Genomic DNA, 138,102 nt, shown 5'->3' on the forward strand with positions numbered 1-138,102 from the left:
GTGAGTTCGGTTCCCGGTACCGGAGAAAAAAAAAAAAAAAAAAAAAAAAAAAAAGACAAAAAAATAAAACAAATCTACTTTTAATGTGGATGTTAAAATTTTTTTTAAAGTAGTGGCAAAATTTATTTGAAAAAGTAGAAGTGAAGAGTAAGACAAAAACTGGCTCTGCAGCAGGAGCCTGGGGTGAGTAAAAGAGGAAAAAGCAAGATAAAAGAACGCCCTGTAGAAAGCAGGGTGGGATAGTGTGAGGAAAGCCAGGATAGCCTAAACATTTAAAAACTTATAATCTTCCCCAAACCACAACTACCGTTAACATTTTTACCTAATTCAATAGTTACAGATAAAATGCAATCCCTATCAAAATTCAAATTACTTTTTTTCACAGCAACAAAAAAGACAATCCTTGGCTGCAGGTATAGCTCAGTGGCATGGTGCTTACCTGGTAAGTACAAGGTCCTGAGTTTGATTCCCAGTACCAAAACAAAGCCAGTCCTAAAATTTGCATGGAACCACAAAAAATCCTGAGTAGCTTAAGTACTCTTGAGCGTAAAGAACACAGCTGGAGCTACCTGACCCTAAATACACTACCTGACCTCAAAATACACTATAAAACACACTACAAAGCTTTAGTAATAAAAATAGCATGACTCTGGCACAAAAACAGACCAGTGTAACAGAATAGAGAGCCCCAAAATAAATCTGCACGTTTAGATCAACTAATCTTCAACAAAGGCACAAAAAATACACCATGGGGAAAGGGACAGTCTCATCGTTCTTTTCATACTAATCAACTCATAATGGGTTATGATGTTACATGTGAAGCCTGAAGCTATGAAATTACTAGAAGGAAACAGAGAAAAAGCTTCTTGCTGTTGATCTAGCCAACTTTTTAAAAAATGGGACCACATAGCTACCAAAAAAAAAAAAAAAAAAAGGAAAATGGGATTTCATCAAACTGAAAGATCTCTGTACAGCAAAGGAAACAGTCAACCAAGTGAAGAGACAGCTTACAGAATGAAAGAATGTATTTGCAATCCATACATCTGATCAAGGGTTAATAATAAAAATATATCAGGAACTTAAAGAACAGCAAGAAAATAAGTAACTTGATTATAAATTGGGCAAAAGACTTGAAGAGACATTTCTCAGAAGTATACATATAAACAGCAAAAGGTACATTCATCTCAGACTTATTAAAATGGCTACCTCAAAAGGCAACAAATGTTAGCAGGGATGTGGAGAAAGTATTTCTTGTATACTTTTGGTGGGAATGTAAACTGATACATGTATTATGGAAAAGAGGATGGAGGTTCCTCAAAAAATAAAAGAACTACAAGATGATCCAGCTATCCCATTTCTGGGCATATTACATGTCTGAACGGAAGAAATCAATCTCAAAGAGATTATCTGTAAACTATGTCTACTACATTATTAATTACAATAGCCAAGATACAGGATTCAACCTAGTGTCCAACAGATAAATGGATAAAGAAAATGTGGTGTGTATAAAATAGAATATTAGCCAGTGTTTAAAAAGGATATACTGGGGCTGGGGGTATAGCTCAGTGACACAGCGCCTGCCTGGCAAATGCAAAGTTATGAATTCGATTTTCAGTACCAAAAAACCCCCAAAAAACAAAAAGCAAAAAGGCTATCCTATACTTTGTGATACTGATAAACTGGAAGACGTTATGTTAAATGAAGCCAGGCACAAAAAGACAAATGGGATCTAAAGAAATCAAACTCATAGAAGCAGACAGCAGAATAGTGATTGTCAGGAGCTAGATATTGGTCAAAGGAAACTTTGTTATGCAGGTGGATACATTTTGGACAGGTAACGCACAGCTTGGTGACTGCATTAGTACCACTATAATTGAGATTTGCTGGGAGGAGATCTGAAATGTTCCTACACACAAATTTGGGACATAATATATTTAAAAATACAATCTGGACTTTTTTCCTTCTACGTATTTTCCCTTGTTATAAACAGATTTTTGGAAACTATTTTAAACATTTCATAATGTGTCATATAGATGTAAAATAAATAAGCCTTTCTTCTACTACTGACATTTACCTCCTTTTTCACTAATATATCTAGCTCTCCAGGATACATTTTTGAAGGCAAAACTCCTCTCAGATTTTTCTTACTTTTTAATGTTAGATCCCAAGAGGGAAAAGGATTAGGTTAAGAATATGAAGTTATGAACATTCTTGATATAGCATTATCTAATTGTTTACTTGAAAGGTAACTTGCAGTTGCAAAACAGCATAAGAAGATCTCAAACTTGTTCTCTTGCTAATGCTGATGTAAAGGAAACCTTCAAAAATTCACATGAATTTGATAGGTCAAAGTTGGATCTGGTACCTTGATTTTCTCTCCTTTGATGAGTAGCAAGGTTACTCTTCTCTTCACCCTGGCCTCCTACTTCTATTTCAGAATACTCCTTTTCCAGTCTCCTTGATAGGCTTTTCTGACTATTCAGCAGCATTTTGTCCTCAGCCCTTGAATGTCCTGCAGGCATTTCAAACTCAGTATGTCCCAAATTCAACTCATTTTCACTCCTACGCTTGCTTCAATTTTTGGTTGATGACATCATCAAACAGCAAGGAAGCCTAGTCAGAAACCTAAATGTGTTAAGAGGACTCCTTTCTTTCGTTACATGTGAGCAGTCCTTAAGTTTTTTCAATTCCATCTCTCAGATCTGTTTCCACTCTTCTCTGTCTCCACTGCCACTGCCCTATTCCAGCTCTGATTACTGTAAGAGACTCATTACTCTCCCTGCCTTCACATCATCTACCCCACTCTCCTACATACTGCTGCTGGAGAGATCTTTGTAGGAAGGAAATCTAATCATGTTCCTTCCTGTCTAGCTTCAACTCCTGACCTTCCCATCCACTCCCTGCTTTCCAGCCATAAGGAACAACCAGAATTAAAATCTCTGATCTCTTTTTATGCAAAGACTGTGTGTCTTACTGTCTTACGAATTCCAATTAACCATCAGAGTACGGACACTTACTGGAACACCCCTCTGTCACTTCCTTTATACATCAATTATACTTTGTACAGCGCTTTACTGAGACATTTAACAACAGTTTTGCCGTTTTTTAAAAAGAAATCTCTCTTGTTTACTACAATGAGAACTCAAGGACAGGGTACTATGCTTTTTATTTCTAGCTCAGACAAAGTTCTCGCAACAGATTGGGCCCTCAATGTGTGCAAGGATGTTATTTCCTATAGAAACTTAAAAACTCCTTTACATTTTTTCCCACTATCTGATCATTTATCATGTCCAAAAATCTCAACATACCTAATGTCTCTGTTACTAAATCCTCCTCCATTCCCCATGTCTAAGGTTGACAAAATTATTGTAATTACATCCTAACAAGTTTGGGCACTTCTCCAAACCAGGTCATCTTCATGACTGTTCAAAATTGTTTTTCTAAAATATACTCAGGCATGTTACTTAAATACTGAAAAAAACAACTTTGATTACTCCTTGTGATCTTTAGGTAGTTATTTTCCAAGAACATGGAAATTGTTTACTTAGAGTTAAAACTAAGTAAGTCATGTATAGTTGGAGAAGACATACTGCCCACTAAATCCAAGGCTTAGAATATGTAAACCCTTTGAAGATAGAATTAAATGTGTTGATGCATATTTAAAATCATGTAAATAAATGTTAGCAATTACTTTTTAATATGTTTGTTGAATGATGGAGCACTAGTCCAAAGAGTCCCAAAGCAAAAAATGTAAAAGCATGATTCATAAAAAAAGAGCTAAAATGAACACACCAAGAAAGGGTACACTTGTACACATATATATGTATACAGAGAATTAAAATTCAGTAACCCCCTCAGTTGCCCCATGTACTCACTTTCATATTAATATTTACTGCTAGCTTATTGCAGGCACAATTCCAAAATATCCCTAGCATGAAATGTAAAATGCAAAATGATTAAGGAAATCAATGGGTGTAAGACAGAAAAGGTTTTCCCACTGCCTTTGAACAAGGACAGATGGCGCTCTCTGGATAGATAACCAAAACAGAGATGCAGGAAACCCTATCCCTTTTTTTTGTTTTGTTTTTGTTTTTTCATAATGTAGTTGAGATTTGAGGCACTCTTGATTCACAATCTCCTGGATCTGAACTGTTGAGAAAACTGAGCTTTCTTTTTTTCCCCAAATACTCAGCTACAATGTAAACCATCTCAACCTGAGTGTGAATATTATTCAAATATTAACTTTATATAAACACACACAAGCATACCAAGTTTTTTATTGTTAAATTACTAGGGTACCATATGCAGAGCAAAAGGGGGTAGAGGGAATGATTTACTTGTGCATTCCTACTTTAAATTCTTGAATAATAAGTGAACAAATGATCAGGGAGGAAAGGAAAACTGAGGTAAGGGTTTCCTCATGAATCTTCTAATTTTTCTAATAATTATAGAAAACATGCTCAAAAACTTTAGAAAAACACTTTTTCTACATGTGACATCATATTAATAAACTATGTCTACCTCAATAAACTGGAAAACTTCCTCAGTATTAAGGTCAGTTTATATCTGTCTACTGCAATTATAATTTAGATATAATATAGACATCAAAAAATATAGGGATGGCACAGTTTAAATTTTCCAAATTGTTAAGACTTTTAATGCTGAGTTTCTAGCTCCAGAATTGTCCATTCTCCTTGAGGTGAACAATCTTCAGAGGAAAAACTAGCCATGGTAATACTTGGTGAGGAATTATCAAGTGGAGATGATAGTTCACTCCATCTGTTCAAAGTGTCAACATGTGCTATACCCTGAGGTTTTGAGCTGTCTCGTGCTAAAAGGAGAGTTTGATTGATTAAATACTGTGCCAAATTTAGGTCTTCAGGAAGAGAATTTGTAAAATTTAAGTTTGAATCCTGTTCAGAGAGCAGCTGCTTTAGTAGTGTCCAATCTTGTTTTGCAAAGTGTTGACTATCTTCAAAATCCGTATCTGTTACATGTGTTTCAGATTCCATTTTCTGCTCAAATGCTTCTGTTAGATCCATCTCATATATTGGAGAGAGGGTTTTTGAAGGTCGATGGTCATACATGCGGGTTTGTGCCAGTGTGTCACAATCATCTATGTCTCCTGAAATAATTCATAATACTATACAATGTAAAAATTGCACATGTCGGTACCCCTCAGAGTTTTGTAGAACAATATTAATACAATATAACAACGATAGCCCCCTCAAAAAAAGCCACAAAATGGGAAAAATAACATTTATACAAAATTGACAAAATTTTTGAGGCATTTCTTTTCCTATATGAAAAAACTCAAGGGTAATTATTTAGCAGCAAAATCAACATAGGCAACTAACAATAATTCTCCATGCTTTAATTTGAAAGCTTATGATACAGAAAGTAACACAAATATTTAACCATAAACATAGGAAGTGCACATATATCTAATTCACTACAATAGAAATTTAAGGAGAAAAAAATTATTTGATGGTAACTTTTAAAATAAGTCAATTCTGAAAGGGGGAAATACATTTCATCTAAAGGTTTATTTCTAGATTGCACATGCAAAGGAGGATGCAAGCAAGGACAAACAAACAAAAAGTACAACTTTTAAAGATCTATCCTTATGAGTTTGCTGAATAGGGATATATTGATCATTATCTTATTATGAAACACAATAGTTGCTCAGTCAGCTACTACTGCATACTTCAAATGTGGGTCCTTAGTCTGTATTATTATAATAAGGATGACAAAAACACATAACAATTAGACAGAAAAGCATCTAAGCATATGAAATAAGCCTGGGCTTTTTTCATATAGTATCATTACCTCTAAATATAATCTCTTTTAGGAAATGTAAATTTTTACTTGAAAAATTTAGAATAGAATTGTATTGATCCTGAAAGCTTACTCTCTGTAAAATGTATATAAATTGTAATATCTAGTTGTTAAAATAGTTCAATGCTTTTAGTTACATATTACTGTAGTTATTGCACAGCCCTCTTAGATATACTAGCAAGTCCATAAATCATATCTAATGTATAATAAAATTTCTAATAGTCAAGAATTATGCTAAATTAAATATAAATAACTAAGTAATAACAAACTAAGTTTTTCTCTTTGTTCCTTCATGTAAACTCTCCTAGAAGGTCAGCTCTAATAAACAACCAAAATTTTTACTAGTTAGTAATTTTTACTAGGATTTTACAAAAACAATAAATACTGGATCATTAGTACTTTTCGTATTATTAAGAAATTTTAATATTCATCTAAATTTGATACCACTGCTCAAGTAACTGTTCTACCTAAAATATAACGTTCAGGGTTACATACAACTTTAAGATTCTATAAATGTATTTTCTTATGCATTTAGCATTTCTATTTCTGTACATTACCTGCAGATAAAGCAATATTAGCTTTCTCAGTAGCTGTAGAATGGCTTTCTCTCACTTGACCTTCCTGAGGAAGAATGTGACTCTGAAGGGAGTCTAGAGATTTTGCAGAGGTGTTCTTTGGTATCTCAGAATTGGGTTCTCTTTGATGAAGCGCCAAATGACACGGTCTTCCTTGAGATTTTATATCACTATCCATGAATTTGTTGCACTGCTGAAAGTCATTATCCATATCTCTTCCACTGTGTACTTTTTCATCTTCTAGAAAAAGTTGTCCGTCTCTTTTGGATAGGACATCTAATGTGTTCTTTTTGTCTGTGGCTGTAGTGTTCTGTTTATCTTTTCTTGAAGAGTCAATGCTACTAAGACCCACGGGAGTGCTTTCAGTTTTATATGTACTATTGCCTTTACCTTGTTGTTTACATTTTAAAATACTATCTTCACTTCCTTGGGGAAATCTTGGATAATAGGTCCTTTCATGATGTTCATGAGAAACACCATCAAAAACATCAGAAGGTGAAAAACAATCTACAGAAGGCTGAAAGGGAGCATGAACTTCCCCTTCATCAGATCCCAGTTCTTCACACTCATCAACTGAAAGTAAAACTGATCTTTTAAACTTTTTAGTTGCAGAAAATTCACGACTTTCATTTTCGGTTCCATCTTCAAAAGCTAGGTTAATTATTCCCTGAAACTGCTGAGGAGATGGATTAATCACAGAGAAATTTTCTACAGCATTTTCAGCTTCAGATCTTTCATCTTCTGTTTCATCTGCTGAAGAAGAAACCTGATCTATTTCCTGAGTAAACTGGATAGTGCCTCGCGGAATGTTTTCTTTCTCTCTAGGGCGGACTACTGTAGATCGTGACCAAATTTCTGGCCTTTTCCTAGGAATCTCATCATCACTTGTTGAATTAACTTGGAAAAGATCATGATTACTTTGCTTTTTCAGTTTTACTTCTATTCTTAAATTACTATCATATATTTTTAATTCTTCAGGAGTACTGGTATCGCTGCTACTTCTTCCAACAAAGTCACGGCACAGCACGGTGCCACATTTAGAAACACCTCTGTCGTTTGACCCGTCATCATCCTGGGACCCTCCGGCATCATAGTCTTCAGATCTAGGCTTTATGTCATCGGAGGATGTGGTAGCGCTGCCGGTGTCGGACTCAGGACTCTCTCCTGCAGGCAGCATGCTGGTATTCAAATTCCAGGCACCTGTGAATGGGACTTCTAGAGTGTCAAGGTTCTCTGGAGTTTCTGACTTTTCCATATTTTTAGCAAAAGTTTTTCCTGACAGTTGTTTTGAATCGGTGGCAGCATGTTTGTCTTCCTTCACAGCAGAGTCATCAAACAATTGATTAGGAATTGTCGTTTCTCCTATATGAATTTTAGATTTTCTGTCATCCTGAACAGAATTTAAGGTATCATTTGTCCTTTCAGGAACACAAGATAAAGCTTCTTTCATACATTCCAAGTTCGATTTTTTGTTTGTATCTTTTTTCTCTGCTTGTTTCTCTCTATCTGATATTAAATGAATTTGCTTTGCGTTTGTTGAATCTAAATCACAAACTGGATTAGAGTTTAAGGAGTTTTCATTTATATTCGAAACTGTGGATTTTAGAGCAGTGATGCTATAAAACTTTGAATCTGTATCACTCCCACCAGAATGGCTGTATGTTTTAGTTGCATTGCAATGATTTATGTCTTTGTGACTGGGAAATTTGGTTTCATTTTTATCTGAACAAATCTGCTTTACTTTCAGTTCATGTTTCATTGATTTATCCAGCTTCGAAATATTTTGGCATTCTGACACCAACTTAGCTTTTTCTTGACTGCTTAATAGTTTTTGTGGGTCAGGTCTACATGATGACTGGAAGGCTTCTGTATCACTGATTTCAGATGTGAGATTAACTAGAGACCCATGAGGTTTTTGTTCAGAAACACTGTCTTTGTTGTTATTATCAGGTATATCATGAAGGATACTTTTTTGGGGAACAGGTGATTCACTTTTTAAATGTTTTTGCGAAGACTGAGGTTTCAGTATGACTTGTCCAGTAAGCGTTTTTTGTTTTGAATATTTATTATTCAGAGTTTCACCCATCTTTGGCTGATTTAGGTTTTTAGGTATTGATACCAGTTTTGTATTAGCCTTAGGAGTATTTATATGTCCTTGCTTAACAATTTTTCTCTTGGATGTTTGTTTATCTGTAGTTATACTGTGCTCCAGCTTCGTCACATTTTCACCTGACTGTTTTGAAGAGACTGAAGATTTTACTGAATGTGGTGACTCTCCTTCAGATCCTAAGAAAAGAAAGTTCAGAAATAATACTCTCCAATTCTGAGTGGAATTCAGTATGTTTTAAATTATTTTAGGAAAATAAAATCAATTTAAAAATGAAAGGGTAACATCGATGATCAAATGGACAATGACAGATTAGGAATCAGTCATATGATAAAGATGATTAAAACTACAGAGGGAAGTTAGGGGTATAGCTCAATGGTAGAGCTCTTGCCTAAAATTTATGAGGCACTGAGTTTGATTTCCAACACCAGTCCCCTTTTCTCCCTTTCTCCCTCCCTCTTATTCCAGGGTTTTAGTAGAACTTATTTGAATAGGATCTCTCTTTCCCAAGTAAAAGGCCTAGATCCTCATGCAAAAATTGGATTTGCATAAATACATGAGAGTGAAAAATCTGATTTTTTATACCAAAGAAGGAAGAAAGGTCTTCCCTTGAAGTCTCTCTCTCATTTTTTTTCTCTTTGGGAGGGGGGCTGTGTTCTGCACAGCTAAGAAGGTGAATCAAATTAAACAAACAAAAAAAAAGTTAAAATTGTTAGAGTTGTTTTATTCAAACATGATAAAACCATTTTACTTCTTATAACCATGAATCATTGAGGTTAACAACTTAGATCTGCTGTGGAAACCAGAACTGCTAGCTACCGGGCACAGCGGATTAAGTTTGGGAATCCATTTATTTATGCTTCTTAAAGTCTTAGAGATGATATTTTGGGTATTCAAATCTACCACATAGAACGATGATTTTTTTTTACAGTGCTAGAAATTGAACCCAGGACTTCGTGCATGCTAGGTAAGCATTCTACTACTGAGATATAAGCCCATCAAATACTTCTAGATGATAAATTTTTATCTATTATTAGGATATGAGTAACTTTTCTCTGCCATATTTTTAAATTGGCTTTCAGTATTAATTCATAAATACATAAAGATGTTTTTATGAAATACAAACTGCTCTTACATATGTGAATGCTTAACGAATTAAGAAAAATAATTTTTTAAATCACTTATGCACTCTAGTACTCTTAGATCACTGAAAGACAGTGGGTACATCAGATTTTGAAGGGAAAATTCTTTCTCCCTACATATTATGGCTGTCTGAACTATCACTTAATTTTTTTTTTTTTTTTTTGTTTTTTTGTTTTTTTGGTTTTTCTCCGGTACCAGGAACCAAACTCACGACCTTGCGCTTGCCAGGCAGGTGCTTTGCCGCTGAGCTAAATCCCCAGCCCTCACTTAATTTTTTTAATCTTATAACTTGAGAATTTACTTATTTTGCAGTGCTTGGGATGAAACTTATGCATACTACACCAATGTTCTACCACTGAGCCACACACCACCCCTCATATCATTATTTTAAAAATTCTTTAATGCTGGATTTTTAGATGTAATTCCTAGAGTTATCAATGAAGAACATAGGCATATTCCCTATATTCTCTATGAAAGGACCTAAAATGCAAGTAAACCAGTGATTCCCTTAATTATTTCAACTAGTAACTCCCTTAATTATTTCTACCACAAAGGACAATAAACCCCGCAAATACCAAAATATTTCTCTAAAAGTAAAAGTCCAAACTCTCATCTCTGTCATGTGAAACAAATGTAAAATAAAAAAGGGTTATGTTTTATTCCTCTGCTACTGAAGTTTCAAGCTAGAGTTTTGGTCAATCAACTTACATAAGAAAATAATACTCATGATACCCAGGACTATTTTGACTTACCTTGAGTTTTAGCAAGATTAGATGGGGCACTCTTTGTCCTTTGCTGTCCACTGCCATTACTTCTTTTCTTCAAAACTGCCTGTGGTACCGGATCACTACACCTTTTGCCACTGACTTTCTTTAGTATACTAAGAAAAATGATTGCATTCAATATTACAGTAAGATTCCAAAACATCAACATTTAAGAGTACAGGCCAAGTATGATAAAGCAATGCATAATCATGTGCCATAAACATAAAGGGAGATAACCTTCTAATACACTACACTAATCATCATTTTGCATTGACTTTTTAATAAGAAAATCATTTTAAAGCCAGGCATGGTGGCACACACCTGTAATCCCAGCACTTGGGAGGCTGACACAGGGGGCTCGCCACGTGTTTGAGGCCAGGCTGAGGTACATTAGTGAATTCAAGGCCAGTTTGAACTACAAAGCGAGACCTTCTCTCAAAAAAAAAAAAGAAAATCGTTTTAAAATATCACTATATAAATATATTGAATTTCTTCACTAAGGTACTTCAGCAATATTTAGCTAGAAATTAGTACATACAGTAAGTCCCTGACTTACAAACGTTCTTGTTGCAAACTTTCACAGGTATACATATGACTCACAGGCATACTGTATACTCCTTACTTTGATGGATTGAGAATGAATTCGATTTATGAACAAGTTCTCCTAGAATGGACCTCATTCATAAGTTAGGGACTTACTGTAATTACTGTAACTTTCAGAGAAAGTTAGCATACAGATAAAAGAATGAATGAAGACCTACCTATTATTTATATTATTGTCTTGTTCACGAATGCTTTTTTTATTGGCAGTCCCATTGGTAACTCTTGAAATAGGCCGAGATTTTACTGCTATAAATTAAGAAAAAGTCAGTCATGACACAGAATACATTAAATATATAACAATTCGCTATAAATTTACTGATTAGATACTATTAACAAAATTAAGTATCAAAGTGGGTAGGACTGTTCTCCCTCACTTTGCACAAATAGACATGAATAAATATCTTTTGGCATTTAAAAAGAAATCAGTGTCCAAGGGTCATTTTTTCTAGGAACTTTAAATGTCAGGAGCTATTAAAATTAGAACGTAGAAGTAAGGGTATAGCTCAGTAGTAGAACAACTGCCTAGCTTGTGAGGCACTATGTTCAGTCCTCAACAGCAAAAATCAGAGTGCTAAAACCCACCTACAGAAGAAGTTTTGACACCATCTACACTGTTTTTCACTGTCTGTCCTGAAGAATCATAAAAGGATAGCTTCTGACCAGAAGACTTCTCTTCTCCTATTGATCCATTTTGTTTTGGTTCATTCAGACATTCAGTGGAAGTTAGTAATTCCATACTTGAACTCGCAGATCTGCTGGAGGGTCCTGTGATGCTGAGGCATGGAGAATCTTTACCTGTCACTTTTTTTAAAGGCTTTACTTTGGGTTGCACATTTAGGTTTCCAGTGAGCACCTTGGGTCTGGCACCTGCAACTTGCCCTTCCTGATTTCTTACTCCTTTTCCATTTAATGAATCTTTCTGTCCAACTGGTGCTGCTGTTCTTTCCACAACTTTCGGTGACAAGTTTTCCAACTTTGCATTATCATTATTTTCTGTTTTGGGCTTTGTTACAGTTTTGGAATTTCCAGAAATGTTTTTTTCCCCAGTTTTCAATCCTTTTGTAACCTTTGATGCTATTTTTGTACCATCCTTTTCCTTTAAATCATGATGGTTTAAAGTTTTATTTATACTATTTCTATTAGCATTTGATGAATGTCCAGATGCTCCTAATCCATCTGATTTCATCTTTTGATTAGTAGAGAGATAACTCCAACACTCTTTCTTGTTATTTTCTCTCCAAGATTTGTTTTTTAAAACACCAGAATCAGAAATGTGTCTCCTTTGCTACAAAGAAGAAAAAAAAATTTTTAACTTGCCTTAAGTTTTTGACATATAATACTTAAGTGAGCCATATTTTCAGAAGAAAAAATAGCAAAATTCATATTTAAGGTGATTAAAAACTTGAATTGTCTTTGACCATTTAGATCAAAACTTTGCATCTTGAATCATATATCTTAATTCTGACATACAGCATTAAATGTTTATTTAAAAGGCATACTATTTTAATTTACAAAGTTATGGCAAAGATTAAAACTTAAAGGTTCAGAATGTCTTGAATACATAACAACATCCAAGAATTTTTAAGGGCTCATTTCCAGATTCCATGCTAACCTATTTTCATATATCATTTCACTTAATCCTGACAATAGTTCTATGAAATCACTCCTGTAGCTATTACTTTTCTAAACAAGAAACAGGATTAAAGAACATGTGTAACTTACCCAAAATCACATACTATTAAGGGATAGAATTAGGACTTGAGTTCATGATTTATTGCCTCAATGCAATAGTCATCTAAATGGTATAATCTGAAGGACATTATAAAGATTTTCACCCAAAATTCTCTCTTCAGCCTATCTCAAGTATCAGAAATTTTATCTTTAAAGAATTAATCCTCTGTTGTAGCACAGTTTATTTCTTGAAGTCCTCATTGAAAAAAAAAAAAAAAACTTCAAGGAAACACAATACATTACATCTGATAAGACCGGCTTTTCAAAGAACAAGATGGTAGTCCAGCATTGGCTATCTGATAAATGGAGAAAAAAACAGAAGGATACTGAAGACAAATGCAACTACTTTATCATCTTTCCTAGACCCAATATTGACTGAAGAGGTATTTTAAAGGTTGGTAGGAATTTTAGAATAAAAAGTAAGACCACAATGTCTTTTTTGTAAATATATAAATGCTTTTTTTTTTTCTTTTGCAAAGCTACATGAAAATGTAGAGGTAAGAGGTACTGGTTCTATCCAAAACCCTTGGCACTATGCTCATTATATACCAGGGACTTGAGAAGATGCTGATGATTGCTGGTGAAACTGAGCATGTAACTGACACACAGATCAAAATCTAATTATTTTTCTATATGAAAAATTTCTATAATTACATTAAAACTGCCTAAGTTAAATGGGAATGCAGATAACAGATAAAATTATTTATTAATAAAAACAAAATGTTCGCTAAATTGGCGTTGAAGGAATCACTACATTATTGTCCTGGATTTGGCTCTAATGGACCTAGGATATTTAAGAAGTTATTAACAGCTCTGGGCTTTAAATTATTTATGTTTGTAGAGTGGAGGATGGTCTTCTTCCGAGCAGCATTCTAGGATTCTAATAGATAATAAATGTGAAGTCAAGATTTGAACTCTGCTAGTTTTATATCCAGTATCCATTTCAGTATACCACTGCCTCCCTAGGGACACTTATTATCCTGCATCCTTTCTGCTGTTGTTAATTGAAAAAGCACTTAGAAAATCTTTAAGTCAGGAATTTAGGAAGAACAATGAGAATTTGTCCTATTTTCTTGTGAGGCAAGGAAAGAGGAAAGACCTAGCTGATCACAGAGGAAATGAAGGTAGATATGCTAATTCTTAAAAAAAAAAACAAACCTAAAGAGATTATAGCGAATTAAGCACATTTAAAAAATGTCCTTAGATACCACTTCTAGAGGTAACAGTACTTTAAAGGGGTGCAGAGGAAGCATACTAGTGTTCCACAGTTTAATAATTAGAGATTTGGGGTGAGATAATTCAAAGTGTTTTTTACTGTAGTGTTTCTCAGTATTTTTAAGGTTTATTATGATATGTAGTAATTCTCAAACTTAGTTGATGCTACATGTTCTTTGGTGGAAAATATGATGTAGCTAGTATACTGTAAAACACATTCTAGCAAAGTCCTAGGAGATATACTTGCAAAAAAGCCCCATGTCTCATAATTTCTCAAGTAAGTCATTTAGAGTTTGACCCCTGCTTTAAGCCATGAAAGCTCAGTTATGGCGTGGGGTGTGTTAATTTCTATCTACTGAATGATAAGGAATGAAAACAGGACTCCCTATTCCACTCTACAAGGGCAGTACATTCTTTGCATTCCAAACTGAAACTCTAATGTATATTTCTATATCATCATTGTAATGCACACAGTACGTTAGTATAATTTTATACTTCCAATATATTACTGATTATATGAGCAGCTATAAGTTAGCTTTGAACTCTAACCATTATTAATAACATTTTAGGAGAAGAAAAATGTATTTTAGTTTATAACAAATGCATCAAATAACAAGTATATGTGGTTAAGAAGCACATGGCACAATTTATCATATTAAATTTTAAAGCATATAGTGCAGTAATGTTAACTACATGCACTTTTTTGTACAACAGATCTCTACAATCTTTGCATGTTGCAAAACTTAGACTGTGTACCCTCTTAAAAACAATTCTCCAGGCTGGTGTGGTGGTGCACACCTATAATCCCAGCACTTGGGAAGCTGAGTCAGGAGGATGGTTGTGAGTTTGAAGCTAGCCTGGGCTACAAAGTGAATTAAAGGCCAACCTGAATTACATAGCAAGACCCTGTCTCAAACAAAACAAGACAAAACAATACAAAACAAGACAAAACAAAACACCTGTCCTTTTCCATACCTGACCTCACCCCTAGTCCCTGGCAATCACTATTCTATTTTGTAACTACCTCAGATAACTTTTACAATGAAACAACCCTATTCTTGGTACTAACTGCTTTTTTTTCCACACCAAATAACATGTAAAGTAATTAGAAAAATAAGCACTGAATTAGGTCTAGAATTTTAAAGATTTCCTAACCTACTGGAATGGCTCCAATACATTACTTGCCAAAAATGTTTTCAAGGATATAAAAAAGGTAGATACTTTCATGCCAGCTGGATATAAAAAATTCGTATCAACCAGACATGGTGACACATGTCTGTAATTCCAGCTACTCAAGAGGATAGGGCAGGAGATCAAAAGTTCAAGGTCAGCCTAGGCAATTTAGTGAGAACCTGCCTCAAGATAAAAAAAATAAAAAGAACTCAGTAATCCCTGGATTTAATCCTTAGTAGTACAGAGAAAGTATTAACTATTCACTTTTAAAAGATTCAAAGTTACTTCTATCAATAATTAGCTTTAATTAATAAACAGATTTTAAAATATAGTGAAATAGAAAATAATAACATTTGATATATTTTCTCATTTGGACCTATAAAATTTAGAAAGTTTACCTGAGAGCTACTGAAGATAGGCTTTTTGCCAAGTCTTCGGTCATCACCTTTGTCAAATGCAGCTGTAGAAAGAACCGGCAATTTATTTTTATGGGAAGCATTACTATAGAACTATGAAAAAACACAAAGCTAGCAGCAAAAGGTTATATAGTATTTTGAAGGAAATTTTAAAAAATCCATCTAGTACACAAAAACAATTCCTTGTTTTATTTTAGAATTTTTAAGAAAGAATCTAGTCCCTATGATTTTGTTTTTAAAATTACTAAATAAACTCAAAGAATCTCAAATAAAAAATTATTATATATATAAAAACTCAGAATTTTCTCAAACTGTACATTTTTAACTGATTTTATTTAGTTTCCCAAATTTCAAAAAATTAGAAATTATGGCTGATGTAATATTTTACTACCAATTAAATATGAGAAAATACTTATACTAAGAACTATAAAAATATTCCATTGAAATTAAAGGTATTTTCTGGCTTTGCAGGTGTATCATGAGGAAAAAAGAAAAAAGAGAAAAACTTAGGACTTTTGAAAATAAAACAAGGAACAATCCTCAAACTCATCATTCTTTTTCCAAATAAATAAAAATTCATTTTATAAGTTATGTCTACAAGAAATACAATTTAATTAATGTATTTCTTTCTTTTGTAGATTATGGGACTTAAGATGCATTTTTCCAAAATTTGACTTTTTAAAAAAAACAGCTAATAAAATATATTAAATTATCTGTAACTCTATCACGCATCTTTCACAACCTATATTCTATAGAGGTATGTGCTGTAAGACAAAGTAAGATCCTCGAAATGGCATTGTAAAGACTGATTTACAGTAATCAAATATCTATACAATATATAGTAAGGCATTAATAAAAATTTCTCAAGGTCAGTAACTCAATAGAACATAAGAAATGTTACAACAAAGACAACCCAGGACTTGGGTTTTGTAATGTAGTAATTAGCATAAGTCAGGATTCATTATAATTCAACATATTTAAGATTTTAAAATATTACGCTGATTAATAAAATGAAAAGTTCTTTGTGATAATTATCTGTATTATCAATGACATTTTGTTTAGGTATGTATGTATGTATGTGTATTTACATGTAGTTTTTTAATCAGCACTTTGAAGAATTAAAGAAACTAAAATTCAACTTAAATATGAAATCTTCTAAAATAGAGAAAAACAAAGTTTGCTACCAATCAGAAGTGAACTGAAGGACACCTATTCCAGGAGTGCTGTTGTTATTTTATTTCCTGATAGTGTTCAGATTTTGTAGTAAACTACCATCCAAAAATCAGCACAGAAATAGTCACAAGCAAAAATATTCCAATTTTTAAAGATTTTTTTGTTGTTGTTTAAAAAATGAGAAGTGATCTCCACATCTAGCTGCACTATCATGTTATACTTATAATGCAAGATAAGGCAGCTTACATTTTGATTATTCCACTAAACAAAATACCAGTATATTATCAAGAATATATTTTTATCACATATGGGTTCCATGTTGTATAGTACAAAAATATTTACTTCATAAAACATGGTCTTTTAGCTGTAAATGTTTTTAAAGGTATACTTGCTGAATATGCCAGTATTTTTTCCAAAGCACCTGCTTTAACCCAAAAATAGTCATGAAGCCATTTTTAGTTCCACACCCTCAAATTTTATTTTGATATTATGGAAACAGACATATATTCTGAGCAATATACATCTGTTTAATGCTAATGTTTCAGATGGTACCTATTAAATGTCAGAGACCACTCTGCAGCTCCTAAGGGACACTCCACAATAGCACAGACCACATCACTGAACCAATCAATTGTGAAATAAAGCCGTCTAATCTAGGCTAACCCATAAGAAAGGGTATCTGATGAAAAGATGGAAAAGCTTTATGGCAAAATATATTTTAAAAGGGGAAAAAGTACATTTTGTAATCTATTCTGTGTGAATTTTTTTTATACTTTCACCTCTTCACAAGAATGCTTTTAAGCAAATTTTGCTGGAATATTGTTGCTATATACAGGAGGATTAAAAATTGATATGAACATATAAAGGAAGTGAGTTTCATTTTCTAAGAAAGGGAAAAAACATGATTTATTAAAACTGCCTACCATACTGTCACTAGTTTTGATTAGCATTCTATTACTGAACAGAAGCACACAAATGTTAATCTCTCTGCTTATCGGAACACCCTCAAATATCTGTTGTTACAAAGATCACACAATGAGAATTAAAAGAAATACCTGCTTGAATTTTCTGTTGATCATCTGTGCTTATCAGCTTCCAGCTTTCTGTGTGTCGGACAGCATAGAAAGACTGAACCAGGAAGATCCACAGCTTATCACGCAGAGCCTGGATCTTGCACGTAAAACCCTGTGTTCAAGCAACAAATCAGCAGCTGGTGAGAACACATTGTCATAGCAACCAGTCATTATTCCTTTCCGAATCTACTTACTCCTAAGCTAGATCAATGATGTCATCAGTTAGATTTTTAAAATTGCTGGGTACAAGTTATTTATGAAGATTTACTAATTAGAATTTTATAGTGAATGTGAAGTTAAATCTTACCCTTTCCACCGAACATTATTTTAAAGCAACAGTAGCCTTTATATGAATATCTTCCACAGTCTTTTAAAGTCATCTATGACATTACAAGGTCAAATACTCTATGCAATAGTATTAAGTATGCTAAAATTTTTCTTCTTACATAATAAACATGGTACTACTTTATAATTAGTATGCTATTATGGATTAATTGCATTTAAAAATAATATGGTATCTAAATTGCTTTTTCCTTGTCAATCTAAAAAGGAATTAAGAATTTATTATAAAAACGATTAAAATTCTCAATATACATTTTATATCTGAAAATTTAATCCAGTGATGAGAAATATTAGTTATATTGTGCCAAATAATATTGCTATCAAAAACTATGTGTATTGTGAGCTAAAATGCCAAATTCCCAACTTTTATAGAAAGTCCATTTGAAGAAAAATGGCATTGAAAATTTTTTATTACGAAAAATTCCAAACACACACAAGGTAAAGACCATAATCACCGCTAGGTGCCCACTGCCTAGTTTCAGAGAGCAATGCAACATTTAAAATGCACATGCAATTTACAACCCTAAAATGCTACAGATATAACAATATTTTAATGAGTGATTTTACATTCAGTACCATTTCCTTTGTGCTTTCACAGTTCAACAGTGCATCCAGAGCCATAAGAAGAGAGCAACTATTTTCAGTGGTAATATTTTCCTCAACTGCTTTTAAAATTTTGTCCAACAGATCAGCAGTGCTGCTCATTGCTTGTGACTATGAAACACAGAAACTGCTATTTAATAAAAATTCATTAAAATGTACAACAAATATAAAAGTTTGGCATAGTAGCAAAATAGTCATCATAACTATCTGAAGTCAAACAGAAATCATATATATGTACCTTGAAACTATTAATGTTAAGCAAAATAAGTCAGACACAAGAGGTTAAATATTGCATGGTTTCTCTTACATGAGAAATACAAAGTATGAGTAACTTAAAGGGCAAAGTAGAAGATAGATACGGAGGTAGTCCTCCTGGAGAGGGGCAGGGGAGCTAGGAGGTAGGAAGTGGGGAGGAATTGGAGGGAAAGGGGAAGTAAAAAGGATTAAGATGCGATATGTACATCTTCCAATTCCCCGTGATCAGTGGATTTATGTATTGTGAATACGTACTAAGAAAAAAGAAATCGTATTTCCGGTTTTCCTTTGTTAAAAAATCTGTGTATACACAAATACACATATAGACAAATATACTGTTTTTGAGAGCTAATATAGCCCTGATAACAAAACCTAGAAATAATCAGTTTTAGAGAAAGTAATTCCTGCTAAGATAGGGACTATAATTGTAATAATGACCAAAGCATTATATTTACAATTTTGGTTTGTAAAATGTGGTAATGCTGATTGAGAGCTAGTGTTGGCAAGAACTACAGTGTGCCTTGCCAGGACACTCACACCTGTCCCTCCTGTTTTCCTTATCTTGTGAGCCAAAACTCCTGTCCATCACTGCTCTAAATCTGATGCAAATATGCCATCTGCTATGGAATTTATTTAAATCATACTAACTAAATCAAAGGCAGTCTGCATTTATCTTATGTGATTAAAATCAGAACACAAAGATGGGACTAAGTATAAGAAATGATTTTAAATGTAGTACCTGTAGGAGAAGAGTAAAGTTTTCACTCTGAATGATCTTGGAGAAGTTCTCTACAATAAACACAATGCACGCTTCTTGGAGCTGAGATGCCATGGTCAGTGCCGCTTCTGTCCACTTCACTCTGGGTAAACTGATGACCAGCCTGTCGCTTTCCATCAGGAGGAAAGCAGCATTCTTATTATTCTTTCAATTTAAAAAAATATTGGAAAGAAAAGTTAGGTGCTATTACTGCTCATGAAATAACTTTCTAAGCAATTAAATATTTTTGCTTTCTTGTGCTATTTATATCTTACAAAAAACAGAAGTCCAGGTAGCTAATATTTTTGTCATCAATTTTAGCTATAAAATTTACTCATTTGTTCAGAGTTATCCAAAAGGGTAAATTTTGAGCTGGGAGTAAACCACCCTTAAAATGTTATAAAAATAAACCTGAGAACAACATTGTAAAAAAAATTATAAATTCACTTCACTACTGAATTAATTTGTGTGCCTACCAATGTCATCCATGACAGCATGACTACATTAATATGGGCTTACTAGTGTAATCTTTTTTGACTATAACATATACATTTATTATTGCAAATTCAGAAAGGCTAAAAATCACATATAATGCCCAGTGGCTTTCTTCCTCTTCTGTAATGACTAAGATTCTATTTTTTTGCACTTGTTAATTTAATAATGATTCATTTTTATACCACAGTAAGAAATGTTCACAAATATTGATTTCTATAGAATGACAATTCAGGAAAACCACGTGCTTGAACATACAGGAAAAGATGGCAAATTATAAATTAATTTATCCTATTCATGTTTGATTTCTAGCTATTAAAACCGTGCTGATTAAATAACAAAGTAACGAATATATAGTTACCAGAGAAACTGTAGTAGATTAAGGGGAAAACATGACCACAAAATCTTTGCAGCTCCATTAATCAAGAGGAAGAATCTATTTCCTCATGCCTTGAAAATGGACTCATCTGTTTACTTGCTTTAACAATAGTGGTGTACAAGTTTGAAAGCCTAAGTCTCAAGAAGCCTTCCAGATTCTGTATTTCCCCTCTTAGAATTCTGGGACCATTAGGCCATGAAGAAGCCTGGTTAGAAAGACCATGTAAAGTGGGAGGCTCAGCCATGGGAGTGAACTCCCCATAAGCCTAACAACAGCATCACCCCATCAACCCAAAGAATAGTGAGAAATAATAAATTATAGCCATTTAGTTGTGAAGTGGGTTTGTTACTTCAGCAAGAAATACCTACTAAATCCGGAAATAACAGACAGAAATACTTAATATAGACTGTATGGTGGAAATTCCATACCTTCTGTATTGTTCAGATTTCAACAAAAGCATTTTTTTTCCTTGTTCCCTACACCTACATCAGATTCCTTTTATAGAAGCTATCAAGGAACTGTCTCTTTTCTTTAGTCAATTCATTTGTAATTATTCAAACATGAGCATAACTGATTAATGTCTGTCTCCCTCACTATGCTACATGTCCAGTGAGAGTGAAACCATGTCTGTTTTTGCTCACTGTTTTTGTCTCCAGGGCCTAGTACAGAACTGGGTCATAACAGACATGCAGATATTCATTGATCTCTTAACATGATCAGACACAGTCTGTGAGTTTCTATGACAATCTAACTTTAATCCTTGAATAATGAAACTTAAAAATATACTCATTTAGCAAGAATTTCTTTAAAATGCATTATGTACTTCCACAGCTGTATTTAGTTTTTAAAATCCTACTTTGGTATAATTCAAGTATATTTCTTAGTACCATTATTTTTTCCTCCTCTGGTGACCTGAGTAATTGTGCAATTACTAAGAGTTTTAGGCAATACATGAATTCGTCCTACCTTAGGCACCGCTCTGGGCAGTGGAGTCAAACACAGGATATGCAAACAAATTTGTCAGGTATCTACAAAGTGCTTACTATATACATGATATTATGGGCCATCATATTTTTTAAAAATACCATCTTTTTAAAAAAAGTACAAATATAAACTGGGCATGGTGGCACATGCCTGTAATCCCAGAACTTGGGAAACTGACACAGAAGGATTGCTGCAAGTTCAAGGCCAGCCTGGGCTACAACGTGAGTTCACGGCCAGCCTGAACTCTATAGCAAGACCCTGCCACAAAAAGAACAACAACAACAAAAAAAAGAGTACAAATATATAGTTTTCTTCTTCTTCTCTCTCTCTCTCTCTCTCCCCCCTCTCCCCCCTGCCCACCTTTACTCCCCACCCCTGTATTGGGGAATTAACATGTATATGTATACGGACATAGGCAAGTGCTCTACTTCAGAACTATATCCCCAGCCCCAGAATATAATTCATAATTTAACTTGGAATTTATTAGAAAAATAAAATATGGTGTTATGGTTGATACACTGTGTCAACTTGAGGAGTCTAGAAGCTTAACTAAGTAACTCAGCAGTTCTACATCCTCAGGTGAAAAGGACACGCCCTTCCTGGTCTAGGATGTTGTTCATTGTGTCAGTGTGAGTTTAGAAGGTTAAATGAATCACTGAGCAGGGGGCCAGGGTCCTTACTTTGTATTCATCCTGAGCCTATGAAAGAGGAGAGCATGGAGATCATGTGAGTGCTACACGCCCCCTGGGTGAGGGTAGCCTGCTTACAATACAAGGGAGGGAAAGAGGCTTGCTCTTCTCTGCCACTCCTCCCTTTTGCTCTTGTTGCTTTGCTGTTTTCTGCCACCATGAACAGTAGCCCTCTGCCATGTGCCACTCTGCCTTGGAGCCAGCCAAGTATGGACTGAAACCTCCACCAACTGTAAGCTAAATAAACCTTTCCTTCCTTAATTTTGGGTGCTGGGTACTTTGTCTCAGCAACAAGAGAAAAGTAACCAAGACATATGGACACAGATGATAAATAATTTTTCCATATTGATCTGAATATATAATAAACATTAAGTGTTGGAGTACTTTGAGGTTTAAAGAAGAAAAATACTTCTTACCAAATGTAAAATTTTAACTCAATAGCTAAAATAATCTCAAGGTTATAAATCACGTTACTAAGGACAGTTTTCCTCCCTTTCATATCCCCCAAACTACTCATTTTCAAACCAATATTAATTTTCCCCTTTCCAGTTTGATTTTATGTATATATGAACAATAGATATAATTTCCCTTTATTTTTTAAATGAAGTCATTAATACACACAATACTCTGTACCCTGCCTTTTACACTTAGCATACATCATAAATATTTTATTAGTAGAGAGAGGGCTCTTTATTGTTTTAATAAAGCTACATATCAGTTCAAAATATAGATATATCACAAGTCATTTAACTAGTCCTCTTATAGACATTGTTTCCAATGTTTCATCATGTTATAATGAGTTACAATTGTATATGACATAATGTGACTATATCTATAGGATACATTCTTGAAGTAGAATTCTTGCATTAATAGTATTTGTCTTAAACCTGGGTTCTACCAAAAGAGTGAGCCTGAGCAAGAGATTTGTACACAGCTTATTTTGGGAAGTGACCCCAAAGGGATCTGAGGCACTGGGAGAGTGGAACAGGAAGAAGGAAAGCCAAAACAAAAGTGTGATTTTCTAGCTCCTTGCTACTCAAAGTATGATCCACAGTATCAAAATCAGCCAATACTTGTTTGAACTGTAGAATCTCTAGGTCTTCCCTTGACTTAAGAATTATAATCCATATTAAATAAGATCCTTAGGGGCTGGGGATTTAGCTCAGCGGCAAAGTGCCTGCCTGGCAAGTGCAAGGTCGTGAGTTTGGTTCCTGGTACCAGAGAAAAACAAAACAAAACAAAACAAAAAAAAATCCTTAAGCATTTTGTATAAAGTTTGAGAAGCAGTGATAAAGCATTCACTATTATAGGCAACTGAGGTTCAGTCTTGTTCAGTAGCCTCTGGAGAGCCACAGCAGATGCACTTTGAGTTAACCACTAAGAGGCAGAAAGGAGAAACATTTAACCACTGGCTTCCATCTCCTTGATCCAGGCTTGCTCCCTGGGATGTCAACTTCTTTTCATTGCCAGGATTACACAGGTTCATACTTGCTGGGCTGAAAGTGTATCTTAGTGGCAGAGTATTCACCTAGCATGGACTAGGCCCTGGATATAATCCCAGCACTGCAAACAGTAAATACAGAGTTGAGGTACAGGTACACCATGTAGAGCAGCAGAAAGCCTCAAGACAGAAAGTAAGGAAGAAGTGTGATGTGACTGAGAGATCTTGCTTATTTCAGGACAGCGACAAAACCCACAATATCTACCTAACTGGGGCCACTGGGAATAGAGATGGTAGTTTGGGTTGGGAGTCAGCATAGTCTCATTCCCTGGCTCAGTACAGAGTAAGAGGATAAAAAAACCCAATGCTCAACTCCCTGGGGAGAGAAAGAACTGGAATGTGTTTCGAAAACCTCAACTTGTCTGGAGGCTCCCCAAAGGACACACTTTTGTCTTACCCATTTTGGAATGCTGATCTCACCTAATTTACTCTAGCCACCTAAGGGCCAGTAAGAACAAAAATAGTGGCTATATTGGTGAAATTAGTCACCAAAGTCCCTCTCCCTGGCTCAGTACAGACCAAACACATGAAAAATCAAAACAAAACAAAATTTAAAAAAAAATTTAAAATTCCAAGGAAACTGTTCCCTTCTTTTTATAGAGAAAAGATGGAGGGACTGTCCAATGATCCAACTTTTCTGGCGTGTACTTAAGGAATTAGCTTTAGTCTCACTTGATTCAGAATACTAAATGAGAGCATACACTACATGCCTGCAAACTGCAATACCAAAGTGGGTTGGATCAGTGAGAAGATCTGAGAAGATTCCAGAATAAGACTTGAAAGTCAAAAGTACTCCTTGATTCTTGGGCGCAGAATGGATACTATTTAGCAGTAATAAAACATTAACTTCTTAGGTGACTGGGTATAAAGTTAATGAGTAGTATCATTTTGAAGAGATGTTTTTTTTTCCCCGAGCAGGAGGTTTCTACAGAGGACTTTGTTGTAAACAGATGTGCTATAATCCAGGCTTTGTTGTTCCATTTATAAAGCACAGACAGAATAGATTTTTAGTACAATTCTTAAGGGTCCTGGGATTTTTCAGAATGGTAAATGAGCACTGCCTTCAAATTAATCAGCTGCAATAGTCCTTAATAAGAGAATCTGCATATCACTTGAAGCTTTTGAAGTCAGGCATTGAATTCTCTTTAGCTATGAAAGTCCTTGCTGACATCCTCTTCCAGTACAGTTATTCACATTAAAAAAACTTGTTTGGTGCATGTCTGTAATTCTAGCTACACAGGAGGCCAAGGCAGAAAGGATGGCAAGTTCAAAGCCAACCTAGGCAACTTAGCAAGACTTTGTTTCAAAATAAAAAATAAAAATGCCTGGGAATGTAGCTCAGTGTGAATGAAGCACTGGGTTCAATCCCCAATACTGCAAAAAACAAAAACAAAACAGAGTAAAACCGAAAGTTTTGAATAAAATAAAAATTTCCCCTAAAACAAGAACTTGTTGTTTAAGCCACCTTCATCAATTATTTAGCTAGTCTTCTGCACAACATGCTGCAGTTTCTACATCAACATGTGTTGCTTCATCTTGGATTTTTATGTTATAGAGATGACTTTTTTCCTTAAACTTTGCAAACCAATCTCTGTTAGTTTCAAATTTTTCTGAAGCTTCTTTAGCTCTCTAAGCTTTCAAAAATTGAAGAAAGTTAGGGCCTTAATCCTGATTGGACTTTGGCGTTAAGAATATGTTGTAGCTAGTTTGAGCTTCCATTTATACCACTAAAATATTCTCTATATCAGCAATAGTTTCACTTCTCATTTGTGTGTTCACTGGAGTAGCAGTTTCAAAGTCCTTCAAGAAATTTTCCTTTTTATTCATAATGTCTGTTTGATACAAGAGACCTAGTTTTCTGCCTGTCTTGGCTTTCAACATGCCTTCTTTACTAAGCTTAATCATTTTAGTTTTTGATCTAAAGTGAGATACATGTGACTATTCCTTTGACTTGAACATTTAGAGGCTACTGTAGGGTTACTAACTAGCTTAATTGCAATATGGTTTTTTTCTCAGGAGCTAAGGAAGACAGAGAAGTTGTGAGACAGTGGGGCAGAGGAGCAGAAGACATACAACATTTACTAAGTTTGGTATAATCTGTGAGTACAGTTTGTGGTACCCCAAAACAATTACAAAAGTAACATCAAAGATCACTTATCACAGAACACCATAACAGATATAACAAGGAAAAACTTTGAAATATTGTTTAGAATTACCAAAATACGACACAAATGTGAGAACATAATATTGGAAAAATAGCTCTGATACACTTGCTTCCCATGGGGGTGCCATAACTCTTCAATTAAAAAAAAAAACCCAAATCTACAAATCATAATAAAGTGACATATAATAAAATAAGGTATGGTTGTATGATTTACCTAACAAATTCAAAATAATCATCCTAATGATGATGACCAGGGTCAGGATGATAATATAGAACAAAGTGACAATTTCAACAAAGAGAAAACATTTTTTTGAGACAAGGTCTCACAGTGTAGCTCAGGCTGGCTTTGAACTTGTGATCCTTCTGCTTGAGCTTATCAAGTAGCTGGGATTTCAGGTGTGCACCATAACATCCAGCTGAGATAGGAAACACCAAAGAGCACCAAAGGAAATCAATGAGCTGAAAACTACAATTTCTAAATTGAAGGATTTACTAGAGGGGTTCAATAGCAGACTAAGTAAAAAGAAGAAACTGCAAACAACCTCAAAGATAATTCTGTGGAAATTATTCAGTCACAGGAACAAAAAAGAAAAAAAGAATGGAAAGATTAAATGAAGTTTAAGGGACTTATGGGACACCACCAAATGGACCAATACACAAATTATAAAAGTTCCAAAGATGAGAGAGAAAAGGTACCAGAAAGCTTATTATACAACAGCAGGAATGGCAACAACAGTGGTTTAAAACTTTTTAAATCTAAGGAAGGAACAGACACTCGGATAAGGCAGAGCTAAGGATATGAACCTAAATAGTATGAATCTCAAGGAAGCCATGTTGAGACACATAACTGAGTTGCCAGAAGTTGAAAACAATTTCGAAAGCAACAAGAGAAAAATAACTTGCCACACACAAGAAAATGTCCATAAGACTGTCAGTGGATTTTTCAGCACAAATCTTGTGGGCCAAAAAGGGGTACAATGATATATTCAAAGTACTAAAAAACAAAACAAACTCTGTAACCCAAGACTACTATCCATAGCAAAAATGTCCTTTAAAAATGAAACAAATGTTTTCCAAATTAAAGCCAAGGGAACTTACCACTAGCAGACCTGACTTACAAGAAATTCTAAAAGCCTGGGTTTACTGGCATATGCCTATAATCCGCAGCTCCAGAGGCAGGCAGATCACAAGTTTGAGGCCAGCCTGAGCAATGTAACAAGGTCCTGTCTCGAAAATAAATGCTAAAGGAGTTCTTGAAGTGAAACACAAATACACTAAACAACAATGACAGTACACAAAAGTATAAAACTAAAAAGAGGTAAAGGTAAATGTTGAAATAAATAGACTATCATTGAAATGCTGGTGGGTAAACACCCCGTTTCTATAAAACTTTTTCTTTTAAAGAGTGGTTTTAGATTCACAGAAAGACTGAGAAGAATTTATAGACATTCCCTCTAGACTCCCTTGTCTCGCACATACATAATGTTCCCCAAAATCAACATCCCACACTAGGGTAGCACATTTGTTACTATTGGGTAAATCACTTTTATTTCTAGTATACAAACTGAAAGATGAAAGTATATTATAACAAGTATAGCTATACTATGTTAAGGGATATACAATATAGATATAAATGGTGACATCAATAACAAAGTAAGCCAGATAGGATGGCATGCACATAACTGTAGTCCCAGTACTCTGAAAGGCTAAGGCAAGAGGATGGCAAGTTCAAGTCCTGCCTTACCAACTTAGTGAGACCCTGTCTCAAATTAAAGAAAAAATTAAAAAGGATCAGTGTCTTAGTCATTCTTCATCACTGGGACACAACACCTGACACCCACAACTTAAAGGACGAGAGGTTTATCTCGGCTTACACTTTCAGTACAAGGTCAGCATGCTCCAAGGCAAAATCGGGATAGCAGAGGAGTGTAGTGAAGAGCTGCTAACATCGTGGCAGACAGAAAGCTGAGAAGGAAAGGAGATGGGAAGAGAGATATACCCTTCCAGGAGACACCTACAATGACATGTGTCTTCTGAGCAGACCTTGCTTTCTTATAGTACATTGAGCTATACACACTGCCCTGACAATGTGATACATTCACCTTTCAAAAGCCCCTCCTATGAGTGCATAAGGCTTTTGGGAGATATATTTTTTTGGTACTGGGACTCAAACTCAGGGCCTTATGCTTGCCAGGCAGGCACTATGCTGCTGAGCTATATCCATGACTCTGGGAGACATTCTTGATCTAAACCAATGATGGCAAACCTTTTAGAACTTTCAAAGATAACAAACAACCTGCTATGGCACATGTACCATAGGTTTGCTACCACTGATCTAAACCATAACAGCTAAGCTGTAGCTCAGTATGGAGTCCCTGGGTTCAATTCCCAGCACTGTAAAAAAAATAAAAAATGAAAAACATAGTTTATGTTATTTATGTAGAGGAGATGCATAGAGTTTTTGCATCTAATTAAACTTAGTAACAGACTGCTTACACCTATAAGATATTTTATAAGTCCCATGGTAAAAATAAAATATATGTAGAAGAAATATCAAACGTGAAGTCAAAGCAATAAAAATACAAAGGAAGATAGCATGAAAAGAGAAACAGAAGAATTATAAGACAATGGGGGAAATAAAATGTCTACAGTACACCCCTTCCCACTAATAATTAAAATACAAATGGATTAACCTCCCCAGTGAAATGGCTAAATGGCTAAAGAAAAAAAAAAAAAAGATGCATCTATATGCTGTGTAGAAGAGACTCACTTTAGATTAAGTACACAAATAGTTTAAAGTGAAGACATGGAAAAAAATATTCCATACAAATGGTAACCAACAGAGGAGAGGTGGGGCTACACTTGTATCCAACACGATGGATTTTAAGTAAAAAAATCACAAGGGCCATAGATATTACATAATGGTAAAATGGTCAATCTATCAGGAAGATATAATAATTATAAAAACATATGCACCTTGCATCAGAATACCTAAACATATAAAGCACATGTTAATAGATCTAAAGACAGAGACAACAATACAAAGATAGTAGGAAATTTCAATATTCTATTTTCAATAATGAACAAAACAACTAGATGAAATCAAAGAAATAGTGGACTTAAACAGCACTACAGACCAAATGGTCTTAACAGACCTATAAAGAACGTTCCAACCAAGAAAAGCAGAATACACATTATTTTCAAGAATATACAAAGCATTTTCCAAAAGAGATCACTTGTTAGGTCACAAAAGCAGTCTTTTGTTTCATTTTGTTTTTGTTTTTTGAGACAAGGTCTTGCTCTGTAATTCAGCTTGGCCTTGAACTCACTATGTAGCCCAGACTGACAAACTCATGGCAATCCTCCTGCCTCAGCCTCCCAAGTACTGGGATTATAGATGTGCAACACCATTCCTGGCTACAAAAGCAGTCTTAACAAAACTAATACTACTGAAATTATACTAAGAGTCTTTTCTGAATATAATAGAATGAGAGCAGAAATCTTTTCTTCTTTTTTTTTTTTTTGGCAGTACCGGGGATCTAACTCATGACCTTGCACTTGCCAGGAAGGGGCTTATACCAACAAGCTAGATCCCTGGGCCCAAGAGCAGAAATCAATAGCAGAAGGAAAACTGGAAAGTACACAAATTTGTGGAAACTATACAGAATACTTTCAAATAACCAAAGAGTCAAAAAAGAAGTCACAAGGGAAATTAGAAAATATCTTAACAAAACAAAAATGCAACATACCAACTTAGAGCAAAAGCAGAACTAAAAGGGAAACTGATAAAGATAAATGACTACGTTAAAAAGGAGAAAAACCTCAAATAAACAGCCTAATTTTACCGTGGCAGAGAACATGCCTATCATGTGCAAGGTTCTATGTTCAATCTCGAGCATCAGAAAAAACAAAATCAGAAATAAAAAGAGATGATATTATAACGGAGATCATGGAAAAGTGAATAACCTAGAAAAATGGATAAATCCCTAGAAGCACACAACCCATGAAGGCTAGTGCATAAAGAAACAAAATCTGCACAGGCTGATAACGAGTAAGAAGAGACTGAGTCAATATTTAAAAACCTGTTAATAAATGAATAAATAGAAAGAAACCCAGAAACTGATGGCTTGATTACTGAATTCTACTCAGCACTTTTTCTAAGGCAGGGTCTCACTGTAGTTCAGTTTAGGCTGGCCTTGAACTCACTATTTTAGCTCAGGCTGCCTCAAACTCAAGGTGATCCTCCTGCCTCAGCCTCCCAAGTGCTGGAATTATAGGCATGTGCCACCACACCTGTCAATCTACTAAACATTTTAAGAACTAATACCAACACTTAACAAAGTAAAAAAAAACCTAAAGAATAGGAAACACTCCCAAACTCATTTTACAAAATCAGTATTATCTTGAAACCGAAGCCAGACAAAGATGCTACAGAATAAGAAAAATTATAGGCCAATAGCCCCAACAAAAGATGTAAATATACGTCAATAAAATACTAGCAAGCTTAATTCAAGAAAGCATCAAAAGAAGCATCTAACATGACCATTCATCTTTGGAATGCAAGGACAGTTTGACAAATACAAATCAATATATATACAAATCAACAGAATAAAGGATAAAAATCACCTGTTTGTTTCCATAAATACAGAAAAAGTGTTTGGCAAAATTCAACACCTCTCATGATAAAAACTCTGGACAAGCTAGGAAAAAAGGTATAATACCTCAGTTAATAAAGGCCATGTAATAGAACCCCATAGCCAGTATGATATACAAGGATGAATGACAGAAAGCTCTTCTTTTAAAGTTGAGAATAAAGTAAGGATGCCCATTCTTTTCACTTTCACTCAATGTAGTTGTGGAAGTCCTATTCAGAATAATTAAACAAGAGGAAGAAAAAGGCATCCAAATTGGAAAGGAAAAAATAAAATTATCTCCCTTTGCAGTGCATAACTTTATATGTAGAAAACCCTAAAGACGTTGAAAACTATTAAAACCATTAAACTCAGTAAAGTGGCAGGATATGAAACCAACATGTAAAAGTCAGTGGAATTTCAACTAACAAATTATCAACAAATTCAGAAAACAATCTTTTTACAATAGCAACAAATAAAATACTTGGGAGTAAATTTATCTAAGGAGGTGAAAGACATGTGTGCTGAAAGCTATAAAACAATGATGAGACCAGGTGTGGACATCTCGTACCATACACAAAAGTCAACTCAAAGTGGATTTTAAAGACCTGAGACCTGAAACTCTAAAATTCCTAGGAAAAAATGGGGAGAGCTTCATGATATCGGTCTTGGCAATTATTTCATGGTTATGATAGCAAAGGGCAGGCAACAAACAATAACAGAAAAAAGAGACTATATCAAAGTAAACAACTTCTTATGAAAAAGGAAACCACAAAGACAACCTATAGAATGGGAGAAAGTATTTGTAAAACATGCATCTGATAAGGAGTTAACTCCAGAATATGTAAGGAACACTTTCAATTGAATAAGAAAAGAATAACACCAATAAAACTCCAAAACAAAACTACTAACACAATTGAACACTGAGCTAAAGACCTGAACATGAGCTGGTTGTGGTGGCACACGCCTGTAATCTCAGCACTTGGGAGGCTGAGGCAGGAGGATCGTTGAGAGTTTGAGGTCAGCCTGAGCTGCAAAGTGAACTCAAGGCCAGTCTGAACTGTGCAGCGAGACCCTGTCTCAAAAAGACAAAAAAAAAAAAAAGACTTGAACAAACATTTCTCAAAAGAAGATATGCAGAGAGACAACAGGACTGAATACAGGAGAAGCCTCACTCAGAGCTACTCAGAGAGATTAAACTAAAACACAGGTAACTAGAAGAAAGAGGAGGGACACAGACCAAGAAACTAAAATCAATAAAACATAAGAGACTAATAGACCAAGACAAACATAGATAAAGGACTTAATAAAACAGCCAGCCAGCCCACTCAGCGGCTGGTGGGTCATTGGATCCAGATGACTGCCGGCCATATTTGGAATCTTAAAGGAAGAAGAAGAAGAAAAAAGGATATACTAAAATAATGTGGCTAAATCAAGCCATACAGGATAGACTTGGGATATAAGGTCCCCTACCTCTTCTGCCTTCCTCCGAAGAGAAGATGCTACAGTCCAGCAGTATTCTGCCTCCACAAACTGCTCCCTCCCTGAAAACAGGCCAATTTTCCTTTTTTTCTTTTTTCACTTTTTCCTTTTTTTTTTTCTTCCCATTCCTGCTATGCACCAGAGCGCTAATCGGAACTACTAGGAACAAGATTAAAAACTACAGGGGTGCATAATAAATGGAATAGCTAACCCCTTGCCGGTGAGAGAGGCACAGGGAATTAAACAGGCAGGACTGTGCAGCCAAGGGCTGTACCCAGCTGCTGAGGGTGGACGGAGAAAGGCAAAATACAGCACCTCCACCATCTCGCCCGAGTAAGTTACAGACTATAGCAGACATGGATGATGGTGGCAGGGGAACTCGTAAAGCAGCGAACAGGAAGTTAGCACCCCACCTTGGGAAAGGAGTAAGAATTGGGACTGAGCAGCCTTAGAACACAACAGCAGTAGTGGACCAGATCATAGCAGAGCACCCCACCCCACTGCAGCAGATGACCTCAGAAGACAGAGATGTGCCAGTAGAAGAGGAACACAGAAAGCTGAGCAATGACCAGAAGGAGCCAAAGGTGCAAGGGAGCTGGGTGTGGTGGTGCACAGTTATAATCCCAGCACTTGGGAGGCTGAGGCAGGAGGATTGCTGCAAGTTCAAGGCCAGCCTGAACTGCATAGTGAAACCTTGTCTCAAAAAGACCAAAAAAAAAAGGTGCATGTGACTGGGAACAGCCCTATCTCTGCCAGAAAATAGCACAGCAACTGGGAGAGAGGTGTGCCAAGAGGAACAGGGTAAAGAGTGGGAGGCCACTAACGGACATACAGAAAGTACTAGCTGAAGACTCTGGCCTCAGCTCCCCAGATCTGGAGGCCAAGATCAGCCTCAAATCCAGCACAAACTCTACTGCAGGCCACCGATACTGTTGCAGGAATCACATGGAACTCCAGCGAGCTTCAGGAGCCTTGGTGAGCCCTGCCTCACCCCACACACCATCGTAGGAGCAACACTGAGCCTCAGGGAAACCTGGACCTTTGGTGAGCTGCCCGAGATGGGGCAGACTGCACACTACCCCCTGCTACCATCACAGGGGTGATGCTGAATCCCTGGGAAACTCATGACCTATAGTAAGCAGCCTGGGAGGGGAGAGACTCTGCACTCTGCCCTGTCCCCACTGTCCCAGGGGGGATTCTGAGTCCCTGGAAAACTCGAGGGCTTCAGTGAGCTGCCCGAGAGGAGAACGACCCTGTACCCCACTGCCCACCATCACAGGAGTGATGCTGAGCCCCAAGAAACCTCGGGATCTTTGAAAATGACAAAACAAAAGAGCAAAATGCAACCTCATACCTGCACCCCACCCTGAACAAGTACAGGAGACATCAACGTAGAAGAGCTTGGAAGTCAGACACCTGAAATTTCTGAAACGACAGCAACTGAAGTAAAGAAACAACTGCATCAGGCCATAGAAGAAATCAGATCAGAAACAGCCTCTTGGTAAAAAAAGAAATGACAACCATAATGAAAGAATTGCTCAGCATATCTAGAGAAAATAGACTTTAAAAAAAAAATAGAGGCACATAGAAAAATGATGGAAACTTTGAATGAACAATATAGGAAAGACAGAATGCATGAAACAGATTCAAAGAGATATTCAGGAAATTAAAAATGCCATCAAAAGCTGGCAAAACCACTTTAACGAAAGCAAAGATAGACTTTCAGACCTTGAAGACAGTATTGCAGCTAACAATTGTGAAAGGAAGGATATCTTAAAAATAACAAAGAACCAGGAAATAATTCAAAGCTGCAAGATGATGCAAAGAAAAACAATGTAAGACCAATAAGTATTAAGGAAACAGCAAGAATCAACACAAATGACTTAAAAAGACTCTTCGCAGAAGTAATAGCGATTTTTTTTCATGAACACTCCCTATGTCTCTACCTACCTACTTTCTCTTCCAGTAGATTAGTGTTTCTGTTTTAATATTTAGAAAATAAAAGCAAGAGACAAAAGCTGGGGTCAGATTGAGCAACCTCTTTACCTTGGAGGGCTAAAGGACTAACAATAGTAGGGGCATTAATTCATACCCTTGCAAAGTTAGTATCATGAGAGGCAGTGTTGCCTAGCAAATAATGACTGAAATTGTCCAGGCAGGATGTTTTTCTCAAGACTGAGGTAACTTGACTGTTTGAAGTGCTCTGGCTCTGTCCTGCCCTCACACATATGACCAATTTCCAGTTCCAATCTCTCCTACTACTGAATATCTTTCTCAGTGTGTTTGTGTACAGGAATGCTATTGATTTTTGAGTGTTGACTTTGTATCCAGCTATGCTACTGAATTAGGTTATTAAATCTGGAAGTCTTTTGATGGAGTTTTTGGGTCTTCTATGTAGAGTATCATGTCATCTGTGAATAATGATAATTTCACCTCTTCCTTTCCTATCCTTACTCCTTCTATTTCTCTGTCTCATCTCATTGCTGTGGCTGATGTTTCCAAAACTATATTGAATAGGAGTGGTGACAGAGGCCATCCTTGTCTGGTTCCTGATTTTAGAGTGAAAGCTTTCAGTTTTTGTCCACAGTTGACTTCTATCAGAGTGAGGTAAAGACCATCTGTTCTGATTTTCTATAGTGGTTTTTTTTTTTTTTTTTTTAATCATGAATAAGGGTTGGACTTTATCAAATGCTTTTCTGCATCTATTGAGATGATCATGTGCTTTTTATCTTTGGCTCTATTGATATGGTGTATTACATTAATTGATTTGCATATATTAAGCCATCCCTGCACTCCTGGGATGAATCCCACTTGGTTGTGATGTATAATATTCTTGATGATTTGCTGAATTCTGTTTGCTAGTATTTTATTGAGAATTTTTGCATCTATGTTCATTGGGGAGATTGACCTGTAGTTCTCTTGGTTCTTCAGCCTTTCTCTGGTTTTGGTATCAGGGTAATACTTGCTTTCAGGAATGAGTTAGGGAGAGTTCCTTCCCTTTCAATTTCATTGAAGATTTTGAGAAGAACTGGCATTAATTTTTTCTAAATTTCTTGTAGAATTCAGTAGTGAATCCATCAGGACCTAGACTTTTTAATATTTAGATCTGTGATCCATTTTGACTTTAGTTTAATGCAAGGTGATACACATGGGTCTAATTTTAGTCTTGGGAATGTGGAAAGCCAGTTTTTCTAGCACCATTTATGAAAGAGGCTATGTTTCTTCCAGTGAACATGTTTGGCCCTTTTGTCAAGATAAGGTGGCTGAATGTTTTTGTAGTTATGTCTGCATCTTCTACTCTGTTCCAATGATCCTCAGTTCTGTTATTTTGCTGGTACCATGTTGATTTTATCACAGTAGTTTTGTAGTATAATTTCAAGTGTGGTTTTGTGATGCCTCTTGCCTTTTCTTTGTTCCCCATGATTACTTTTTCTATTCTAGGTCTCTTCTGATTCCAGGTGAATTTTAGGAATGTTGTCTCTAGATCTGTGAAGTATACTAATGGTACTTTAATTGGGATTGCATTGAATCTGTACAATTTTGGGAGTATGGCCATTTTCACAATGTTGGTTGTTCCTATTTATGATGAAGAAATATCTTGCCATTTTCTGAAATCCTTTGATCTCTTTTTTTCAGAGTACTGTAATTTTCACTGTATAGATTTTTTACTTCTTTTGTTAGATGGATTTGTAAGTATTCCATTTTTTTGGATGCTATTGTGAAGGGTGTGGTTTCCTAATTGTAGGGAACTCCTTGGTCTCTTGGTGTACCCCACAGAGAAAAGGTGGTGGGTATGAGGAAAATAAAATTATACACAACCAAACTACAAAGTCCTTTGTTTTTCAGTGTAAAAATGTAGTATAATTTAGAATTCTTATTTTTAAAATAACATTAATGTATATATTAAAAGATATTCCAAAAGACCAATGTGTGACTATTTTTAAAAAGAGAAAAAAAAGAAGACTAGTTATTTCTTTCATTTTTCTAGCTATTTCAAATTTAAATTTTGGAAAATTAAAACCATTCTCTAGTAGCTTAAACACAGATTTAGATTTATTTTTTATAGTGGCACTTCATGAACTGATAGCCTATACTTACTTTCCTAGATCTAGATTTATCTTCTATGTAACTGAGTCCGATGTTATCATTCAGGGTTCAATCAGAGAAACAGGATTGCTAGGAGGTATTGGTGTGTGTGTGTGTGTGTGTGTGTGTGTGTGTGTGTGTAAGGACATTCTTTAGTTTATCTTTCAATGTATTACCTATGTGAGACTTTGGGCCTGACCAAGCCCATATGATTGTTTGATTCTGGAGGAAGTCTAGCAAAAGCATTGGTGTAAAAGGAAATGATAGCAGAACTTGTGTCCCTGTGGAAAGCCAAGGAACAACACTAGATGCTTTGCTGAGATTAATGATAACATGATGGCTAACTAAGTCAACTCTCATTCCTGTGATAATAATTAAGTTGTATTGCCCTTGCTAACCCTGTTAATTCCTCCCATTTGCCCTGCTGCTTCCTTTGCTCTTTCTCAATAAAAGCTTACTGAAAATGGTAATGGGTGACAGTCCTGGAGGCTGAAGCACCCTGCTGCCTTTCTTGTTTTTCTTGTTTTTCATTTCATCCACGGCACCTTGTTTTCCGGACCTGTCACCCCAGATAGAAACGGAATATATACCAACATGTGTGCATGAATTTGTTACAGGGATTTGATCTCACACAATTATGAGATAAGGCTAAACAGTCCTTGTTTCTGATGGTATAGCTGAAGTCCACAGGACAGGCAGTTGAGAAGAACAAATGTGAAGTGAGGGAGGCCAACTTAACACCCAAAGCAACACCCAAAGCACAAGCTGGAATCCACAACAATGAATTCATGTTAGTCTCACTGTCTCTAACCTGGGAGAGATGGGTATGAGCCTTTCATTATGGAGGTAAATATAGACCTGGCTCAGGGATAGGTAAGCTGATAAATAAGCACCAACATGTAAGAAGTAAAAAGTACCTGCTGTAACCACTTCTATTCTCCAAAACTCCCACTAAACTATCTTTTTGTGGTCACTCTAACTGGAAATATGCACAGATTTGAAAATTCTAGGAAGGGTAGTTCATCCTAGCCAGGCTAACATGTTACAGGGCCAATACAGTCAACCACTTGTCAAACTGGCACCCATACATACATCTATAAACTGTACACAAATCCCAAATGGAGATAATAACAGTCATGTGACTGCCTAAAATGATACAACTAACTCCGATACAACAAACATGCTAAGTTTTTTCCTAAAAGAGAAGCTACAGAGTTATTTTTTGTATCTGGATGATACCATTCTTCTTCAAAATGATTCAATTTTCCCTGATATCTTGTAACTTAAACATAGATTTAAAGCTAATGATTATTAATATGTCCTAGTAGAGGAATGAGACTGTGGGGAAAAACAAATACTTAATAGCCAGATGAATATGTTCATATAAAAAGGGATATGAATACGATGTATCGTAACTTCTACAGAGCTCATTTCTGTAACTGGTACATTTTCATAGCTGTTATTTATAACTACTTTCTTCCACTACCCATTCCATATTCCCTCTGCCCTCAGCAAGTATTTCTGTTGTTTATCTGCTAGTTCCTTATCTGCTAGTCTGTTATTTGGTAGAGTAGTTGGCTCAAACTTTCACTATCAGCACTACCTAAATTAGATTTGTTATAGTGTTTTGTTTTTTACAGATTTTACTCACAGAACCTGGGAGTAATGCATTCCAGATGTGTTTTTCCTTCTGCACACTGTGTAGTAGCAACCCATATCCCCTTAATATTCAGACTCAACCTATTAGAAATTCCCCTTTTTTGCCTATGGACTTTTCTGAATGTTGGGAAGTACATTTGTAAAGCTTCTCTCAGATAATGCAGATTGGCCAGAGGAAGGCAATCTCAAATATCCGATTCAATAGACTCATTACTGGGTCCCTAGATGGGAGCATTCTTTTTGGAATACCTTTAGATCAGCAGAGCCCAAAGTTGCAAGGAAAGGAAGCAAAAATTTTGTTCATAGTGTACTAGGAATAATTTTGCATGGAACCATTCCCATTTCCACACCTTGATTTCTGGACCCATAAATTGTGGCTATGGGAGAAATATCACATTAAATCAAAAGTGAATTTAGAGCCCATATTATATCTGGGGTATCATGCGCAAACACCACAGAATTTCCACCTAGCTGGCACTATTTCTGGGTCTTCAAAAGGCCACTTCTCCATTCTATTAGGCCAGCTGCTTCAGGACAGTAAGAAATCTCGAAAGTCCAGTGAATTCTATAAGCTTGGGTCCACTACTGTACTTCATAGTCATTCTGATGCTGGGTAGAATACCAAGATGATGAATAATATATTCTGTAAATCATCAACTGCAGTTTCAGCAAAAACATTATGACTAGAGAGGAAAATCCATATACAGACCAAATGTCTGTTCTAGGGAGAACATAGTATTGCCTTTCCATGATAGAAGTGGTCTAGTGTAATTTACCTGGTACCAGGTAGCTGGACGGACCTCTTGGAGAATGATGCCATTGAGAAGTTCCACTGTTATGTCCACATCCGTTTTGGTGAGTCCATACTGATTAGTCTGTGTTGCTAAGCCAATGGACAACTGCCATCTCTGGACAACCAACATATACCTCCTAGCAGTTCTATCTTCTGACGGAACCCTTACTGATGAACTGAGTATTATGAGTGGTTTCAGAGGAGAATAAATGTAAGACTAGGCTCTCAGATTGATTCTGGGTTATCTAGAATTTTCTCATCTTTCTTTTATGGTAACATCATATACATATATATTTAAATCACTGAAAGTACTATTTAAAACTGAATAAATATTTTGATGACACATATAAACCAGAGTATTCAGGTAATACTCACTAGAGACTGGATCACCATATTAAGACAACTTTTCTGAATGTCGGGTGGTACATTTGCAAAGCTTCTCTCAGACCAAAACCTTGCAAAATGCATTACGATCCACCTGTTAAAATTAAAGAATCTCAAGTCAGAGAAATGGTATTATTTTTTATTATAATAGTATTTTTGTTTTCAATGATATAAATATATATATTTAAGCAACACTATTTATTTGATGAGCTCTAAGACGGATTTAACTATATTTCCTTTTCTGTAAACATGTATTTTAAACCCATGCTGGACTATGTGCCTAGATCTTATGGTTCAGCTAAAACGATGAGTAATACCTAAATCAATACTTCTACTCAACTGGTATGACTAGTTAAGCATTAAACTACTTATATTGTATCTAAGTCTAAAATTGGCCACAAAATTAGGAGAATAAAAGAACAAAATCCTTAAATTAATAATAGCACTACTTCAGATAACTTACTTCATGCAGTCAGCAAAAAGATTTTCCACTCCAAATGAATGAGCAATAAGTAGGCATTCAACCACAGATGCCAACGTTCTGGGAACAGGCTAAAATTGATAGAAAGCACCATATTTATTCTTTTCCAATTACCAGAGGCATTAAAAGTACTTGGCTCATAAAAAAAATCTCATTTATACACCTAAACTATGAAATAAAGACATAAAATTTAAAAACTGATGAATTTTAAATGTCACACATAGTTCTTTACCTAAAGTTAATTTCTGTCAGTACTCTGCCTCTATACATGCACTAGTCAATGTCCTAAAATTTTATTTCTTAAACACACTGAAAGATGTGGAAACACTCAAAAATCAGCACACAGATTTTTTTATAGCAGCTTTATTCATAATGGTCACAACTTGGAAGCAACCAAAATGTCCTTCTGTATGTGAACGTATGAGTAAATTGTAGTATACCCTTGCAATGGAATATTCAGCACTAAAAAGAGCTGAGTTTTCAAGCCATGCAAAGACATGGAGGAAATTTAATACATATTACTATGTTAGTATTAATGAGAAGCTAGTTTGAAAAGGCTACATAATACATATATGACTCCAACTGCATAACAATCTAAAAACAAACCCCAAAACTGTAGGGACAAGAAAGATTAGTGGCTCCCAGGGAGTAGAGAGAAAAATTGTTAGGACACTGAAACTGCTCTGTATGATCCTATCATGATGGATACACATCACTATACATTTTTCCAAACCCATGGAATATACAAAATGAACAGTGACCTATGTCTAATGTAACCTATAGACTTTCAGTGATAATTATGTGTCAAGGTAGGCTCATCAATTGTATCAAATGTACCACTCTAGTGAGGGATTTTGATAACAGGTTATGCATGTGTGGAGGTAGTGTGTACATGGGATATCTCTATATCTTCCTCTCAATTCTGCTGTGAATCTATCACTACACCCAAAAAGTTTTTAAAAATTGTTATTATTTTAAAATCAAACATAACTTTTAGTTTTACAGAATAGCATTTGAGATCTTTTAGTTGCCAAAATGTACATAATTTTTATTTGAACTTCTTTTACCTTAAATATTTTTATAAGCAAAAGTGGTACAATAATTTCCAGGACCTCACACTCCAGTACAACCATATAGTCTAATCTGCTTCCTAAAGTATAAATATTACTACCGTATTTCCTCCTACTAACACCTAACCTGGAAATAAGCACTAGCATGATTTTTCAGGATGCTCATACTATAAGCCTTAACCCCAAGGAAATCCCAGTTATGACCATTAGCCACACAGAAGCATCTAGTTTGCCCACTGCAAGATCTGACAAACATACTGAACGATAAGACAATATTACTATAGAATTAAACATAAATAATATTAACATTAATAAATAATAATGTAATTATAATTATTTGTAAATATCCAAGAGGACACATTGTGAGAGGTAAATGCCTAGCTAAGATGAACTCAAGACTTATTACTGACTGACCAATTGGATTATATATACAATGCATGAATAATATGCACACTTGATAAAGAATGTATGTGGTTATGTCTAACATGAATCTTCATAATTGAATACATCATGTGTTGTAATGACACATTTAACTCATTTGTGTGAAATAAAGAAATATTTTCTGAATTTTGGTGCCTATATTTGTCACTTTTATGTGGACCATCATTCCTAACTGTCATAATTTTTGTTGCCACCTCTGTCTATTAAGTCTTCAGTTAACACTAGATTTAATGGAAACTTTGTGAAGCCCAGCTTACAAGAGGTCATGACTTGGAGGAAGAACTCATGCAATAACATTACTGACACCTGTGTCGTCAACACACTAAGAGCAACACTCATTTAAGGAGAACTCTATTGCTGGACATGAGACTGGGCCAATGGTCCTACAGGAAATGGGGTAGCACGAAATTCAAACCGAAATTTGGGGTTTGAAGAGTTACAATGCTGTTCCAGAAGATGACATGATTGTATTTGAGTAAATATATATTTTTGAGCATGAATAAATGTAGAATGTCAGTCATGAGTAAATGCAGATTGTTGAACATGAAAAAATAAGACATTTCCTGAAAATAAGCCCTATTGTGTTTTTTTTTTTGGAGCAAAATATGAGACCTAGTCTTATTTTCAGGGAAATACGGTAATCACATATATAGTGGGAGGCCCTATAATGACCTCACATAAAAAGAGGATTTAATTAGATTATAATATAGAACATACTTTCTTATGGCCCTATATAAAAGTAATGAATTTAAAAAACAAATAAAAGTAGATACAGGCAGGGAAAACAATTTAATGTTTTTGGTGTTAAGTATTGGTGCTACGTATTACACAAGCCATGTATTTTCAGGTTTTGAGCTATGTTCCTAGGAAAGTCTATTTAATTAGGTTGGATTCTTTTTATACACGTTTATTGTGATTTTGGATTTACACACTTAGAGATCAATAAGTCAATTTATATATCAAATCTATAAATGTATATTTCTAAAGATCCTCTGCTCTCAAAGCAAAACAAAAGCTTCTTTTTAGAAATGTCTTTAGCTTTTTAAAGGGGTCAATAATTTTCAATTTTTTAATTATGAACTATTAATTTGATTTTCTAATACTCTTCTCCTAGAAGTGTTATACTAGTATTTAAGAACTGAATATATTTTGCTTTGCATATTAACAATTAAAGTTGTTAAACAATTAAAATCCCCTTAACATAACTGGAAGTTCTTATTTTCACATAAAAAGAGAGGATTTAATTAGATTATAGATATTAGATTTAATTCAGATTGTCTTAAAATCAGAAATGTCCATCACTATCAAGATTACACAGAAATAATTCTACTACCAAGTTAAACAATTTGTTTGTTAGATCCACTTCAGACTAGATTATTAAATTAGCATAAATTAGTATAAAAGAACAGGCTACTTGTATAGACATACTTGACAGCCTAAGAATACTCCACCATCTAAAAAATTATGAAAGCATGCAAAAGACTTTAAAAAAAAATCTAGTAGTCTAATTTACATAGGGAAACCAGTCCTATGCAACACAAAATCTATTAACTGATGTATAGCAAGAACAACTTCAAAATTATTAAAATACAAAATAATGTCCTATTTAAAGGAAAGGTTGGTAAACTACACTCTGTGGGCCAAATCCAACTCACCATGTTTTTGTCAATAAAGTTTTACTGGAACACTACCATGCATTTCATTTATATATTGTTTATAGATGCCTTTGATCTACAAGTGCTAGGTAGTCATGATATGACCCACAAAGCCTCGAATAATTACTATCTGGCTTTTCACAGGAAAAGTCTGCTGCGTCCCAGTTTACAGGGATAACTCTGGCTCTCTGAGAATTTATTTATGTGGAAATGCTGATTCCCAAGTGTTTGAGTAATAAGATGAGTGACTTTTAGTCATTTCCAAAACCTAATGTAGAATTTGGGAAGACATACTTAGATTTTTGTCCAAAATACAGTTTTATTTGGTGGAAAAATATATAAAGCCCTCTATAATCTTATACATGAAATGCAAAAATTTTTAATTATGTAAAGTGCAGGATTATGAAGTTAATAAAATGGCTAAATCTAGCTCATGACAGACGTTCTGCAGCCAGCTGTCCATTACATTATACCCCCCTCCCTTTTTTTTGATACAGGGTCTCACTATGCAGGTCAGGCTGGCCTTGAACTCATTACAGAGCCCAGGTTGACCTCAAACTCCTGCTGATCCTCCTGCCTCAGCCTCCTAAGTGCTGAGATTACAGGTATGCACCACCATGCCTGGATATATTCAAATTTATATTTACTATAGAGTAGTGCTGTAAGTTTACAATACTTCAATCACTATCAAGACACTAAGTGGGAATTGAAAGATAAAAATTATATATATATATATTCAGAAGTATATTTGTAAGAATATATATTATTAAAATATGTAAAGCAAAAAATTTTAAGGATCAAATTAATGAAACCATAAACTTCTCTCAAATACCCATCACCACAGTAATACAGTAATATACATCAAAGATGTATCTGAATTATAGTAAAAATTTTTGAACAAAATGCTATGCTAATAAAAAGCAACAGTTCTTGTTTTAATAAAGCAAATATGCTCTTCATGTTTTAAAACATTAAGTGAAGATCTTTTTGTGGTTCATAAATGTGATAATTGTGTTTTCACACCATTATGTGAGATACACCGCCTTCAAACCACGTTAAAATGTCAGCACGTTACCCGTCGGACATAAAATACAAAGAATTTAAAAAATGAAATAGATTATTGAAAGTAAAACCAAGAAGTTGCATATAAACCACGTATTCATGAACACATCAAAAAATAGAGGTAATGGTCTAAAAACTACTCACAAGAAAGATTTTTACAATGTTAGAAAGATATAATTGGTTTACTGAAGGAGTCTCAGAGGAGATCCTAAAATAAAATTTTCCCCCCAACTAACTCTTTTAACTAAGCTATGTTAAATTTCTCCCTTTATCATCCCTTAATGACATTATAAGCAGATCCTATAGTTTTCTGGTTTTATTGTTAAAGTTCAGTATAGTTTTAACACCCATCTCATTTCTCATCTCTATCACCTGCATTTTCTAGGTTTAATTCTATGAAAGAGGGCATGGATATTTATGATCATCTTATGTAATTAAGTGGACACTAAGATGATTTTGTACTTAACTGTGCTCTAGTTCAATGCTGGTGGTCTTGGTTGATGTGTGCTTCTTTTAGGAGCTCCTATTAGTTAAATTGATTTAGTATTTTTAATATTTAAAGCACTAGGGGCTGGGGATTTAGCTCAGCGGCAAAAGCGCCTGCCTGGCAAGCGCAAGGTCGTGAGTTCGGTTCCCGGTACCGGAGAAAAACCAAAAAAAACAAAAAAACAAAAAAACAAAAAAAAACAATATTTAAAGCACTATTACTACCAAAGTGAAAAATGAGTGACTTCAACCATGAGGTAAAGATTTCTGAGACTCAATAATTACCTTTTGAAAGAAATTACAGTAATCTCTTCTTAAAATGTACACTGCTACTTCTTTTAATCCTTCTAGTCCATACATATCAGCAATACTGAGTATCTGACTAAAATAAAAATAGATGTACTGTTAATTCCCAAATTTAAAAAATTCAAGGTATAACACATAGTAATTTCTTAATAATATATGGTCTGTTTAGATAAAAGAATGAATTATTCTAATCCTAACACTTTAATTAACATTATAAACATTCTTTATGGATTATAAAAAGGACACAGCCAAAGGCTGAAAGCACTGCCTCATGATTTACTTAATGGTGAATAACGAAGAAGTAAATTTGGAGATGTTTCAAATTTCCCTCATACGCTCAATGACATACAGAACAAATTCCAGGAAACTGCTTTGAAGGCTACACATGTTACATAAATCTTTCCAATAAATTTATATAATAAGAGTTTGGGAGAGAATTCATTGATGCTTATCATATCAAAAATATCTACAAATGAATCTAAGATTAGAGATAGCATCCAATCACTGAAGAGATTTTTCATTTGGCTAGTATTTCCAGTACCTACACATACTTTATTTATTTATTTATTTATTTTTTGTTTGTTTTTTTCTGGTACCGGGAACCGAACTCACGACCTTGTGCTTGCCAGGCAGGCGCTTTGCCGCTGAGCTAAATCCCCAGCCCTCATACTTTAGGTATGTAGAAAACTTACAAGCCTTGAAAGCATGATAAAAGTTCATGTAAGTTGCCAAGGGAGGAAACTTTAATACTTAATCCCTCTAATCCATGAGTATGTTCCCCCCCCAAAAAAATATTTATTCAGTTTGAAATTAAAAGCTCTATGAATTGTTAAAATTAAAAGGAAGGGATGTTTCATTTGTCTCATGTTAGAATATAAAGAAAAAGGAAAGACATCTGGAAAAGGAAAACAAAAGGGAATTTCAGAAGCTTAAATGGTATTTCACTACATAACCTGTAAGAATGACGTAATTATTGGTCTTTAGGATACCTTTATATTCTTCAAATAAGTTTTGAGGTTTTTCTTTTCTTTTAATGTTAAAAATACCATAAAAGTTAAAAATAAAGTAGTAAAGTAATATTAAATTTTAGATAAAATATTGGTTAATGGATTACAAGTTTGAGCCCATCCTGAGCAACTTAGGGAAAGCCTATCTCAAAGAAAAAGAAAACAAAAAAGCGATGTTGAAATAGCTCAGTAGGAGAATGCTAGTGTAATGTGTGTGAGGGCTTGGGTTCAACGCTGAGTACTGTAAAGAAAGAAAGAAAGAGGGGGCTGGGGATTTCGCTCAGTGGCACAGCGCCTGCCTGGCAAGCGCAAGGTCATAAGTTTGATTCCAGGTACCAAGGGGGGCGGGGACACGACACAACGAAAAGGAAGGAAGGAAGGAAAGAAAAGATTCTTCTAAAAATTTAAGCCTAATGAACAGTTTTCTTAATCTTATTACTATGAGTTACAATGTCAGGTTTTATTCTAAAAAAGGTGACTTGCTTATTATTTTTATATAGTCCTTAAACACACTCAATATACAGTAAAATAGCTCATAGAATTTAGGGATGCTCGGGGCTGGGGATTTAGCTCAGTGGCACAGTGCCTGCCTGGCAAGCGCAAGGTCGTGAGTTCAATTCCCAGTACTGGAAAAAAAAAAAAAAAAAAAAAAAAAAAAAAGCATTTAGGGATGCTCCTACTTCACTGACACAGCAACAGAACTCAACAACGCAGAGCATGTAAAATATTCAGATTTCACATTTAAACTCACTAAAAAGTAATACATACCTAACATTAGTTTTGTCCGGAAAATCCAAAATTCCTCCATAGATAAAATGCATCATAACATTCATTTCTACATGGTTTATACTGCAAAATAAAACAAAACTCAGATTCAGAAATAATTAAAGTTTAGTATTAGTGATACATTCTGTTGTTCCATAAAACTTTTAGCCAAGTCAAAGTTCTAATTTATATTGTTCAAACAACATCTATGTATTTCATTAAAATGAAGCAGGCTTGTGGGTTTCTACAAGAATTATAAAATGTTATTAGTACGTTATCAAATCACTGATTATTTATGGAACATCTTCTTCTATAGACTTTTAGAGCTGATGAGACTTTAGAGGTCATCATCTAATCTCTGATTCACTGGAGATGTAGCTTAGTGGTAAGTACTTGCCTAGCATGTATGAGGCCCTGGGTTTGATTACCAGCACTGCAAAAAGAAAAAAAAATCCTCCCCTTCGCACCTTTAATACATGGCCTCTGGTCTTATAGATGAACAACTGCATTCACTAGGAACATTGTTGTTATGCTGTACATACTTCCTTTTGTCTCATATTATTTTCATTAATATGCATAGCTTATACAAATTAATGCATTTCATTTTTGCAGACTATATACTTTAATCATTTTCTCTCCTCTGCCCCTTAGTTTCACATTTTTTGAGAGGTTCAGCGCATGTATTTTGATTACTATCCACTCCTGTAATATACACATTTCTTTAACTGTAATACTTATTAGTGATTCTAACTTGGCTAATGACCTCATTATACTACTGAAAAGGTAAAAACCTAATTCAGGGAGTATTTATGAGTGACAACCTTTATGACCAATTGACTACTATATTTTAAATTCTAAACTCATGACTTCTGTTATGGTTTGAACATGGTTTTCTCTCTTTAAAACTGATCCTGAAATTTAATCCTTATTATAACACATTAAAAAGTAGCACCTTTAAGAAGTGATTAGGTCTCTGCCCTCATATATGCATTAACCTATTCATGTGATTACAGATTAATGGATTATCTCCAGAGTGGCTGCGATATCTAAGCCAGTTTGGCTATTTCTCTTGAGTGCTTCCTATCTCTCACCAAAAGATACCAGGCATCCTCTTGGGCTTCTGTCATCCATAAGAAAACCATCAACAGATGTGGATCATCAACCTTGGAAAAGAACCACCAACCAAAATAAACCTCTTTTCTCTGTAATTTATGTAGTCTGTGATACTGTGCAATTAGCAGCAGAAAAAGAACTAAGTTATCTCCTTCCTCCTCCCCACTCCAAACTCAGTCTTCTGTTATTTCTGTTGACAACACTATCATAGGGTAACTCGCATCTTGTTCCCACTCTATTCCTCCGTACCAAAGGGAACAGTTTAGTGGGCTTGTGAAAAACAACCCGTGACTGAACTCAAGATGAAAGGTAATTTGATTTCTCCATTCCTGCTGAGTCAGTGAGAAGAAATGGTGGGTGAACAGGGCATCTGCTATGCAGAATTAGATTTTTTAGGTGGGCTGATTTAAATGGATTCAGTAAGCAATCAATTTTAGATCTTCCATTAAAAGTCAATTACTGTTTCAACAGTTCTTAATAATAACAAAGCTATTATTATTATTATTAGTGTGTGTGTGTGTGTGTGTGTGTGTGTGTGTGTGGTACTGGGGATCGAACTCATGCCCTTGCACTTGCCAGGCAGGCGCTTATGCCACTGAGCTATATCCCCAGCCCTAGCAATTATTTTCTTACTTCATATGTTGATTCTTTTGTTTTATTCTAAACAGGAAGGAAGTATGCTCTTTATTAAGCCCTCCTGAAAACTCTCACAAATATTCAACTAGATGTCTAAGTCTGGACCTCAGATTCATCTTATCCTCTCCCTCACCGTATCCTGTCATTTACACCTTCAAGAATTTCTTGAATTCAGCCTCTCTTCTCTGATTCCCTTTTTGCTGCCTTGGTTCATTCATTCATTTTATCCCATCTGAACTATGACAATATCCTCTGATATAGATTTCCTTCCTAGAATTTTCTGCTTGTAGTCTCATGTTGCTATTTTAACAACTTTGCTAAAGGACAAATCTCATATAGTCTCCCACTTCTAACTCTTCATCTATTCTCCAATGCCCAGAGGGAAAAAAAGTCCAAATTCTTTAGCTTGGTCTAATACTTTATCATCTGACCTCTATTTCTCCCTCTCTTCTAGCTGTTCCAAGGTAAATAAATATACTCATTTTCTACACTTGAACTACTTATAATTCCTTATATATCCATGCCTTAGCAATACAGTTCACTGTGCTTAAAATGTTGTTGCTCTCCACTTGGTTCATCTTTCAGGTATAGCACATGTGGCTCTTTACCTCTGACTGCTTCCTTAATGCTCTCAAGGCAGAAACAAAAACAAAAACCTCAGTGTTAACAATGATTAACATTTATTGAGGAATCATTATGAGACAATGATCAACATTTATTGAGGAATCATTACGAGACAGTCCCTGAGCTAATATGGTCTTTCAAAGCTACTGGCTCATGTAATCATCATAACAACTCAACAGTAGGTACTATTATTAACCTTTTTTCATACATTTAAAAACTGAAATTAAATAACTTGCCCACATTCAAATGTCTAGTAATGCACAAAAATTTAATCAATGCAGAATCATTCCAAAGCCTGGGCTCTTAAGCATTATTCTATAATTAATTTCATTAATACAATCTTTACCAAAGTGTCTTGTAATGTCTTTATGTATTTGTCTCTCTTTCTAGACTCTGTCCTACAAAGGCAATACTCATGTCTTTATTTAACCTTATATCTCTAATACCAGGAAAATATCACAATTGATTCAATACCCCAGAGCAGGAGAATTTCCTTTCCGTTATCACAGTGGAGTTCTGCAGTAGAATCTCGATGGAGACAGTTCTGAAAAGACCCTCAAAGATCATTAAGCATACTGCCTAACATCTGCTAAAGGAACGAAATGAAAAAGGCAAGAAGAAATGGAGTCCCAGAGGGCAGGACTCAGACAGGTGTTTACTTCAATTCTATGACCTTAAATAATGTATAGTCAGTGAGTGTTTGATTAATGTTTAATGAATAGCTTATTAGAGACAGAAGAACTCAAACCTTTCTCCTAAACCTTCACAGGAACACTGAGTTGAAAGTATGTAAATATTAATTTAATAAGTATTACTGGCCTCTACTATGGATAAGTACTAGTTTCTGCTAATTTAAAATTCTAGCTTTAATACTTAGAGAAAATGGAAATATCAGAATAGTCTCATAGTACTATGGATACAAAAAGATCTAACCTCAGAATCATTAAGCCATATTATCTGTAGTGTGTTAATCTAAAAGACTAGAATAATTATTAGAATAATTATTAGAATGTACACTATTTAATATTCTTTTCTTCAGATTTCTTAAGAGCCATTCTTATCAACATTAATGAGAATTGGCTATTATATTGAAAGAATAATTTAAAACTTGACATGTTTAAGCAAAAGATAATGATTAAATAAAAACAAGTTTTTTCTATTAAAATAAGCAGCAAAATCTAGACATTTGAGACTATGTATCAATATATGATAGATATAAAAACAGCAAGAAACTATTTTCTTGCTGTCTGAACAAATGTTTTACTAAGCTGCACTCTTGTTACTATGTTGTAAGTTATTTATATTTTTGCCAAAAGTATAAAGACATGATCAACTGACTTAGAAAAATTATTCCAATAGCCCACAGTTTAAATGGAAAGGATTAAAGCACTATTCCAACTAAAAGTAATCAGGATAAAAGCTGTAGGAGATGAAACCACTACATGTATTGAGAGTTTAAAACAAGAACAACCAACAAGAGGACAAGGATCTAAGGCCAGATACCAATCATGCACTTAACTCTATAAAATCTCCACACCTTCTGTTTCAGGTTCCTAAGTGTGTGGGTTAAGGTAACATAGAAACTCATTCATTTGTTTATTCTATTGTCTATTGATCTATTCACGTTCACTATTGAGTTCTATTCTGGATCTTGGGAATATAAGAGTGTCTTGGTTACTTTTTTCTCGCTGCTGGGACAAAATACCCGATGCCCAAAATTAAGGAAGGAAAGGTTTATTTTGCTTACAGTTCGTGGAAGTTTTAATCCATACTCGGCAGATTATAAGGCAGAGTGGCAAGTGGCAGAGGGCTGCATCTCAGGGCGGCAGCACAGCAAAAGCTGCCACCACACACACGCCACGGCGGACTCTGGGAGGAATGCCCTCAAGCAGCTTCTTCCTCTCCCTTACATATGCAAACTATCCACTCCCGGGCAGGTGCAGCTCTCACACCCATATTCAAACCCTAACAGCCTGCCCCATTTCCGCATGAGGCTTTGGGGGGGACACACAGACATAAACCATAACAAAGAGGCTTATCCTCTAGGAGGAGTACACAAACAATAAACATGTAAAAATACATATAAAGAAAGTAATTTGGATAGTCAAAAGTGGCATGAAAACAACACAATAGGATAACATAAAGAGAGCAATTGAGCTTGGGCTATAGCTACTCTAGGTGGGGTAATCTGGGCAGGTGACACTCAATCTCAGATTTCAAGCATGAAAAGCTACCAGTCATGTAAAACAGTACATGGAAAAGCTTTTAGGCAGAGGGAACAGCAAGTGCAACAGCCCTAAGACAGGAATGAGCTTGGTGGGGAAAAGACCAAAAAAGAGTTTGGATTTAATTCAAATTGTGATAGGATGACATGGAAATACTTTAGTCAGAAGAGACACATGATTTGTATATCAAAAGATCATCCTGATCTTTTGATCATCAGAACAATCCCAGAAATCTGAGAAGAGAAAAACCAAATTTATACTCCAAAGTTCATGCCACCACTGTAGGGCTTTTACTTATAAAAATAGAAAGACATACAGTTCTTTTGTAGAAGTATCAGCTGTAGCTCAATTTCTATTGCAGTATGTGAAAAAAAATTTCACTTCCTCTCACTAGAAAAGGTAATTTCCTTCCAATTATAGCCTTCCGCTTCCCAACTCTGGGGCATGGGTGGAACTAAGTCTATGGAACTATAACATTCCCACCTCAATTTAATAAAAGCTATACCTCCTGAAAAATATTATATACATTATATTTCTGAGTTACTAACATTCAAAACACTGTGCTTCTTTCTGTAAGGACAGAAAGGATTTCATTCTAACATATATTAACAGCCTTTGTAGTAACAGCTGCACAGTTGCAAAAGAAGCTGCTGTCCTGGTCCTGACAATGATTCTCACTTGAACTTTTTTCTCTTTAGAAAAATGAAAACGCAATTAGAGAATAAAAAGGACAAACATTAATAAGCACTACATACTATGTACCAAGCACTATGCCAGGATTTTTTCCTTACTGTATCTCACATAATCCTTTCAACCTTAGGAAGCTCAGAAAAGTTACGGAATGTCCCTAAAGTCATGCATTAGATTAGGGGTAGATATAGGGCTTCCTGTAAGGACACCAAAGCTCATGATCTTTCTATTATATCACATTCCCCATAAAAACATCTACTTAAATTTATAATATGTTGATGGGAAATGAAATTTGCTTTATAGATTATGCTCTTATGAAAGTTCCTAAAATGTAGTTTTTTGAAAAGTAAAATTCTTCTATTGCTTTTAACCTTTTAACAGCTTTATATACCACAATACTAATAAAAAATTTAGTTAGCAATTTGAGACAATAAGTTTGATATGTGATATAATAGGAAAAGAAAAACATATAGCATTGTGGTGATAATGATAAAGGACATAGACATAACCATCAGGACACAGTTTTATCTTTCATTTTAATGTTATGAAACCTTATCAAGCAAGATAAAGGAGTTGAGCCAAAAAAGAAGTGTATCAACTGGGTCTAGGGGTGCAGGCCTGTAATCTTAGCACTAACAGGTTGAGATAGGAGGAGGATCATCAGATGCAGCCCAACCTAGGCAATTTAGCAACTCAGCGAGATTCCGTCTCAAAACAGTCAATCAATCCATTGATCAATGGGTTGGATATATAGCTCAATGTGAAGACCCTGGGCTCAATCCCCAGTACCAGAGGGAAGGGAGGAATCTCATTTCCAGCACCTTAGTATTAGGAGTAAATCAATTAGTAGTGAGCCTCCACTGTCAGTATAGAAGTTTAGGTATGATGACAGAGTAAGGAATAGAGCCTTGGTTTAACACAAAAGAAGTGAAGGGACAATACTGTACTCTAAGGTGTGGTCAGGCAGCCTTGAGACACCCAGAGTGTTATAAGCTAAATAACCCAGGCCCCAACCCCAGACCCAAAGAGCAGGTTCAGTCTGAATTTCTGTGGATTTGAATGTCCCATCCTAACCTTACTGGCAGTCTGCTGATGACTATGCAGCATGGATCTGGGCTCTGACTACCTCTTTTGTTTATCAGTGGGAGCAGGGACCATGTCTTGAATCGAACACTGCCATAAAATAGTGGATTCTGAAAGATAACTACAGGACGCTTGAAATCACAGAGAAATATCTTTCTTCTTTTTTGTTTTTGCTTTTTTTTGTTTTTGTTGTGGTCCATTTGTAGTTTTTAAAAATTGTTTTTGCTTTACATGAGTGTCAGCATTGTTTTTATTTTTTTTTATTTTTTTTTTCAAAAACAAGATACACACATAATTTTAATGGGATATTTCAGCATTGTTTTTAATCTTGCTTTTCTTCTCCTCCTTTTCCCTCTCTTTTTTCTTCTCCTTCCCTCCAGTTTTCAACAGTTTCCTGGGACTTGGATAATCTTCCTTTGTCCTTCAGCCTTAATTTTAATCTCTTTTTATTCTTTTCTCTATTTTTCCTTCTCCTACCTTTTATATTTCCTCCCCTTAATTATTTCTCTCTTATTTTCACTCTTTTTTCTTTTTTCTCATTTTTTCTTTTATCTTCTCTTTCCTCAGTTTTTTTGTTCTATCTTTACCTAATTCTACAGACATCTTTCTATTCCCCAATAAGATTCTTTGTACCACTTCTCTCTCCTTTTCGTATCATCGAGGTTAAGGTTTCAATAGTTTCCTTTTGTATCCTCCCATTCCCAAATCCTAAATCTTTTATAGGGATAAAACTTTGTTAATCTTTTGATAGGTAACTCTGTAAAATTACTGTTGAACTCTTTTCTACCATTAGCAGAGATATACAAGTTGCATTTAGTACGTATCAGCTGTAAGTCAATACCTGACTTGCCTTAATGTTCACATCATTGCTGGTCCCTTCTCTAGAATTAACGATGGTTGAGGTAGATTAACTAATGGTCAACTTGTAACACCCCACTGAACTGAATCAGCATGGTGCTAGAGGTATGGAAGGCCCACCGGAGGATTGCTGCGAAGAGCATAAAAAGAGAACTGGAGGTAAGTTGTTGATTCTTCTGGAGAAGCTTGTCTCACTGGTTTTCCTGATATGAACTCAGCTGTTCTCATCATTGGAGGATCTCGGGTCCTCGTTGTCATGGAGGATGGCTGCAGTTCTCATTAGGGGAGCTCTGGTCCTTACTTTGAGTGTCAGTTCCTAGCTCTAGTGCAGATCCCTCAGCCTACTGGCACAGACTTCCTGGCTTCCACCACTGACTTTTGGGCTTTCCCAGTGAAGATCCTTGATACAGACTTGCATAAGACATTGTCGTGGGTTCTATACTCCAGTTGGACATTGCTATGGGCTCTAGGTCTTCAGGATGTCCTGTGGCATTTTGTTTAAAATACACACCTTGGTAACTAAAATTCCCTTAATAGCTAAAATGGCTTTAGTTCTGTACTGATTAAGTTACTGTAAAAGCTTGGATTTATTTTTGTAGGCCTTCTTGGCTGAGAACTAGAACATTAGCATTGGGGTTGCTCTGCTGGAGAAATGTAAATTGTACAATGTCCTGTGCAGGACATTGCTGTGGGATCCAGATCTCTAGAGTGTGGATAAATATTTTGTGCTCCTTTGTATTTGACTCTTTTGGTGAATATTATAAAATAATCCTATAAATTATGTGTTCTGTATTAAATCTTTTCCCTTGTAAACCGACTACAACAAGGATGTAAAATAATATTCCATGCAACAGGAACTTGGATAAAAGCAGGAGTTGCTACCCTAATTTCAGACAAAGTGGATTTCAAGCTAAGACTGATCAAAAGAGACAAAGTAGGTCACATGTTGGTTAAGGGAACAATTCAACAGGAAGAGTTAACAATTATACACACCAAATACTGGTGTACCCAACTTCATAAATAAACACTAATGGACATAAAAAACAAATAAACATCAGCTAAACACCAATACAATTGTTAATAGGGGACCTCAATACCCCACTGTAACAAATGGACAGATCAACTAGACAAAAAATCCACAAAGAAGTATCAGAGTTAAAGCTAATCTTTGAACAAATGGACTTAACAGATATCTACGGTTTCTATCCAACAACAACAGATTACACATTCTTCTCAGCAGCACATGGGACTTTCTCTGAAACAGACCATATGCAAATCAATAAAGCAAGTTTAAAAAAATGAAAAAGAATTTAAATTATCCCATGCATATTATCAGACCACAGTGCACTGAAACTAGAAAATCAATGGCAAAAGACAGCACAAAAAATATGCAAGCACATGGAAATTAAATAATATCCTCTTGAATAATCAGTGAGTGACAGATGAAATTAAAGAAGAAATTAGTTTCTGCAATCGAACGATAATGTGAGTATGACATACGAGAACCGACGTGACACAATGAAAGCCATCCTAAGAGGGAAGTTCACAGCAGTGAATTCACATATCAGGAAAACAGAATAAGTTAAATAAATACATATAAAGTATGAAACAAAAGATAAGAGGCAAAGAGAGAGAGGAAAAAAGGTATTATAATCCAGCACAGGCAATGTATCTGAAAGTGTATCTTGACTTAGTGCAATTTTCTTACATGTTTCATATGCTCTTTGGCCTATTAGTCTGGTTTTCAATCTGTTAATCTAATTAATATGATAATTAACTTTATAAATAAATGAATCTGATGCTGGCCATAGAAAAGGGGATGGATGGAGGGAGAAAAAAATAACTGGAATTTGTTATGTACATGCACCAATTCCCTACAGGGAATGTAATCATTATGTACTAATAAAACTTAAAAAAAAAAAGGTAGGCACCAGTACTCGATGCCACTATTTCTTGTTCATTGACCTCCTCCTAATAAACAGACCTCATATTTAGAAGTCTGGGCATGTGGAAGTTTAATCTGATCAGTTTGTGAGTGGTGATTCAGGAAGGCTAAGAAAAAAGAACTTCCCTTGCCTCTATTCCTACAGCTAACTTAGAGATCATCTTGAACTAGGTAAAACAGACAAAAACTGAAGGGGCATCCACTTCCAAACGGATTTCCTCTCAAATCCCAAACCCATGCCGTATGTTCCCTAACATGAAACTTAGGGGTTCTATAGGGTAAACCTTGAAAACCCTGGTTTAAACAATAGAAAAAGTATTCTGAATTAGTTTAAGAGTACATGCCAATGAGAAACTTTCTAATCTATGAATGTGTTAATATTCAGCATAAGCATTTTTTTGTACTGGGGAAGACATTTAACATTTCTGATCTTACTTCAGTTATCTGTAATATGTAAATAGATCTTCATCTCAAGGCCTGTAGTACATGGGCAAGAAACAGAAAATATAAAATATTGTCAGGCATTATTACTACTCAGGACAGAATCTTTTCAGAGAGAGGAACAAAATAGAAATTAAAACTGCCACTAACCTACAAGAAACTACGATTTCCTCAAGGAAAAAAATCAGAGATATGTGTTCTCTATAAATTACTTTTTTCTGTTGAGGAATAAGATCCCATAATCATATAATTCTTTTTAACATTTGTTTCCCTATACGGAATTATGTCATTTTAATGAATACCAAAAAATTACATTCAGGGTCCAGCTAGTGTTATTACTTTTAAGCTTTATTAAATTCAGTTCTAGTAAAAGTGGATTGAAAATTTTTAAAACGTCTAAAATACATGAAACACAACTCCTGGACAAGTTTCCAAAACTACACTAATGTGATTATCCTAACAACTGGTACCTCCAGAGCTTTGGCTTCTGCTGGCATTACTATTCCTATATCCAATGGATATTTTAAGTTCATTATATAATGGAAGAGATCTTATCAGTAGGACACATGTATCTTTCAAGTAGTTTTTTAATGGTAAAATTTTACCAATAGATCCATCTCTATATACCTTTTACTCACAAGATAATAAAATTCTTTAGCCTGGCATTTAAGATCTTCCATAAGCAGGAACTCCTTGTCATGGCCTGAATGTGTCCTCCTCAAATTAATATAGTGAGGTCCTAACCACCAGAACAGCTATGTTTGGAGACGGGACCTCTAAAGAAGTACTAAAGTTTAAATGAGGTCATGGCATGGAGACTAGAGTGGATAGGATTAGGGTCCTTATATAAGACCCACTGAGATCTCTCTTGGAGTATACACACAACGTCAAAGTCACGTGAGCACACTGTGGGAAAGCAGCTGTTTGCAATACTAAGGGGACAGCCCTTGTCAGACACTAACCATGTTGACACCTTGATCTTGGGACTTTTTGTCCCCAGAACTGAGAAAATGGCTCCTGTTGTTTAAGCCACCCAATTTGGGTATTTTGTTACCGAAGTCTGAGCATATTAATATACTATCTCTGCTACTAACTGCTCCCTAATGCTTCTTATTTCAGAAACATTTCCCTGAACATGAAATCAGATTCATAAAACGTGCTCTGTATGAAGTACTATTTACAATCACTTGCAGTCATGTTGTCTTGTAAAAATTATACTTACCCTTGAAGAGTAATGTACTCTTGGGAGCTTTCAGCCCAACAACCACTCAACATTGCGGCAAAATAACTAGATCTGGCACTTAAAATGGCCCTAAAAGGGGAAAACAGGTAAATATTTATGTTATGAAAAATATAATTTTAACAAACTGTTCATCTTTACCTCTTATAAACATAACATTCTATTTGTCTTCTTTCTTTTCACTGGTAGGATTATTCTAACAAAAATTATAAGCTTACATTTATGCCTAAGTATTTTGTTTGCTGAAAATATTAATTTGAATGTCTTTATTTTTTCTCTTGATGTCTCTAATTTTAATAATAACAATTAAAACTATTTCCATGACTAAGAGATTAATATATCACAAATGGAAAAATAAAGACCAAAGATATCATTTAACATTTCGAGGAAATAATAATGAGAGACTACATATATTATTTGTCAATTAAAATTTTCAAAAAACTGAAAAAGACTACAATGATAAGTATTCCACGTTCCAGTTCAGAATTCAGGAAAGGATATTTTCTTAGATTTGAGAAAATGGTGATGAGAGATTTTCTCTTCAATTTCTATTGTACTTTTCTCAAATAAAATGTTCATTCATTCATCCTTTAATCCAACAAATATCCATTGACTTCTAGTCTGTCCTAGGCATTACTCTAGGTGTTGGGAACACAGCACGAAGTGAGATATATAGAATAGGGTTATAGTCCAAAGGAGGACAGGTTGGAAGAATGAAGAGAAAAAGGAGAAAGAAAGACACTTCTGATGCCTTCAAATGATACTTTGTTTTCCATGTGGTTCACAGATGCTTTTATTTGTAGTTTGGTTCACAAACAGAAGCATTGACAAAATTTTGTTTTTGTTTATAAACTCTGCATAGGGGTGACAAATACAACCATGGCCATTTTTCCCACACAAACACAGACATGGTCATCTTTTCCAGAATTGTAGAGCACATTAATCTTGTGAACTGAGGTACCACTGTGTGTATTTGAAGGTACCACTGTGTATATATGAAGGCATCAATAGCTTACTAGATTGTCTCAAACCAACCTTCCTCCTTCCTGCTGAAAACAAGTAGGAAAGATGTTTAAATATATATACACACATATATATATGTATATAATATTTATTTTATGTTTAAATATATAACCTTTATATATATATACACTATATCTTTTATATTTATATATAATATATGAACAGACACACTATGTCTTTTATATTTATATATATATAAATATACACAGTGGTACCTCAGTTCACAAGATTAATGTGCTCTACAATTCTGGAAAAGATGACCATGTCTGTGTTTGTGTGAGAAAAATGGCCATGGTGGTATTTGTCACCCCTATGCAGAGTTTATAAACAAAAACAAAATTTTGTCAATGCTTCTGTTTGTAAACCAAACTACAAATAAAAGCATCTGTGAACCACATGGAAAACAAAGTATCACTTGAAGGCATCAGAACACTACAATGCTGGTTAGACAGGTTATAAGAAAGAAGACAAAAGAGGAGACTCAAGCACCTGAAGTAACTTTTTTCACTATCTGGAAGCAAAAGCAAAGGCTGGGGGGCTGAGAAGTTGAACAAAGCTTCTGACAATCCTAGCAGGTATAGAGGGCCACAAACTAGAGCAAGGGGTTCATCAGTGAGGAGTCTTGGTGGATAACCTAAGGATGAAGACTAGATAGGGAATAGATCATGATTAGACCTGAAGGTCAGCTTTCAATCAACTCAATCCCTGACCAGAACAAATCAATCAACACCTAGTCTGCCATTCACAAGCAAAAGGAGGTCCTGTTTGCATTAAAATAGCACTATACAGAGTATAAAAATATCTGTACCAATTTTCAATAAAATATCCAACCATCATCCAAAGATAATCATGCACAACAATGAATAACAAAAAAATGAAGAAAAATTCATTTACAGTAGTATGAAAAAAAGGCACAGGAACAATGTATCAAAAAACGTGCAAGATTTCTACACTAAAACTATAACATACCAGTGAGATAAATTCAAAAAGACCTAATGGAGAGCAAAAGTGTGCCCTTGTACTTGCAGACTCATGTTTATTCTTCTTAATATCTAGATTCACTTAATACCAGCCCAATCAAGTAATTTTAGTAGTGATTCATGGATAGATTGTAAAATGTATATGGTAATTTAAAGAACCCATAATAGCCCAAACAACCATAAAAGAGAAGAAAAAATTTGCAAGGCATGATTTCAAGCAACACAATGTCACTTACTAGAAACCAACAGTCAATAAGATAACATGGTATTGATGAAGAATAGACATACAGATCACTGAAACAAGATGGAGAGTCCAAAAATAAATGTATATATATGCCCAAATGCTTTTCAACAAAGTTTAAGGTGATTCACTGAGGGAAAAGGTGGTTCTATCAACAAAAGTACTGAAATACAAAATGTTTATAGAGATACAAATGAACCTTGACACTTAACCTCACACTATATATAAAAATCACCTTAAAGTCAACAAAAAGCCAGGTGTGGTGGCACACGCCTGTAATCCTAGCACTTGGGAGGCTGAGGCAGGACTGTTGCAAGTTCGAGACCAGCCTGGGCTACAAAGTGAGCTCAAGGCCAGCCTGAACTGCATAGTGAGACCCTGACTCAAAAAGACAAAACAAGACAAACAAAAAAAAATCAATAAAGAAAAAAGAATTAGAAGCAATGAAGTTTATTCAAGAGTTCCTGGACAGCTCTAAAAGAACAAATTTAGGACTCACTGGCTTCAAGCACTGTGGAAAAAGTACAGGACAACAACACAGAAAACCCATTCACTAAAATTACAGCAGTGATTTCCCAAATCTGGATAATTAAGTGGATACCCAAGTACTGGAAGTATTTAAAACTCCAAGTATGTATGATCAGAAAAAAGCCTCTACACAATGTAACATAGTTAAGTTGTCTAAAATTCAGAAGAATGAAAGAGCTTTGTGCAGTGGCAGTCTTGTAGCCAATAAGGTTTATCTGAGGTGCGATTACTGCTAACTGAAAACAGAAGAATGAAAGAATATTCAAAACAGAAACACCAAATCACTTATTATTCTGATGGCACACCCATCAGAACAATGTAAGATTTCTCAACAGAAATTCTAAAGACCAAGAAGGCTTGGAATGATGTGTATCAAGCCGTGGAAGAAAATAATTGCCCAATTAAGTGACTGTATTACTTGAGAGTTATCTTTCAATACTGAAGGAGAAATATGGACTGGCCAAATAAGTACAAACTGCAGAAACTCGTGACTACTAGGCCAGCACTGCACAAAATACTTAAGGCAATCCCACGCTGAGGAAGAGGACAATCACAAGCACAATACTGGGAAAGAAAGAATCTCATTAGAAGAGTATATAAATGAGTGAAAATCAGGAATGAATCATCCAAACAAAATGACCTGAATTTCTACATACATTTCAATAATAACTCAATGTAAATGATCCTAATTCTCCAATTAAAGGGCACAGACTGGAAAACTGGATCAAACAACAGGACCCAACCATATGGTGGCTGCAAGAAACATACCTCTCTTGTAAAACTGTACACAAACAAAAAAGAAAGGATAGAAAATAACATCCTAAGCAACTAGAACCTAAAAGCAAGCAGCAACAACTATACTAATATTCAAAAAAGTACAGTTCAAAGTAAAATTAGCCAAAGGAGACAAAACAGGTAATGACATATTGTTAAATGTAACAGTTCACCAAGAAGAAATAACAATTGTAAATAAACATGGACTGAATGTTGATATACCCAATTAGCTAACAGAAACACTACTTAACATAGAGACACAGAAATCTCAATACAAACACAGTGAGGGATTTCAATACCTCACTCTCACAAACAGATGGGTCAACCAGGAAAAAAAAGATCAAAAAAACAAAACATCAGGGTCAGGGATATAGCTCAGCAGCACAAACACCTGCCTGGCAAGCACAAGGTCCTGAGTTTGATTCCCAATACCAAAAAAAAAAAAAAAAAAATCAGAGTTAAACTATACTATAGCTTGAATAGACTTAACAGGGGGCTGGGGATTTAGCTCAGGGGCAAAAGCGCCTGCCTGGCAAGCGCAAGGTCGTGAGTTCAGTTCCTGGTACCGGAGAAAAACCAAAAAAAAAAAAAAAAAAAAAAAAAAAAAAAAAAAAGAATAGACTAACAGAAATGTACAGAGTTTTCTATCCAACAACAGCAGAATATACATTTTTTTTCAGCGACCCACAGAATTTATTCCAAAATAGACCATATTTTAGGACATAAAGCAAATAAATAAACCTAGAAATCAACAGAGACTTTAAGAGTAAAAACCAAAGAGCTGCTGAGACAGAAAGCAGGAAAACAATTCTATTCACAACAGCTTAAAAAAAAAACCCCTAAAAATCTGTATCTATATCTATATCTGTACCTGTACCTGTGCCTGTATCTATATCTGTATCTACCTAACCAAGAAGGTAAAAGGCCTCCTTAAGGAAAATTACAGAACAGTGAAGAAATAAATTGAGAAAGATAACAGAAAATGAGTCCATTGTCCTGGGACAGCATGGCTGGTGAGCCTTCCTCCATTGCCCCAGGATAGCTCAGCTGGCGAGAGGAGTCTAAGTTCATGTTCTTCTTTTTCTCCATTGTCCCAGGACAGCATGGCCTGTGAGAGGACTATGAGTTTGTGCTACTTCCTTCCTCCATTGCCCTGGATGGTTCTGCTGCCAAAAGGAGTCTGAGTGCATATCCTCTGTTCCTCCATTGTCCCAGGAGGACACAGCTGGCAAGAGGAGTATAGTTCTGCTCCTCCCTTACTCCATTGACCCAAGAGAGCACTGGCTGGTGAGAGAAGTCTGAGATCTGCCCCTCCTTCCCTCCACTAGTGGGACTCAGGGCCTGGAGACTTGTGGGAATGATAGTGACACACAGTAGAACCTGGCTAATGTGCACGCAATGGACTGGCAGAACTAGAGGAATGGAAATATCCTATGCAACATCAGTAATATGAGCCAACAGGTGACCTCTAACTTTTTTTTTTAATTCTACTTGTCTTCTTCCTCTATTCTGTCAATTATCTCATTTGACTCTATGATACTTTCATGTGAGTAAACACTGTCTCCTCTCCTTCTGGTTCACTTCAAAACTCCTAGGCCTTCTCTTCTAATCCTTCCCTCCTGTGTCCCACAATTATCTGAAACCTGGATGATGATCCTGTGCCCTCCAACCTTGCTACTATATTTAACCTCATTGATCTCTCCACCTTACCCCCCCATCCTCCTGAAACTCCCCCACCACACACACAATAGGGAAAAATCACTCTACTAAGTGGAAAATCATTGTATACAAATTCCTCATATAAACTGAATTATATGTCTGTAGACCTTCCTCCTATGGTTACAGATATCAGGTTAATAGATACCACAGTTTGTCAGTAGTCCAGGCTATATTTGAGTCTATTGTTATTGCCAACTGAACTACTTTAACCTAGATGCCATACATGCTATAATCAGTATTTCTGCCTTGTATGACAACACTGAGACTATAAAGGGTCATAACCATCACCATACTCCAGTACCAAAGGAATGATCCCAAAGTCAAACAGACGGCAACTCCTTAGTCTTAATATATTGGGAAGGCAGGTTCTTGGGATAGACATAAAGACCAAGCACCACCTACATCTAGAAGACATCCGTAGGAACAGACCTCCGAAAAAAGCCCTGACACCAGTCATAAGGCTATCTAACATAACATATCTACAAACATCAACACAGAAAACAAAATAAAATAGAAAATAGAAAATGACAAGAGGAGGAAGCAAAATGGAATCCCAAACGTCTAGCCCACCCAGAACAAGTCCACAGCACAGAGATAGAGGAAATCAGAAGCTAACAAATAGACCTTTCGGAAATGATAGCATCAGAAGTGAAAAAACAAATGGAAGAGGTCACAGAAAAAATAATCTCTAAGATTCAAAAAGAAATGACTGGGTCAGGGATATAGCCAGTGGCACAGTGCTTGCCTGGTAAGCAGGAGGTCATGAATTTCATTCCAGGTTACCCCCCCAAAAAAAGAAATGATAATCAAAATGAAAGACATTAAAGCAGACACAGATAAACAGACAAGCTCAGGAAAACAATGGAAACCATGAATGCCAAACATAGACAGGAAATGGAATCAATGAAACAGATCCAGACAGAAATACAAGAGATTAGAAACTCCACTGAAAATACATGCAGCAGGTTGAATGAAGGCAATATCAGATCTAGAAGACATGAATTTGATTAGCAACCAGGAAAAGAAAGATATCTTAAAAACTGCGAGATAATGAAAAAAAAAAAACAGCTATAGGATAAAGCAAAGAACAACATAAGACTGACTGAAAACACTGAGAAAGCTGAAGACAGTGCAAAAGGCATTAAAAATCTCTTCTCAGAAATAATGGCAGAGGGGCTGGGGATTTAGCTCAGTGGCACAGAGCCTGCCTGGCAAGCACAAGATTGTGAGTTCAATTCCTGGTACTGGAAGAAAAACAAAACAAAACAGAACAAAACAAACAAACAAAAAGAAATAATGGCAGAAAATTTTCCAAACATGGAAAAAGAATTTGACATACAAATACATGAAGCATATAGAACTCCACATAGGCATTACCAAAATAAACCTACACTAAGGTATATAATAATCAAGATTTGAGAAATTCAGCACAAGAACAAAATATTAAAAGCAGCTACAGAAAAGAAACATATCATGTATACAGGAAAGCCCATCACAATCACAGCAGACTTCACACAAACCCTCAAATCTAGCAGAGCTTGATATTTCCAGTCCTACAGGAAAAAACCTTCAATTAACGTACCCTGCAAAACTATCTTTCAATTGACAGATAAATAAGATACCTCCATGATAAAGAACAACTGAAGAAATTTATGACCACCAAATCAGATAATGGGCCGGGTGTGGTAGCGCATGCCTATAATCCCAGCACTCGGGAGGCTGAGGCAGGAGGATCACTGAGAGTTCGAGACCAGCCTGGGCTACAAAGTGAGCTCAAGGCCAGCCTGAACTGCACAGCAAGACCCTGTGTCAAAAAGACAAAAAAAAAAAAAGAAGTCAAAGAAAAGACACATAGCACATACTGATAAGCAAAACTAGGAATGACTGTGTATGTGTCAGAGATAACTCAAGCTAGGTAACAAAATGATGCTGTCTTAAAAAGCAAAAACAAAACAAGAAAATAAATAAAATGCTTTAAAAGTAAGTATCTAAAAAACCCAGCTGTACTGTAAGATTTATAACAAATAGAAGTGAAATGTGTGACAACAAATATTTGATATTGGAAAAGAGGGTTCTAACATATATGAAGATGTGTAACACAAATTGAAGTCAGATGGTGATAATAATACATAGTCCTGGAGCAGTCAGAAACACACATACACACACACACACACTGAGCCAATAATGAAAATAATCTGAAATTTACCAGAAAAGTTTTAAATCTCAATACCAAAGAAAGGCAAGAGTCAAGTATGGTGGTGTATACCTATAATCCGAGCTATTTGGGAAGCAGAAGCAGGGAGCCCACAAATTGAAGACCAGCTTGGACAATTTAGCACAAGATTTTATATCAAACAAAAGAGAAGCAGGAAGGGAGGGAGGCAGGCAGGCAGGCAAAGAGGAGTTAAAAAAGTGAAGAAATGAAAACAACTGGTACACTGAAACCCAAACACTCATAACCACACTACTGTAAATGGTCTAAATACACCAGTTAAAAAGGAAATTATAAGAATATATTTTAGAAAGCAAGATACAACTATATAAATTAATTTTCTTTTTGCAGTGCTGGAGATTGAACCTAAGGCATTACATGTGCTAGCTAGGCTACCACTGAACTACTTCACTAGCAGAAATTAATTTCAAACCCATTTTATTTTTTTTTATTTTTTTATTTTTTGTTTTTTTTTTCCGGTACCGGGAACCGAACTCACGACCTTGCGCTTGCCAGGCAGGCGCTTTGCCGCTGAGCTAAATCCCCAGCCCCTCAAACCCATTTTAATATAAAGGTACAGAGAGGTTAATAGTACAAGAGTATAAAGAGATATGCCATATAAACACTAATTATAAAAAGGCTAGAGTCACTAGATTAATATCCAAGTAGACTTTGCTACCAGGGATATTACCTTGGATAAAAAGATATTTCAAAAAGAAAAAGGGCTCAATTCATTGGTAATAATAACCCCAAATATATACAGAACAGCACATCAAAATATGTGGAGCAAAAACTGATGAGAACTAAAGGGGTAGACAAATTTACAACTAAGAGATTTTGACACTCCTTTCAGTTAATAAAACAGGTTAAAAAATTTAGTTAAGGATATGTAAGACTTGAACAGCACTGTCAAACAATTTCACAGTTACAGAACACTCCACCTTCATGTAGCATAATACAAGCTCTTTTCAAGTACCCTGGAACATGCACTAAACCAAATTCTAGGCTATTAAATAAGTCTTAATAAATTTCAGGGAACCAAAATAATAAATGATAACCTCAATGAAATTAAACTGGAAATCAATAATGGAGAAATATCTCAAAAATTCCCCAATAGTTGGAAGCTAAATACTCTTCTAGACAATCCACTGGTAAACAGAAAGTTAAAAGAAAAATTTAAAAATACTTTTATTTGCATAAGAATGAAAATATATCTGTTTGTGAGATGCAGTTAAAACAGACCATATAGTGAAAATTTAACTTTTAAATGCATATTTTAGATAAACTTTCCTTTTTCCTTAGGTCATACCAGTGATCTAAAATTCTACCTTAAGAAATATAAAAATAAGCATAAATTAAACCTAAAGTGAGCCAAACGCAGAGAAAAAAACAGAATCTGACAAGTGAATATTTAATATACTAAATTTCTATTTAAAAGAGGCCAAATACAGTTTCTTTAGGGTTTGACTGAGCCTCTATGAACAAACTTTTAAAATATCAAGGAATCTACAATTTCCTAACAGACAGAAAGCTAAAATTTAAAAATACTAATTATAAAATGTTTGCAAAAACACTCCAATATGGAATTGTATAAAGTGAAAATTTTAAGTTCTCTCCTTGCTTCTTTGTTTACTTCAGTTCAACTCTATAGAAATAACCAATGTTAACAGTTTGTTGGATATTCTGCTAGGCTTTTCCAACGCAATCTTTTCTAATATCTTCATTATGTTGAATTATGCTGAATTTCAATATATATAATCCGTTTCATCCTCTATACTTCATTCTTTATTGCTTTATAAAGCTCAGCCTCAGCATTACATAGTTCAAGGCATGTAAGTGCTCATTAAACAATTCCTTTTTTCTCCTTTTCTTTTTTTGAGACACAGTCTTGTTAAATCACCCAGGTGGGCCTGGAAGTTGTGATCCTCAGCCTCTCACAGTGCTGGGATTAGAGGAGTGTACCACCATGTTATCTTTTCATTTACGTACTTTATCTGACTATGCCTAGTGGTAAAGATATATAAATACATATACCATGTCATGATTTACACATGTGGCAGTCATGAGAATACAACCTAATTATTAACTGCAAAGCTAACCTATCACCAAGTACAGCACCGTGAAATCCAAGCCATGTTGGTTCCAAAGCCACCTTCTCACAAACTATTCCCTGATGATTACTGAGCCTACCAGGCACAACAAAGACAGATCTATCCCTAGAAGATTAGTATTTACTTGAAGACTTTGGCTTGGGAATTTTCCAATAACCTTATCAGACATTCCTCAGAATTGCACTGCAGTCTAAAATGTGTCTACTTAGTGTAACTTCCTTCCTTTCTCCTTCATTCAGGGTCAAATTAGCACTGCAACCTCAGAGCTCTCTTCGGTTTCCTCCGGCTTCCTTTCACATTCTCTCACATGCATTTGCCATAGTATATTTCTTCCAAGTCTAATCTCATTTTTGTGTCTGCTTTGCAGAAGACTTGACCTAACACAGCATGTTCGCCATTTCCATCTGAGTAAGATTAAAAAGCATCTGAAGCATAACTGATTATCCTTATCTTAAAATAGGAACTAAGAAAACATTCCTTTTAATTAGGATATATGCCTCGGGTTAAAAAATAATGCCATAGATGGCATGGTGTATTAAAAATCTTTATTTTCCAGCATGCCAAGAAAGTACTTTTCCCCTTTTGATTAAATTTAATGTCAACTGACAATGCTGCTTCTGGCTCTATCAAGATGCCCTAATTTCTCCGCTGCTGTTGCTTTATTCAACTCCTCCTAATGTTAGCTGAACTAGATTCACTATTTCAGGCAGTGTAATGGCCTGAATTACTAAGAACAGCTATAGACGAGTTTTTACTGGGAGTAACTTTTAAGTATTCTTGTTCTAAAGAAAGAGAAGGTGGAATGAATACATATATATATATATATACACACACACACACACATATATATACACACATACACGCACATATGACATATCCATACTGTAGAAATGTATACTTTTTACAGAAAAATGAGAATCTGATCAGTGAACCCACATTAAAAAAAGACTGGCCTTACAGTGAAAGATACACCATCTGTCCCCCCAGTTTCACATAGCTGTATAAGGATTAAACTCAGAGTAGTGAATTCAAATTTTTTGGAGCTATTTACCACTTTCATTCTACATATTAGCAAATATTTTAGAGAACATTACTTTATAGAAGAAAAGCTAACTTTCTCTTGAGAATTACAACTTTCATAAGATTATTCTTTCTTAAATTAAATAACAAAGTACAAAGGATACCCTATTATCCAACACAATAAAGACAGACAATTGTTTAATTAAAAATCAGGAACTTAAAAAGTTTAGATGTATCATAATCATTTTACATGTATCATAATCATTTAAAAAATACACATTCATTCACAAATCTGTCACCATAAGACTAGTCTTTTTGTTTAAACGAGAGTTCATTGATTGATATCTCCTTTCTTGCAAAAATTACACATTTATACACTATGATTTCTACTGTGAATTTCTCTGAAGTGAAAAAAGAAATTTAAAAAAGCTTTTGTGAAGTAAGTTGAGCAGAGAATCATTCTAAATTTCTGTAATTCTCCAAAACATTTTTTAGTGGTCCTGAGGAATGAATGTACAGTGTTGTGGATGTTAAGCAAGTGATTTACAACCAAGCTACAATCCTCGCTAACTCCCCTGATATTTGTATACTGTTTATACCAAATTCAACAGTAGTATTTTAAGTGCTTCCCCTTTATTAAGTCTTTCCAAAGCATTCACATAGATTTCACTGGAACAATTAACTTTTTTCATACTTTGTGTAATATTCATTACATGACATTCATTAGCCTGTATCATAAAAATAATAAATTCAAATGGCATAAGCAGGTTGGGAACTACCCAAGTGATTGTTGAAAGACAAAAACTCAAGAGATAGAAACAGAAATATGTAGTTATATTGAGACAGTCTCCTGGCCTCAAAAGTTCTTGCTAACATGTCTGCACATTCTCCTGAGAGCACCTGGAGAACCTGTTAAACTAAGCTCAGTTAGGGAGATTCTAACTACAGTGATTTATTTTCTTTCAGGTACCTAGTACCGTCTGCTTTTAGCTCCCCAGTTCAACCTTCTCCAAGGCTAATGGTATGAAGGAATTTTAGATCCGTCCCTTCTATTGTTCCTACACCTAACTTATCTTTACTTTAAATCTCTCAGGTGGGCCGGTCATGGTAGCACACGCCTGTAATCCCAGCAGGACGCAGAGGCAGGAGGATCGTCTCAGGCCAGTTTGAGCTACAAAGTGAGTTCAAGACAAGTATGAACTACACAGTGAGACCCTGTCTCAAAAAGACCAAAAACAAAAACAAAAACAAAAACCTCTCATGTGGACAGAGTTGACGATTCATCATTAATAAATTAAGACATTAGTATCTCGCTACTGTATGAAAACTTGGAATTTTATTGTAATTATTTCATTCACATTTCCTACAAATTCTATGGGGACAAACAGAAAACTTTCTGTAAAGGGTCAGACGATAAACAGGCTTTGCAGGTCCCTATTACAAATTGGGCCCCTACCAGATTTGCACCATAGTTTGCTGCTTCCTGTTGTAAGACAAGGTAGAATAGGTAATATTGTGACTCTCTTATAGATACACAGTACATATTTTTAGCAACTAACATTTATTTTCCAAAACATGTGACAGATATACTTAGACATTCAATCCTCACAGCTTCTCATATTATTATTGCTATTATTATTCCTTTTAGAAATAAAGAATTAAGACTTAGATTAATTTCCCAGCAATTAATAAGTAGTAAAATCAGAATACAAATCCAGAAAGACTGACTTTGCAATTACGAAGCTCTACTACTTCTGAAAAAGCTTTCAGCTAACGTACCCAAGAAAATACAGCCAGCGGCATGGCCCAAAATACAATATTGATCTTCTGACATGGTGTTTATTTACTAAATCTTCAGAAAAACCTGTATTGTAAAGTGAGATTCGGCAACATCTTAACCCAATGAATGAATATCTAATGGTATAGAATTTTGGCACTGAAAGGAATACTAGCTTTTAAGTGTCAGAAAGCTAACATTTGGAATCACTGCTCTGGTTTTTCAATGAGGCAGCACAAGAGAATCTTAATTGTGGAATACAAAAATGCAACAAATAAATTATTTCAAAAATGTAACATTCACTTGTGTCATTAAGCATGAAAATAATAAATCATACTATAAAATGGAAGGTCAGCAATAAAGCAGGTCAGGCAAGTACTCAGAGGTAGACTAACGGTGACAGACGGAAACATAAGCGAAGAGAAATGCACAATGTTCAGATGATATTCATCCCATAACTAAGAGGAATTCAAGGCAGGAAGGTAATGCTACAGAAGCCCACAACAAAGGCAGCATACTACCCTTCGCAGTGTCCCAGAATGCAATATTCAGAAATGTAATAATATAACAAATAGATTCAGATATGGTAACCCTCCTGTTACCATAAGCTCCCACCCACTAAATAAAGAGCTCTCACTTCTGCTTTGAGCATGTGTTAGGGACAAATAAGGACAAAGATGGGAAAAGGGTAAAGAAGTTAAAACTTTAGAAAAGGAAAGGACTATGCAGAGGGAGTAAAGTACAGCGGGTGTGACCTTTGGAAACCTGCTGCTATCCCATCCTTTCCTGGATTAGAGGAAAATGCAAGTGATTCAAACTGTTTCTTTGCTTGCTCCACAGAAGTAATGGCTTTGAGGCTGCTACCACAGTCTGTACAAAAACTTGGGTCAAAGGATTATCACTTGCATGATGATGATGATGACGATGATGATGATGGTAACAATAACAAGAACAAACATAGATACTACTTATTATGTGCCAGGCACTCTCAAAGAGTTTTAAGTATTAATAAACCTCACAATCACCCTGTGATATGAGTAGTTTTAGAATCCCTGTCTTTGATGAGGATGCTACTGAATAAATGGTTAAATGGCTTGCCCAAATTCACACAGCTAATGAGACTGAAGTTGAAATTAAAAACCCAGGCAGACTGGCTCCCAGGTCCACACACTCTTAACCACTCTGCTTTACTCAGTTGCGCCACCACAGCAAGCATCTGGCATCTGACTGTCTTTTACCATATAAAGCACTCTGAGCAATGAAGGCAAAATCAGGGTGAAGAACAGACAGTGCACCTGGAGGGACAAACTTAGAAAACTTGGATGTGTTTAAGTTAGTAACTTGAACTTGAAGGAAAGACTAACTCAATGGAACAAGAAATTATCACATTACCACACTGATCTGAACATATTAAACTAGCAAACTAAACCATTTTAAATGTTGAGACTACACTGACTTTTAACTCAGGTCATAAATTTTGGCCCTCTACAATAAGTACTTGCACTAATCTTTCAACAAATGAGTACAAATAATTTTTTAAAATTAAAGCAGTCATGCTATAAATGGATTTTTTAGCTGCACTACTTACTGTACCAATCCTATAGGTAAAAGAAGAATTAATTTAAAAGTTCTGATGTTGGACTGTAAATAAGTATGTGTTTTCTCAATAGTGACCCAACATTCTGTTTAGTATTCACTAAACAGATGCTAAGCTTGAACGAGGAGAGCACTGTGTAATTTAGAATTCTATATTATAACTCACACAAAGGCAACAAAGTAGGAAAACATGTCAGATCTTGAAACATTAACTAGAAAATTGCCTTCCTAGTTAATATGAATTTCTTTTTTACAGTGAAGCAAAACAAATCAGAAATATAAGAAAGAGCTATTCTGGAATACCAACCTAATATCCAAATGCAGCTCCTAAAACACAGTCCTATTAGTCCACTCTCAGGCAGCACATAGTAAGAGGTCAAATATGAATACGGAAGACAAATTGCGAATAGTCACAAGGTCTGTCATCCCTACACGACAGCAATAGTTTTCAGGCTCTATGAACAGAACTTTGGTATGACGCCTGTATGGTCTCAAGAAAAACCTGGACACAAAATAAAACTAACCAGAAAAGAAAAAAAGAAACACAGAAACACACACACACCTATGATTTAGAAAAGTATGCCCTGACGTGGAAAACACTGATCAATCTGTATTACATTTTGTATCTTATTAAACATAACACAGATTTCACATGTATATATGTACATATATTTACAAAATACATGTTCCCAGAGAGGAAACTTCAAATTCTGAATAGCAAATAGTCTGGTTCAAAACGGCAGTCCTAGAGTTTGGCTGGTAGATTCCTATAATCTAAATCAACTGCTAATTTCATTAAGGCATATGGACCCTTGAACCTTGAAACTTCCTTCTTGCCATTGCAAATAGTCTGGTTCTTCCTCTTCAGGAACACCAGAATAACTTCTTAATAACATTCATATTTAAAACATGAAGGAAAGAACTAGTTGGATTCTTCAGATTTCTGGTTCTGATTCTACTTCATACTGAGGTCCAGCTAGACTTCATTTAGTTGAGTTCCAGCAGATAATCCGTATTTCTTATTACAAATATTTCTTCATTTAAGCAGATTTTAGTTACTTGCAATTAAAAATGTCTAACCAAAACAAATGGCAGGCTTTAATTTGAAATCTAAAAGGCTCGAATGAGTAAGCAAACCAACTGTTAAGCAAAACTGTGGTTTTTTAAAAGTCCATTGAAATATTAAGCTCCCTAATCAGTGTTATTCATGAGTATCCTCTATTCTGAATCACAGAAGGTGCAACCAAATGCATTCAGAGAAAATACATGTCATTCATGAAGAAATAATCATTTTCAGTACTATAATGCCTGTAAAATTTAAAAATGCAATTAACTACATTTTCCATGACACTGGCTTTCAAGCGTATTTTAGGGAACAGAATATTTTCTTCTAATGAAATCTTAGGTTTATGCCCAATGCAAAGAATAGGTGGGAGAAGTCTGATGTGTGTATGTAGGAGCTTGCAGGCAGAAAACCCTGTCTGATGGCCAACCTCTCCCCCTGTTGGAGACTCCTTGAGGAATCATTGTGGAGCCCCTGTGACCTCCATGAATCAGAGCTTAAAAACCACTGTGTTTAAAAAGACAGGCACTATTCTACACTTTAATATTACAACTAAGACACCAAATCAATCACATATCTATTTACCTGTGGACTTGAAAAGTTTTTCCATCAACATAAATATCAATATCTGGACAACAACGTTGCACATAAAGCTTCAATAAATCTTCTCCTAATTCAGAGGCAGGTTCCAAGCTATAATTATCTTTAAAAGAGAAAAATACAACTAACAATATAATATTATTAAACATCCCAAAATTTTGTTTTCCAATATTAGAAAGACGCTCAGTGGCACAGTGCCTGCCTGGCAAGTGCAAGGTCCTGAGTTTGATTCCTGGTACAAAAAAAAATAAAAAAGGGGCTGGGGATTTAGCTCAGCGGCAAAAGCGCCTGCCTGGCAAGCGCAAGGTCGTGAGTTCAGTTCCTGGTACCAGAGAAAAACCAAAAAAAAAAAAAATAATAAATAAAAAAAAATAAAATAAAATAAAAAAGAAAGTACTTGGTAATATTAGAAAGAGGTTTTTTATATAATTATCTCAATTAGCTGGAATATTTAAGTGGCAAGTTCAAAATTTTAAAAATTGTAATTCATCCACATTTTCTGTATTATATGTATTTCCACTTACACTGGATCACTGTATTTTATACAGTATTATATTATCAGTGTAAATTATACTGTAATAAAACAGAACTGTACATTTTTTTGAGGTAGGGTCTTGCTATGTAGTTCAGGTTGCCCTTGAACTCATTATAATCCTCCTGCTTCAGCCTCTTAAGTGGGATTATACGTGTGTGCCACCATGCCTGGCTTACCTGATAAAGCTGACCTGAAACTGTCCCCATCCTTTGAGTTACCACATACTGAAATGCAACCTAACTTAGAAAGTAAGTAAACCAAAACCAAACTCACTTATTTTTTATAACAGCAAGATCTCAACCAATCAAAAACAGCCAAACTTTACCCAATCACAGGTAGCCAACCGATTAGACTGTGTGCAAATAAGGTAAAGGTCTGCTATAACAAATGAAATTATTTTTGTATTTTACTTCCATTTTGTCTATAAATAACTACTGTTTAGTTGATAAAGTAGAACTCTGTGAACTTCTTCTGATACTGAATGCTGCCCATTCTAACTTCTCTACCAGAACATAAGGTCCAAAAGGGCTGGAAATTCATTTTAGTTTTAGAGGAACCACACCCCCCAGACCTAGAACAGTGGCTGACACAGTAGACTCTCAATATACACTTGATGAGTACGTTAGTATGTCAAATATTACATGTAAAACTCCAACCAGAATTGGGTAGCAGGAAGTGACTATTCTACTACTTCTACAATGCCTTAGAAGATTTAATTCATGTAATTTAACAAGGGAAATTTCCCTTGACAGTTTTCTAGAGAAAACCTAGAATATTTTCCAAAAGCTAATGTACTCAGATAGCCTACTGAATGTGATATATGTAAGTAGATACTGCAATTTCACAAATCCTCAGTCTCTTTCCGGTATTCATTTGAGCACTGTTTGCCTCACCTCTCACAAATATACTATGTAGTTAGGCCTACTGCAGTGATTAAGATTAATTGTCAACTTGATTGGCTTGGGTACTATTAATAAAGAACACTTCTGGGTGTATTCAGGTGTGTCATGGAGTTATGACCTTGAGTACTGTATCTGGCCCCTCACCCCTTTCTCTCTGGTGCTGTTCTCATTCTGTGCTTCCTGGCCGCCATGAACTAAGTATCTGTGTTCCACCACCAGTCACTTCCAGTATGATAATCCTGCCATGGAGCCAGCTGACCCTGGACTGAAAATCCCCACAACTGTGAACCAAATTAAACCTCTTCTGCTGGGTACTGTGTCCCAGTGATGAAAAGCTAATATACCTAGGATCTGGACTTAACATTTACAGACTTTTTTGTCATTACTTTCTAAACAGTGCAGTGAAACAACTAATTACATAGCATTTACACTGTATTAGATATATGCAATCTAGAGATATTTTAAAGTATATAGGAGGATGTATGCAGGTTACATGCAAATATCATTTTATATAAGAGACCTGAGCATCAGAATATTGGTATCCTGGGGAGCAGGGGTGTTCTGGAATCACTCTTCTGTGACTAAGACAGAAGACATGTTAACAGCAATGCTTTCATTCTATTGAAAGTATGAACCAGGCATGGTGGTATATACTTGTAATCTCAGCTATTCAGGAGACTGAGCTAAAAGGATCACACGTTTGAGGCTGGCTTGGGTAACTTAGTGAGAGCATGTTTCAAAATAAAATTTAAAAAGCATTAGGGATGTAGCTCTATAGTAGAGCACTTGCCTAGCATCCACCTGAGCTGCCTTCAATCCCCAGTACTACAGAAAAGGGGAAAAACAGTGGCCCAGCTTGAAAAAAAGAGTCATCCTTCCAGTAAGGCTTTTCATTATATGGCTTCTGCTTATATCTCTGGGCTTACTCTGTTACTGTGACCATTCCTGTTTCCGACTTTATACTATTCTGAAACCATTTCTAGTTTTCCAACTGTGCTACATATCTGGCTTTATCTGTTTGTAGGCATACAGTCATATTTACTTTGCCTGAAATACTCCTCCCTTAAACTAGTTTTGCCTAGATAACCTCTGTTTTTTTCCTTTAGGATTCAACTAAGAAGTTATCTCCTCCATGTAAAGCTTTTCCTAGAAGCCTAAGTCCAGGCTGCATGTGCTCTATTTTTCCTCTTAACACCTTGTATACGGCCCACCTAACTATATCTCCTACCAGGCTGCAAGACAAGTACACTACTTTGCTCACTCGTATCTTACATCTACCACAAAGTAGGCAATTAAAAGATGTAATGAAGCTGGGAATGGTGGCTCAAGCCTATAACCCCAACACTTGGGAGAATGAGGCAGGAGGATTGCCATCAATTTGATGCCAGCCTGGGCTACACAGTGAATTCAAGACCTGTCCAAACTATATAGTGAAACCTTGTCTCAAAAAACAACAAAAAAAGTGATGAATGACTATAGTGACGTTTCAGGAATAAAGAACAAATACAAAAACAAAGAAGTGACAAAATATGATTAAAATCAGTTAATTCACTAAGTCTGAAGCTGTAGGGGCATGAGGGAGTTATGGAGAGATAAGGCAGCAAAGGTCAAGGTAGGAGCAAATTCATGAAATCCCCTGCTGCCATGGAAAGGAATCTGAAATTTCAATTAAGGATGTAGGAGATCACCAAATAATTTTAACAAGGTGAATGTCATAGCCAGACCTGTAATTAACATTATTCTATATAATACAAATGGAGGCTGGCATAACTAGGGACCTAAAGACTATCTGGGCTAAAAATTCTCAAGAAAAATTGCAAAAACCTGAAATAAAGAAATGATAGGAGAGCGGATAGGGATTTAGCTCAGCGGCACAGCGCCTGCCCAGCAAGCACAAGGTTGTGAGTTTGATTCCCGGTACTGGAAAAAAACAAAAAAGGAGAATAAAGAAAAAAAAATATTTAAGTATATCTAGGAGATAAACCACCACTGCTTACATAATAGGCTTTCTCGAGCCTGATTCTCCAAACTTCTCCTACAAACCACTTCCAAAGGCTTCTGAACCACATGGTCAGACAGTGAAAACAGAGGCCCCAGTGCTTGTGCCACTTTTCTATATTTGGTCACTAGATATCACTAGAAGAAAATACGAGTCACCCACAACTCAGAGGAGGAGGGTTTATCTTGGGTCACATTTTCAGAGGTTTCAGTCCATGAATGGCTGGCTCTGAGACAGAAAGATCATGGCTAAGGAGCATGGAAGAGGAAACCTGTTTACCTCAAGGTGGACTTGAGGTGGACTCACAGAGAGTGAGAACCAGAGCAAGAGATAAACCTCCAAAGGCACACTTCCGGTGACCTGATTCCTCCTACCAGGCCCCATCTCCTAACAGTACATTTAATGAATTCATCAGTGGATTAATCCGTTAATGAGTATAGTGCCTCATGATGATCTAATCACCATCCAGAAAGTCTTACTTTTGAACAAATGAGACTTTTAGGGGACACTTTAGATCAAACCATAACATCTTTAAGGCAAGACTGGAGTTAATATCTCCACCTGCCTTCTTACCCCAGAGGCTGATGGGCTGATCTGGAAGCAGCCTATAAAAGCTTAGAGTTTCCTAAGTTTTTGTTTTTTTGAGACAGAGTCTCACTATGTAGTTCAGGCTGGTCTTGAACTCACTGTGCACCTCAGACTGGCCTTAATTTCATTCTTCTGTCTCTGCCTCGCCAGTGCTGGAATTACAGGTGTGCACCTCCACAACAGATTAGTCTCCTAATTTTGGTGTTCTTTTGTGGTGCAATTCCGTTGCATAGGCAGGGTAACATCAGGGCCTCAGTTCACCGTCTCATGGAATCTGACAACTGAGAATGGGCACTAAGATGCTCTAGGAGTAATAACAGGTGTTTTCTCTGATCCAAAGACCTCAGGCTTCTTGTCACAACCAATCAATATTTCTCTCTCTCTCTAATTAATATTCTCTTTCTACCAATACACCGAAACTCCAAAGATGCAACCTTTCTGATACCTACTTCTACAAGCAAATTTAAGGCCTTTTCAAAGGAAAATGCTGTATGCATTCTATACTGTAGGCAAAACTAGGCTACCATTTTAATTAGGTTACTATCTTTTTTAAATGTGTCACACTATTGCATAGTATTTTTAAAGGAATGCATACATTGTGTTATAAGTGACTATGGTCTGCTAAAATGTAGGGTACAGAATAGAATAAGGGCAATGACACCTATAGTAGAGGCTTAAGCAATGAAAAACAGGACTGTGAATTATATGCAGATTTAGTTATAATAACCCTATCTCCAATTACTTGGAAAAACTAGAAGCTGACCACACTAGTATATTCCTTTCTCTATGCTTACGGAAATCAGTAGTGCAGTTTCTGAAGTATGCTCTTCTCTATATCAGAATGTAATTCTTTTTATGATTATAAAATTTCATAAAAATCCATCAAAAATACTTCACCACTGAAAATTAAACAGTCATCTTTACCACTGACATCTTCTGGATTTTCATGCTTCTGAAGAACAAAATCGGAAGAATTTTTACACTTTTGAAAATCAACATCAAGTTTCTTTTGTGGTCTCCCGTTTTCCATTGTCATTTTACTAAGAATTTCCTCTTCATAGTTTTTTATGTCTTTTTTTGATGAATATGTAATCCTAAAAGACAAAATATAAAGTATTAATTACAGTAAGGGCGATTCTTAAAAAGAAAGCTAGCCTCCCCAATGTGCTGCTTTCATATGTAACATATATATTACACATATAAAACATATAATTCATACATAAAGCACTATTTCAAAAGCTTTTTAGTCTGAACTAACAGTAGGAAAGTCAAATGAAAACTATATTCAGCTTGGTGGGCGTGGTGGTGCACGCTTGTAATCCCAGCACTTGGGAGGCTGAGGTAGGAGGATCACTGTGAATTCGAGACCAGCCTGGGCTACAAAGTGAGCTCAAGGCCAGCCTGAGCTGCATAGGGAGACCCTGTCTCAAAAAGACAAAAAACAAACAAACAAACAAACAAACTATATACAGCTTGGCAAGTATTGTATAATTTTTTTAAAATGTTGAAAGTAGCCAGGTATGATGGCACATGCCTATAATCCCAGCACTAAGGAAGCTGAGACAGGAGGATTGCTGAGTTTGAGGCCAGCCTAAACTACACAGTGAAACCCTGTCTCAAAAAGACAAGAACAAAAAAATGTTGAAAGTAATATATAATGTCTAAAACTCAGATAACCACAATGACAAGGTCAATTTCCAGAACAACACAGATTTTCAGACCTAACTCAGAATATCTAAGTAGACCTTTAACAAATAAATAGTAAATTAAATTTAAAAACTTCACACACACCCTGACTAGATAATTTTATTGGTAAGTTCTGACAAATTTAAATTAACACCAATTCTTCACAAACTTTTCCAAAAAGTAGAAGACATAGTAATATTTTCAAGTTCATTCCCTAATGCCTATATAAAGGACACAAATGTAGGAAAGATCTTGTAAGAAAAGCAAAACAGATCAATATTCTTTATTAATAGAAATGAAACAATCCTCAACAAAATAATATAAACTGAACCGAGCAGTATATAAAAAGAATTATACACCATGACCAACTGGGATTCATCTAAGAAATTAAGGAGTGGTTAAACATAAGAAAATCAATGTTATATATCATATCAGTAGAATAAAGGACAAAAGCCACTTGATAGGACTAACAGCACCAACTGCCTACTTGAGGTTCAGAGTCATGCATTTACGTGAAACCAATTAGTACGGCTGCCCGTGTTTTTTCCAGCTACATTCAGCTGTGTGGATGCAGGGTAGCAGAGTTAAAAAGTCGGACATAAGGTTTTGGGTTCTGACACGCAAATAAAACAAGTTTAAATGAGACAAACTAGCTGTATGCAAGAGGAATTTAAGTTGAGCAAGAATGGAAATGAACAGGTAAGAGAATAAGAGACTACTAAAATGTAGTAAGATAGAGTAACCTGTAAGTCTTGATGGAGTTGAATGCTATAGTTTGGATATAGTCTGTCCTCACCAAAACACATATTGACATTTGATTCCCAATGTAGCAGTGTTAGGAGGTAGGATATTCTACTTAGGTCATTTATGACCTAAGATTTATGTCTTTCCCCACAGAGTGGGTCAGTTCTCGGGCAATGACTTAGTTTTCATTTGAGGGTTATTCTTGGGACCACAAGTTATAAACTGAGTCCAGAGGATGTTCAAGGCCATCCTTGTCCTGCTCTGTAAGCCAGAACATGGAAACTCTCCACTTTCTCCCAGTCACAGCTGAAGCCCCACAGCTAGGGATGCAGTGGCATTAACAGGGCAAGATAACACCTGCTGAAGAAGACAAGGATCTTCAAAGCAATGTAGTAGCAGCAGTAAAGGTTTTGCCGGGAGAAACTAGTTTCCTTACCGGCCCTTGTCTCATCCTTGCGAGAATGCTTTGTTTTTTGTACTATCCCACAGCAATTACCACTCTGTTCCAGGAAAAGTATACTACCCTCTCTGAAAATGTGTGCATCTGCTCAATAAACAGCAGGCCAGCCACAAAGGTCTTTGTCTTTGCCCAGTCTGAGACACTGACCTCCCAGCCTCGTCTATGCATTACTAAATTTGTCTCCATCTCTTATTTTATCCTTCGCTCTACCCCTCATACAGGCAGTTAGGGATCTTGGCCAGATCCCTAGCAGGTTATAATAAACCAAGTCCAGCCCCATTTTCCCACTCATCTCTCTCACACACATGCCTTTTCTTACTAGTGCTTGCCTCTTTTCAACTTTCTGCCACAAGGCCCTCATTAGAAGCTGAGCAAATGCCTATACCATGCTCTTGGAAGACCTTTTCTAGGTGGCCCATATTTATTTAGTTATCAGAAGAAGGGAGGGGAGTACTCAGGAAGGGCAGAACCATTCAAGGACTTCTCCAGGTAAGGTATTAAGTTAATCCACCCAAGAGAGAGAGAGATACCTGAGGCTATAGTCTTTATCTAGTTGAGGTTGAATCCAGGTGTCCTTGGCTGTGATCTTGTCTTACCCTTTGAGGCTTTCCAGCTTCATGCTCCATTACAGGCCTTAGTAGGAATTAGTAACTCATACAGGTTCACTTACTATGAGTCCACTGCCCATCTCCAGACAAGGAGCCTAGGCCCTGGACATATTCACAAGTAAACAAGAAAAGCCCATTGGTTAATTTAAGTCCTGCTCGGGGCTGCTTTGTAGTGGTCTCCATCAAGTCATAAGTACCATGATTTCCCCAGAATAACCCTGGGCAGTTTTTCTTTTATAATTTCTCAGAAAACTATAAACAGACAAAAATCATCACAGTGGTATTCCAAGTTTTACAACTACATGGAAGATCCAGGGATGTTTCTGATGCTTTGATATTATCTTAGGATAAACAAGTATATCCCAGTGAGGATGAAGTCACTTTTCCTCTCCCCTATAAATCTGCCCATCTTTCTGATCCAAATTATAAGGATCCAATTGGTTTTACTGCCACCAAGGACAATGTTTCTCTCAGGAAGTCCCAAACAAACTGCAGTCTGTCTGCCTCCCTCTTTGGTCTCACAGTATCTTGGGGCCATTCTTCATACAATAGGACTGATTTACTCTGGAACTTGAGGAAAGGTGAGAACATGCTAAGTGGAATATAGCAGTTACAGGAACTGAAAGGTCAGGTTATTGGAACCATTACCTAAGTAGCAATGGGAATTACCAAACATTATGTTACCAGACAAACTGACAATAGTCTGTAGTTAAAATCTGTGAGGACTCTCAATCCTGGGGGTCTATGGATGACCATCCAACTGGAAAGACTGGGAAGAAGAGAGTCAAAGGTAAGAGCTTTGAAAAAGGGAGTAGAATGGTCTGGGGGCAACCATGACATTCGCAAGTATTTTGGACAGTACCAGGGATTTTGATTTTGTTCAGATATGTGAAGCCAACAGATAAGGAAATGACTGACATTGAAAAGATAATTTGTTTTTTTACAATTCCCAAAAAGAGGGGCCATATCATGCCACACAAGACCACACGCAGAAGGAACAGTGTTAGTCAGGAGGCAGAAGGAGGAGGGGAGAACATGTACAAAAGTATGTATTTGTCTTGGGAAGAAATGAGCAAGGTGAGGTAGGCAAGTGAACAGGATTAGGATTAACACCTTCCCACTGGCCTAAACCATCAGTGGTACATGCATGACTGTCCCATCAGGCAGTGTGTACTATCCAATGAGACTGTCCCATGCTACTGGATGGGATAGTCATGCATGTATCACCTGCCCAGTGTGAGACATACTCCTGATGGCCCCATCGTGAATGTGTTAATTAGTCTGAATAATACTGGCAGGCTCCTGGCTATAGGAGCAATCCCTTATTGTCTGGTACTTAGCCCTGAGATGATTAGGGTAGAGGAATAGTGCCCTCTGGAATACAAGAAACAAATGAAGGAGGTGGGTGTATGGGTAGGTTTATGGACTCAAGACTGGTTAGTTTATATATATATGTCTACAGGCAAATCACTTACTATCACTAGGAATTAGCTAACCTTGAGAGGGATACATTCTCTCCAGTCAGATCCCAGATACCAGAACAACAAGGATACATGGCTCAAGTTAGGTCAAGGGGCATGTACCTGTAGTCTAGCTTACTAGAGATGCTAAACTGGGGGGCCTAAGAGTTCACGTCTAGCCCAGACAATATAGTAAGACTGTGTCTTAAAATACAAAATTAAATAAATATAACAGATGGCTGAACTTTGTGGTAAAATATGTGCTTACCATGTCCTAGGTTCAATCCTCAGCATCAAAACAACAGTAACCCCCTGAAAAAACCCAAAAACAAAAACAAAAACACCTCCAGAAAATATAGTTAATACCAGGAAGACATCTATCCTACCCATCTCCAGACCTAATAATATAAGGGATGCATCAAATAAAATAAACACCACGTAAGACAGTTGTTCTATGCTGTTTTATGTTAATGTTTTATGTTACTTTAGCATCTTCCAGTTATCCTTGTTAAACTGAAAACACCAAGGTCTTCCCTCTTTCCCTTTTACATATACACATGCTCTCAAAATAACAATAGCAAGTCTTCTTGGGAAATCAACCATTTTATGATCATTAGTTGATTTTAGTTGAATTTAATCATGAGATCATAAAACAAATACTACTTTCCACTCACCCCTGAGTCATATCTGAAGTCACTGCATATAAAACACCTCCTCAAAACTACATTTCATATTCTAACATAAGGGCACAAGAATTATTGTAAAATAAGCAACAACATAAAAGAATATCTCAAAATCTTTATCAGTTATTTGAAAAGAATATGAATTGAAAAGTCTTATAAAGGACTAAATTTCACACAGCACAAATTCAATAATCTATCTTTATCAGGATTTTTATTTTAAATATTTGATGATATCACTGTTTTCCATTATAATGCTCTACCTGTGTACTGTTTTAATGTAGACAAATTTCAGTGTAATCTAAAAAAAGAGGGGCAGCACGTCACAAATATTTCTACGTGCAAGATGCTAGGTACCACTGGGTATGTGCACATGAATGAGACAAACTAATCTTAAGGAGCTTGTATAATTAGATGTACAAAACTAACCTAATATAAAAGAAAATGTGATCGTGTACTTACAGGAATGTCAATTCTATGAAGTACAAACCCAACTACTCCAACTTCCTTGTTCTAAATGATAAACCTGAAGCTCACAGAAATCACACAACAAGATAATGCATAGCCAGAAGAGATAACAGAACTATTTCTAACTCAAACTTTCCCCTTATCACTTTTAATAACAAATAAAGGATGACACTGATATAATTTCTCCCTTTCTCTAATGTATAAAAATTTGACCTATCTCTAAGATATTCTTTGAAACATATACTCAACTGCTACAGAAATGTATAAGTTCATAATGTTTATCATCATGAATTACACTTATCGAAATGTGTTCAGTGCCTACTATATGCCAGGCCACTGTGTTGTGTTTTACAACCATCTAACTTAAAACTTCAGAACAACTCCATGAGGTAGGTATTATCACGCCCACTTTTCAGATGAGGACACTAATGGCAAGTTATCAGTACAATTTTACACAGTTAGAAATGGAAAATACGGCTTGAGTTCAAAGCCTGCTCTGTTTTATTGTTGCTCTTGTGGTTTTGCTTTTTTTTTTTTCCGTATTGAGGATTGAACTCAAGGCCTTTGCCCTGAGCTACATCCCCAGCCCCTTTATTTTTTTTATTTTGAGACATAGTCTCACTAGGTTACGAAGTTACATAGACTAGAATTTATAGTCCTCCTGCCTCAGCCTCCTAGAGTGTTGGGATTACAGGTGTACCTATTCCTATAACAACTCTACTATACCACCTACTAGGGGAAAGAAGGTACACATTTTTAAATTGACACTTAGAACTCAATGATAGACCCATGAGCTATACTGGAAAATAATTTCTCTAACTTGTAATTAAAGTAACTTTAAATTATAGTATATCTTACTATTCTGACAAATAAGAAAAGCCAAGGTTAGGTAATTTTCTAATTTTCCATTTATGTTTACAGGAATTTGACAAAAGAAAACCAAATAATAAAGAAAAACAGATCACTGCAGTTACTGTTAGGGTATAAAGCAAAGAACAATAAGCCAAATCATACATAATTAAATTTAATTATGCAAGGATGACTTTCTCTCCCCGCCCCCAGTACCAGGAATCGAACTCATGACCTTGTGCTTGCCAGGCAGGTGCTGTGCTGCTGAGCTAATCCCCAGCCCCACAAGGATGATTTTCTACAATAAAGTCAACATCATTCTTATTGCAGGAAAAAAGCATGGCACAAATAACTAAACCACTGTCATCTAAAAAACACCTAGAATCTATGACTTAAAAGCATAAAATCCAACTTGGATTTAAATGTCAAAACTGATCACTGGCACTGGCGTAACAACAGACCTACAGATAAATAGAACAGAGCATAGCCCATGGGGTTAATACAGTCCATTTAAGAGTCAGCCCAGGGTGCCATAACAAAATACATAAGGTGGGTGCCTGAAATAACAGAAATTTATTTCTTACAGTTTTAGTGGCTACAATTCCAAGATGGTTGGGGTCTGGTAAGGGCCTTTTTTTGGCTTCCAGACATAGCTGTTTCACTGTGTCCTCACATGATGTGGGTAGAGACAGCAAAAGCTCTTTGGCGTCTCTCTTTTTACAAAGGCACTAATCTTTATGAGCATTCTAGCCTTATGAACTCACCGAAACCTAATTACTCCCCAAAGGCCCCATCTCCAACTTCCATCACAGCGAGCGTCAGGGTTTGAACATGTAATTCAGGTGGGGAGATAGCTCAGTCCACAGCAATGGGAAACTGGTTTCAACAAATACATCCAGAAACTCTAGTGGGGGAAAGAATAGTTTCTTCCAAAAAGTGGCGTAAGGACAACTTTGAGTAGGCACATACAAAAGAACAAAGTTGTATTTCTTCTTACATCATACATAAAAAGTAACTCAAAATAGATCACAGACCGAAATGTAAGAGGCAAAAGTATAAAATCATAAATTCTTAGGAGAAAACAGAAATAAATCTTTGAACCTGGATGAGGCAATGGTTTCTTAACATCAAAAACACAAGTAACAAAAGAAAAAATCAAATAAGCTGAGCTACATCAAAGTTTAAAATTTCATGTTACAAATGGTACTATCAAGAAAGTGAAAACACAACCCACAGAATGGGAGAAAATGCTTGAGAATCACATATCTGATTATAATGGTCCATATATAAGGAATTCCTGTAACTTAGTCATTTTAAGGAAAGATAACCCAGTTTTTAAAAAATGGGCAAAGGATATGACTAAATAGTTCTCAAAAGATGATATAAAAATGGCAAATAACCACATGAAAATATGCTCAAAGTCATTACATATCAGGAAAATACAAATGAAAATCACAATGAGATACGAGTTTATGTCTATTAGGATGGCTATAATAAAAAACAGGTGATAGCAACAAGTGTTGCTGAGGACATGAAGAAACTGAAACCCTCACATATTGTTAGTGTAATTTTAAATGGTTTAGCCATTTTGGAAGAGTTTGGCAGTTCCTTAAAACGATGAACACAGAGGTACCACATGACCCAGCAATTTCACTCTCAGTATTAACCTAAGAGAAATGAAAACACAAAAACTGATGCATGAATGTTCACAGCAGCATTACTCACAATAGCTAAAAAGCGGGAAAAAACTTAAGGGGCCAACAACTGACGAATGCATGAACAAAACGTGGTCCAGGCATACAGTTAAATCTTATTCAAAAATGAAAAGTCAAGTATACAATAGGGGTTAATTTAAATTAGCTTCTCCCATTATTTAGCTGACAACAATTTTCTAACTTTACCAAATACTTGCATCCCACAAATTACTAAAAAATTTAACTGATGATCTGTTTCCAAAAGCTTTGACTGCACACAAGCTGCTATGGGCTGAAAATTTGTATACCCAAAGCTATGTGGAAACAATTTCCAAAGTAGTGGTACTGAAAGTGAGACAATTGGAAAATGATTAGGTCATGAGGGCTCTCCCCTCATGAATAAGATTCGTGTCCTCTAAACTGTAACCTGAGGGAGCTTGTGCTATGTAAGGATACACAGAAGGAGCATCTATGAGGAATCAGCCCTGACCAGACACAAAACAGTCTGCTGCCTTTCTCCTGTACTTCCTAGCCTGATGGAGCCCACTACGAAGCAGCTCTAAGCAGGACTTACATTAACCAATTGGCTTCCATGTTTACTTGTGAGTCACTGGTCCCTACTGAGGCCTGTAATGGTGGGTGAAGCCATGAGGCCTCAAAGGGCAAGACAAGGCCACAGCTGAGGACTTTGGCTCCAATCCCAATTTAACTAAAAAGAGACTATAGCTGCAGGCATCTCACTCCTGCCATGAAGGGCTTCCTGGAGATAATATAGCTCTCCTAAATTAACAAAATGTATTACTTGGAGAGGTCCTTAAAGGGATTCCCAAGTCCTGCCCAGATTCCTGCATTTTCTTCAGTATCCCCCTGCTTTGTTTGAAAAACAAATAAATATGCACTGCCCAGGGAAGTCTGGATCTTAACCCAGAGAATCTTGAATTCTGTAAGAGAGCTGGACCGTCCTGGAGCCCTAAAATCATTTCAGCTGTCTCATTTATTTACACCTTCCCCCTCCACTCACTTGGGAGACTGCAGGCCTGATCAGCCCGCAATAACTAAGGGTTATTAACCTGATCCTAGCTTCTAGAATTGGTGGTGATAAATTTCTGTTGTTTATAAGTTATTCAATCTAAGATATTTTATGGCAGCAGTCCAAACAGGCATGATCTATGAGAATAAGATCAATTATGAGCTCATATTTTTATAAATGTACATAATTTACTTAAAGCTATGAACACCAATAATACAGTAGTTGGCATGTAGCATGGTTGTCAACAGAGAGACCCCTCCCAGCTCTACCAAGAGGGCAACATTGAAGACGTTTTGGTGGTGATAACTAAACATTTTAAAACGCATAGCACTGCCCATGTAACAACAAAAAAATGTACCTGACCCAAAACGTCAACAGTGCCACTGTTTATTTTATTTTTATCTATTTATTTATTGGTTTTTTGAGACAGGGTCTTGCTTTGTAGGGCAGGATGGCCTTGAACTCACTATGTAACCCACGTTGGCCTCAAACTCAGGAGATCCTCCTGCCTCTGCGTACCAAGCACAGGAATTACAGGCATATGCCACTGTATGCTGTCAGTACCACTGTTTAGAAACCTTGCATAGCATAACTCATTCAAATTACCAGAGAGCACACTGTTCATCTCTCCTTTTCCAGGATCAGCTTTTTTCCTTTTAGTGAAGGGGTACTGAATTCAGGGCCTCTTACGTGCTAAGCATGCACTCTCCTAATAAGCTACCACTCCAGCCCAGAATTAGTGTTTTTTTTTTTTCTTTTGGTGGCGCTGGAGATTGAACCAAGACCACTGAGCTCCATCCCCAGCCTTTTTCATTTATTTTAGGTCAGGGTCTCTCCAAGTTGCGTTGGCTGGCCTCAAGTGTGTGACTGTCTTGCCTCAGCCTCCCAAGTAGTTGGGGCTGTCGGTATACATCATTGTACCCAGGCTCAGGATCAGTCTTAAATTTGTACTTAGCCTGCACTATTGATACTTAGATTCTATTAATACCAATTACTAAGGTAACTTGAAATTTAAATGAATGAGCTTTCCTTGGGTTATAAAATCAATATGAAAATAGATTAAAAACATATATGCACATGTTTAAAAATAACCAATTATGTATTAGATTTAAATATTAGAGGAAAAAAGATAAAACACTTACTGTAAAAATGTTCTAAATTCTGAAGCATCAACATTCTTCACAGGAATAGGCTCATGATTTATTAAATTATTTGATGTTTGTCCAACAATATGAAAATAGAAGGCAGGAACTCTTGCTAAAAGGACTGCTTTGTGTACTTTGAACAAAGTACAATCTACAGAGAAAGTAACATCTGTATGGATTTCTTCCCTTAAAAGCCTGTAGAGGATAAGAAGAAATCATAGTTTAATGAGTGATGCTAAGAAAAACATAGTGTATTTGTTTGTTTATTTGACACTGGGCCTCACTGTGTAGTTCAGGCTGGCCTTGTGCTCCATATGTAGCCAGGCTGGCCTCAAACTCACCACAATCCTCCTGCCTCAGCCTCCCGAGTGCTGGGATTACACTCATGCACCACCATGCCTGGCTGATTATTTTTATATAGTAAAACAAAGGCAATTTTACTAAAAAAGTAACACCATTTTCTCATAACATAGATTTTCTTATTAATTCCTTCTGTGGAGAAGGACATTCTTTAGTTACTCTTTCAATGTATTGCCTCAGGTCTGACCAAGCCATGATTGTTGGTTTCTGGAGGAAGTCTAGCAAAAGCATTGAAATCCCCGGGGAAAACACTAGATGCTTTGCTGAGATATGCCCCAAGGAATGATAACATGATGGCTAACTAGTCAGGTCTCATTCCTGTGATGATTGAGTTGTACTGTCCTCGCTAAAACAGTTGATATCCTCCCATTCCTCTGCTGCCTCCTTTGTTCTTTCTCAATAAAAGGTTACTGAAAATGGTAATCAAGGCTGCAGTCCAAAAGGCTGTAAGCCCCCCTGATCCCAGAATTATGCCTCTCTTGTTTTTCTTGTTTCTCTTACTTTTGTGTTCATCCGCGGGTACCTCGTTCTCAGGACCTGTTCACCCTGGACAGAAAAGGAATCTACTCCTGACATCCTTCTGCTAGTAGAATTTATTTTCTGCTATTTATGTTGGTTGCCTATTAAAATGTTCCTTCTTTAGATTTATTTTGGAATACAGAACACAAAGCTAACATGGTTGCTATTACAAAGAATCAATCTTTAAAAATTTTTGCTAAAATTGAAGTAAAAAATAGTCAATAACATCAACAAACCACTTAACAATAGACAATTCAGCTTAGAAACTGGTACACTTTGTTCTATTAATTACCAAGTCTGAAATGCAAGCTTGAATGTCAAGAATGTGACATTTAAACCCTCTTCCATTCTCCCATATAGAATTAATCATGCTCTAATCTATTATTAAAAGGATGGACTCAGGAGGTAAACCTATTTAAATCCCTTTACTAGTGTGCAGAAGTAGTTACAGTAAAGCCCACTGATTTCATGTATACTTAAATGATGGAAGAACAGAAATCAACACTATAATAGAAACCTTCAAAATATAATCTTTCGTCTATTTGCAGTAACTATATATTCCTACTCTCTCAATACTAAATAATACTTTGTATCACTATAGCAATGTCATCATCAAGGTAACAGTCTCAGAGGGCTTCTGTGTTGCTGGATATAACTGGCAATCACACCAGTACACTACAGGAGGTACAGTGATGAGTAAAGACATCCACAACAGCGAAAGCTTGGAAAGTTGCCAACGACACTCACTCCTCCAAGACCAAGTAAGTGGCTCTCTCTCTAATCCCATTACACCGAGAGCGTATCTCTGTCATAGCACCTCTGTCATTGCATCATTATTATTTTTACGTGCATTTCTCCCTATTAGACAATGAACTGCCCAAGGGAAAAAACTGCATATACAGTATATTCAGCATACAGCAAAAGTTCAATATCTGCTTCTCAAATGACCCTACCTTAAACAAAACAAATGCCTCAGAACACAAACACGTTCAAAAGCTCAAAATTTTCATTGAAAGCTCAAATTGAGCCAGGCATGGTGGTGCATGCCTGTAACCCCATCACTCTAAGAAGCTGAAACTTGATTACAAGTTCAAGTCCACTACAGGCAACTGACTGACTCAGCGAGACCATGTCTCAAACTTTAAAAGGGGGGAGGGTGGGCCATGCCTAGCATACCCAATGCCCTGGGATCTATCCCTAGAATCACCAAAGAACAAAACAAAAAAATTACCTGTCCCTTGTGTAGAGGAGGAATTCGAGGAAAATGCAAATAGACTTCAAATATATTTAGGTAATAAAACCGGCAAGAGTTGGTGATGAGATATAGGTGAAGGAAAGGGAATACCTGATCTGGATAACAGGGTACTGGGATTGCCATCAACTTTTAATTTGCATCTGCTAGTTCAAGTGCCTTCCTCAACTCCACACTTTTCTATAGAGAAGGCAGGCTGCTTAGGCTTTACGCTGGCTCACATTCTGACATGCACGCCACCTTGGCGAATCATTTTAATGACTTTGCAGCCAGACTGCTGTGGTTCTTATTCTGAGTCCATCACTTATTTTCTACTGCTCGTCCACTGCTTCTCTAATCTTGGCTGTTAGTTTAAGAATAATAAGACAAAGCAGGGCGTGGTGACACACGCCTGTAAACCCAGCACTCAGGAGGCTGAGGCTGGAGGATCGTTTCGAGTTCGAGGCCAGCCTGGGCTACAAAGTGAGCTCAAGGCCAGCCTGAACTGTGTAGCCAGACCCTGTCTCAAAAAGACAAAAAAAAGAGAAGAATAACAAGACTGGGGCTCACAGGCTTCATGGGAGAAATGAAACACTACTCTTTAGCCCAGTAACTAGTAAATAGGACAGTAGTATTATTAGCTTCAAAAAGAAACTGCCCTCTCCATTTGTCAATGAGAACTTACATAATTCTTGTCAGATCCAAGCACCTTTCCAGTTTTATGTCAGACTTGGCTTTTTAACTGCCAAAGCTGTTTCCTATTTTTTCTCACTTTTCCATATATCTCATTACCTCATGCTTTTCCAAAATACCAAGTTCTTTCAAATCTTTGTCGTTCGTGTAAGCCACTCTTGGGCTAGGAATGTTGTTCAGTGAAAGAACACTTGACCAGCACGTGTGCGAGCCTCGGTTCAATCTCCATCCAGGACAAGGGGTGGGGGGGCTGTCCCCGTGCTTAGCTCTACTTCTCCCTTTCCAATTTTTAATTAATTCTTAGTCTTGTAAAATTATAAAATCTTCCCAAGCTCAAACCGCGCCCCTCATCACTTCTGTTTGGTCATTTTCTCTCTCACGGAAGTGTAAAACACAAACACCAAAGCAATACCTTATGAAATCTTTGATTCCTTAGGACCTATTACGGAGCTAGATACACACGGCTGGCACTAGATAACAGTTCATTAATATTTGTAGAATAAACTGATGATACTGCTGTGCTTGGAGAAGATTAATTTAGCAGAGCATTTTAGGTGGCCGGGTGAGCACGTTAAGTTTTTTGGTGTTAAAAAAAAATCCTGTTACACTTATTTTTCCTTCCTTCCAATAGCAAATTGGGAGTTTGGGGCCCTATCCTCAATTGCTACCAGGAGGGTGACAAACTATTCAGCAGCTATGTTTCCAAACTTATTGATATAGACATGTTACTTCCTTAAATTCACTGACACTTCGTAAGATTCCCAAAACAGCCAGAAGAATAAAGTCACCGGAAATGCGGCATCTCATCCTTAGAAATTCACCCTAGGGACAAAGCAACTTCAATCTCATTTTTTCTCCCCTTTTACATCAATTTCCAACTGGTGGAAACATCTAGTACCATCCCTACTAGATAAACTTAAATTAAAAGGAAATTGCTTTACTTTGATCAAATTCTTTTGGTAGCTACGGGAGCTTTAAATGTGAGTTTCTGGCCAAAATCACTTTTCAAATGTGGAATGCTGCAAAACTGTCACTATTAATGGTGTTTATTCTAGTCTAGTGGTCCTCTAAGTGTGTTCCTGGGCAACAGCATGTGGTCGCCCGGGTCCTTGTTATTGCAGGAATGCAAAATCTTGGGCCCATCTCAAAGGAGGTAAATAGGATGCGTGGGCTGGGACCACGTAAACTGGTGTTTTAACAAGCCCTGCAGGTGGTGATTGTGATGTACACTAAAGATCATTAATGTTTTGATTCCATTCACTTGGTACTTGCAGGAGCTGGGAGGTGCTGGCAGCTATACAGTATTATAGGCAGACAGGAGAAACCAAGTTGCACTGAAAAAGTATTTTTCTATGGTCATTTCTGGTAAGCTGTTTAAAAAGAACTCAGAACAAAGAGAGCTTCAAGGACCCAGTAATTTGTTTCTTCTGTCCTCCCTTCAATGCTCACTTTCCTAATTTTATTTTTCTTCAAATTAAAAAAAAATTGTACATTTCAGGACCTGGATCTACCCTGACCTTGGCGATTTGTTTTTAAAGTAACAGAGCCCGCCCGAGTTAGGATACTTTAACATCATCTGGTACCGCACGATGACTGCGATTTTAATCTTTGTTTTTCCTTTGACTCCGGTCCGCGGTGTCCAAAATGCTCGAGACTGGTTACTCCGGGCTGCGTCTGGAGGAGAGGGGAGACGCGCCAACGTCCTGGGGCCGCTGGAGGCGAAGGGAACGAGGTGGGGAGGGCGGGGGGCACCGAGGAGGAAGCCACGGCTTCGGGCGCGGGAGGCGCTTGAGGAACTGAAGCGGCCGAGGTCCCGGCGACCTCCTACCTGAGCAGGTCCTGGCTCAGCTGCTCCGACACCATCGCCTTCAGCCGGCGCCGCTCACAGGGGCCCTTCCTTTGCAAGCCCTTACTGCAAACTCCAGGGGGCCCCGGGAGCCCCGCGGGGCCCGCGCTGCCCTCCTTACGGCGGGCCATGTCCGCGAGCAGGCCCGGCGCTCGGCCGCGCCCGGCCCGCCGAGGAGGAAGAGGGGGCGTTTCCGACCGGAGGCGGGGCGCCTATCCGGACCTGCCCTCAGCGGGGAAAGGTTGCGGCGCCTTCGCCCTCGGCTGCACCCCGACAGCCTCGGGGTGTCCCCAGGCCCCAGACGGCGCGGGCACGTGACCCGCGAGGGTGTGCGCAGGCGCACTCGCCGTGTTTACCGCGGCCGCGGGGGTCGGCGCTCGTTGCCCCGGGAGGCGGCGGTCTGGTGCGGTTGACCGAGCCCGGCCCCACTCTCCTTTGCTTTCCGGTTGGTGTTAACCGCGCATTTTATAAACTTTCATTGAAGACTGAGTTCAAATCAGTACGACCAACTTTTTTTTTTTTTTTTTTGCCTTTTTGAGACAGGGTCTCGCTATGCAGTTCAGGCTGGCCTTGAGCTCACTTTGTAACCCCGATTGGTCTCGAACTCGCAACGATCCTCCTGCCTCAGCCTCCCGAGTGCTGGGATTACAGGCGTGCGCCACCACGCCCGGCCACGACCACCGTTTGTATGCTGTGTCTTCCCAGCATGTCTGCGTTGTTTTTCCGCGAAGGACTGCCTCACAGGTCTTCAGCGGCGAGTCACGCCCTCACCTGCGTCTTGGTCCTGAAAAATGCGCTAAGCAAGGAAGAATGGAGGTGGAGGAAGAAACTCTCATGAACTGCCTGAGTCAGAATAATTCCGAGTCCGATACAAAGGGTATTTACAGCGTCTAGAAGACCCCATCTCCTTATGGAAGGTCTGACTCGTAACTGCTCTTGAGTTGGAGCTGAGAAAGGCCAAATTCTATTACAGCACTTTAGATGTAAAGCTCTGAAATTGATGTCCGGCAAAAGAGAAGAAATTAAGGGGAGTAGGAAGCAAATAGTCTTCCCTTGAACCTGGGAAGGAGGTGGCGGAACTACAGAATATTTAAGTATTTTGTCCGCAGTAAAGTAGCTGGAATGAATATCATTTCAGTCTTTCGGTTCAGTGTTTGATAACTTCCTCCAAAGAAAAGAGAAAGCTCAATAGTTCACTTTATTCATAAGCTTTGCACAAGGCAATGATAACTGTAGAAAATAAAGGGACATAAAATTGGGCAAGAGAATTCTCAAATGCTGCCTTTCAAATATTGCACTTCCAGACCTAACAATATAAATGCTTATTTTGTGGTTTCGCTGTTCTTCCTTCTCTGTGTTAATCCTTACAAGAGCCGTGTACTTACTGCCCCTTGCCCTGATTTACAGATGAGGAAGCTGAAGCATAGACAGAGGGAGAGTGGATAACTTGGCTAAAATCACACAACGAGAAAGCGGCTGTCTAGCATTAGACCCAGGTCATCTATACGTTTTAGATGACAGATTTAGTGCACATACATAATCCTGTGACAATGTAAACTGTTGCAAGCATTATGGAAAATAGTATGGAGGTTGTTCAAAAGGTTTACGATAACACTTGCATATGATCCAGCAATCCCTCTTCTAGGCATATACCCAGAGTAAATGAAGTCAGCCCCTCATAGAGACAACTGCCCTCCTACTTTCATTGCAGCGTTATTCACAATAGCCAACATATGGAAACAACCTAAGTGTTTGTGGACAGATAGAGTCCAATATATAGCATGTAGAATAGTGACCAAGGGCAAGGGTGGGGAGAAGTGTGTCAGAGTACAGAGTTACATTTGTGAAGATTAATGTATGAAGACTGTAATTAATAATGTTGGACTATGTAATAGAAATTTGCCAAGAGAGCAAATTTTAAATCTCCTACCCATAAAAGAGAAAACCAAGATGAGACACGTATATGTACCAACTTCCCACGATGAGTGTGTTATGTATCACAAACATGTACTAATAAAAAATAAAAATTAAAAGAAAGAAAACCATGTGAAATGAATGATGGTGTTTCGGCTTAGATCTGGGCTGTCTCTCAGAAACTGCATGTGTCTGGAAGGTGGTTGGATCGTGGAGGGGCCACACCCATCCGTGCATTAATCCACCAGTGAATCCATAGCTAAATGTGCTGTAGGGAGGTGAGGTCTGCTCAGAAGAGGCAGACCGCTGGGGGCGTGACGTGGAAGCCTGAACCGCATCTCTCTTGCAGATTCCTGCCTTCTCTCTGCTTTCAGGTGCCATGAGGTGAGTAGATTTCCTCTGCAGACTGTTCTATGCTTCTTCCTAGGAGCCAGCCAACCGTGAACTACAGCTGTGAACCAACAAAAATCTCTCCTCCTTTAAGCTGTTGTCCGGTATTGTGTCTCTGCAATGGGAAAGTGACTAACAGATGGATATTGGATATTTTAATTGGCTTGACCGAAGTGATCATCCCACTATGTATATCAAATGGCATGCTGTACACCTTAAATATCTATAATAAAATAAACCAGGCATTCTCGCAACAGGTTCTATCCCTTCAAAACCTTGCTGGATTTTTACAAAACTACACCTCTTCATGAAGTAAAAACCGATGAAGTAAAAACTAGGATATTCTCTGGTTTGCGAAAAGGAGACAGGATGATTTTTGGTTATATAATTTAACTTGTTAAAAGTTATAGTTTAGACAGCTATGTGAAATGATTAAAAAAAATTTCTGTAAAATACAAAACACAGGAGCTAGGAGTGTACTTCAGTGGCAGTGCTTAGAATGTGTAAGGCCTAAGGTTTGCCCTCCTACCCAAATCCTACCAGTGTTGATTCACTTCCTACTTTTAGAGTTTTTTTTTCTGAAATGATTATTTCTATTTTAATGTTTATCCTGCAGTCATTTATGACTTCATGTGAATTCATATCTTGAAAGACTTTTTGATCAGGAAGGAGAGTCCTAAGGAACTAGCAGTGGGAGTTCTGAAGAGAAACATAGCTAACCCCAGAATTTTGGGAGGAGGGTTATTCTTAACTGTGATTCTTATGTGTGGAAAATAAATTGAGGTAAAATTGCCTTAGAAGGCAGAAAACTTCTTCCATGGACTCCAAATCTTGAAAGCAAATTGATTATATTTCCTATTTCCAAGTTTTTTGACGTCTCACAATGAAAGCACTTTTTTTTGTTTTTGGTTCTGGAGATTGAACCCAGGTCCTTTACATTAAACCACATCCCCGGCCCATTTCATTTTATTTTAGATAGTCTGCTAAATTGCCCTCTCAAAGAGCTGAGATTACCGGCATGTGCCACTATGTTGGCTTATTTTCCTTTAAAAATGTTTTGATTGAAAATGTTACAAATATACAAAAGGAGTTGTGTTAAGTCAGCTTTCCCATTTCTGTGACATAATACTTGACACCCACGATGTAAAGGAGGAGCGTTTTAGATTGACTTATGATTTCAGGGGATTCAGTCCGTGGTCTGTGAGAGACCACAAATTATAAACTGAGTCTGGAGGACTATAAGCTGGACTGGAACGTGGAAGCGCTCTGCCTTCTCCCGGTCACACGGGAAGCCCTACGGCTGGTGACTGAAAACATGAGCCAAAGTACCTCCCCTTAAACATACGGATGTTGGGCATTGTCTCCCAGAGACTAGAAAGTGGCTGTGACAGGAGTCACGTTCAAAGGAGTTCTGCAGAAGTTTCAGTAATAGCAACATTGTTGAGTAAAGATATAGTATACCTTGGTAATGAGTTTTAAGTGAAACTTCTGATTTCAATGAATCATGTCTAGTACATTAAAAATCATCAGGTCTGAATTACACATATACGGATTTATTTTCATGGCAATATTGACCTGAATGGGGATTATTCGGTTGTCACTTATTGACCTCCTTTTCTTAGGTCAGAACTGCATGGAAATTATTTCAAAACAAAATCTGGTATTTTTCTTTCCTTTTCCTCACTTTCCTCATCTTACTGTTTCCCTGTTCATCTTTTCTTCCTTTCTACTGTCTCAAAATACTATGAAGCTAATGAATTTTAAGCATTAGGTGTTCCATTTCCACAACTTCTTCAAGGTTGTAGTAAGGTTACTAGAAATATGTTTACTTAGGTATGTTTTTGTAAAGCTTGCAAAAAGAAGCGATTTTGACCTGAACTAGTCAACATTCTTTGTCTCCTCCCCCTTGACCAACTGTTGCTTTGTTCTTGGAAGTACTGAGGGACTGCAAGAATTTTTAAGATTTAACTACAATGAAACTAAGTTGAGGGTACAGTAGCTCTGGGTAGTGAGGCATGTTTATTGGTTCATATTCACTTCCGTGTCTAGATAGGCTCTTGTTCCCTGTCCTGGCGTAGGTATGATTTCCAGGGATACAGTACTTTGTTGGTTCATTCTGCCTGGTAGTATGAAAGGGTAGTATTCAAGGTCACGTCACCATGTATGGCTGTCTTACACCAACAGGAACTAGAAGTATGTAGGAAGTATGTAATAGAAACATATACCTTGTATATAGGTAAGTAAGTAGAGGCTCCTGTTCTCACTGTTGCCTCATCAGAATGAAAGGAATAGTCTTGAAAATGTAAAATATGCAGTTATTAGCATAAAATTTCATTTTGAGACCCACACAAAATAGAATTTGTTGTATCTCCTGCATTTATAACCTATGTTTATATTAGCCAGTTTTCCAGAAATTGTAATCTGTTGTGATTTCTTTTTCATTCTAAATATCATTTGCATGTTTTATAAAAGAAGAGGGGGAAGCCACACCATATTTAACCATTTCAATGTATTTCCAATACCATATTGGCCTGATGTTTATCATTTTGCCCTGTAAAATAAGAGACTTGGGTTGTTTTGTGAAAGAGCAAAGAGGTATTTATCTAGTTCTTTTGCTAAAAAAGGTAATTTCATTATTTACTGCCAGTGAGATACTATCTATATAGAAGTGAAAGGAGCTGATGGGCTACGTTTCTCTGGCCATTCTTCAGTACTAAACAAAATAAAAGCACTAACTAGAATCCTGCAGTGTAGTTAAGGTTTATGAGTAGATCATTTATCATTGAAACAAACATTTTCTTCTAAGCGCAAGGCATCAATCGAGGGCCTCACACATGCTAGGCACATGTTCTACCACTGAGCTATATCCCCAACCTCTCCCCTCTAGGTTTCTTCTGAGTCCAGGACTTGCTTTGTTGTAAAGAAATCCTGCCTCACCTCAGTCCCCTCCTCAGCTGTGCCGTAGGCACACGCCACTGTGCCTGGCAAACATTATCTGAAGAAAGAAGTAATCTAAAAATCAAATTGAAATATACCTCAAGTGCATTTTAAATATAATAACTAAACGTCCACACTACTTAGAATAAAAACGATTGAATTTTTCCTCAAAGGAAAATTTTTATTTCAACCAAAATTTCTGCATAGAAGGTACTTTCACGATGTTCAGCGGTGACTTCAACATTTCAACACAATGACTAGGGCTGTATTTCTTGTGGTAATGAATATACATGGGCTCCCTGGAGATCTAAATACGAAGTAAATACCCTGGCATACACCGGATGCTTCACGGCAAACTCCCTAAAAGTGTTGTATGAGATATGTGTTGAGCTCTTTCCAGCTATTTCCTGAAAGAGACCGGCAACATCAAGATTTGGCACTCCAAAAGCTGCCCGAAGTATAGCAGTGAATTCCTGTTGCATTATGAAACCGTCTTCATCAAGATCAAAAAGCTTAAATGACATTTGCAGAATCTTTTCGGTGTTGGCAGGATTACACAGGACAGTCAGGCCTATCATGTACTCTCTGAAGTCTATGATACCATCTTTATTCCTATCAAAGAGAGCAAAAAGTTGTCTCAAGGGCTCTGAAACTGGGAGTTTTAAATAATCTGAAAACTCTTCAATTCCTACCTCCCTTCCTTTTGAGGCAACTGCGATTGTAGCATATTCATCCAAATGGTTATGAATGTTATCCCAATCTAATTTTAATTTATGGCTAATTTTTGTAAATTCTACCAAACCAGCTTCCATGGGGAGTTGAAGGCTACCTACAGAAATCATCAGTCTGCAGTCTCCGAAAGTGTGGTCTGTCACAGGCACCCCCAAAGCATTTGCCATGTTAATTCTGACCGCATTGGCAAAAAGGAGGGGATCTCTTTTTTCCTCATCGTTTGGGATATGAACAGGCATAAACTCCACTTCTACCCTGGTGAAAGGTTGACTCAGAGTTAACATGCAGGCCTGGAAGCCTGTAAAGCCCTGCCAGGTCCAGGTCACTGTGTCCAGGGTGTTTGGGTATCTGAGCAGCACTGGCTGCACAGGGACACCTGGAGAGAAGGCTCCTAGCTTAAAAGGGATCAGACAGGAGCGATTGGTGCACATACCTTCTGGAAAAATCAGAATCTGCGGCCACTTCCTTCCAGATGTCACTCGCTTCAAGATTTCATTCCTGGTATTCTTTCTAGAATCAGGGTCTTCTCGGGTCACAAGTACTGGGTCTGTTAACAGGAGGAGTTTCCCACCTATTGGGACCTGCACGTTTTGACTTGCAGAGACCACTGAGGGTAAGCCCGCCTCAACGCAGGCGATTGCATCAAAGAAAGTGGAGTGTGGCGCTGTAACGAAGATGTGGGCCTCATCTCGAGTCGCCTTTTTCCCTTTCACTTTAACCATGAACCCCCAAAAAAAGATCGCCACCTGAAACAGGAATGTAAGTACTGGTTTCATCAGATTTTTTCTCCAGCTTTTGGTGGGTTCGACCCGTTGAGCAGGAAGACCAAAGGTGGAAAGCACGACCACAGGCCAGAGGAGGATGAAGAGGAAGGCGAGGCAGGCCACCCGCATGGGCACCAGCACAGTCCCCAGGAGGATGGCGCGGGCCCAGCGCCACGCACTGATGTGTGTCTGCTGCAGGAACGGGTTGGCCACCGGGGAGTACAGCGACTGGCTCCTCTCCTGCATGACTGCGGTCTCCCAGATCTCCGTCTCGGAGCCCACAGACAGCTCAGCCCTCATGCTGACTTCTCAGTAAACTCACAATGTGGGCAGCTGGACTCTGGGGGTGGCCTCTAGCATGCACCCCTTCCTCACATTCAAGAACTCTTTCTGTGTGCATATAGAAGTCTTAGAGGGGACTGTGGGTTAATGAATGGAAAATGATGTATGACCTTTGAAATCAGAAAAATCAAAGATGGTAAATATAACCGGCTACTTACAATCATATCAACAGAAAATCAGTTTTCCTTTTCTGCAAACGTCCTGCTTTTGGCATATATGGCTAATAAGTTATTTTCACATAGCAAATTCTGATATTTGTATTATGCACATATACCTATTAAAGCTATATTAATTTGAATGGATAAATATTAATTACAACTTTTTAATTTAAGTACCACTTAAAGTTTACTGCTTTGGCAGATAGTTTCTCAAATTAACTTACTCTCACTACAAACTGATTTGTGTGGAAACAGTTCTCTTTATCCTAAGTTTAACTGATGGCACACTTGTGCCTTTGTATTGCAAGCACTTTTCCACATACTAGAAAACTAGAGTACATTCATTTTAATAGGTCAGAATTGGCCTAGGCATGATGGTGCACTCCTGTAATCCCAGCTACTTAGGAGCTACTCAGAAAGAGAGTCACAAATTCAATGTCAGTCTGGGAATCTAGAGAAACCCTATCTTCAAATAAAATAGGCCGGAATTGGCCACAACACATTTGATTGTATGTGTGTGTGTGTGTGTGTGTGTGTGTGTGTGTGTGTGTTACTGAGAATTGAATTCAAGGTCTTTGCACTGAGCTACATCCTCAGCCACCATTTTTTATTTTTTATTTTGAGACAAGGTCCTGAAAAATTGCCCAGGCTGTGCTGGAATTTGTGATCCTCCTGCCTCAGCTACCCAGAGTGCTGGGATTACCGGTCTGCACCACCATGCCCGGCTTTGGTTCATATTCTTAAAATTGGTCCACATGAATCAATAACCATTCCAAACTGACATAAGTGACAATAATAATAAACCTCAAAATTAATTTAATAGTAGGTTTTCATTGAAGTAAGTCAGAATTACTTCTTTATTATGTCAACACACACAACTAACAAGTCATGGTTCTTTTTTCTTTCTTTTTTGCTGCTCTCTTCAAGTGATAAAGAGGGAAAAACAATAACTCAAAGTTGGCGTGAGGCAGGCTTTCTTCTATACCTGGTAGCACTTGCAATTCTGACAATGTCATATGGAGGATTCTTATGTTTGCTAATCACTAATTTGAATTCCTTTTTCCCCAGAATTAAAAGTTACATTGTAGGTCTCTGAGACATGTTTCCATCTGTTCCATCTATTGAAGAATACAAGATTACCGCTACCACAGAAAGACTGGTGTGGAGACCAAGCTGGTAAACAAAATGTGATGTAAGTGCAAGATCACGGGCTTTATAGCCAGGCGGACCTTAGATTGGATCCAACACTTACACTATGGACATTGGCAAAGTTACTCATTAAACCTCATTTACACATCTATAAATTGGTGTTGCACCCTACCTTGTAATGTTGTTATGAGGCCCCAGTGTAACGTATGTAAAGAATAGAGTTTTTATTGTAAATACAAGTTGCTATGGTATAATGAGAATTCTTAGAGACATTCCACTTTCTTCTGTCACTTTGGGAATTATGCGCAGTGAGGGAAACATTCTTTTCACCAGTGTAGGACTAATTTGGCAACAGTGTAGTCTCTAAAGTGCCATGATTTGTCAATGTTATTAGTAGTCTTCTGCACCAAAGGAGAAGCTAAGGGAACAAGGAACAGTCCTTTGAGCTGGTATTGTTCTCTATTTTGCAGGTCTTCTCACTCTTACTTGTAATGTTCATTTCTACTCTTGAATCTTTGTTGTTTTTTTTTTTGTCTTTTTGAGACAGGGTCTCACTATGCAGTTCAGGCTGGCCTTGAGCTAAATTTGTAGCCCAGTCTGGGGTGATTCTCCCGCCTCAGCCTCCCGAGTGCTGGGATTGCAGGCATGCGCCGCCATGCCCAGCCTTGAATCTTTGTTTAACTGCACTCTATGTATCCTTTTAAGGAAAATTCCATGTAACCTCTTTATTTTATATTCTCCTCCTACACACAGCATAGCAGTATATCAGATATACAGTATTATAGCAGTTCTTCTTTATCCAGTTTCAGTTACCTGTGCTCAGCCACAGTTTGAAAATGTTAAATGAAAAGAGTTCAGAAATAAACAATGCAGGGCCAAGAGCGGTATTATGAACCTATAATCCTAGCCCTTAGGAGGGTGAGGCGGGAGGATCTTGAGCTCAAGGGCAACCTAGGTTACAGAGTGATTCCAGGCCAGCCTGGACTACATAACAAGACCTCATCTGAAAAAACCCAAAACAATTCCTGTGTTTTAAATTGTACACCAATTGAGTAGTGTGATGAAATCTCACTCACCAACTCCTCTCACTCAACTGTTCGGTTTCATCCCACTCAGGCTGTGAATCATCCCATTGTTCAGCAAATTCATGCTGAATAAACTACCTGCTACCCACCAGTTAGTCACTTAGCTGTGTCCATTATCAGATTTTCCTGGTACTGAAGTGCTTGTGTTCCAGTAACTTTTATTTTACTTAATTATGGACCGAAAGTCAAGAGCAGTGATGATGGCAATCCAAATATGCCAAAGCTGTAAAGTGCTTCCTTTAAGTGAAAAGGTGAAAGTTCTCAATTTAAAAAAATCACATGCTGAAGTTGCTAAGAACTACAGTAAGAACAAATCTATCCGTGAAACCGGAAAGAAGAAAAAAGAAATTCATGCTAGTTTTGCTATCACACTGGAAACTGAAAAACAAATAGCCACAGTACATAATAAGTGTGTAATCAGGATGGAAAAGGTGTTACTGTATAGTGTTCCATGTTGTCCTCAGAGGTAGAGCAGGGGCATCTTAGAATGTACCTTTTGTGGATAATGGGGACTACTGTATTTATTCATAGAGCCAATATTTAATTGCTTACAGTGTACCAGGCTCTTATTCTAGACTCTGGATGTATATTAGCAAACAAAATAAAATGAAATCTGCCTTATGGAGCTTAGATTCTAGTGCAGACAGGAAGTACAGTATTCAATTCTTGTTACATTAAATGGAGCAAAAAGACATTTTGATCATTTTCCTAATTCACCAATTAAGCTGAGAATTCAGAGTAACTTAGTGGATGTGCATCCCTACTCTGCAATGTTTAACAAGTATATATGCATAAATATAATACACACATGGATGAACACACACATATATATGAATCTTCATGTCTCTTACATTGATAGGACAAGATGCCAGTTGCAAAAAGTAGTTTAAATTTCCCAGTATAAATAGTACTTACAGACCATTTTAAGAATGCATAGTCATCTAGTTATATTTTCATATATATATATATATAATTTGATATTGAATTTTTAGCGGTTAAAAATAGTAAAAAGAACTTTTAAATAATACAATTTATACCATTGCAAATTTGTCTTTTAATATGGCACAACTAATCTTTAATCTTTATTTATAAAAGGCACCTTATGTCAACAAGGTAAAGAAAACAAGAAACCAAAACTGAGCCATGTTCCCCAACTTCCTTTTTGTACAAGTGTACATTTTAAGGCAGATACTTTTCTGTGAAAAATATTTCAGGTAAAAATCAACACTATATCACATGTTCACACATTCACATTTTTTCAATACCATTTTCAAGATACTTATTTATAATAAAGCATATTAAAACAGATTTTTCCCCTAGCAAAACAGAAGATGAATAATTTTTAAAAATTAGAGCTTTCATTACAGACCCTGCATAGAAGGTAAAGAAAACTCAGTCTTTTTTTCTTGTTTCTTCTTTCAGAAATGTCCATATCAATTTGTTCACTATGTCAGGTTGGTCTTGCTGAAGCCAATGGCTGGCTTCTGACAAAATAGTCAATCTGAAATAGTTCTTAACGTATATCTTCGTGACTTCAGCCATCTCAACCTCCATGAATGCATCTTTTTCTCCCCACAGTAGTAATGTTGGAGTGGTTACCATGTGATGCTTCAGAGGCAGGCAGCTATAAAACAAAGTATGTGAGCTTTGAGACCCACTGTAAAAGTTAAGATAACATTTTCCACAATGTTTCACTACACTACGCATACTATACCTTCAAAGGGAGCAATATGGCCTTCAAAGGGGTAAAAATTGGTTCAGGGCAGGGGGAATCTTACTTTGATAAAGCATGAGTATACATATAATATATAAACATTATAAAATTTCAGGGGGTGGAGCATGATTAGGGAAAAATGTTTATAAAGTTTCCTTAAGGAAGTGATAATGAAAAATGGTTGAGAAATACCACAACAAAACAAAAAAAAGTTATTTAAGAACGGATCCAATAAAATTGCAAATAGGAAGAGGCTAGCAAAATTCATAGAGGACTACAATTAAATATGAAATTCACCACTATGAAGAATTTGTAAAAATACTAGAATTTCTGAGTGATGTGATGAGATATTTATACTCTGTTACTGTTTAAATGTAGTTTAAATTACTCTTAGATAATCTGATATATTTTATTGAAAATTGGAGCTGAAAAATCAGAAAATATGTATGGACTGACCTTTAATATTACATGATACTAGATTTATTTCACAACAAGATTCTTTTTCAAACAAAGTTTTTATTATGTATTTTCTTAAATACAGAAAAGTATAAAGAACAAAAATAAAATCTGTATAATTCCATCATCAGAAAATGATCTCTTGGTCATTTTCTTTGCATATAGTTGGAACTATATTATAAAAATAATGCAATAAATATACACAAATTATATACTGTAGACATTGCAAATTTCAAACTAAATTATTAGGATTTTCTCATTTAATAATATTGTTCAAAAATAATTATAAAATATATTATTTTATCATACAGTACCCATAAATGACAACCATTTTCCCTATACATTATGGTATTTTTCTCACTTTTAAGTGCTGTTATGAGCATTTGTGCCCAAATCTTGGTTGGTGTTTCAGATAATTTCTTTAGGCCAGAACTCCAGAAGGGGGATTCCTGAGCTAAAGGTACAAATATCCTAAAGCTTTTGACACCTTTTTGTAACTGCTTTTATGAAAGGTGGATGGTATTGATTAGACTCCTGCTAAGAATGAGAATGAATATCTAAGTAGATTGTCCTACACTGAGTCACATTTTTGTTAATTAAAATTTGATAAGGGCTGGGGTACAGTTCAGTGGGAGAGTGTTTACCTGACATGCATGAGGCCCTAGATTTAATCCCCAGAACCTAAGAGAGAGAGAGAGAGAGAGAGAGAGAGAGAGAGAGAGAGAGAGAGAGAGAGAGAGAGAGAAACCAAGCTTGGGGTTGACAGGATGATCCTGGCATGTGAAGGATAACACACATACCTACCAAGGATTTAGTCGTGTTTGTTGTTGATTCCAGTAATGCTTGGATCAAATCCAAGGCCTCTTTCATTCTAGGCAAGTGCTCTACCACTGAGCCATATCCCCAGCCCATAGGGAGTGACCATCTTCTGGTTACAAAAATTAAGTTCTTTGTTGGCTTGGGATGTAACTCAGGGGTAATGTGCTTGCCAACCATGTGCAAGACCCTGAGTTCGATCCCCAGAACAGGCCAAAAAAAAAAAAAAGGAAAAAACATTTTTAAGTTCTTTGTGAAGGGTAAATTGATACAAATATGTGTCTATACCTAATTATTGATGGATTGCTACACAGACTTACAAACCACTTAAAATGAAAACATTTTCTAACAGTTATCTGCATACTTATATATTATACACTTACACATGACAATATCCATGCACACAGTAATTGAATCAGTAAAATAAGGGGAGTATTTTTTCTTTTTCTTTTGTTCTGTTTGTTTGTTTTTCTTTTTTGGGGAGTCTTGCTATGTAGTTCAGGCTGGCCTTTAACTCACTATGTAGTCCAGGTAGTCCTCAAACTCATAGCGCTCCTCCTGCCTTAGCCTCCCATGTGCTTGGATTACAGGTCTATACCACCATGCCTGGCAATGGGAGTTTTAAAAGACTAGTAGGATTGCCAAACAATACAAATTATCACCATATTAATTGGGGATAAAGGGACATTGTTTCCAGAAAACTAACAGAGAAGCATATTCTCTGGCTATAAGGTTTCAAATTACTAAATTTAACAAGAAATATAAAATAAAGTAAATAGCTGGGCGTGGTGGTGCACGCCTATAACCCCAGCACTCAGGAGGCTGAGGCAGGAGGATTGTTGTGAGTTCGAGGCCAGCCTGAACTGCACAGCAAGACCCTGTCTCAAAAAGACCAAAAAAAAAGTAAATAGCTGGGCATGGTGGTGCACGACTTTAATCCCAGCACTTGGAGGTGGCAGAGGCAGAAGGATCACCACGAGTTTGAGGCTGGCCGGGACTACATAGGGAGTTCAAGGACAGCCTAAACTACATAGTGAAACTGTGTCTCAAAAATAAAAATAAAATAAAATGTAAGAGTGTAGGTTTTACAATACAAAAAAAATCAATGAATTGAAGAGTTGGTTCTTTGAAAAATTAAATAAAATTGACAAACCCTTAGCCAATCTTATCAAAGGAAAGAAAAGACACAAATCCACACAATTAGTAATGAAAAAGGTGAAGTCACAACACACCCTGTAGAAATTCAGAAGATCATCTATACCTACCTTGAAAACTTGTATTCTAATAAGATGGAAAATGCAGAAGAAATGGACAGATTCCTAGATACATATGAAGTACCAAAGTTAAATCAAGAAGATATAAAAATCCTAAATAGAACAGTATCAGTCAATGAAAGCGAAGATGTAATTAAAAACCTACCAACAAAGAAAACCCCAAGCCCTGACAGAGTCACTGCTGAATTCTGTAAGAAATTTAGAGAAGACTTAACACCAATACTTCTCAAACTCTTTAATGAAATTGAAAGGGAAGCAATACTCCCAAACTCATTCCTGGAAGTGAGCATTACCCTTATACCAAAACTGGAGAAGGACCCAACCAAGAAAGAGAACTACAGGCCAATCTCCCTCATGAACATAGATGCAAAACTCCTTAGTAAGATACTGGCAAACAGAATGCAGCAAATCATCAAGAAGATTACATACCATGACCAAGTGGGATTCATACCAGGGATGCAGAGATGGTTCAATATATGTAAATCAATAAATGTACTACACCATATTAATAGAGCCTGTTGGGTTAATAATAGGTCTTAGTTATTGCAGGCTGATCAGGTCCACAATCTTCCAAATGAGTGTATGGTGAAGGCTAAATAAAAAGAGGCAAATGGAATGATTTCAGGGCCCCAGGAGGATCAAAACTCTCTCACAGAATTTGAGATTCACTTGGGGCTAAGACCAAGACCTTTTCTGGGTGGCCCATATTTATTTGGTTATCAGAAGAAGGGAGGGGAGTACTCAAGCAGGGAGGAATTACACAAGGACTTCTCCAAGTAATTAATTAATCCTTAATAAGGATTAAATTAATCTACTTAGAAGTGAGATGCCTGCGGCTGATCTCGTCTTATCCTTTGACGTTTTCCAGCTTCATCCACCATTAGAGGCTTTAGTAGGGATTGGTGACTCTCAGAGGTTCACTTACTATGAGTCTGCCGTCCATTTCCAAACAAGGAGCCTAGGCCTTGGACAGATTCACAAGTGAACATGAAAAGCCAATTGATTAATTTAAGTCCTGCTCAGGTCTGCTTTGCAGTCTCCATCAAGAGCCAAGGACAATAATCATATGATCATCTCAATAGATGCAGAAAAAGCTTTTGGCAAAGTCCAGCACCCATTCATGATTTAAAAAAAAAACCCTACAGAAAATCAGCATAGACAGTCTTTATCTCAATCTAATAAAAGCCATCTAAGATATGGACACAACTACAAGCACACTCAGCCACCTTATCTTTGACAAAGGGGCCAAACATGTTCACTGGAAGAAAGATAGCCTCTTTAACAAACAGTGCTGGAAAAACTGGCTTCTTACATGCTGAAGACTAAAGCTAGAATTGTGTCTATCACTATGCACTAAAGTCAAAATGGATCAAAGATTTAAATATTAAAGCAGAAACACTAAATCTACTGGAAGAGAAAGTAGGTCAAAATCTTGAAGACATATCGTTAGGCACACTCTTCATGAACAAAACCAAAATGCACTGCAAACACTTCAAAGAATCAACAACTGGGATCTCATCCTATTAAAAAGCTTTTGTACTTCAAAAGAAATTACCAATAGAGAGAAAAGACAACCCACAGAGTGGGAAAACATTTTAGCTGACTGTCCCTCAGACAAAGGACTTATATCTAGAGCATATAAAGAATTGAAAAACTCAGACCTCCTTACAAATTCAAAGACCCAATCCAAAAATGGGCATCTGACATGAATATACACTTCTCAGAGGAAGAAATACAAATAGAAAATAAATACATGAAAAAATGTTCAACATCATTGGTCATTCAAGAGATGCAAGTTAAAATAACCCTGAGATTTCATCTCACCCCAGTAAGAATGTCTACAATCAAGAAATCAATCAACAATAAATGTTGGAGGGCTTGTGGGGAAAAAGGAACCCTTCTCCACTGTTGGTGGCATTGAAGACTGGTGCAACCACTTTGGAAATCAGTCTGGAGATCCCTCAAAAAATTAGGGTTAGAGGTCCCATTTAACCCAGTTATTCCCCTTCTGGGTATTTTCCCAGAAGAATAAAAAATCATACCACAGAAATATATATGCACCCATGTTTACAGCAGCACAATTTGTCATAGCTAAACTTTGGAAAAAACCCAAATGCCTATCAACTGAGGGATGGATAAGAAAAATGTGCTGTTTTTACACAATGGAATATTACTCAGCTATAAAGAAAGATAAACTCAAGGCTTTTATAGGTAAATGGATGCAACTAGAGACCATACTCATAAGTGAAATAAATCAAGATGCACATGTGTAAACACCATATTCACTCTCTTGTGTAATAACCTGAAAGAGTAAATAAAACTGAAAGGCACAATAGATATTGTGAAATGAAAGAAACTGATTAATAAGAAAGAAAAACTGGGATGAGGGAAAGAAGAAAAGGAAAGAAGGAAGGGAATATATTTATATGTACACACACAAAATAGCTAAGATAATTGTACTACTAATTTCTATTGGTTTATTGAAAGGAACAGTTACTTCTAATCTGGTAATCTGAGCAACTACTTTGAAGATAACAATAAGTAATACAACAACCATTGTTGATTTCCTATCATCTTGTTTTGAAATTGTATCATTTTTATAGTTTTGTATTATTTTGTTTTTGTCTTTTTGTTATTTTATGTTAAAATTAAAAAGCCACCTATGACAAACCAACAACCAACATCATATTAAATAGACAAAAACTGAAAGCTTTCCCTCTATCAGGAACAAAACAAGGGGGTCTACTGTTTCCACTCTTATTCAACATAGTCCTGTCTAATTTTAGCAATTAGACAAGAGAAAGAAATAAAAGGAATAAGGATAGGAAAGGATGAAGTGAAATTATCACTATTTTCAGAAGACATGAGCCTCTACATAGAAAACCCCCAAAACTCTACTAAAAATCTGCTAGCTTTAATAAGCAAATTCAGTAACATAGCTGGATACAAAGTCAACACTCAAAAATCAATAACCTTCCTGTACACCAATAACAAACTCACTGAGACAGAAAGTAGGGAAACACCTTTCACATCAGCATCCAAAAAAATGAAATACCTAGGAACCAATCTATCGAGGGATGGAAGACTGCTACATTGAAAATTACAATACTGTGGAAAAGGAGATTGAATCAAATATCAGAAAATGGAACAATATCCCCTGTTCCTGGATAGGAAGAACCAATATAGTGAAAATGGCCATACCTCCAAAACTCCTATACACATTTAATGCAATCCCGATCAAAATTCCAATAGCATATCTCACAGAATTAGAGAAAACAATCCTAAAGTTCATTTGGAACCACAAGAGTCCTAGAATAGCAAAGAGAATTCTGGGCAACACAGGCAAGGCAGGGGCCTCACAATCCTTGACTTGAAATTATACCATAAAGCTACTGTGATAAAAAACAGCATGGTACCATCAAAAAAACAGACGTAAAGATCAGTGGATCAGACTAGAATATAGAGAAACAACTCCACCTTATATTTGACAAAGGGGCCAAAAACATACACTGGAAAAAAGATCGCATCGTTATTAAATGCTGCTGGAAAAACTGGCTCTGCACATGTCCAGGATTAAAATTGGACCCATATCTTTCACCATTCAGTACATTCCAAATGGATCAAAGATCTAAATATTAAGACAAAAATATTAAGAATCGGTAAAACTCTTGAAGACATTGGTGCAGGCAAAGACTTTATGAATAAAAACCTGAACGCAGAGGAACTATCACAAAGAATCAACAACTGGGATCTCATCATATTAAAAGGCTTTTGCACAGCAAGAGAGACCACTGAGTGAAGAGACCACCCAGAATGTGGGAAAAAATATTTGCCAGGTGTTTCTCAGACAAAGGTTTACTATCAAGAATGTATAGGGCCTGGGGATTTAGCTCAGTGGCAAGTGCCTGTCTGGCAAGTGAGACATCATGAGTTCGATTCCCAGTACTAGAGAAGAAACAAAAACAACAACAACAAAAAGAATGTATAAAGAACTCAAAAAAATCAGATCTCCCAAAGACCCAATCCAGAAATGGACGTTGGAGATGAATACACACTTTTCAGATGAAGAAATACAAACAGCAAATAAATATATGAAAGAATGTTAAACATCACATGTCATTCGAGAGATGCAAGTTAAAACAACACTGAGATTCCATCTTACCCCAGAAAGAATGGCTATCATCAAGAAATTAACCAATAACAAATGCTGGATGGGCTGTGGGGGAAAAGGAACTCTTTTCCACTGTTGGTGGGAGTGTAGACTGGTACAGCCGCTGTATAATCAGTGTGAAGATTCCTCAAAAAACTAGGATTGGAGATCCCATTTGACCTAGCTATCTTCCCAGAAGAATTAAAAACATCATACCACAGTGATATATGTATACCCATGTTTACAGGAGCACCATTTGTAATAGCTAGATGTTGGAAACAACTTAAATGCCCATCAACTGAGGAATGGATAAAAAAGATGTGATCTCTTTACATAATGGAGTATTACTCAGCCATAAAGAAGGATAAACTGGAGACTTTTATAGGTAAATGGATGCAACTGGAGACCATACTCATAAGTGGAATAGACCACTGTAAATGTGTAAACATCAAATTGCCTACCTAGTGTAAGAAGTTGAAAGAGTAAATGTGATCCAAAATGTACAATAGATATTGTAAAATGGGATGAAACTTCAAAAGGAAAGAGAAACTGGTTTGGGGAAGGAGAAAAAAGAAGGAAGGAAAAAGCAAAAGGAAAAAAATGTATATGTATCTATAAGTATATACGAAAGATAGTTAAGATAGTTGTACTGCTGATTTCTCTCAGTTCATTGAAGGGGTAGATTTGTGCTAGTATTGTTTGGACAATTAAATGCTGCTATGTTGTCCTCTAAGTAACTGATTTGAAGATAACAATACGCAATGTGTTGACCATTATCCTCCTATCATACTGTGTTAGAATTTTTTTGTTTTTATGTTTTTGGTTTCTTTTTCTTTAAGATAAAAAAGCATAGGTTTTAGTTTGTTCAAGTGCATGGCTTATCAGGAGATGACAAGATATATTTGATTTAAAATGATTAATATAGTAAATGCACAATTTGAAGAATCTAGAAAACTGTAACCAGTAGTTTACAATTATTTTCCTATGTTGTTAATCATTTCATCTATCAAAATATATTTTAACATACCTACTTCAAATTCTGTTTCTGAATTTAACAAGTTACTCCTCCAAACTGAGTTATTAGCTGATTTACAAGTATTAAAACAGCATCTATAGAATATTATATATTCCATCATTACCTTTTATGTGGAAATATTTTATTACTTTGCTTAAAAATAATGTAGAAATAATAACATCTATATACTCACTACTCCACTTAATAAAACACTGCAGATATAATTGCATCTTTCTGCTCACTTTTCCTCTATATAATTTCTTTTCTTCACTCTAAAGCAGTCGTGTTTCTCCAGCTAAAGCATCAACATCACTTTGGAACTTGTTAGAAATGTCATTACCCGGGCGCCATCCCAGACCTCCAAAAACTTTTGAGGTAGGGTCCAGTCTGCCTTTGAATAAGCCCTCAGGTGACTCTTAGGGTCACTGCATAAGGGTACAGATCAGGCTGGGCTTTGGTTCTGGCCAACCCCACGAATGTTTTCTGCTTTTGGTTTCACAGATTCTCTTTAGTGTGTCTTCGTTGTATTAATTTCTGCTTCATCTCTAATTTATTTTCCTTCCAATTTATTTGTTTGCATGTAAACTTTACATGTTACTTTTTCTAACTTCTTAAACTCTTGGCCAAATAATTTTCAATTTTCTGTATAAACATGTAGAGCTACACATTTTTAAGTATTGTTTTAACCATATTCTGCATATTCTTGTTTTTTCCTGATTTCCATTATTATTTTTTGGCCCATGAGTTATTTAGTAGTTATTACATAGAGAGAGGTTTAGATGTATCTCTATATTCTTTGTTCTATTGGGGTACTTTAGGCTTCAGAAGCAAGGTTCACAAAGCAAAGCCTCTTCTCCCTGTAACCTTCTCCTCGCTTCCTTTCACCTGTTTCTTCTCCTCCCTAAGGCAGTCCATAGAAACTAGGATTTTTCTTTCCTAAGATGAGTCATTGAAACAAAACATACAATCTTTCCCTGGCTGTCTGTCTTGCAGCTGGCCATAAAGAAATTCTCTAGTATAAGATCCAAAAGCAGTCCTGTCCCATGCCCATGAAAAAGGCATGTTACACAGAGAGGCTGGAAAGGGTCACGACAGACAGGTTTTGCTGGATTCCTCCGCCTTCGCATCAGATCGGATCCTTTTGTCCAGTCACACATCAACACAGCTGTGGGTGCTTCAGTGTTGCCTATGTAATAAAGTGTCCATAAAAAACCAAAAGGACAGGATTCAGAGAGGTTTTGGACAGCTGAATGTCCTGAGGCTTGCAGGATGGTAAATAAGAACTCATTCATGTCCTGGGAGGTGGCACACCCCCCATTCCACAGGGACAATGGCTTCTGCATTTAGGACTCTTCCAGACTTTACCCTGTATATCTCTTTCTCTGGCTGCTTATGTTTATTCCTTATTATATCCTGTAAAATAAACCAGCAAATGTATGCATAGTGTTTCCCTGAGTTCTGTGAACTGTTCTAATTTCAGGAGGGGTTCACGGGAATCCCAGTTTTTCTGGTTGGTCAGAAGTTCCAAAGCCCCAGAACTGTGACTGGGTTTAAAGTGGGATCAGTCGTGAACATTAAGTTCTCAACCTGTGGGATATGGTGCCATTTCCAAACAGACAGTGTTAGAACTGAATGAGAGGACACCCAGCTGGTGTCTCCCGCAGAATTATCTGCTTACTGGTGGGGGTCAGAGAGGCCATCTGTTTTGATTCACGCGAAAGCAAAGTAGTTTCTTTGTTCTAGATGCACGTTGTTTCCCAAATTTCTGAACCTATGGAGTTTTCTAAAAATTCGCTGTTTATTTCTAACTGCATTGTTTTGAGAGAACATAATCTATGTGATACTAACTTTTCGGTATTTGGTTAAGAGTTGTTTTGTAGTCCAATATGTAACCAGTCTTTTTTTCTTTTTTTTTGGTTTTTCTCTGGTACCGGGAACCGAACTCATGACCTTGCGCTTGCCAGGCAGGCACTTTGCCGCTGAGCTAAATCCCCAGCCCCTGTAACCAGTCTTTGTAAATATTCTTTAGGCTTGAAAATTATGTGTTTCTATTTATTGGGTGGAGAATTATTTGTAAGATCAAAGATGTTAATAGGACTGTTCAAATCTCTTATAACTTCATAAATTAATTTTTGCTTGATTGATCCAATCCCATGAGAAGTGAGTTAAAATCTTCAATAGCAACTGTGGATTTGGCCGTTTTTCCATAAGTCTGTCAATTTTTACCTTCTTATTTGATGTTTTATTGTAAGTTTATACTTGCTTATCTTTTCACAGTACTGTATAGATCCTACCATTAGTCTGATTCCCAATCCATTTTGGTTTCTTGATTCCACATTTTAGAGAGTACTTAGATCAAGCTGTGATCCTGGGGTGACTCAGGATGCTAAAAAGGGCCAATTTCATGCCTGAGTACAATGAAATATGTTTAATTTATAGTCTTATTATATATTATACACCCATGTTTTTAATTATGTACTTGGCTTGCTTATTCTCTATGAAGAACTGCCCCAAGGGCATCCATTGAGCTTTCAGGTCTGTTGTGACCTTCACCTGACTAGATTTAATGCACAACAATTGTTTAAAAGTGTCTTTTGTCTTTGTACTTTTTTTTTTGTCTTTTTTGAGACAGGGTCTTGTTATGTAGTTCAGGCTGGCCTTGAGCCACTTTGTAGCCCAGGCTCGTCTTGAACTTGCAGTAATCCTCCTGCCTCAGCCTCTTGAGAGCTGGGATTACTGGCATGCGCCACCACGCCCGGCTGTGTTTGTAATTTCGTGAGTTCTGCTGTTCACAGATTCTCTCTCTGCTAATTAACAGGATGCTAGCGCTTCCTCTTGGGAATGCAGATCTTTCTAATGAACGGTTGTTATTAAAAGAACTTCAGAAAGATGAGCTTTTCCCTCTTGTAGCGAAGTAACAACCTTGTATCTCAGGGGAGAAAATGAAAAACATTTAAAAAGAAAAAACTACCATTCTTGCCTTCTGTGCAAAACTGAGACTGGCATGAAAATACATCATTCTCTCTATTTGCCTTTACAAATGTATATGCATATATTTGTAATGTTTTTGTTGCTAGTCACAAAAGGAGGTTTGAATTTATTTCTTCTGCCCTCATTCATATCTCAGGACTCTTCTTGGAGTCCACACTGATGCAGAGAATTTGAGAGATTTATTTTATTTAAATGAACACCTGCTATATAACTTTTTTTCTGTCTTCTTTTAGCCATTTTGTACTCTTATGCTTTACTGTGATGAAATAAATACCATAAAGCTGTATTTTTTTATAAAACAATCCAATCTGGAATCTTTTAACTGGAAAGATTAATGCATTGATAGTAATTGTGCCCATTAACACATGAAATTGTTTTGTCACTTTATTTGGTGTCTTTTATTTTTGCTTCTTTTTTATCCTTTTCTATCTTCCTTTGTATTTTTTATCCCCCTTTACTGGTTTTAAAGTATTTCATACATTCTATTTCTGTTATTTTCTCAAAAAAATCTTAGTGTAATACATTTATACACACATACATATTCTTAGTGTAAATACATATATACACCTAAAATTTTAAACATACACTGTATATATGTATATATTCTTAGCATTTATATATTATACTCAATTTCTAATTCTATCCCCATGTCAAATACATCCTGTTTAAGTTTGCATTTTTTCTCGAAGCTATTTCTAGTTAATTTTTTGAGATATAAATTCCAATTAATATTCTTTTTATTTTGTATGAACTGCTACTTAATTGGCTTCAGGGTCATTCTTTTCATTTTCTAAAAGTTCTTCCAGGTTTTAAAAAAGCTATTTCTATTTTTTTTATTTTTTTTTTTATTTTTTTTTTTATTTTTTTTTGTTTTTCTCCGGTACCGGGAACCGAACTCACGACCTTGCACTTGCCAGGCAGGCGCTTTTGCCGCTGAGCTAAATCCCCAGCCCCTAAAAAAGCTATTTCTAGTCTGTCTTGATAATGTTTTATTCTTTTCTCGTATCTTTATTCTTCTATATATTTAGTAATTTAAGCATACTTAACAGTCTCTATTAGTTCTACTATCTGAAGTTGATAGGAGTTCTGCTGCAATTGTATTCTGATTCTCCTTAACAGTGGGATGCTGTTTTTTGTAATTTGCATCATAAACTCATCTTCAGGAAACTTTAAGAGAATATTGTGAAGTTTAAAGATAAGGCATTACAGAGAGTGTTAATAGCTTAAGAAGTACTTGGATATAATTTCTGCCCTGAAAATTCCAGTAAGTAACACAAACTTACTCAACTTACTTCTCAAATGTTGCTTAAATCTAGCCACTTTCTCATCTCCACTGTTTTCAGACTGACTAGTTCATTCTATCATTGACTCCAGCCTGGACTGCTGTGGTTCTTTCACATCCACTCTGAGTCTCCCCCAGTACACCGTCCACACTATGGCCTGAGCAAACTTACCCAGTTATGTACACGTGAGCACAGCTTACCCAAATACGAACTGGGCAAGTTTCTCTCTTCCTCTCTATTGCTTAAAACTCTCATTCACTGGCTTCCTAATCAGGCTCTTATATTCTTAACATGGCCTGCTTGGCTCTGCATGGCTAGCGACTAACTACCTTTAGGACCCATCTTTACCCCATGCTCTTTTCACCCTCACTTGGGGTGTTCCAGCCACTCTAGCTCTAATTCTGTTACCGGAAGCCACAATGTCCATCTCCGCACAAAGCTTTGGTCCACACTCTTTCCTATTCCTGGATTGCCAGTTCTCCTACCCTTAATTTTGTTCAACAAGTATCTAAATCCTTTACTTCCTTGTTCAAGCCTCACTTCCTCAGTTCTCATCTCTTTCTTTCAACATTTTTCTGTTAGTTTATAACTATGAATCCATTATTGTGGCTAATTGTTAATGTGTGGCTCTCCCACAGTGCTACAAGTTTTCCTGAACCAAGAATCTTGTCTAGTTTTGCTTATCACTGTAGCTTGCATAGTAATGTGTTTAATGGAATACTCTTTTTTTTTTTTTTTTTTTGAGATAGGGTCTTGTTATGTCATTCATAACTGGTTTTGAACTCACTATGCACCACTATGCCCAGCTCAAAACATATTCTTGAATGAATCGATAAGCATTAAAATATAAATTTATTCAAACTAATTCAAAGGAGAGATGAAGTGGGTAAAACTATAGAAAAAACAAGTGACAGCTACATGAAGAATCTACTGTATTGTATTCGTCTCTTAAAATTTCTGTATGCTTGAAATTTTCCATAAAAAGACTGTGCAATTACTAAAAATTCAGAGTATTGTATTTGACTACTTGGATAAGCGGTGAATTAAACCTTAAAATACTGCCTTTTTAGAATCAAACTGAAATATTTTACTTAGCCAAAAATACATTATACTGACCTGAAAATATTTCGGTAATGGTTAATTGGACCACTTAATGCTCCAGGCTGAGAAAAGACATAAATATAAGCTTCCAGATCTTCTGCTGTTAATTGACATCCTTTTCTTCCAATGCCAGTGCTCTGACTGGTAAAGAGATGTTTCAAAGTCTAATTTCAGTGAAAAGAGAATAAACTTTTCAATTATCCAATAATAGCTAAATCTTTAGCTTTAAAAGGGGACAGTGATCAGTGTGTAGTGACAATGCTTAACTTTTGCTCCCGTTGGGTTCAAGATTTCGTTGTTTAAAAACACATTTTATGAATTTCTGTGTTCTTGACTGTTTTATATTCTTCTCTTTTAACCCCTTTTGTATACTTCACCCTTATGAAAAGTGTCCTGTATTCTTAGTGCCTCTTTTCACATTCTATAAGGTCCAGCTCAAGTACTACACCTACCAAAAAGTCTTCCTTAACATCCAGCTGTTGCTTAATGACAACCAATCTACTCTCCTACAAAGTTGGGACACATTAGACCAATATATACATTTTACATCATGATTCAGTTCACAGTGGTTTCATAAATATATGTGACATATAAAATAAAAATTTAAAGACACAACCCTTGTTCTTATAATGCACACTGATACTTTAATTAAATTCTGTGAAACCTGATTTTTAAAAATTCTACCTGCAAGCTAATAATGCTGTGTAACAAGCATATACTCATTAAATTGACAGCTGTTTAATGATAGGAAAGAATAAAGCTTTTTCCTGCCATTCTTGTGTAAACTCTAAGAATAACTGAACAGATGATGTGGAGAAATTCTTTGCAAGATAATTCCAATTAATAAAGGAGAAAAGATGACAGAAGTAAAAGAATCATTATTTTGTACACTTGAATGAAACAGTAAACCAAAGCTATCATCATTATTGTATGCTAACACTCATTTGGTGAAAGAGGTTCAGGAAATTTTGAATCAACTGACAATTCACTGATGGGCCCACTGATTAGTGTTGGCATCATAAAACCAGGTCCTTCTTCAAGGTGATACATTAGAAAATGTAGAGCAACACCTACTAAGTGTTCTTGTCAAATTAAAACTCAGTCTAATCAAGCCTCTAGATCAGTAGTACCTATGAGGTAGAAAAAAATGTGGGTTGAGGAAAAAGTTAAATATCACCATGATGAACAAATTAGTCAAATCCAAAATGTGGATCTTTCTTCAGGACAAATAACTCATTTTCTCAATAAGTAAATGGTATATTTTTTTAAAAGAAAAAAAACCCAGAAAAGTATTTGTAATAAATTTTAAAAGCTGTAATAGCCAGGTGCTATGGCATGTGCCAGTAGTCTCAGGTACTCAGGTGGCTGAAGCAGGAGGATCACTTGAGCCCACAAGCTCAAGACCAGTCTGGGAAACATAGAGAGACTTTTTTAACTTAAAAAGGAATTGCCTAGGGCTGGGGATGTAGCTCAGCGGCATAAGTGCCTGCCTGACAAGAGCAAGGCCATGAGTTCAATTCCTGGTACAAAAAAAAAAAAAAAAAGCCACAATAGCCAAATATAATATATGAACCTTGTTGGTTCCTGATTCAAACAAATGAAGACTAGCAAGGAAGTTGAAATTGTTAAGAAAATTTGAGTGGGTATTAAATGATTAAAAAGCTGTCATTCATTTTGTTAGGTTTGATAATGGAACTGTGGTATATTAAAATAATTTAAAAGCCCTTATCAACTGGGAAGTAGCTCAGTGGTAGAACATGAACTTAGCATACATTAAGACCTTAGGTTCAATCTTAAGCTTTAAAACAAAAACTTGATCTGTCAGAGACATACACAATTATTTGCAATAAAATTATATTGTGTCTTTTAAAACTTTCAATATCTAACATCACTTTGGTTATATAAGAAGTGTTCAATATGCTTCTAAGATACTCACATATCAGTGTACCTGGTACACCAACACCTGCATCTTTGCTGTGCCTAGAGGTGTTTTATTCCCAAGGGCTTTCATTTATGCTGCTATCAAACTTTCTTGTCTGGTGATGGAGACCACTATGAAGTGGCTCTGAACAGAATTTAATATTAACCAGTTGGCTTCCTGTGCGTACTTGTGAGTTGTCCGAAGCTCAGGCACCTTGTCTGAAGATGGGCAGCGGACTCTTAGTAAATGAACCTCTATGAGTCACTGGTCACTGCTGAGGCCTGTATTGGCCTGTGAAGCTGTGACGCCTCAAAGGACAAGATAAGGCCACAGCTGAGGACGTCTGGCTCCAACCCCAATGAACTAAAAGAAGACTGCAGCTGCAGTCTTCACACTCCTACAATAAACACCAACCTAAAGATAAGGTAGTTCCCCCCACTGGCAAAATTTGCTACTTGGGAAAATTCTCCCAAGGTCCTGCTCAGATTCCTGTGTTTTTTTTTTAAATATCCCCTTCCTTTGTTTGTAAACCAAATAAATATGGGATGCCTAGAGAAGTCTTTATCTCAATCCAGAGAATCTCAAAGTCTGTAAGAGAGTTAGACCCTCCTGGAACCCTACAATCATTTCAGTTGTCTCATTTATGTAAGCCCTTGCGGTCCACTCATTTGGGAGATTGTGGGCCTGATCAGCCTGCAGTAACTAAGGGTATTAACACAATAGTCTGGTAGTCAGACTCCCTCATCTCTCCATGACACGTTCTCTAAAGGGAGGTATGCCTGTAGAAGTATGGGCTCTCACAAAAAATTGGACAGTTGGGCATTCAAATAAATGAACAGAGACTATAAAAACAACTTAGTCGATAGGTTAGTCCTTAAATCATTCACTAAGTGCTAACATGTTAATTTCACTTTTCATTCACAATGTTTGTCTTACCTTGAAATCATTTATTGAGAACATAAATTCTGGGAACTGTGGTATTTGGAAGAAGTAGTAATAGCTAGATTTGAATAGCTGGGCCGGGTGTTGTAAAATATATTCTGAAATTAAAATGCTATGTTAGACTTTATTGCAGAGGTATAAGTTATTTACTACTGAAAGAACTTTTTAGCATAATTTTACTTTTAAGGCAATCACATAAAATAATCCACATAAAAGAATCTATGTATTGCTGTTTAGAACAATTGCTATAATCTTTAATTTTACCATATGTATTTTTAGTACTTATAAAATTCATAGCGCTTTAAGCAGAAAGAAGGCTCCACTTTATGAAGTCCTGACTCAGAAGAGAGTAGGAGCACACTGCTTTCCCTCCAAAGTCATGAGCAGCAACCTAATGCTTTTCTCAGGAATTCACGATAATGTAATTTTCCCTTCTTAAAAAGATTTTTCCTTACAAACTGATTCAAACTGAACATCTTATTCATTTGCCCTCAAAAGGAATTAGAGAGTTTCCTATGAATTTATTCATGTAGCTGGGCGTGTTGGCACACGCTTGTAATCCCAGCACTCAGGAGGCTGAGGCAGGAGGATCGTTGTGAGTTTGAGAACAGCCTGGGCTACAAAGTGAGCTCAAGAGCAGTCTGAACTGCACAGCAAGACCCTGTCTCAAAGAAACAACAAAAAAAAAATTCATTCATGTATCTAGAATATTTATTCATTCAATGAATATTTGTGTGTCTACTGTGTGCCATGGAAATTCAGCAATGAATGAGACAGAAAAGGTCCCTGTGAGCAAGAACCTTGCACAGTAAGTGACAAATACTTAAAAAATATCACTTAGAGAGTAACAGTGTCATAAAAAAATACAACCAGGTAATCTTACTGAGAGTGACGGTGGCATGGGGTGGAGGGATGAGTAGACATGATCAGAGAAGATCTCTCTGGGATGTGATATGTGGGCTGAGTGCTGAACGGTTAGGAAGGAGCCAGCCACGCAAAGATGTGCGGAGAGCATCCAGGAACAGCAGGCAGGTGTTGGGCTTGGCATTAGAGAAAAGAGGAAAGAAGCCAGAGAGACGGGAGGGCGGTGAAGGAGGGGGAGGCGGTATGCGATGAGTCAGCAGGGAAAACTGAAGCTGATTGGGTGGGATCAGAACGGCGAGGGTATTATGTCAGGTGGTTTGGGGACACACCTAAGTCTTCAGTGGGGAATGGTGTTGGATATTGTACACTATGCTTTTATTTTCCTTGCTATAGGTTGCTTTTTCCCTGTTTCTCATTTTGTGACTATAATACATACCGTTAAGATTTTTAGCAATACCATTTTCAAGTAAGTTCCACTATTGTGCTAGACTCTTTGTAAAGTTATCATTGAACAAGATTCCTTTACTCCTCATTAAAAGAAATCAATACAATTAATAAAAAATGTAAAAATGTTACATGGAATCCTCATGTTGACTTGATGGGCTTAAAACTATTATTGATAAAATAATTTCAGAAATAGTCCAAGTATCTTCTTTGTGAAATTAATAATTACAATTAATCAACAGACCACTGCTACCAAAATAATAGTTACTCTAGGGTCCTGATCAATTGAACAGCACGTAGCATGACTTCCACTGCCTAATTCAATGGGAAAAATATAATGAATCCAAGAATATTTGAGTACTAAGCTTAGTAACTCAACAAAGACAGGTCAGTTGGACATGTATCTAAAATTCAACCTTTACACTTATGTTATGCAGTATTTATGTAGTCAGTCCCTTTTGTTCTCACCTGGTTAGTTTGGGGAAGAAATAGAAATACATTGTTTCAAATTTTTAATTTCTGTAAGGACTGCTGTGGGTCTTAGCAGTACTTGTATCTCAGAAAACCTAATAAGAGTTGAATGTGATAATGTGTATCTGTCCAGCTACTCAGGAGGCTGAGGCAGGAGAATTTCAAGTTCAAGGCCAGCCTGGACAATTTAGCCAGAGCCTGTCGCAAAAAGAAAAAACACTCTAACAAGGTTAATTAAAGAAGAAAAAATATATTTTCCTAAACAAATAAAAATATGTCTAGCCATTGTTCACAGGTCATTAGTCATCATTAAGTTTTAAGAGTTCCCTTTAGAGCAAAGGTTCTCAAAGTATAGTTCCTGTGGATGGCTGAGGATCCCCAAGATTCTCTGCTGGTATCTAGATGGCCAAATATTTCTCCTAACAGTACAGCATTTTTGCTGTTTTTTACAGTGTTGAAATTTGCACTGATGGTACAAAAACAATAGTGGATAAAGCCACCAATGCCTTAGGATAAATCAAGGGGTTCTGATTAAACAATACCTGTAGTCATTATAGTCTTCACCACTGCACACTTGTAGCAAATCAGTTAATTAATGTTCCACTTTTACTTAACAATCTCCTCGATTAAACAGCAAAAATTACTAATTGTATTAAATCTTGATCTTTAAGCACACATATTTTTAGTATTCCATGTTATGAAATAGAAAGTACACATAAAAGTCTTGTTGCAGGAAAAGCATACCTGTAATTACTTCAGTTAATGAGTTGAGTTTGCTGCATTTTAAAAATAAAGTATCATTTTTTAATTGAAATAATGGCTTAACAAATTATCTATAGTTGGATGGGTATTGGGAGATAATCTCTTAAAAATGTGCAAATTGAGCCTCTCACTTCAAGGAAAATAATAGTATTTTTTGCTTTAATAAAATACAAGCTTGCTTTTTTTTTGAAAGAGGGTCTTGCTGTATGGTTCAGGCTGGCCTTGAACTCATCATGTAAGGCTCGCCTCTATTGTGTGATCCTCCTGCCTCAGCCTCCTGAGTTCTGGCACAGCATGTGTGCACCACCATGCTTGGCTTAAATAAAAACTTGATTTCAAATGAAGACTGGAATTTTGGAAAACCTCTATCTCCTACTGCAAGCTTCACAGCTTTGCAATAGTTAAGGCTTTTTCTGATGAGGCTAAGGTGATATCAGTAAATGTGATTTTTTTTATATCAAATAATGAAGTGTGTCATGTCAACCTACTAAAGGTCTGCATAGCTCAATGAACTCAGTGAATTACTGAAGGTTTCCATAACTCAGTTGTGTATCTATACAGAATTGTGGATGGATAAAATATCTATTTAAAGTGCTAGTGAGACCAATGGATTTTATAATTATTATTATTATTGTTGTTGTTGTTGTTGCTGTTGCTGTTGTTTTGTTTTTTGAGACAGGATCTCACTATGTAGAGCAGGCTGGCCATGAACTCACTTATGTAGCCCAGGTGGGCTTCCAACTCATGGCAGTGCTCCTGCCTCAGCCTCCTGCTGGAATTACAGGTGTGCACCACCATGCCCAGTAGAGGCCAGTGGATTTTAATGTGACAGAGTATGAAAAGTTCATTTACACATCACATTCCATATTATTATTAACCTTTAAGAAACCACCACTTTTTGAGCTTGGTGTACCATTATGGAGAAAAATCCATATTTATCTGAAAAGGCTATTAAAATATTTCTCCCTTTTCCAATTACAACCTTTGTGAGGCCAAATTTAGTCAAACAATGTATTGTAACAGATTAGATGCAGAAGCACATATGAGAACCCAGTTGTCCAGGATTAGGCCCCAAATTACAGAAATTTTCAAAAATGTAAAATATCCTGTTTTTATTAAAGCTTTGTTTAGTGTGGTTGGTAGTTTCAGGTAGTTTGTAGTTAGTTTTTTAACATGCTACTTATGTTAACATGTACTGGATTTTTAAAGAAATGAATTAATGTCTAAATATTTTTAAATTTCTTATTTTAATTTCCTATACAGTGACTATATGCAGACACAACCTATATAAGCAAAAATATCATTGGAATCTTTAATAATTTTAAAAGTACAAAGACATCCTGAGACCAAAAATGTGAGAATTGCTGCTGTAGGGCTGGCAATGTAGCTCAGTGGCAGAGTGCTTGCCTAGTATGTTAGAGGCCCTAGGTTTGATCTCCAGCACTACAGAAAAAAAAAAAAAAAAGAGAATTGCTGCTTTAAAGAGTGTTTGTGTTTCTAATAGCCAGATCAGTTGTACAAGAGGAAAATTTCTAGGTTGTCACAATTCAGTATTTCAAAGTCATCTCATTGCATTTCCCCCTTTATCTCTCTCCAAGATAAGGGTGAAATGTTTTCCTAGAAGGAGTAACATTATGCAAGCAAAGAGAAAGCTAAATTTTCTTAGGGTCTCCAGGAGATTTAAAAATCAAGGTATCTAACACTGTCATATACTGTCGTGGTTTAGTCATTTTATTGTTAAAAGATTATGTCAGCCAAATTTTGCTGTTTTTAATCCAGAATGTCAGTGCCAATAGTGACAATAGCAGAGATGATTTAATGAAAACTTGAACTCACCTGTAAATACATTCGGATGAGGGAAGTTAATAACAATAAGCTTCATCACCATTTCAGGGTAACAGATGGCAATTAGCCAAGCGATCATGCCCCCCCAGTCATGGCCAATTAAAACACATTTGCTGTACCCTGAAATTGAGAAAAGATGTTAATTGAAAAGAAACAGGTGAGTGGTGCATCATTACCTCACAAAAAAAATAGTGACATTTCTGAAGCTACTCTTTCCACCACCCTACCCGACATACGTTTTACAGATAAATTGCGGTTAATGTTTCTAAAACTAGCCTGTGCATCTGAATCATGTAGATAGCTTTTTATAAAATTTAGGTGCCCAGGATCCACCCTCTACTTACAGATTCAGAATCTCTTTCAAGAAGCTTTCAGATTTAAAAATAAATCTGAAATAGCTAGCACAGTTCTGTTCTTACAGATCTGAGTTTAGAAACCATGGTAAAGAGTGCACATAATTAGGTCTTTAATGCAATGATCTGAATTCGTTTAAATGCTGAGAAATTACTAGTCATAGAAAAATCATAAATGCTACATTTATGTCCAACCTGTATTTTTTTTTTTTTTTTTTTTTGAGACAAGGTCTTACTATGGTCTCGGACTGGCTTTAAACTCACTACATAGCCCAAGCTGGCCTTGAACTTGTGATCCTCTCCCAAGTGCTGGGATTGCAGGTGTGTGCTACTGCACTGGGCTTCAACTTGTAAATCTCCAGGAAGTATGTAGTTTCTAACTCCACAAATCCAATGTTACAACTAAATACGTCAAACTGAATTAGTGGAAAGTCTTAATTACAGCATCTTTAAGATACAGTTGGCACTGTGGAATGCCATTTCCACACATATATAGTAGTGGTCCCATAAAACTATAATGGAGCTGAAAAATTCCTATACTTAATGATGTAGCTGTCCTAGGGTAGCACAATGCAGGGCTCAGATGTTTGTGGTAATGCTGGTGTAAGCAAACCTATTGCTCTTCAAATCAGAGAAAAGCAGAGCACTTTCAGTTGTCTCTAGTATATAATACTTGATAATGTTAATAAATGACTGTTCTAGCTTATATACTTACTATATTATACTTATTGTTATTTTACAGTGTACTCCTAATTATTAAAATAATTACTGTAAAACAGTATCTGTGTTATGCTTAAAGCAGCCTCATGCATCTTACATTTTTCGTATCTTTTTACTGCAAGAGGCCACATCAAGTAATTGACATAATTTAGGCTTGTGTAAATGCTCCTCACGACAAGCACACAACGATAAAGCAGCCTAATGGTGCATTTCTCAGCATACATCCCACCGCAAGTAACACATGACTGTAAGTTTCACTTCATGTAATCACTATGATAATTTGTATTAGGTTAAATTAGTTTTTTAACTTTTGTTTTTAATTTTTTTTTTGTTTTTGTACCAGGAATTGTATTCAAGACCTTGCGCTTGCCAGGCAGGCGTTTGTGCCACTGAGATATATCCCTGACCTTAGATTTTTTGTTTTTTGTTTTTTTATTTTTTGTTAACTTTTATGTTTGCAGTACATAATGATTACATTTAATGTAAGGAATTGGTACATGTACCTAATACATCTCAATTCTTTTTTTCCCTTCCCACTACCCTCTTTCATTTTGCCAGTATCGGATTCGTTTATTTATCTTATAGTACTTAATAAAGTTAATTATCATATATACAGATTAAAAATCAGTTTAGTAGTTTGATCAATTTTGCATGCCTGTATTTGTTAACCTGAGCAACTGCTTTGAAGATAACAATATGTAATACAACAACCATTGTTAATTTCCTATCACCTTGTTTTGAAATTCTGTATAGTTTTTATTGTTTTTACGTTGCTTCATTTTTGTCACTTTGTTTCTGTTCTTTTCCCTTTAAAATAAAATTTTAAAATTTTTTTTAAAATTTAAAACATCAGACTAATAGACAAAAAAGGGTATAAAACACATAAGACAATTGTACTAAGTTAAGGTACACTTTTAGGTACACTGTGCTACATTATAACTTTTTCCCTCTCTAATGAGTCCTAAAAGATTTCCCTTGTACACCTAGGTAAGATTCATTTGTATTTGGGGCTGGGAATTTAGCTCAGTGGCAAAAGCGCCTGCCTGGCATGCACAAGGTCGTGAGTTCGGTTCCCAGTACCGGAGAAAAACCAAAAAGAAAAAACCAAAAAAAAAAAAAGATTCATTTGTATTTATTCCTGAAGTGCTTAACATTACTTAATTCAAGTATTTCTCACCATTACTATTCTAATACATACACACACACACACACACACACACACACGTTGATTTATACCTTTTATTTGCCTAGAAAATTTCACGATGATAGATTTAGGCCAAGTCTGACTGAATTATCATAAACTCTGAATGCAATACAACAGTATGAAATCAGCGTCTGAATCTATTTTACAGTAATCAAATTCAATAAACACGCTGTACGCTGACCCCATCCATTTTTTCTCTTCTATAAGTATTTAGTCTGATCTATACCCTTGTTAAATTACTGGGGAAAGGCTCTTTGGCTTCATGGTGCTTTTCAATGTGTTGTTTCCCTTAACATACTGAAGGTAGCTTGAGGTTTAGTCATACTGCATGGTTCCCTTAACGATACTGAGGGTAGAGTGAGTTTTAATCTACTACATTCCCCAGTGGGGATGTAGTAGATTAAATTATTGTTTAAAAAATACACATTCTCTCTTCTACTGCCATAGAAGAAATATACTGTGCTGCTCCTTTGACTTGGCTCTGTGATTTGCTTTGGTTTCTTGGTGGAACCAAAGTCTTTACAGCTTGACTTTAGGCAGTGCCATATGACTTGCTTACTGAAGCCTGAAATATGCTAGTGCAGCTGGGCTCAACTTCTGGTTGCTTCTGCCATTGCGGGAGAGGTCTCCCCAACCCGTTAGCAACTCATCTTTTAGCTTGGGCTCTAGACCAACTTACAGTAAGAAGCCAGCCCCAGGCAAACTCAAAGCCTGAGGCAAAGACCCAGAAAGATCTGACTTACTTTGACCTGCAGATCCATGAATACAGAAAGAAATGATTACGGTTATATGTCATTGAGTTTGGGATGGTTTCTTATACAATATTATTGTGGTACCAACTCATCAGTAAAAGATACATAATGTAAAGTACTTCTGGATCTTATAATATTTTTAAATTAATATTTAAGTGTGGGCTCTGAAGAATTAAATTTTCTGAGTGCAAGAGTCAAATTTTCAGTAATTGGTTCTAAAAATGATAAATAGTATATATTAAGCCTATTTTTTTTTTTTAATCAGATGGAACTTTCTTCCTCTACTCCCCCAAAGGATGATATGGAAGGTCTATTTTTAAAAAAAAAGTTTGAAAGTCATTCTTGACTGCATACTCTAGATGTATTATTTTAAATTTCGTGGACATATATTTCAGGCTGTGTAACCAAAACCATGGTGTTAGGATCCAGATAGCAGCGTGGGTAGATGGAAACTGCACCCTCCAAGAAAAGAAGTCATCAATTCACAATTTGTTGAAGTTAGTCCCTTAAAAAGAATTTAATACTGTTAAAAAAAAAAAAACTAACTTACCTAAGGAGTCTAAAATATCCTTTATATCTGTAATTAGACAGTCCAATTTATAATTCTCTCGATGACTGGGAGCATCTGTTTCTCCATAGCCTCTCAAATCCAGTGCAACAACTCTATATTCACTTTTAAATTCCCTCAGTTGGTGACGCCAAGAATACCTGCAGGGAGAAAGAAACAGTACAAACACCCTACTGACTAACACAAAAATAACATCAGTAGGGCATGGTAGTGAGTGCCTGGAGTCCCATCTACTTGGGGCTGAGGCAGAGGATCACTTGAGCACAGAAATTCGGATCAGCCTGGGTAACTTCGAGAAACTTTGCCTCAAAAAAACAAAAAATGAACACCAAAAACAATACTATTAAAGTTTTCCTAAGTGGAAAGCTGTAAGACATTCTTTATTTTGAAAAAGGTTATATAGTTGTTTCTCAACAAGAAAAAGAAAGCCATGGGAGAAGGAAGCACTGACTTTACTGAAATTATTTTATCTTTTTACAAGCTTCAGCAGGGTATGATGACAAAAGATTTTATAGAAACTATTAATAAAAGTTGGATACAAAAATCAACATATATAGATATTTATTTCCAAAATCAATTTTTTAAGCTTCTCTTAAATAATGCTTATAGCCATCAGGGAATCTGTACTAACACCAGTCCATTACTTTACAACCTGAATTAAATAATTATGAAGTTTTGAAAAATGTGAGGAAATACGAGCTTGAGTGTTTTATAAAAATATCTGAACACTTATCTCACCCAGGACTTTTGTGGGGCAATGTGAGCAAAATGTTTTTGTATACTCATTTGATTCTCTTATTAGAAAATTTATTAGATGAAAATATATTTCCCTCAAAAGTAGATGTCACTCATCTTACTCTACTATCAAAAAGGGACCAGAGGTTTTAGTAATTACTGTACAATAACTCATTTACACATGAAAAAGTCTGAAGATCAAAACAGATTGTCGCTGAAAGAACCCAACAGGACGACCGTTTCAGATGAACTTCTACTTGCTATGCAAAAGTCTCTGGAGAAGGTCCAAACCGAGGAGTACAAGCAAGGGTGACACTCAAAACAGTTAACAGCCGAAGTGTCACCAGCACTGCTGAGTGAGAATGGCCAGAGTGCTGCAGCCAAGCCTTCCAGGACTCTGCAGACTCTGCCGGGCATTCCCTCTGTGCTTAATCATGAGACTGCGGAAGTAACTGACAATAGAGATCTAGGAGGACTTTCTTCCTCAAAAAAGCAAAGTCATTTTGGATAACTAACAAGAAAAGTATATATATATATATATATATATTCATATTCAAGGTGACTCACTGTGTTATAGAACTCAAAATATGCATTTTTAGACAAGCACCCTCATGCACATCTATTCATGGAAGCACAGTACAAAATTATCTGACACAAGCCAATGGGCTATTGACTGAAAATATCTCTGGAATGCAATACACAAGCAAACACAAAAATGTAAAATTATAAACCCATAGTGAGAAGAAGACTGCAGTGCAAACTGACATAAAAGTCAAGCATGGTGGTGCATGCTTGTTATTCAAGCACTTTGGAAGCCTGAGACAGGAGCATTGCAAGTTCAAGTCCAACCCGAGCAATTTAGTGAGAACCCGACTCAAAAAAAAAGGGGGGGGGTGCTGGGGATGTAGCTCAGGGTAAAGGCTCTACATTCATTCAGTCCTCAGTACAGCTCCCACTCCAAGTGGCATCAAGCAATCAGATCAAAATAACAAGTCAATCACCTCACATCAACAGATAGATTATCAGGAAGAGTTTCAGACACATATTTGGAATTATGAATGCACACAAAATCCCTGATCTATTGCTAGGATATGTATGACTTAAACGTCTGCAAAAACACCACCAATTAAGATGGATTTGAAAAATGTTAATAAATACTTTTTGGCTAGATCATAGTAATCTTAACATTGGCTCTAGGTTGTAACAGACAAATGAAGCAGTTTGTTTCCTTATAGATTCCTATGGATTGACACAGGTAATTTTGTTATTTTCTCATTAGCCTTGTGATTTTGAATTCAGTCTCTGGAACTGAAGCCCAACTCTCCCCTCTGTATAATCTCTCAGACCCAGTCAATAAAGTTCTGCAGATTTAACATCTTAAATATTTATGTAATCACTCCTCCTGTCCATCTTGTTATGATTACATTAATTCAGGCTTCCATTTTTGCACCATTTGATTGACTGGTCTGTGTCTATTTCATTCCTCTCAATCAACCAGAATGAGGCAGCAATAATACAAATTTTCTTATTTCTCTGCTGAAGATTTTGTGATTCTCTATCATTTATAACATGAATCCTATGCTCATTATTCCCAACAGACCAAACCTTTAAGATTTGACTACTGCCCAGTCTTCCAGTATGATCACTTTTCAGTCTGTAATTTTCTTTGTAATAAAAATAAATGACATCTACATTATTCTTACTATATGCCAGGCCCAACTCTAAATGCTTTACATATGGCAATGTTAATCTTCCAAACAATTCTTCTCAGTAGGCATTATTCCACTTTACAGACAAGAGTCAGGGTATAGCAAGGCTAATGGAAGTGCTGAAGGTCAATGAGTTATCATAGCAGAGCCAGGATTCAAAGCCAGGTAGTCTGGACTTGGAGCCCACCTTATGCTGCCTCTGCAGCTTTAGACTATTACAGTACACATACACGGGTATCATGTTTTGCTTTTATGGCTTTGTTCACAAGGCATCCTTTGAAATACTATCTTCCCCATGACCCTCCTATTATCTCACAATCCCTGAACCTCACCCCTCATTCACATGGGGCATATCCTTGTCCAGGAGTCACCCAGGCTGCCTCATTTACAGGTTTGGGTGGCTTCCTTCTGTACTCTCCAGTGCCCTGGGCATGTTATATATGTAATGGTCTGTACCTCTCTGGTTTTTCCACTCAGTAGTGAGCTCCCTGAGCTGTGTGTAGGAACTTAATAAAGATTTGTTGAATAACTGAAAGAACAAACTAATGGGACACTGATTTAAGTAGTGCCAGTTTTCCAATTAGACTTCTGCCCCAGTTCAAACCTTTACACATATTCCTGCTGAAGAATTCATAAATAATAACACATTTGATTCATACTTTGTCCCTAAACTGACAAAAATCACACTAGTGATAGACCGATGGGCATGTCACTCGTATGAATAAAATAAAACACCTCCCTGATACAGAAATGAGGCATCTTAAAAAAGCAAAAAGAAATGAGGCATCTTACAAAAGCAGTAACCTTCCAAAATATCTTAAATAAAACTATTTTCATCCACATTGTCTTTTTTTCTTGTAGCTTTAGGTAATAATAGAAGCCACTCAGGAAAAAAAATCAACTCTTTCCCGGTTACTATTCTTAACATAAGGAAGGCTCCCGGTTTTACCAGGTAGGCAACTTTTAGAGGTAAAAACATCCTTTTCCTGTTCATCGCAGAAGACCATGGGTGTCGGCCTTTTGCTCAGCTGCATGCGTGAAGAGCCTTCACTTGCCTTGGCTCAGCGTTTAAGTGACGAAGCACGGTTTCCACACAGCTGGTGATGAGGCCGACTCACAAAAATTGCCTGGGTCAGCTCAAAATATTTTTAGAAGAGATGCAAATTGCGATGGATAGAGAAAAATCATCCTCTGACAGGCTTATTTGAGGCTAATTTAGCTAAAGTTCTGACAGATGTGTCTTTGATGTTTCCTTTAGATTTTAAGACGGAATGCTCAGGATTTTATTGTCTTCTGTGTACTGTGTAATAGTACACATTAAATACACCATTTCTCAACAGCTATTCTCAAGCAATGATGATAAATGTAGACAATATGTTATACTTGTAGGGTGCTTCTCTGTCTAAAAACCCACTTTCACACACATTACCAATTTATGCTTATTTTGTTTTCGTTGTATCAAATACTTCTGATCTACTTGACCTGCCTATAAGCTTGTACTTTCATACATACTTATGCAAAGGTTAACTGATAGAGAAATAACATTAATGTAAACTGAAAGTGTTTTGAAATGCCATGCATAAAGTATTTTTGGCTCTTAAAAAAAACAGAGTTTTCTTCTGAAACGTAAATCTTAGAATTTGGTCCTAAATTCTAAGATTTGGATTTTTTTCACTAGCACCCGAATGGAATTGACTAAACTGCTGAATGGATAATAATGGCACCCACTAAAAGTTCTATGTATAGCAATCATCAGGCATTTCTATTTTGCAAAAGAGTGCTCATGAATAAACCATGGAACAATGTTATGGAAAAGCATGCAAAAAAGTACATCTTTTAAGATAAAACAGAAAGCATTTACTGTCCTGTGTTAAATGAGCTCCTCTGCCATTCTCTGGGACTCTGATACAATTATCAAGTGGTGGAAGTGGTTGTGGGTTCATTTTTATCTTTATGTAGATTGTTCCACATGTAAAGAGTTGACATTTCAGTGGGAAAAAGAGCATGGATAGATATTGGGGTAAATATGACCCCCTACTCAGACCATGAATTCTGTTTAGAATTATGATTTAAAATATTAAAGTAAGTTATTCTTATATGGTACATTGACTTTTGAGTCAAGATCTTGTTATGTTGCCCAGGCTCGTTTTGACTTCCTGGACTCAAGCTGTCCTCATGCCTCAGCTATCCCAGTGTTGGGGTGATGGGGTACCACTCCACTCAGCTTGCTGGATGACTTTTTAACACCTTCTTGAATGTCGGTAAAGGTATGAAATTTTAGGAGTGACAACTCACATTATGTTTCCTATAGATTGAGGACAGACAGCAGAGTTTAGCTCTGAACTATAAGAATGAGGAGGGCCTTACTTCCTGGTACTGCTAATTTTAAAAGGAGTGCTATGGGCTTTACCTGAGAAGATACAGGCAAAACAATTTTAAGAGTACTTGGGTCACTAAATCCTTAGTAAATGTTAACCATCATCACTACCACGGCCACAATTAGGAAATTATAGATCTCCACATTGAGTGATGGAAAATGAAGGAAGAAAACAAACATTTATTGAGTATTCCCTGGGGCCATGTGAATGGCTTTCCACATGTTTTGATTCATAGCATCTCTGCAAGATTATTATAAACAATTGTGCAGGAGCACACAAGCCAGTAAGTGGCTAAATGAGAATTCACTGCCAATAATACTCTGAGTAGATTTGACTAATGCTTCAGAGTGACATTTTATTGTTGTGTCATGCACTCTATATCACGTAATCACGAGTCTGCGTACATATGCTTAAATTGCATAGGCAATTATTCTACCACTGAATTACACTATCCCCAGATAGAAGAACAGATGAAAATTACATGTTTACTTATGCAGCTAGATCCAGAAAGGGAAAGAAATCCTCATGAAGAGAAAGTCACCTCAGGAAGAGAGGTACTCATGTCTTAGGGCTTGTATCTAGACATCCCTCCAAAGCTTCACGTGGTGATAGGTGGGGCTTTTTGGAAATGGCTGGATCTATGGTGTGTGAATGTGGATTAAAAATGTGATACTGAGGGCCAGGGATATAGCTCAGTGGCACAAGCACCTGCCTGGTAAGAATGTGATACTGGGATTTAAGGATATATGGCACTGGATTAGTCCACTAATTGGTTTATAATAGTTCTTGGTATGGGTAATGGGAAGCCCTAGCCTGGGTGTGGGTGGCACCACCCAAAAGGCTTGCAGCCTGTGTGGGATAAAAGGGAAAGGGAGGTTTGCTGCTGCTGCTTGCTGCTTCATTGCTTTCTGCCCGTCCTGCCATGAACTGTTTCTCCATTTTCAGTGCTCCTCTGCATGTCACCTTGCTTGCAGCCAGTCACTATGGACTAAAACCTCTACAGACTGTGATCTAAAATAAACCTTTCCTCTTTTAACTTGTACGTGTCAGATATTTTGTCTCAGAAATGTGAAAAGAAAGACACCATGGGTTTTGCTCCAGAAAAAGCATGAGGTAGATAGATTTTTACTATCCTCCATTCCATTCTTCAATGCCTAATACTTCTTTTTTGTTTGTTTTTCCGGTACCAGGAATCAAACTCACAACCTTGCACTTGCCAGGCAGGTGCTGTGCCACTGAGCTAAATCCCCAACCTCCGCCTAATACTTCTTGATACAGTGATGCCTTCAATGGACTTGTTCATATAGTCTCCTTCATTCAGAAAGTACACGATTAACTAACTCATCTAAAGTTAATATTCTTCTCAGAGACAGATGCATTTTAAATCAGGACTTTGGGCAACATAAAATCTTTAAAACTATAAAGAAACTGAAGAATTATAATGGTGGAATTCTAGATATTATGAATCAGTAAAAGAGAAATTTTGGGGGAGACTATTGTCCCAGACTTTTCAAAAGACACTGGATAGTCTACCTTTGAGTCACCTCAGAAAATGTGCTTTATATATTTATTTATTTCTTGACCTATTTAGTTCAGACCATCTGAAGATCATAGCACTGTGTTATCAGAAACCACTAATATTTACTATCCCCCTCCATTTGATATTGAACCTAGGGCCTATCATATGTGAGACAATTAATCTACCTCTGAGCTAAATTCTCAGCACTTTCTTTCTTTTTTTTTTTTTTTTTTCTTTTTTGAGACAGGGCCTCGCTATGCAGTTCAGGCTGGCCTTGAGCTCACTTTGTAGCCTAGGCTGGTCTCGAACTCACAATGATCCTCCTGTCTCAGGCTCCTGAGTGCTGGGATTATAGGCATGTGCCACCATGCCTGGCCTAGCGCTCTCTTTTTCTTTTTCTTCTTTTTTTTCTTAGACAAGGTTTTGCCGTGTAGTTCGGTCTGGCCTTGAGTTCACTATGTAGCCCAGGTTGGCCTCAAACTCATGGCATTCCCCCTACCTTCAGCTTCCCGAGTTCTGGGATATAGGTGTGCCCAGCTGCAGCCCTTTCTTTAAATTTTATTTTGAGACAGGGTCTTGCTAAATTGCCCAGCTGGCCTTAAACTTGTGTTCCTCTTGCTTCAGCTTCCCAATTGTAATTACTTCTCTGTTAAAGATATTCTATTACAATGTTTTTAAAATGATAAGTTATTGCTTTCAGCTGTATTTATTTGGCCTTGTGGGGCCAATGGAGAATAGAAACTTTCCCCCAGGGAACTTCCATGGTCTGAATATGTCTCTTAAAATTTAGATGTTGAAACTTAATCACCAATGTGATAGTATTAAGGGAGGGGCCTTAAGAGGTGATTAAAACACAAAGGCAACATCCTCATAAATGCTATTAGCAACCTTATGGCCTGGGGGAACTAGTTAGGCCTTTTTTCCTCAGCCTTTATATCATGTGAGAACACAGCTTTAAACTTCTCTGGAGGACACAGCAACAAGGTACCATCTTGGAAGTTGAGACTGGGTCCTCACTAGACACCAAACTGGTTCCAGTCTTGATCCTGGCCCCCACAATTGTGTGAAATAAATTTCTGTTCATTATAGGTTGTTCAGTCTCAGGTATTCTGTTATAGCAGCACAAACAGAATAAGACAGTAACAACTGCATTTTTGGCTTTAGGTTTTCTTTTTAATGTGAAATATTCAAGTCTTTAATTTAGTCTGCATTCATGTGAGCCTGTTCTATGTGCACAGGAAATAGTTTATATTCATCAAAAACTTCCTGATAAAAAGCCCTCCAAGACTTTGCTTTGTTTAAAATCTCCGGATGTTGTATTTTGTCTACAGCAGGTACTTTATAAAAAACTGTTTTTTAACCATTTCAGAAATTTGAAAATTAAAAAACACTTCTTGTAAACAAAGAAGCAAAAAACCCACTTTCTGTAATATTCATAAAACTAATAAATTTAGGACAGTCACATATGGATTTCTTTAAGAGGGAAACCATTGCTTTGCTTAAGGAATATTCAGGAATAATAGATAACTCTGGGTAAATTATCATAGGGTAGGGTCTGTCAAAAGTCATCACAAAAAGTGATTTTTTGATAAGTGCTATGCTTTGAACGTTCGCTCCCTTCAAAACTCATGTTGAAATTTAATTGCCAGTGTAACAGTATTAAGAGATAGGAACTTTAAGAGGCAGTTGGGCCATGAGGGACCGGCCTCTATGGTGGAATTAAAGCCATTATGGAAGGATGAGCTCACCTGCTTTTGCCCTTTTCCTTTTCCACCTCAACAAGAAGGTCCTCGCCCGATAGTGCTCCTTGATCTGAGACTTTCCAGCCCAGAATTCTGAGAAAATTAATTTCTACTCATTATAAATTAGCCACTCTGTGGTATTCTGTTATTATAGCACAAAGTAGACTAAGCCAAGAAATGAAGTTTTAAAGCAAAAGAAAAAGGTATTCAGCAAGTTTACCAGAATTCTGGAAATCCATGAAGCAGCAGCATGAGTGGCTTGCCTCTTTCCCCAGCAGCAACATAGTGAAATCTTAACCCCGAATCCTGAAAATGGAAGGCATGGAATTTTAGTGATGTTTGGTTTTGATTGTCAGACTAGAACATTGAGTCATTTCATTTTATTTTTAAAAAGCTGGCTTGCATTATTTTTAACATCAAGAAATAAAATATTAATTTTCAAAAATAAAAACTTCATGTTTTATCAAGATAAATTGACTCAGTTTTATGAACATTTCCCTCATGGTACCTTCCATTCTAGTTCTCACTACAAGGTCAATTTATATACAGGTATTTTGATCTTTTGAAGCAATGTCACAATTTGTAGCTTTCATCTTATGGATGTGTCACCTTTCATCTCATTCAAATTTGGCAGGACATATAAGTAATTCTGATCTGAATTTATATTTCTGCCAAGTTTACTTCCTAGTCATGTACTTTTCTCAGCTTACCCGTCAAAAGCTGTGCCATCAGTTACATAATTCACACCTCCTTCCCTTATTTTTAGGTCTCTCCTTCCCACATTATTATTTTGAGTGTTGCATGTACCTTCCCCTTGCGTCTGCTCCCCATACCACGTCAGTGTGTGTTTCTAACAGCAGAATCCCCAGAGTGCTCAAGACTTCACTCTGCATGTGGGAGTCACGACAGCCCAAGGAAAAGAAAAGGAATGGGAATGGGAGGAGAATACAGCAACACTAAGGAAACTAAGGAGAAGATAGGAGAAGAAAAAGCAAAACTGAAAGAAAGGTGAGAGAGAGAGAACCAAGAATCAATAGCTGTATATGAATACTGAGTTACACTGTGTACCGCTACCCAGCATCTGGGTTTTCAGATGTTAATGTCATCTTAAAGATCTCTAATTCAACACCGTCATTTACAGCTCTCGAAATGAGGCTCAAAGGTGTTAACACAGGTGACTGGGAGCACAGCATGACTAGAATCCTCATCTTGCACAAACTCCCAGGACGATGTTCTTCCCACATGCTTCCCGGAGGGCTCTTACTCCTCCACTTGGACAGAGTTAACATCTGACTTTGCCCTCACTGCAGAATCCCTTCCAAGAAGTTCAATAACTTCTCTTTCGTTTTGGTGGTAAGTCTTAGAGGATGATTGCTGCATAAATGTGTGATTTAATGCACACATACTTTACTGCACTGATGTGTCAAGTATTATTCTAAGTTGTCCAATTTTTTTTTTTTTGTGCAGGTGGTGGTGGTAAATATTAATTCAGTTCTTCTGTCAACCGCAGGGTAAGGAAGGACAAGAGGAACATCTTGAAGGAAGAAAACTCTTGCTTTTCTGAACTCCATCCTGTTGGGAAGTTAGCGCCTACTAGGAAATCAGGACTTGGTGACATAAGTATCTCCTCATGCGACGCTGGGTTTGAAGGCCTATGAGTCAGACTGCAGGGTACAGATCACAGGGACTTGTATTTCCCTTACCACCTGGAGCCTCTGGAAATAGAGTATCTCTGGACCATGAGAAAGCCTGGGACACGCACAGTTACGGGGTACATGCACGGCTGACATTTACTTTTAATGCCATTCCTATACTTCCTTCCTCACAAACATATAGCATTTATTCATTTTTTGCCGTGCTGCCTAGGACACTGTGATTACAGCAAACCCTAAAGTCCAAAGATTTACTCTTTCTATCTCAAAATTTGAGCAAAGACAGCCTCCCGAGACAGTAGGGCATCACCAGGAGCAACTCCCTACAGTTGATCTGAGCTCCAAAGGGCAAAAAGGTGACAGTAGGAAAGGAAGTACAACTGGAGGACTCTGATGAGGAAACTCCGGAAAACAAAACGAATCTCTCAATCTGTGTGTGTGCGTGTCTGTCTGTCTGTCTCCCCCGCCCCCCACACACACACGCATAAAGACGAGCAAACGACCCCTCTCCCGCCACGCCTCGCCCCGCCGGCCTGCCCTTGCGTCTTCCCCGGGCGCCGCGCCCCCCACGAGCCAGGGCATCCCCGGAGGGCGCAGAGCCCGGCGTGAGGGAGGGCGCAGCCCGGCCCGCCGCCCCCACGGCCGGCACGTCCTTCCCGCGTTACCGCCAGGCCCGCGCCGGCCTTCACCTTCATGCGCACGTAGCAGTGGGTGCCCAGGGCGGGGTCGTTCAGGCACGCGGGCGGGTGCTCCCGGGCCGCCCGCCGGAAGGTCTGCGCGGGCCCCTGGCCGATGCTCCACAAAAGTTTGAGCAGGTGGACGGACGCGCAGAGCCCGCTGTAGCCGTAGACCAGGGACCAGAAGAGCAGGGAGCGGATCGCTCCGGCCAGGCGGCGCAGGCAGCCCCGCAGCCTCGCCATAGGGCGGAGCGGCGGCGGCCCGCGGCTGGCCTCGCTCGGAGCGGGGGAG

General features: G+C 36.7%; 3 protein-coding genes across 6 annotated transcripts; all 3 read right to left on the reverse strand.

The window, feature by feature from the left end:
* Positions 1 to 4,257: 4,257 nt before the first annotated feature.
* Positions 4,258 to 92,622, reverse strand: Kiaa1107 (KIAA1107 ortholog). Of its 4 annotated transcripts, none has more exons than XM_005385056.2 (18): positions 92,264 to 92,622; positions 87,630 to 87,827; positions 77,733 to 77,902; positions 72,770 to 72,887; positions 57,123 to 57,212; positions 46,289 to 46,369; positions 44,493 to 44,589; positions 39,476 to 39,564; positions 39,004 to 39,106; positions 19,751 to 19,933; positions 18,730 to 18,867; positions 17,794 to 17,923; positions 15,548 to 15,609; positions 11,613 to 12,315; positions 11,189 to 11,273; positions 10,416 to 10,543; positions 6,396 to 8,699; positions 4,258 to 5,125 (listed from the first exon to the last, which is right to left on the reverse strand). In XM_005385056.2, exons 1-18 carry the CDS (start codon positions 92,410 to 92,412, stop codon positions 4,656 to 4,658), a joined length of 5,298 nt encoding a protein of 1,765 aa, XP_005385113.1. In that variant the 5' UTR covers positions 92,413 to 92,622; the 3' UTR covers positions 4,258 to 4,655. The 4 variants fall into 4 exon arrangements, with proteins under 4 accessions (XP_005385113.1, XP_005385112.1, XP_013369991.1 ...); XM_005385055.2 differs by having other exon boundaries at positions 11,189 to 11,276; positions 92,264 to 92,620; XM_013514537.1 differs by lacking the exon at positions 92,264 to 92,622 and adding an exon at positions 89,743 to 89,761 and having other exon boundaries at positions 11,189 to 11,276.
* Positions 92,623 to 97,682: 5,060 nt separating this feature from the next.
* LOC102026439 (lysophosphatidylcholine acyltransferase 2B-like) lies at positions 97,683 to 101,139 on the reverse strand. Its single transcript, XM_013514538.1, has 3 exons — positions 100,840 to 101,139; positions 98,688 to 99,470; positions 97,683 to 98,134 (listed from the first exon to the last, which is right to left on the reverse strand). Exons 2-3 carry the CDS (start codon positions 99,316 to 99,318, stop codon positions 98,115 to 98,117), a joined length of 651 nt encoding a protein of 216 aa, XP_013369992.1. The 5' UTR covers positions 99,319 to 99,470; positions 100,840 to 101,139; the 3' UTR covers positions 97,683 to 98,114.
* A 1,671-nt stretch (positions 101,140 to 102,810) lies between these two features.
* On the reverse strand, positions 102,811 to 138,102 carry Ephx4 (epoxide hydrolase 4). Its single transcript, XM_005385060.2, has 7 exons — positions 137,823 to 138,102; positions 135,702 to 135,787; positions 127,381 to 127,538; positions 123,793 to 123,921; positions 119,410 to 119,513; positions 116,568 to 116,716; positions 102,811 to 103,376 (listed from the first exon to the last, which is right to left on the reverse strand). Exons 1-7 carry the CDS (start codon positions 138,051 to 138,053, stop codon positions 103,145 to 103,147), a joined length of 1,089 nt encoding a protein of 362 aa, XP_005385117.1. The 5' UTR covers positions 138,054 to 138,102; the 3' UTR covers positions 102,811 to 103,144.

The sequence above is a fragment of the Chinchilla lanigera genome, unplaced genomic scaffold (genome assembly GCF_000276665.1).
Source record: "Chinchilla lanigera isolate Chin_1 unplaced genomic scaffold, ChiLan1.0 scaffold00022, whole genome shotgun sequence".
Classification (NCBI taxonomy): Eukaryota; Metazoa; Chordata; class Mammalia; order Rodentia; family Chinchillidae; genus Chinchilla; species Chinchilla lanigera.

Bases quoted from the DNA above. Each gene is read 5' to 3' on its own strand.
- Kiaa1107 (XM_005385055.2), bottom strand. From the start codon at position 92,412: ATGGCCCGCCGTAAGGAGGGCAGCGCGGGCCCCGCGGGGCTCCCGGGG. The intron at 77,903-87,629 runs GTAAGTGTTTTA...TTTGTCTTTTAG, and splicing joins GAATTTAGAACATTTTTACA to GATTACATATTCATCAAAAA. The intron at 10,544-11,188 runs GTAGGTCTTCAT...CATTTTTCTTAG, and splicing joins GACAATAATATAAATAATAG to TATACTAAAGAAAGTCAGTG.
- LOC102026439 (XM_013514538.1), bottom strand. From the start codon at position 99,318: ATGAGGGCTGAGCTGTCTGTGGGCTCCGAGACGGAGATCTGGGAGACC. The intron at 98,135-98,687 runs GTATGTGCACCA...TCTCTTTGATAG, and splicing joins GATTCTGATTTTTCCAGAAG to GAATAAAGATGGTATCATAG.
- Ephx4 (XM_005385060.2), bottom strand. From the start codon at position 138,053: ATGGCGAGGCTGCGGGGCTGCCTGCGCCGCCTGGCCGGAGCGATCCGC. The intron at 127,539-135,701 runs GTAAACTTGCTG...TTCTCCCTGCAG, and splicing joins CATGGATTTCCAGAATTCTG to GTATTCTTGGCGTCACCAAC. The intron at 103,377-116,567 runs GTCAGTATAATG...TTTGTTTTATAG, and splicing joins CATTACCGAAATATTTTCAG to CTGCCTGCCTCTGAAGCATC.